Source organism: Argiope bruennichi, chromosome 3, assembly GCF_947563725.1.
Source record: "Argiope bruennichi chromosome 3, qqArgBrue1.1, whole genome shotgun sequence".
NCBI classification, from domain to species: domain Eukaryota; kingdom Metazoa; phylum Arthropoda; class Arachnida; order Araneae; family Araneidae; genus Argiope; species Argiope bruennichi.
Window position 1 is genome coordinate 104359917 of NC_079153.1, and position 144179 is coordinate 104504095.

Consider the following 144179-nt stretch of genomic DNA (forward strand, 5'->3'; position numbering starts at 1 on the left):
GGTAAGCATGTCATCACTATGTTGGGTTAATCCATCATCAACTACTTTCCAAAATAGGCTCTTTTTCTTGCATTGACGATAGATTTCATACTTTGCTGGTTTGATATTTAGCATTCCATAGAATGCTTAGGAAATAGATGAAATGTTTAATCTTTTCATACTCCGACCAATTTTCGGCTTTCTATAAATGTATTTTAAAGATTGTATTGTTTTATGTACATTGATGGTGACATTTGTATAAAAGGACTTTTGAAAAATTGAATATTTCTTTTCTATATATAAGGAGAACAAGTTGGAAGCCTGTGTTTCACTTCTGTGCGGTACAGGGTTCACTTTAAAAAAATCTTGGGAAATTTCCTTGAAATTCATAATATAAATCTAAAATTTGGAATGGAACTGAAATGAAAAGAAGTATTGTTGGCTATAAGCTAGTATCTAACTGTCCAATGTAACACACATTGAAACAGTTTTATTTTGGGACAAATTGCTTTTATATACCATTTACTGAAAAAAGATCAACTCACATATTGCGTTTATCTAATCATTAGGGAGCAGATCATGAAGAGTGGTGTTGTTATCCAATGTTTTGTTGCTCTTATCAAGAAAAATACATTTCTTTATGATAAGCAAATATATTACAATCTTCGTTTTAATATTTATTTTTTTACTATTTCTGTTTGTGCTTATAATAGTAGAATGAAATATAACTGTGGAATATGCTTTCTGTAAAGTTAGCGTTTATTAACTATGCAACTAACTTCAATCAATATTTCGTAATTACTTTATCCATGAAGATATATTGTTACTCTTTAGGAAAAACTCCATGCTGTTCCTCAGGATCAAGGCAGAACATATCATTTGCACACTTGGTTTTAAAATATTATTTTTATATAGTACTTAATAATTTCTTCGATAATTTCTTTTTCTGAAAAACAAAGCTATCATATTCTGTAGGTTGTTAAAATGTAAAAACGTCTAATATAATAAATAACCACAAAATGGCTGCAGAAATTAATAAATTAATAAAATGATTCTTTTTTTTTCTTTAGAAAAATCAAAGACTTGGTTGTTTTACTTTTTATTCCCAATTTCTTAGATAATCGTGATGTATATTGGGATGATTCTTCCAAGCGTGTGAAAAGACATCTCTCTTATAAGAAATATGATCAATCAAAAATTTGCTTTATATTTCTTAAATAGTTGGATTTAATAAAGTTTGAAGCGCCAAATTTTAAAATTTATCATAGTTAAAATGATTTTTTTCTGCCCCAAATAAAATTATTTATTAAAATTTTCCCAAGGTTTTATATATACATGATACGTTCTTATTCAGTAAAAAAATATGTAAAATTCTTATTTATTTTAGAAAAATATAAAAATTACTTTCATTTGTTAAAAAAATATGAAACAGTAACGTTACAAGTAATAATTATATGTAAATGTATATAATAATTTCAGATGTAAAAAAAAAAAAAATCCCAAAGTAGAATTTTCTGAGTCATCATTTCTTCCATTTATTTTAAATTTATTTCAATTAATTAAATTATTCTTTCCTTTAATATAAAAAAAAATTCAGAAAAAAATCAAACCTCATTCAACGTTTCCAAGGCTTTATTGAATTTTCTTAGAAAAAATAACACTTGAAAGAAGAAAACATGAAGTGTTACGAATCATAAAAACGGATCATCAAATATTATTTAAAAAAATTATTTAAGCATAATTTTTTGCTGATTTCAGCAGGTGCGCCAACAGCATAAAGAATATTATTTTCAAAGCTTATACGCACGCCCACCAATAAACTTTAATTAATTATTATTTTTATATCTTTAATCAGCTGAAAACCTGCTTTTTTTCCCATTCAAAACTTAACTGATCTTTTTGTGAGCTTCCTTATCTTCACTAATAAAAAATGAAAGTGTCCTGGTGTTTTACCGTGGTGGAATCGTTTTATTTAGTTACTTAATTTATCACGAATGTCATATATATATATATATATATATATATATATATATATATATATATATATATATATATATATATATATATATATATATATATATATATATATATATATATATATATATATATATATATATATATATATATATATATATATATATATATATATATATATATATATATATATATATATATATATATATATATATATATATATATAGGTTCGAATCGCGCATTTTGCTTTATTTTTGTTACTTATGCATTTATATTTAATATTTTTGCTTTTAAGTTACGTGTCTTATGCACGTGTCTTTCCTGAAAAAAAAAAAAAACGATTTTACACACACACGCACAAAATATTTTTTATAACTAATTATTAGAGGCTTTTTCTATCCGCTCTGTCATATGGTGCTTTTCGGACCTAATTTCAACATGGTAAAACTGAGTGTAAGTTCAAAAATATAAGTAATGATAGATAGACTGTAAAAATAATACTGTAATATAGCAGGTTATTTCGAATAACATGCTCAACTAAGTGCATACATGATTTTTTTTATTTAAATAACCAGTTCATATGTTGGTAAGATTGAAAAATATTCATATGTTATCAGTATGTGATTCATATCTAAAAAAACACGATTTTACAAGCTAAGCTCGGTCTTACCGGTACTATATATATACATAAAATCAAACTTAAAAAAATTTATTCTGGTCTTGTAAAATATTTTTCGAAGGAGCAAAGGAAAAAAAAGTTTCTACATAAATGCAATCTTATCAGATAAAAATGCACACGTTCAGAAAATACGCGCACATAGAAAGAAAAATAAACACGCAACCTAGAAATCGTGATTTTGTGCAGCGTCATTCGAGTTAATAAAGGAAACACTTTAATTACTCGCAGAGATTTAACGAAGTAATTATTTTGAGTAGCTTCGTCATTCCTCTTTTCAAATCACTGAGAACATAAATTCACTACTTATTTCTGATGCTCCCTCATAATTGCCAATTGTATTCGAGCACGAACGTCATATATGTATTTTTGTAAAAGAAAAGTTTTTATTAGTTATTAAATATCTAATTTATGAACACAAGAGTGATTTATTTTTGAAGTAAAAAGTAAATTTCTTACTGGAAAAAGTTGGATTCCTCTTCATAAAGTTTTAAAAAGTGTCGTTTCCAGTAAACATTCTGAAATTAAAAAGCAACATTTCCCTTGAAAGTCTTTTATGGAATAAATCCAATTAGAATGAAATGATAAAGATGATCTACGAGCCTCTTCTGTTTTTTGAAATGAGTTTGAGACTGGCATTTTGGAAAGAAACTCTTGTTCCTTTGTTTTGAAATTCGTGCCTTTTTTCTATTGATTTTTAAGAGTGCTTGAATAAATCTCGTTAATCTAATACATCTCTAAGTATCAATATTTACCTTATTTATTAAAGCAGGATTCATGAATAAAAAGTTTATGGATAAGGATGTAAGTAAAATTTACTAATTATCTCAAGTATTTCATTATTAAATCTGTGTTTAAATGAAATATTGTTAGAATTTACAAATAATTAAATAAATTTCAAATAATTGTTCACTTATTAATTATAAATAAAAATTATACTTACATATGTGGGAAAACTTTAGCTATTAATGTATAACAAAATTAAATCAATAAAATATATTTTTAGTAATTCGAATTTGTTAGGAAATTCTACACATTCATTTATTTCTAAATTCATATTGTCTCTAGTACTTTTTATTATAAAGTTTGATGCATTCTTTCTTCAAAGGTTTGAGTCATTCTTTTGTTTATAGTCACTTAACCAAACATCTTACAACTATTTATTAAGAATAGTATAACTTCGTATATACTACAATCCTACTTGATTTGATATGTGGATCTACTAAATATCGACATAATATATATACTCGTCCTTATTATATGTGATGACTGTCCTGTGTATCAGATAGTATATGATATTCTGTAAAGCTTCAAGAGGTACTATAGATACAGTAGAATGAGGATCAACTTTGAAGGATGGAAATGTTGAAACTATAAACATATTAAAAGTATATTCGCCCATTGATGAATCTTAAATGTTATTTTTAAAGTATATTTTGTCGAATCTGATACAAGTGGATCAATCTATAATTCGTTGAAACTCCAAGGAAGGATTATTATGTTTTAGCTTATCATTCTATAACAGCGTTTTCATAACCAGGACTTTGTCAAATTACTTATCTGTAATATAAGGTTTATGGCTCTTTTTTGAATTCAAATAAATTAAATCTGACAAAAATCTTTGGCTAGTTGGCTTCCTATCCATAATAATAGAATTAAATGAGAGTTGGATAAATTCAGACATGCAGAAATTCAATAAATCATGCTGAATTTATTGAGAAGAAAGAAAATATGTCTTATTATTATCAATTGCAAGAAAATTTTATGACATAACATACAAGATATTTTTCAACATATTAGCTAAAAACCTCCTTTTCTTGATTATAATAATAACGTAAATTCTCAAATCCGCAGTGTAGTTTCCATAGTGAAACACACTACTGTAAAATCCTTAATGTGCATGCTCATTTGAGAAGCCACAGGATTCCAAATCCCACCTGAAATTATCAGTCGTGATTAAATTCCTAAAAGCTCTAATAGTCCCTAAAAGCTGTCGCTTGATTACCTTAAAATAAGCGAGTTCCAATCATTTTGACAAGCTCTCCACCAGAATTTTATTCCTTGAAATGATGTTTAATGGCATATAAAGCTACATAAAACTGCAAACACTGCAAAATTTACATTAAAAAGATATCAGAAATTAAGATATGCATAAAATGTTAATTTGTTATATGTTGTCGTTAAAATATGATTATGTATGGAAGTTAATTAATTAATGCGATTAATTATTTCATATAATAACCAGATATTCTATGAAATAGCTGATAAATCAAGGTGAGTTATTTTATATAGTATGTAAGAATTTAATGAGATTCTTACATATTGCACGAAATATGGAAGAATTCCTATTCTAAGTTATTTCATGAAATACTTGAATTATAAATAGCTAAACTTTAACAGAACTTAGAAATAACTGAACTTTAGCTCCAACATATGCACATTTTAATGAAGGAAAACAGTGTTCTTTATATGCAAAGGCTATGTTAAATTCACAAATAATGTTTTTTCTTGCTTTACGAAAGTTGATAGTTTTTTTTTCTTGCTTTTTCTTACAAAATATGTTAGAAAAATTCGTCATTCGTACGGATTTGTTTCAAATAAATGAGTTATAATCTGTATTATTTTATTATCAAATTTTTTTGTACGAAGTTATAGTAGAAAGTTCAATAAACAATTTATTTCAATCAGATTTATTCTTTAGATTTAATTTACAATTAGATAACGCAATTTATAAAAATTTTGAATAAAAACAATTGCAAACTCTAAGGATATTTTAATAATAATTTATAAACTGATTTCAGTCTTTTTCTCGTCAAAATTACTTTTTATTTTTAAATACGAATATGGAAGATATCGAGTATATTTTTTTCGAAAGTTAAATCAAATCAGTTGGGAAATTTAATTAATTAATTATTTGGGCGATATAATTAATTATTTTGAGAGAACATTTCCTGAAGTTATTACTTAAGCAATTACTTTGAATTATGAAACATGATAGAATGCTTGTTAAACTTAAAAATTGTTATTTCATTGTCTTTAAAATAAATTTTCGGATTACAGTTTTTAAATTTACAGAAACATTTTTAAATAAGATATATTTGAAATGCAAAATTTTGTGTGTTTTCCAAACAAATGAAAATACAACATTAAATTCAGCAATTCCAGCATTCATTTTAAGTTATTTCGGTTTTAAAATGAGTTATGAAAATTCATATATAAAATATTTTGCTGTCAGCAAACAACTTAAGTACGCAATTCCTTTTCCTTTAATATTTTCCGACTTGTTTCGTAATATTTTGTGAAAAATGTACCAACAATTTCATAATATCATGCATACTGTATACCTTTAACGCAGCATACTGATATGTTTTGTAAATTTTTGTTCTAAAGGTGCTAAATAATTTTATATTATTAGATATAAAAAAATTTGAATAGTAAAATCCATAACGGAATGAACGAAGGAAAAAAAATAGGAATAATAAATAAATACTCTGATTGTAAAAAAATTTGTTATGCAATTTTCTTTGAAATTCAAAAGTGCGAAAAAAATTTTCATATCCATTTTTATTTCAGAAATCTTTATTTAAGAAAAAATTCGTTGGAAAGAATAATTCATAGAAATTTTTTTAGAAACGATAGGAAAGTTATAAATTCTTTTCAACTGTACAAATTCATGTAAAAAATAACAATAGAAAAAAAACAATGTATAAAGGCTTATTACTAGCCTTATACACAGTCTTCTGTTAGCTACATTTATATTTAATAAACTTTTGCATTTATTCTAACGATTATAAAGTAATTAAACACCATCTCATACCTTAACCTTATCCTTATTTTAGATCCTTAATCATTTTGGTCATTGAACGGTTAATGGGCATAACCCGGGAGTTTTATTAAAATCAGAATATTTACAAAAAAAAGCAGAAAAAATATTTCCAGAAATACAGACATTTATAACAAGAAAATAATTTTTTTTAACTGATTAAAATAATTTATTATTTATTATAGAAAAAGAAAAAAGATTCGAAACAACAACAACTAGAACTAAACTTGGATTTAAACAAATGAATAATCCAGTGTTTATTGCACTTGTCATTATAAAACGATAGAGATAAAAAAGCAGTAAAACAATCCAAAATAAATTAGGAAAATAATTTGATTAATGGTTACAAAGAATAAAATCTCTCTATGAAAGGTAATTCTAAATGCAAATGAGTATGGAGAGTCTGTGTAACTGTTTTACCTTTGTCAATAAACGTGAGGCACTTGATGTTTCAAGATAAAGTCCCAGGAAGAGAACAATTTCTATATTCACTGATAACTTTAATTATTCGGCTATTTTTTTGCCTGGAGAAGAAATTACTATTGATTCTTTCCAGATATTCTTGTTCGAGGCTCGGTATTATTTTCTAAATATGCTTTGAGACTATGAGGATAGCGAAGACCGTGCCAATCCCATTGATCCCTGTCAGGAAGCTGAATCTTTTAAGATAGGCAGGAGGCTGCACCTTTTCAATAAAGAGCCAGATACAGAGAAGAAAATACAATCCCATCCTCTGAGATCCAGTTAGAGGGATCGAGACTAACTGGAGGCAGGATATTAAATATTTTTTGTCCTTTGGCACCGTCGCTCCAATATCTTTGACATTTCCCAAGCATGTTTTTAAAAAGGATGTCTTTTATATGCGGTTAAAAAAAATATTTGTTTGCTCATTTCGCATTGCGTCTTTCTCCTATTGATCTGCTATTTTCATTTCCAATGTTAGCTAGCTACAAAAGTTTATTTTTATTTCTAGATTTGAAGAAAGCACACTGAAAATTTTTCTCGCTGTTTGATTCTCTTTGCCTCACTATTTTAATTAGAATATGCCTTGATATTTGCTTTGTTGTCGACAGGTTATTTGTAAGCTTACATTGTTTGGAAATTAAGATGTATATCGAATATAACACAAAACATTTTACTTTTGTCGGATAAAAAATTGGACAGCCATATTTTATTGAAATAAATGAATTAACTCAGTTCAACCTTGAGAAACTTGTTGTTAGACAACATTATGCATATAAAATGCTTCAAGTGATGTAACTGATCGACGCTCTAAAAATGGGAAATACTTAGGATGACAACAAAAACCTATGACCAGTGGGGCTAAAGCGCACAAGAAAATTGGAAATTATGAAAATAAATAGACCGAGGATGGTTGTAACAATTTTTAAAAAAATATTTACATTTTTAAGTCCATTTGCGATTTTTCGGTTATAAATGTTTTTTTTTCCATATATTAACTATTTAGATATAATATGCCTCAAAACGCATTCAACAATTTTGTTCATTTTAGCATTAGAAATATTGCAACTTGTAATAAATATCGATCGTTAGAATTTGTACAGATATAAGACAAGCTGTAACAATAAAAAAAAGTTTAATTATTCTCTCTTTGCTATTCTCTTATTACTTAAAACGTACAAGACATTTGGTAATTATTATGACTTGTTCTGATGGTAATAAATTATATCAAGTATGATAATATAATGATAAACTATGGTTTTCCATCATCAGCATTTAAGCAAATTAAAGATAAAATTATATAATCAATTAACATAAAATCATTCTATATGAAATACAGTTAAAAGATGTAAATGACGGATTATTTCCCACCTCAGGAATTTTATGTCCACATTTTGCAAATGACGCATTGAAGCCATTATCCTTCTTCAGCATTGCGGATCTCGATGTTCTGTCAGTAACGGCTATGGAGCCGGAGAGTCTCATTTTTGAAACCAGATTTCACCGAAGAGTCACTGAGTAATCGGATTTGGTGTACGCTGTATCTATAGGTAACATACATCTCTCTTCTAATGTGGAATGGAAAGGAGAGAGTTGCGTCAGTTCAGACAATGTTCTAGCCATTTACCCCCTGTTCAAAATTACGTAGATTATCCAAAAATAAACATAATCTTTTTTCTATAATGGGATTGTAATATATTTTAATATAAATAAAATTTATTGTCACACTTGCTGTACACATTTCCCTGAGCTAGAGCAAAACTATTCTTATTTTTTCAGAATCTGGGTATCAGTTCAAACTCACTTCTTCATTCTTCTTTCATAATTGAAGATTCTAATAATAATTAAATAAATAAATAAATAATAATAATAATAAGGAAAATATATAAAATTAACATGTGGTATTTTTAGCGATGCTTAACGTGTAATTTGTTACACAGATATCTAACAGACTAAATATAAGTCAGATCAAGATGACTCGCTGAACCCTATATATAGTTGCGAATTTCTAATCCTGGTTTTTGCGCATCAAATTCCATAGTCGGGAAGGCAGTTTTACAGATAGCTCTGATGTTCATTGAATGAATTTCGGTCAATTTCCCCAACCTTGGCTCTTTTGATGACAAAAATCAAAGATTCCAGAAACAGCAAGAATCTTGGCGATAGCTGCTTTAGACCTTGAATGATGGTGATATTTTTATAGATCTTTTGCACTGTAATGGAAGCTATGAAATGACGAGAGATGAAGTCTATCAATATGGAGTTAATTTTAGGTCGAGTAGCTAGCCAGCAGTTGAATAGAGAGAAAGTGAGTAGTCAGTTGAAATTGTAACGTGACTATTTTTATGGTCTTTCTTCTCATTCACTATGTACTGTTATGCATATTTATTACTGATTTGCGGCTTGTATACTGATGTTTACTGCAAGTGCTGAACTTGTGTAAGCTAAAGTTGTGCTTTGTTGTCTCTCTTTTCGTATTTTCGAGTAGAATAAGGCTTCATTATTTGTTATTGAGCCTATGGGATTCTGTTCAAAATACACCCTACACTGACCCAGAATTTTCGATTAATTTTACTTAATAATATATAAGGAGTAAAACATTTACATTTTAAAAATTTCATCACATTTTAATATTAGAATGCAAGCATTGTTGTCAATGAATGTATTAATTGCACCTTAGTATTAATGAAAATATCCCTATATACAATTAAAATAGATTCAATACTCTTTATTTCATTCAGATTCTTTGTGAGTAATTGATCATGCATAAGACATCTGTTTTACGACTTAAAAGGATATGGAAATAAGATGCAAATTGCTAAAGAATCTCATATACAGTTACATGTCACGCAACTTCTTTCTTTTTACTTTTTCATTCTACTTTCAATTTGAAGTATATGTATTTATGTATTATCTAAAATGAAAATTCAGATTGAAGTGTTACCTAGATTTAACTCCACCATCAACATTTTCTTTAAAGGGGAAAGAAAGCGACAAAAGCTACTGTTGCATTTAATGGAACTTCACTTAAACTGAAACAACAAAAGATTTTATTACTGGTTTTTACCCAGTAATTTGAGTTCTTTGATGTATTTCACACTTTATATTTCCCAAAATAAAACGACTTTTGATAAACAGCGAAGCCACGTACAATTTTGAGAGTGAAAAGAAGTATTCCTTTGGGACCTTTTGTGCCACGAGAATAAAATTTTTACTGTTGTTTCGCAGATCAATTTCTTCTCAATTCTCAGGAGTATATCTCGTCTAGCTTGTATTTGAAATGAGGTAGAAAAATAGGTTAGACGGATTTCCCAATCCTCTATTTTTCTATCGACAAGAACGTGCTTCTTTCTTCTAAACTGTCGAACATGTTTTCTTTCATGTTGTTTACAAGAGCTATCGGAAATTGCTTAGCGGCGAAAAGGGTTTTCATTATCAAATATCGCTTTATTTAATCAAGATTTTCGAAGTGGAAGAAGAAATTAACTATACATCGAATAGAGTTTTATTGCTTTTTAAATGAAACTTTAGCAAAAGATTGGTTTGAATAATATCTTATAAATATTATGTACCAGTAATGTCAAAATTGATACAAATTTTATTTGCAGACGTGAATCCGCAACATTATCTTTAGAGTCAATTTTTTTCTTCTTTAATTTATGTTGCATTTATTTATTTTTGAACAATTCTTTTATAAGCTTAAATTATTTTTCCATCATAATGGAGAAATTGAAAATAGAAAGTTATGTTCAAAATGATGATAACTCCAGAACCCCCCCCCCCCCCCCCCCAATGATAGAGGTTAAAATTCTTTCTATTTAACACTTGAATAGTAATAATTTGCAAAGTAAACAAACTTGCAAAGCTTGTTTGCAACAGCCTACTGTACTGCAACTTGAATAAACTTGTACACTTACAAAGTAAACAAAGAGGAAACAACTTATTTTCTTGCAATTTTTGTTATTGTTTATATCTATTTGTGCGGGGATGGAGGGGGGACAGAACGAATTAATTGAAAGAATATTGCTTTGGGATGAATTTAAATCCAATTTGTAAGTTTGGAGAGAACAACAGCTTGTCATTGTGAATGTGAATTTAAAACTAAAAAATACAAGACAGATAGAAAAGGACGTATGCTCCATAATCTGAATCAAAATCCAGATTTAGTATAACAAACGAAGCAGAACCAAATTTCAAATTTAATTTACCTCACTCGAAAGCAAAGTGATCTTTACATCATTATTGAGATTCATTTTTTTACATATACTCGAGTAGGAACATTTCCAAATCATATGAAGGATTTGAAATTGCTCCTATTGGATTATATGCAAGAACGTGAAATATAAAATTATTCAATTTTTACAATTTATTATTCTAATTATAATTCATATTGTCGTAATATAAAAATATATTAGCTACATATTCTTACTGAAAATGATAACACTTAAAATCAATTGAATAATCTGTAAAATAATTAATTATATATTATTTAAAATTAGAAGGTTATAAAGATTGCTTCATTAAATAAAGATATTATATAATTTCTATATGAAGGCGAGATTTAATTAAAATCTAATTATTGTTCCATAAAAATTGTTATGTGATTTTATGTCATCTTAATTAGAAATATTAGCAGTCATCTCAACTAATATTAGTAGTAAACTTAATTTCTTTATTAGTAGCTCAACAATAAAAGAAAATGCTTTATAAGCCTGATGCATCTATTTAAATCTATATTCCAATATAATATTTAATTTCAATCATGGTTCTAATCACACTTTTTTAACTATTACTTAAAATGAAGAGTCTTCTATTAAGATCTTTTTTTCATAAATATGTATTAACTAATATACCGGTGAAAGTGTTAAAGCTTAGCGATAAGAATATAAAAATAATGTAAACGAAACTAAATAAAACAAAAACTAATTATTTTATGAAATATAAATAAAATTGACTTGAGAAGAAATTCATTCAAGTTTTTCAAAGTCAAATATTTAAGATGCTAATTTCATTTTCAAAACAGCCACCATTTTATAATCATATTACATTACTTCTTTTTTAAGGAAAAGCTAAAAGCTAATCAATTATTGAAGGATGAAATTAATCTTGTTAATCTTGACAAAATGTTAAAGATATCTGCCAAAAAGTTAAAAAAAAAATTCTGTTTTTAATGAAAAGTGTTATCAAAATCCTTTTTGGTATGTTAACTTTATTGTGGTATTTCATACTTTTTTTATTTATTAACAAGAAAAAAAATTAATCTAGGGTTTCAATTTTAAAGAATAATATTTAAATATAATTTAATATAATTTCTTGCATACTTTTTCATCTGTTTTCTTTTGTTCTATCCGTAATTTATGTATTTGTAATAAATCTGGTTCAGAAGATAAATGTCTATCTAAAAATGTCTATCTGGTACCGGGTGTAGACATTCTGATGCAAAAGAAATCAATATACTTCGAAAATTCAATAATTCAGCTTTGAAAATAATTGCTTTTTAATCGTATATAAGGGATTTTTGTAAACAGTTTCAAATTCTAATAATTTCTATTCTTAAATCTTGTACCACTCTTTGATGATCTTATGAAACATTTTCACATATTTGTATATTTAATAAATATAATATAAATAATTTTCTTATGCCCAGAAATATAAGCAGAAATTAAAACTAAACATGGTTGAAATGAAAATAATGTCACATGCTATGTATATGAAATAATATCCTGAAAACTAATCTCCATGCCTGTAATCTTTATTATAGTAAATATTATGAAGCAAAGATTGTTTCATACAGAATTGCTAATAAGTTTTTAAGTTTCAATAAATTGATTTTGAACTTCTTTATTACATTTCTGAATTTGAAATTTATGAAATTTGGCAATGAATGGATTTGGTCGGGGTATGATTTCGATTGACGAAATTAAATTATTTTACAGACATAACTCAAGCTAATTCATTCCAACTTTTCTAGTCCGTTTCAAAACAAAGTCAAAATTTGAACTTAAACATGAAAGGAACGAATGTAATGAAAGGGGAAAAAGTCATTCTAGAAGCAAGTTGAAATAAAGAAGAAAATATCAATGAAATAAAATTTGTTTCATCATTCTTTTCAAATGAATTCACCTTCAGTATATAATAATTGCTCTAGCTTTTGTTTAAAATATTATATGGTCGAAGTAAGTTCCTCCAATGAAAAAGAGGAAATTTTCAAATGAAAATATGTTTTTTCTTTTTACTTTATTCGTAATTAGAGGCGGTGTGAAAAGGTAAGTGAAAGATTTTATTCATATTTTTATTTAAATGTGACATACGTAAAAAAGAAAAAAAAGAGATATAGATAAAAAAAAGATTAGAAAAGAATTGAAAAGTGTAGAATATGTTGTAATATTTTTTATTTACTATTTCTTTTCCTTGGGGTTACTTCGAAATAAAATCAATAATTTATCTATAGGAATTAAACATCATATATTCTGATTCATGAGTCAGATTTAATATATATATATATATATATATATATATATATATATATATGTGTGTGTGTGTGTGTGTGTGTGTGTTGAGATATATATATAAAAGTGTTTGAGAATAAAACCTTTAAAGAAAATTTTTGTAATTCAGATAATGACTGAATATTGAAAATATTTTTCTATGCCTTATAATGTGCGGATATACGAAGCCCTCAATTTCTGATTTAAAGCGTTTGTTCGAAAATGCAGGTTATCAATATTTTTTTATTATTAGATAATCAGAAAGAAGAGAAAAAATCTACTACAGTAAGACGATTTCGGATGTAGGTTAGCATTCTTATTTACACTCAGCTTTGTTATATTTAAGTAGAGATTTGAAGAATTCCAATATTCCTTATGGCTTTCATATACAAAATAAATATATCGCTTTTCTATACTTAAGATAGAGTTCTATATGACTGCTTGGTTTAGAAAAAAGTTCCACCTCGTTGATCTTATGTTAATATAAACGAAGCTGCACAGATGTGAACTGTTTATAATAAGCAACATTTTGGTTATATATAAAAAGAAAATGTAGTTAAACCAACGCAACACGAACACACATACGCACACACTCTCAAACACACACACACACACGCGCGCGCGCGCGCGCTTTTTATCTTAACATACAACTATCTTTTAACGAATATTTATCAATTTATTTTCTATAATGAAATCTTGGATTTTTAATTCAAGAAAGCATTTTTTCATATCAAAAGAAAATATTATTTAATACACATGAGAACATAATCTATGCAGTTTACGTAAGAAATAAAAGGCATTCGTCAGTTTTTGAGCAATATCATTAATCTTTTCTACTCCAAGTCTGAAGGATGTATAGTTTTAAAAATTCTTATTTGATAATCATTATTCTAAAAGCTGTATTATAGGGAAAAACTATCATATTAATTTTTAGGAATTATATCAGATCTTAAACTGTTTTTGTGCTTTCTAAGTACTAAAAATAATCTTTCCGCTCACGCATGTATGGTAGAGCATCTTATTATTCTTCAGAATACACACACACACGCACGCACGCATGCACACATCTTCATTCTTTTAATTTTAGTACAGATTTTTGATATGTTAATATCCGTAACTTTTCCTTCAATAAACAACAAGAGGACATTAACCTTTTTCTGTAACCTTTTTAACTATGAATTGAACATTGTTTTAAACATTTAATATGCAATGAAACTTTGATATAAGTCGAGCTGCATAGAATAGGAGAGCATTTGAATGATATTTTTTTTTTTTTTAAATATCGACACTATTTATTATCAATGTCCAATTTTAGAATTACACTCATGTCCAAAATTAATGTCACAAAGATGTTTTTCAAAGTAATTCTAAATGGCTACTAGTAAAATTTAAACAAATTATATTTTATATATTGTGAAGGACCGGCAACACGATATTAACCTTTGTTGTGGGAAAAAAATATTGTTTACCATTAGTTTTTGAGGAACTACTGAAATTAGACCGTTTAGGCATCTGGGATTTTTGTCTGCAATTTTGTGAATATTGAATTAAAACAAAAAATGTAACATGTTTTCAGTGAGAATGAGTTTTCATAATCCTTTAGACGATTCATTGAGATGGAGAGCCGTTGACAGGCTTGAAGCTGGGAAGTCTTAAGCGGAGGTGGCTCGATGATTACAAGTGGCACCGAAAGTGGTATCCAGGTTGTGGAATCAATTCCAAACAAGTGGTACTGTAACTAGGAAGGCGGGCCAAGGCCGTCACAGAACAAAGACGCCTGCACAGGATCGCTATTTGGCATTAAGCGCACGACGGCATAGGCTGACAACGGCTCTTCAACTTGCTCTTGACCTTGCTGCTGCATCTGGAATAAGAATTTCCAGACAAACAGTATACAAATGTCCAGCAGAGAGGGCCCTTTACGCCCGGTGACCAATTGAGCGTGCCCCTTTGACTGCATCCAACAGAAAAGACCGATTCTTGTGTTGCCTAACACAACAGTCTTGGGCACAGCTAGAATGGGGGCGTGTTCTTTTCATTGATGAGATTTACCACACAAAGTGACATTCGTTGAATCTTCATCTGGAGAGAGCGAGAAGCTCGCTATCATCCCTCCTACGTAAAAGAAATTCCTCAGACTGGATGGCAGAGGAATCCTTGTCTAAGGTGGCATAATGTTGGGCAGTCGTACACCACTGCATGTCTTCGATGCGTGTACTGTCAATGCACATCTCGATAGAGATGAGATCCTTGAAGCCTATGTGAGGTTGTTCCGGGGTGCTTTTGGCCGAGACTTCATATTTATGGACGATAACGCGCGTTCACAGAGAGCCCAGATCGTTGATGATTTTCCTGAGGAAGAGGATATTCGACGTATGGATGTATGACAACCAGATAACTGAACTACTTAATTCTGACAGAACATGCTTTTATTACAACAAGTTTTTATTAAAGAATGCGAACTAATAATAATAAACACCATTGGCAATTCCATTATTTCTGGAATGAACGCGTTTGGATATTAAGTCCATTGTGTAAGTGGACAGAGATTACAGAGATTTACAGAGCTCTTGAAATAAAAATAAATTTTAACGTTCGATAGGATTTCTCATCTAATTTATTACAGATCAGAAAATAATGGTGAATTCATGAGAATTTTTATCAGCAGCAGTAGTAGTGAGGATATGAACGGATTTTTTTTGAAAACAAAAGTTCATAATTTTCAAGCAGTATCTCACATTGTTCGACATAGAATTTATGAAATGACACTTTACAAGTAAGACTCCATTCATTATTAGATTTGTTGCAATTACTATTACTGGTTTTTTGACATATCATTGCATCGTCAAACTGGTTACATTTGTAGAATTCGAATAATTTTGAGTTTAATAAAAATGTCCAATCAATCAATCATTGTCAACGAATTGTTCTCTCTTTCAGGGATTTGGTTATAAGGAATAATAGAAGTATATTTTTATTTTGATAATAAAATGCTATAAACATGGCACGAGTAGTAGTAAAATGTAACTAACATAAATAAATTTTGTGAATAAGGTAATATTCTTAAGCCTCTTCTGTCTAGTTTAAAGAAAATTGAATATTTTCGACAAGGCTTGTCTGTATAGCTATTACGAAGGATCTTCAGCAACTGTTTTCAGTTTTCTGCCCAATTTGTAATTACTTATTTTATTAATACCTGCATTTTATTAATAAACTAATTTTGATTTCAATAATGACAATATTTTCTATTAATTTGACTGCGACATCTCTAATTATTTATAATCACCAAACACATTGAAATAAAATATTAAAATGTGTTCTCAATTACTTTTTTTATGATGTATGCATAAACAAGACTTAGTAACTGTTGGATCATTCCGTCACTTAGATTCTAGGAATTGCTGGAAATGACTTTAAATATAACTTTTTTATCCGTTTTGTCATTTAGTAGAGTAAAAGTATATACATACGAGCTATACAAGCTGATTGTTTTAACTGCTTTCTGCATTAGACATAAGGTATCCAACTACGTTGAAAACACCAATCTATTTCCATACACTTAGATGAAAACGTTTTTTTTAACTTCTTTTTATAGATCACACGACTCATTTCCCTAAACAGCTTATCACCTTTCCTGAATGTGTTTAGAAAAAGTTAATTCTGAACTGAAATTCTGATAACTTTTAATTTTGATTTCTGTTTTTCTTTGCCTGAAGAAAAACCAAAATCAAAAATTTCATTCAGGAATGGAAATTGACTTTAAAATTGTAGCATTTCTATATTTTTCTACAGTTTGCATATAATAATATAGAGGATATTTATGGTAAGAATTTCGGGCAAAAATTAAAATGTATTAGATTAGTTAATAAAGGGAATATTATAAATCGATAGGGCTTACTGGAAACGGAAAACTGACTTATCGTTACATCGATAAATTGGAAAAATACTACGGAATTGTGGTTTCTACTAATAAAGCCAACCTACCGAAATCTTATTATTGCATTGTTTCTTTATTGTTCCATTGATAATGCCCGAAAGGCGTTGATGGAAGGTGAAAGAATCAACGAGCAAAGGCTTTCGTGAACTTATTTAAGGATAAGATAACATGCTTTAATAACATATAAAGACATATAATAATGAATTCTTTTAAGAAATTATGCAATCAAATATTAATGCGTGTCAGCATAGAAAAACTCAAAATGTAAATAAATACTTCAATGATATGAGATGGAATTGCGAACTGGCATTTTGTATATTTAAAATCAATACATCTAAAATCATTTCTATTTGTGATTTAATTTGATTAGTGTTATAATGTTGTATTAGCGGTTTTAGGTAGTTTAGGCTTGAATGATACGTGTTAAGTGGCTTGACATTAAGTAAAAATGAGTTAATACATTAATTCAAGGGGCATTCTCTACCATAGACAAAAGCTAAACGAAAAAGCTTTTTGTCCAACAGAATATGAAGCGCTTTTAAAAAAGACAAGCAAGGTCAAATCTATTATTAGGACAGTTTTAAACTTTTGTAACCATAGCAACTGCATTATTCAATTAAAGGAAATCTTTTAACAACAACTTTCTCAAAACCCTGTTTTACAAAAAAAAAAAAAAAAAAAAAAAACTTTTAGTGTTAACACAATAACTTAAAAACTAACATTTGTCGAAAAGTTAGAGTATAAGTTTCAGAGCATATGTGCAATGAAATTTGACAAAAGTTTTACAGTTAATGAAATATTTTTTTCATTTATAGTTGTTTATATAAAAATTCAATTATAACTCAATGTGAAAAATGCCTGTTTACACACATTTTCCTCTTTTAATTTATTTGCTTTTAAAAATATATCTTAAAGTTTGGTTTGTTTCACTCATTACTATCCCTTATAACTTAAAGTGCAAAGAAAATTATGAATGCGGCATGATAATTTTACTTAGAGTATTAAGCGTTTTGATGAACATTCATTAAAACTTATTACAAATTCTTCTGTTTTTCAAAATAATATTATGATTATGAATCTAAATTTTCATCATTTCCATGTTTATAATTGATAATGTATCTAATAATAATAATAATAATAAATTACATTTTTCAAAATATTTGTTCTGATCGAAGTCGGACCCCTCAAATTATTGCTTAAAATAAAGTGTGAAGACGTGATTTTAATTGTGTAAACTTGAATCAAAGATCTATTCTTATTTCATTGTAGGGTCTATTAATATGTTTGCGATGCATATTTTTATTCGTTACCATAGTATATTCTGATTTATTTTTTATTCATTATATCTAGATATATTTCAGACTGGAAAAAAAGTTATGAAGAAAATCTAGTGATTTATATTAAGTACCAAAGAAATAAACTGTCAGAGGATTCACACCAAACTTGAAGTGCAAATTTTGAAATTCAATGGATGCTTTGCAGGACTAAATATTAAACAAAATAATATGAGGATAAGTGAAAGGGATCTGCGGTTTGCTTTAAGATTATATCTTAAGATATCAACTATGATATCAAATGAATTAGTTCCTTTCAATTTAAATTTTTTTTTCTTACGAATTTACAGTTTTTATCAGAATTTTTATAATTGTATATCGAATCAAAACAATTTTTTTAATTTTGAAAATGGAATTACTAATGACTCTATAGTTTATCTAGTTTCAACAGGAATTTATGTTCTTGATACTATAAAAAATTCGGAAATAATTGAGATATATGTTTCTCAAGTTTTTTACATTCAACTTAGGCAAATAGTCTATGTAATTATAAATAATTATTATTGGTTTATTTAAGCACATAGTAAAATTAATCCACTATTTCTCATTTTCTCCTAATCTTAGTAAGAATGAATTGAATCCATGAAAAGTACTCCGATATGATAACATGAGTTTTAAAAGCGTGCTTTTGTTTGACCAGCAGAATGGTAGGCGGCGAGTTGGATTAGATTGTTAATATCTGGAAATGTCGACATTAATCTTTAATGCAACTGCGAAGAATATGTATAGCACTGGAGAATTAAAATAATTATTAAAACGTTTGGTCTTACTTTATTCAGAAGTTAGGTTTGTTTCTCAAATTACATTATATAATAAGTGAATAATAGCAATCGTTAAAAGATGGACAATGCAATTATCATTATATTAAAAAGAAGCTTTGAATTATTTTAGTTTCATTATCAGTTCAATGATTAAAATTTTTTTTTCCATTTTTATACTGATTTTAAATTATTCAGATGAAATTTAAAATTAGTCTTGATTGTATTAATTACATATTTCGATTACATTTTGATTTGTCGCTTTAGAAAGATGGTTTATACAGAAATTTTGTTCTTTACTCTAAAAATGAATGATTATAATCATCAAATATCGTTGATTATAATCATCTCCGTTGCCTCTGAATTCACTTACATTTCAGATGTCAGATATAAATCTTTTATGCATATCGGGAAATATGTTTGTTATGATTCTTTATTTCTTTATGATTTGGAGAATACTGCATTAGATATTAATGCAAATGCAACTTTCATATTTTTATTATGATTTAAACCTTTCAGGGAGATTTATACAAGGCTTGTCGAATTTGTACATACATGCACATACACACACACACACACGCACACATATTTGTGTGTGTATATATATAATGATATAATCTAATTTAAATCTTAATTGATTTACTAATTTTTATCTGAACTTATTTCATTCTACTTTATTCTAAAATGTTTGTTTATTTCTGAACCAAATCCAACTTTCCTATTTAATTATTTTAATAATTTCTATTTAATTATTTTAAGAATTATTACTTAAAAAGAATGATGGCTATTGCAATATCTAACACTCCGAGCAAAGAGATAAAGATCCTTAACATCTACGAATTCTTTTCAAAGATACCTGTTTACCTTTCCTAAATTGACGCATTCAAAGAAATATCTATCAGAATCTAGTAGTAAAATCACAAAAGGGAAAATTTCTGCCACTTTGCTCTTGCATCGCAATGTAGACAGATGCATCATCTTTTCGCTTCTTCCATGTACAAAATATACCTCTATGCAATAAAATGAATTTTATTTCTTATTTTCTGCCACAATATATATATATACGCACTCATTTTCTCACAACTTGTGGTGAAATTAGTGTACATTTCTTATACTTGAGATTAAGAACACTTTAAATGTGCATAATCAAAAGAAAATAAATTATAACTTTTTGTGGTAAATATTCAAAAAGTTTTAAAAATAAATTACATTGAGTTCTTTATGCTTGTCATGAATTCAATGCAATGAATCGTGAAATCAAAGAGCTTCATATATTTTATCTTTATAACATCTAAGAGGTCTTGGCGATAAATTCAGAATTAATTTATTGAAGTTTCAGAAAATTTCTTTGAGGACTCTGTGTTTATTCTTATCACCTAGAAGCAATACTTATTTTATATTTATACTTTATTTTAATGCTATTTCGAATATGAAAAGTCTTTTTTTGTATGAATAAACCCATAGTATTTCAGTATAGTAATTAAATATAATGTGAAACCAAATTAAAATTATTTTTAAAATATTTTCGAAATGTTCACCTGTTGAAAGAGGAAATAATTTGTTTTGCGTTACTAATTAATTCTCTGAGACAAACCAAAAACAAAGTTTTATTTGCAATTCACAAATGTTATTGAGATCATATTCTTAAGCAGCAGTCAATCAGAATAACTATACATTCATACTACAAATTAATGTACGATATGATATATTCTGAACAAGTGTACTCCATTTTTTAATGGGGCATTACAAAAGAATCATTCATTTGTATTTTCTATCCATCATTTTACAAAGTATATATATGTTAACTTTCACATGATTTCTTCACATTACTTTAACAATCAATATATAGCACAAAACTTAATATTTTTATAATACAATGACATTTACGAAATACATCACAGTACAAAGTAAATTGTAGTGCTGTATATAAAGTCATTCACATTTTATGTACATAGACTAGATAAGGTTTTATGCATTTTGGCGAATGTTCAATGTTCAAGCGGAGAAAAGGTGAGTCATGTCGTAAGTGTTATCACCTATTATATCAACACACAGTATTTGATTTTTGTTCAATATGTGTCTATAAATCTTGAAGAAAACGTGTTTCGTAATGTCTCAATATGTATACCATATAATTTGAATGTCTGGAGAATATTTCTTTTTTCAAAAATTATTCCAGAAATAGTAAATTTAATAAAGCATATTTCCAGATAAACATAATTTTAAAACAAGCCTCAAAAATATTAAGATTAATAAATTATCATCATTAAAAAGGTTGGGGTGCTTATTCACATCATTTTTATTCTTGATATTCAGGGAATTGCGATATAATTTCTTTATAAATTCATTATTATAATCAGTTATTCGATTAGTTACTTATTAAACTAAAATGTAATTTATTTGAATATTTATTAGTTATTTTTGAAATTTATTTATTATCTGAAGAATAATATATATTTTTGTGTATTCGAAATCTGTATTGTGCAAAAAAATTATGATATATCTGCAATAATTTATTTAAATGTTGAATTGAATGGCTTTTAATAGAATTTTTTTCAAGATCATCCTGCATATTCGCAGTATTATATGGATTTCAAAGAATTGTTTGTCTGAATATTTTTTTTTATCTTGTGTTACACACAAGCAGTACCAACAGTTTGCGTTGGCTCTGATGGTGGTATAGCAGCCCATTTATCTTTACTAAAACGTGTGAAAAACAAAAATGTAAATGTTTGCCTAAACTGCCGACTCATTGAACAGTATATAATGAAATTCACAGCACTATTTATAAGTGAAAGAATGTCCATGGTTTCACCAAAGTTCAAGTACACATTATTGAAGAATTCATTGCCCAGAGCACCACTGAGAAGAGCCAACATTCCAGAAGGAAACTGAGTGAGAAGGAACAGGAAGAGAACTGCAAGGAGCATTTTGGTGGTCCTGTCGTGACATTTATCGTTTTCAGAACCAACTTTGAGTCGTTGCCTTCTCATATTGGCTTCATACAGAACCTTCAAAAGACTGAAACTGAGCCCTGTGAGAGCTATGCAGGGCACCAATTTAGAGATTACGCTGAACATCCAGAAGTTGATTGAAGCTAATAAACCGCCATGTCGCATTGCTAACTCACTGAAATTGACCTTGTAAATGGTGTTATTCTGATAATCTAAACTAGATGCTACTGTGAATGTTATATAATTCGGGATACAGAAGATAGTGCATACAATATATGTACAAGCAATAGCTATCCTTGCTTGTGGAATTCCTCTGTATCTCATAGTTGGTGCAGGGTAGCAGACAGCCATGAACCGCCAAATGGCTACAGTTACAGTGAGCCAAGTAGCAATAGTGTGGTTCACAACTGTAAAATGCGCGTGAAACAGAGTGAACAGTGCCCATCCAAAAGTAAATTTTTCTTTCTCTTCTAATCCAGTGCGTACATAATTATGTAAACTAAATGGCACATATGATATCATCACCATCATGTCGGCAACAGCCAGTCCAGTAAGAATAACATTGATTGGTGAAACCATGTTCTTTCTGGTCAAGACAATAATGTTCATGCAATTAGCTGTTATGCCAAATAGGCATACCATTATGCTTATGTAACCATGGATTGAAGAATAGAAGTTGCGGTACACTTCCAGTTGGTCTCCATAATAGGGCTGTAGTTGAAACTGTGGAGATTGAGTGTCTGGTGACAGATTTCTGAAAAGCAAAATTTCTGATTCATTTGACAGAATCATTTCTTCTGTTAAGGTGGTTAACAGAAAATTTTTATGATCCGTTGTAGTTTCCAAGCTACCATTCATGGCATTCTTTGGCTGGTTGGCAATTTTCTTTAAAAAGTCTGTCGAATATTACGTAAGCATCTAAAGATAAAAATGTATATTATTTATAATAATATATTTCAAATATATTGTATAATTTATATACATTTAAAGTAATTTGCTTTGTAACAAAATACATTTTTATTTTAATGTAAAATAATTATAGAGAATTCACAAAAAATGGCAATATTTTATTTACAGATATATAATAGTAGTAAACATGTAACAACACTTTTCCTGGGTGAATATTTCTTAATTAACCAATAACTGTATATGGGCGTTTTGATTGTTAGCAAAGGTTCCAACTTTTCTTGAGCATAGTTTTATTTTAGACTAAATAAATATTTAATTACTAAATTAAGTTAAAAAGAATAACCTTTTAAAAATATTTATTAAAAATTAAAAAAAAATAATATTAAACATGTAACCAACAAAGGTCAATTGTTACATCATATGCTGAATGTTTTAAATTGATTACTAATTTAGAGATAAAATAAAATTCAGTTTCATATAGCAATATATCAGGCAACTAATAAATGTCGGTTGTTACATCAGATATTGAAGCTGTCTTCTGATTTACAGGTACCAGTTTCAGAATATAAAAAAAAACTGCAATCAGTACCAACAAATCTAGTTTTATTTAACAGCTCAAATAATTTAAGACTCAGTTAAACATCTTCGCAATTCATTGCCCATAAAAAACAAACATTTATTGCAGTAATAACCAAAATTGAAAAACAGAATTTGGATAATAAGGAAGTTATAAAAGAGGCTGGGAGAATGTGTGCTTATTTGGAGTCTCGTGAAAGCTGATTAAAGCTAAGCGCTGAAGCGTCACGAATAGCCTTCAGACTTAAATGAAAGCTTGAAGAATTTAGAGTTGACAGACTGCAGGTGCAATACAAATACAGCTTTCTTTATTTTCTATAAAGTGCATTACTCGATTCGTATAAAAACGAAAATAAAAGCAAATCGTTAACAAAGAGGTTAAATTCTTTTTTTAGTTTCTGAGTTATATCATAATATTTTTAGTCTTATTTTGAGGCAGCATGGTAACAAGATCTTCATTTTAAGGTAAATTTTTCACGGAAAACAATGATCCAAAAGAATTAATACTTTTAATAACAATACAATTTATTTTTTTAAGTGCGTTCTGCCTTTTAGTTTCTTCCAAAAGAATTAATACTTTTAATAACAATACAATTTATTTTTTTAAGTGCGTTCTGCCTTTTAGTTTCTAAGTTATAATATTATAAATAATATGAAATCTTTGATATCAATAGTTTTTGGTAGTGACCAGATGGCTCTACTCAAATGCTGTCAAGCTTAAATCAAATCAATCAATTAATTGATAATTTAGTTTTGAAAATGTCAAAAGAGTTAGTGTGGAGTCAGTTATGGTTAAGGGAAACGAATTTTGCAGACCTTCGCTGTTTCTTTAAATTAAAGCAATCGCATGAAATGCAACATAGGTCTATAATTAATGTCAGCGCATTAAACAATACTTTTTACCCAAATTAATATATTAATTAACCAGTCTGATTTATAGCGACGTTTATAACTACACTTTCATGTTCCTAATTATTCTAGAGACTAAAGGGTAATTAGAAACTCCTACGTTACCTTCTGATCATAATAATGAATTGATTTAGAGAGAATATATTTGAATTTTTAAGAAACTGCTGCTTATTGCTTTAGATTTTATTTTGTCTTCCGTTCCCAATTTTCAGAAAGGTTTTCTACATGAATATACTCTTTTTTCATTATAAATATACTCTTTTTTCATTATAAATATACTCTTTTTTCAGCATAAATGTATTCTATTTCGTGGAATATATTTGATTAAATATTGCATTAAGTTTCCCTTAAAATATCATAACTATTTAATTACTTCAATTTGAAGTAATTTATAATAAATATAAATGCAATTTCCTCGGAAAAAGTCGGGAAATATACTTTTATGTAAATCGAAATGACTTGATTTTATGAGGCATGAAAAGAAAATATTTAAGATTTATAAAGGCACATTGAAATTTTTATGGACTAATAGTTTAATTTGGTATCAGAAATTTCAGTTCTCATCTTAATTAAGACGTTTAATTCTACTGAACTCATTTTTCTGCGAAATATATGCGTCGCTTAAAAAGTCTATTTAAGCGCTGAAATCCTCAAGAACAGTTTCTTTCTGGCACTCGTAAATTGCATTTGATCTTTTAACATACACAATTTTTTTTAACTCGGTCAAATTGGTGCTCTTCAAACCTGTCACATTGAGATAAACAATATCTACATCTTCACTCTTTTAGGCGAATGAATAATGGCCATTCAGTAGTATGTAATAGCGCTTGGTGATGTATTAGTATTTAGTGATAGCTCAGGATATAAGATATTAACTTTTAGGGCACTGATTTATTGCTGCATTTGGATAATCTCAATCAACGAAATCAATGAAGACTGGCTCTTTTCCACTCGAGTATTGTAGCTTGATATTATTATTATTTATTTTTAAATGTAATTCTCTTTGAAAGACATTATAACATGAGTAATTTAATCAGCAATAAATCCGTATCTGGTTTGAAGAGTAGATATATTATCTTTAAATTTTGCTATTTGTGTTGTTTTCTGAATTTTGCATTTGCATTACCTTTTAAAATTTGAAATGGATAGGAAAATAAAGATTCCTATAACTTATAGTTCGCGTAAGTCAGGGCATTACTGTATTCTTAAAATATAAATTGAAGAACAACGTAATAGGCATAAAAATGAAGTCACGTAGCATAAAATATGCTTTCCATTAAAAACTGAAATATTAAAGTAATTGAATCTTGCTTGAAAGAGATAAGGAAATATATTTTTTTTTTTTTGCAGAAAGATAAGAAAATAATAAATTGTGATTAAAATAAGAACATCTCCTATGGTTTTATTAATTTATTATAATACAGGCAAAGTCTGAATTTTTGAATTAAAATGTAAGTCTCTTTTTAAAAGAGAAGTTTCTACTTCAGTAACTTATATCTGAAAATTTATTTTTCTTGGTTTTCAGAAAACATCTTTAAAATGCTATGCAAATTTTCTTGCATGAATTACAAAGTACTCGTCTGAAATATGATAAAAAATGCCAAGTGGAAATTTATCGATTAGCTTGCTAAAACTGCATCGAAGTTTCGAAGACGTTCGTTCAATTAGTGTAGAGGCTTTATCGCCCAAAGCAGAAGCCATTGGAAACTGGAAGACATAAGAGGCGATTCAATGCAAGAACACGACAGTTAATGGCCCAAGAAAAATGGTGAAAAAATTTCACGGTAGTGGTAAACAGAAACACTGTCAAGATAATAAATTACCTTCTAAAGTTTCAATAAAGTTACTTCGGACTTATAAAAAATGCGTTTTGGAGTAGTTTTTCAATACTATGCATTTAAAAATTAAATCAATTTTTCACTTGTATATTTTTATCACTTCATATATCGATCGGTATGAAGCATTACATTTTATTTCATTAAATTATGTATAATTTTTGATCTGCACTTTCAACAATTACAATTTTCAACAAAAATTTACTATTAAATTTTACTTAAACAGTGCAACCTGCATCATAATTATTTATTTAAATTACGAATAGATATATGGTATTTCAAAAACTGATTAAAATATAAAATTAAAAGAAATATTTTTTTATATGTTCCAGCTAATTATATAATAAATAAAAAAAACTTGCTTGATATATATGCTTTAATAAATATGAAGATAAGTAAGTCAAAATATAATATAGTGGTGGGTGCTTCGATTTGTCTAGAAATATCTAAAACAAAGACATGATGTCATGCATCCATGTAACGAAAGCTGATCTTATTTCATGTTGAATAATAATAATTAAAAATACAGATATAATTTTTGTGAATCCTTGTTATTAAAGGTAAAAATAAATAAAAATGGAACATCAAAGAATTTAATTTATCTCTAAGCATTATAGAATCAGAAAATGGCATCGAAGAGTGATTAATATTTATGAATAAAAAAATGTTTTTTTTTCTCAAATTCCAGATTGCATTTCATATAATTTTTAAGCATTGTGAGCATAATAAATTTTAAAGCCTTCGTGAAATTTAATGGCTTAAAAATTATTAGTCAGAAAACTAATGGAGAATGTCAGGATCATAAGATGAATGTTCTCTCATATTTCATACAATTTTTAAATATTTTTTCAGAATTGTTCTTCCAAACTTGTTTATTGTAATTCAACTAAAAAGATAAAAATACATTTTTCTATAAAAGTATACTTTATGTTTCTCAGGAGATGTAAACACATGTGGCTTCACCTTATTACAGTTCTATAAATAAATTCATTTTAATAGAATTTCTATTTTGTTCCTCAACAATAATTTCTTCTAAGATCAGAGAGAAATGCAGTAGATTCTTGTCTGAAAGTGCTTTTAGAATAACAAAAACCGTTTCAATTTATTTATAAAGAAACATCTGTATACGCAAGCCATTAAATTTATTCTTTTCTTTCCTAAAAATTTCCAAAACTTACATTTCTGCACCTTGCATCGTTTTGTGAGATCAACCATCTGTATTTCCACTTGAGATAGTCACTTTACAAGGATCTAAACAAATATGTAACATCCCATAGCAGAAAGGAATTTACATATAGAAGTACTCAATGTAAATATTTTCCATTTCAGTCTATGCCATTTATCTTTTCTGTCATTCCATTTTCCATAAGAGTCGAAGTAGTTTTGTATTCTGGAACAGCTTTAAGCCAACGCGCTATGGGTACATTTGAAAGGCGAGAAACGACGGGAGTCATTTCTTTCCATGAATAAAACTGAGAAAAAATCATGATTTTTTTGAGGTTGTTATAAATAAACCAGACTTAGAAGTTTTCTGTTTTCTTTTTTTAGTTCACATTGCTCTGTTTTGCTTACTGAAAGATGCAGAACTTTCCGACGAAGGAAAAGCTCTTTTCTCATTTGAAGGGACGTTTGCATGGGATTTCTTTCTATTAATTCTGTCATATGTTCATGATAAATGGCACAAAATACATTCTCAACTAATGGTTGAAAAAGTATTATTCATATCCAGAACTGTTGGGAAAGAAAGAATTTTAGGGCAAACAAATATAGATTTGAAAGTATTCTTTAGGAATACACTTAGAGACTAGTTTTCAAATCTAGTCTTTAGATGATCAAACAAATATTTTTTGAATAGTTTTTAACTTTGATGAATTTGTAAGTTTTTTGTTATTTATTTTATTGAGAATTTGTTTCTTTAGCAATAAAACAGACTCATATTACTTTTAAAAACATAAATGCATGATGTCCAGACGTCCTTCAGAGTGGTCAAGTTATTTATATTTCATACAATTTTTAAATATTTTTCCAAATTGTTCAATGAAGTGTTCTTACTAGAATGAACTTTTGCATGGGATTTCTTTCTATTAATTCTGAAATATGTTCATGATAAATGGCACAAACTAAATTCTCAACTAATGATAGAAAAAGTATTAAAAAGTATTATTCCTGTTCAGAAGGGAAAAAAGATTTTGGTCAAACAAATATAGATTTCAAAGTATTTTTTAGACTTACATACACTTTAAGACTGATTTCTAAATCTAGCATTTATATTATTAAACAAGTATTTTTTGATTTTGTTGAATTTATAAACGTTTTGTTATTTATTTTATTGAGATTTTTTTTCTTCAGAAATAAAACAGATTCATATTACTTTTAAAAACATAAATACATGATTTCCAGATGTTCTTCAGAGGGGTTGAGTTACTTAGCATCCCTACTGTGAACAAAATAGAATATCATTCCCTTTGCCCAAACTGTGATAATTTTAGTGTGAACCATATTTCCAGGAACGACAGTTTTGTTAAGCATAGTAGTCATTTTGTCTGCTAACAAGAGGGTTAAAATTTGAAAACATTTGAAACTCACACCAAATTTACAAAATTCACAAATAATTTTAGACTAGTTTTAAAAAAAATCCCAATTTTTCCTAGAAAAATATATAACAAAGGCAAAATTTTATTATTTATTTAGAAGGGATAGTTAATAGCAAAGGGAATTCGAAAAATATTATTTAATTAACCACTATTTTATAATAAAGAATACCTTCTGAAATGTTTGCAGAACCATAACATTTCTGAACAGCACCTTAAACGCGGTGTCTAACAGTTGAAAAATAAATAATTGGATCATTTGTATCCACTTAATTATTGAATTTCTGCTGAAAAAATTCATCAAAAATTTTTTAATCAAAGATATTTTGAAATAATTTTTTTTGCAGTTTTATCCATTTAGCGGTTATTGATTTTTTTGTGGTTAATAATAGTAATAAGAGTCAAAGCTATTTTATTCGATTTTTTAAGGTCTCATTAAAAAAAAAAAAAAACATGCCTTTGTTTTTCAAGATAAATGCAATCGCCAAATTATTTAATTGATTTTCTTTCGGATATTTAAATGTGAATGATTAAGAAAATAGTTGAAGTAAAATTTAAAGAATTGTTATTTTGCTTATATGATGAAAGAACCAAAATTGCTGATATGAATATTTTGCAAATAATCACATTATATAGCTTTAATGCTTTGAATTATTTCTTGTTGTTGTTGTTGCTAATCTCCATGGTCTGACTTAGTCAGACCAAATCCAAAAATCCGTTGACAAGAAGAAAGTCAAAACCGAGGAAGGGAGAAGAATAAATTTCTCCCCAATGAAATCCTAAACAGTCCAGAATATGTTCGGCAGAGGCCTGATGCTGGCAGCATTTCGGGCAAAGAGGGTAAAATTTTTCCCCCTCAGAAAAGAAAAGACATTTAAGGTGGCCACTGGCAAGGCGCGACAGGCAAGTGTTGGTTTTTCTATCACAAGGAAGATTTAAGAACTGCCCCGGCTTATTGGCTCTATACCAATCATGAGTATGGGGAACCATCCAATTCTTCTTATTTAGGAATTTCGCCTGAGAGAACAGTTCTAGAATTATTTCTATACCACAATACAATAAAATCATACGTTTAATCCTTCTTATCGCTATATCTTCTATCTTTAGTCCTCATTATTTCCTATGAAAATAACTTTGAAAGAGAGAGAGAGAGAGAGAAAGAAAAAAAATGTATATATTTCCAAAAAAAACACATTTATGAATATGATATTTAGGAAATTTTCAGAATTATTCTGTTTAAATCCGTTAATTCCGTTAAAATTAATTCATCTTCGATTAAAATTGTAATTTCTTTGATGGAAGGTAAGATTTAAAATCAATAGTTTTTAAAAGCAGTTTTTATGATTAACTTATAGATGAGAAAAGGGAAGCATTCTTCCCAAACTAACAATTCATGTATTTTAATATATTTTAGGATGTAAAATACTTCGAAATAACATATATTAATAACATTTTTAAGATAATTTTTAAAATCTAATTTTGCACAATTATTGTGATTTTTCAAATATTAATTTTCTACCAAACCAGTTAAAAATTTATTTTAACTCATGGAAAGCATTCCTACTTCATAACTACGACAGATGCTTGAATAATTTTAAAAACAGATCTTCATTAACTTCGTGGTTTTTCGCATTAAATGTAATACTTGGTTTATTAAGGATGGTAATAAATCTTAGCTTTTAATTTAATAAACACAGGTTTGAACATTAATTAATTCTTGAATTAACTACAAAACATTGTTTCCTGGAATGATTTGCTGTATTAATCTTAGAAACTTCCTTCCTTAAAATTTATTTCAGTCCAGAAGAAATATTAAATGAAATATTTCTCAATTCACTGTATGTTACTAATGAATGTGCACTGGTCATATAGAAATCTTGAAAAAAAAATGAATTTAGTACGTAGAATTAATTTCAGTTTACTATAATTTGTAGTAATAAATTTCTAAAAGAATGTTAAAATTTAATCCAAAAATATTTTTATTTTAATTTAGCAAAAATGGTTTTTCTAATTTAATAATAAAAATATATAGTTAAAATTTAGCTGAAAGTGACAAAAGTTGTGTGTCAAAATGCAGATTAACTGTTTAAGATTGATTGGAAGTGTAACACAAACTCCAGAGTAAATTCATTTTGCACATTTAAAATGTTTGAGCATTTATGAGAAATACGATAGTTTAAAAACTAATTTTCCAAACTCATTTAATAAAATTAAAATTTGTTTCATGTTATAAATTTAAATGAATTAAAATTAAAATAAATTTTATTTCAATTCAACGCAATAATTTTCAATTTAACGAATTTTGAATTATTTTCTTGAATATTTTTAAACTTCTTTTTAAAATCTCAGCACTGTGAAATAAGTTACGAATATTCATTTTAACAGTGATTTAAAATAATCTAAATAAATTTCTAATCTAGATAAATTTATTTTTAGTATTTTAAAGAAAAAATTTTAATTATTCATTCTACCTACATTGCACGTTGCTGATATTCCTTGATGTTCTTCGGCTTATATAAACAAAAATAAAAAAAGCAACGTATCGAATAAATTTCATGGTTTCAAAGCTTTTTCTACAAGGAAAATAATTTGATTGTTTTGATTTAAGAGAACGCTTTTAATGATCATTTTAAAGATTTTATAAAACAGAAAATGCATTTTCGATAATTTCAATTACTTCCAAAATTTGTTTCCATTTCTAATTCTTTTTATTATTTTAATAAATTATGATTTATTTTCTTTTGAAAGGACAATTTGTACTTGACAATAACACTTGATCTGATTACTTGATATTTTCTGTTTGAAAATATAACTGATTTTTTTAAATGTTCTTTTACTCTAAATATTTGCTCCAAGATATATAAACATAAATTTTAATTGGCTGATGATAGTGATAAAAAATATTGACTATAATAATGAATATTTCATTATAAATTTTTATACTCTTTAGACATTTATTCGCATCCAAATATATATTTTTAACCTCTATTTCAATTCATGTGATAAATCTACATGAGGATAGAAATTTTGTGGAAAATGTTTCATACAGCTTGCCTCATTTTATTTTGTTAAATTTTTGAAAAAAATATAAATTTTCTAGGAAAGGAGTCCTCTATTTTTAGACGAAATCAAATAGCGTAATTTAAAATGTCTTTTCTATCTTCAAAAAAAATGTATTTACTTTTGCGTACGAGATAAATATAAATGGGAATTTTCCCATATATTTATAAATTTTATAATTAAATACAAATAAGCAACATAATTAAGAAATTAATTAACTTGTCTAGTTAATTTCTTAATTCATATAAATAAGAAATTAGTTAAATGTTATAAATTTAAATGAATTAAAATTAAGTTCAGAGCTTTTATTATGATGATCTGGACGTTGTAAACAATGAATATAATAAAAAATTTGTTATGTCGAAATCAATTAAGGAAAAAATATTATTTTAGACTCAAAACTATCAGGATATTTCTGCTATAATAAGATAATTCATTTTATGCCATAGTTAATGAAATCAAATGAGTTTTGAAATCGTGAACTGAATTCCTTTAATTTGACTTTAAAATGAGATCAAATTGCTAACATAAAAATTCGTATCATGTATTTATTTTATTCTGCTTATTTTGACTTATATTTAAGGATATTTAACCTTCCATTTAAACCGAATGCAGCATAAGTGTTATCGATATGAATATGATCACCTTAATTTCATTCCATTTAACCTAATTTCGTTGATTCATAATAAGAAGCATTAAGATTCATTTCACAGTTTTAGTTACTAATATTTTAATGGCAACATCATTAGCATTGAACCTTGATAAAGTGGCGAAATAATTCATATTTCTATAAATCTACAGGTACCTCCATTGCTCTAATTACATCATCATTAATTTATTTCAGAAATTGATGTTCATTCATGTTACTGCAAATCTGCATGAAGAAACTATTCACTCACAGCATTCAAATAAATCGAATTTAAAATATTTAGTAGGAACACTTTTTCGGTGATTATAGGTTTTATTTTTAAACGAAAAAAATAAACGATTATTTCTATTACTATTCGATCATAATTTTTCGAGTTTGCGCATTTTCTGTTTTGATCTGCTTTATTTTTAAAGGGACTCTAATTTCAAATAAATAGTGTGATCAAAGTGTTACATAATTTGTAAAATTTCTGCATCAATTTTTGCAATACCAAAGATTTTAAAAGTTAGTTCTTTCAATATAGGAAATTCTACATATCAGAAATCTGCAACAACATATCGGATTAATTTATTACTTTACAAAGTTTATATCTTAATATATTAAGAGAACATCATTGTAACTATTTACATAAATATTCATAAAACGAAGGAAGAAACATTTTCTCTTATTGTTTCCTTTTTTCATTAAAAGGATTTAGTGAAAAATTAGAAATAGTTAATAATTTAGGAGATTTTTCGAAAGAAAAAAATAATTATTCCAATATTCTTAGCAGTAATATTTATGAATGCTAATTCTTCAAATTAATTGTAATAAAAACTGATTATTTAGCCATATATAACTGCCTATAATCTGAATATTTATATATTCTATGCGAGGATATTTGTATTTGATAAAAAATTCTAGTTTAGAAATAAGAAACTGTTCACATTTTTATTCAATAAATCGAATAATAATTTGTGTGTATTATTTGTACTTTTAAGAATAATATAATGCAATTTGTATATTAAGAGAGTATTTATTTTTGTTAATGTTACTTCCAAATACACAATTTATGAAGTCATATGATTATTGAAAAGGTAATAATTTATTTAATACAATTTAATATGAAAGAAAATTTGTTTCACATTTGATTGAGAATTATACAAATAATTAGTTAGTATATAAAATGTAAAAAACAATACTATAGTTCAAAATGTTATTTTCATATTCTATAAATTTTTTTAGTAAACTAGTATTAGTAAAAAACTCATTATTTTGCTATATCCACACCTACATTAGGTCTCACTAAATTAAGTGAATTATCGTTAGAAGAGTGTGGCGATTTTGACATGTTATAAAATATTTGGAAGTTATAAGCATTTTATTAAGGCTATAAAATTATATGATACAAAATAATAATAAATATTTAAATATCTCATAAAATGTAACTGATTATATCATTTGTGGGAAATGTTCCTTTAAAATGGATTGTTAAATTATGCTGACAAAGGTATGGCAGTATGATTTGCATTTTATTTAACATTAGAATTCTGAATATCAAATATATTCAATGAATTATAAAGTCACTGTACAATGGAAAATAACTGAGCTTGAAGCAAAAACAATTAAAAACCATGGAAATTATGTTTAAATTGAAACATTCTGGTTAAATTATTTTCTTTTTGCATCTCATTCTTGGGAATAATGTAAAAATAAATAAATTTTAAATATTCCATATAATATGGTTTTTTATTAAATATTACAAAAAAATAGAGTAATAACGCCTACCACAGTAATCTTATTGAAGATGATAAACCTTAACACTTGATCAAGTCTATACTCCATTATTAGATACGGAAATCTCTTTTGAAGCTATTAGTCATTGAAGAAAAAAATATCGTCATTACTCCACCCAAAGTAGAAACAGCTGGAAGGGCAACGGAAAAAGGAGAAGGAAAAGAAAATGAGCAAGGCAAAAAAGAAGCTCTGATATCGGTCAAGATCAACACTTTCTCTGCTGTAGTAACCCGTTTCACTAATGGGGTCAGAGATAACAGACCACGAATAGATTATGTGTTGGGTAATAACCATCTGACTACAGTATTCACTGCCTGAATTTCACATTAATGTCTGTCACGGATAACCGGTTTCTGATAAGCAAGAGATGTTTCTCTTGTGTACGCTTTATGAATCATGCAAAATGGGTTGTAGGATAAATGAATATTTGATTTGAAACATGCCACCTTCGTTACTCATTGTTTTTTAATGTTTTTGAATTAATAAGTGAGTTATTTAAAATGAAAAAGATGAGACAAATTAATCAATGTTCTAACATAGGTTTGCCCTAAATTAATTTAAAATTAATTATAGATATTTAGATTAATATGAAACCATAATTATTTCTATGCATATTGATTTTTTTAGTAAAGATTAATGAGTTATTGAACTATTTTTGACAGTATCTTCTAAATTTAATCTATTCAATTATTTAATTAATTAATATTAAAAATATTCATTTAACACTCATAAAATATGAAAACTATATTTTTAAGGAGTTTTTGCGAATTTTTCTAAAAATTAAATTGGCTGACTGATTAAAATTAAATAAAATCTAATTAATTAATTCAAATTTTTTTAAAAACATTTTCTTTTATAAATAGTGCACAAACACTAATTCGAAAACAAATTTTTTGATGTCTGTTATTCTACAAAATAAAAAGTAGTGCTTGAAAAAAACTTGTGAAAATGAAGCTCAAGATGATTTGAAAACCTTTGCTATGCTTTTAAACAACATATTTGCTTTCATATAAGTGATATTTTGAAATTTTCGGTTAAGCATCTCCAGATGTTTTTAATTATTTAGATAAATGTTTAGAAGAATGGAAGTATGCGCTATATGCATGTTAATTACTACATATGTTCAATTTTAAAACTATTAGAAAAGATTTCCATCTTTTTGACTTTTTTTATATAAGGCTATTGCAAATGATTTAGCTTTTCCTACATGTCTGAAGAATCCAAAGCTGAGAATAGCTTATTACCAATACATACTTAGATGTTATTTTTTTTTAATCGTCAAGGAATATCCTTAAAAAAAGAATAAAGTTATCCTGAAAGTCCCAATATACATTAAAATTTTTATCAAGAAAATAAAGAGTCAAGAAATCAGTAAAAATTATTAAATGAGAATTAGACAGCCACATCTTTTGACTCATCGAGTGCATCTCAGTTTAAAACGTACTAATTGCATGAGTTCGAAATTTGGTCATATTCTTCCTAGATATTGTCATCAATGGTAGAAATGATATCAGTCTTCACTTTTCTTCATTTAATACTCACTGTAACTCAACATTTTATGGCATTCACAAATTGACAGATATAATCTTGAATATTATATATATTTGGATTGTGATTACAGGCTTTATTTTACGTTTCGAAGTATGGGGAAAATTTAATTAGAATATGTTATTATTGATTTCTTTGGGGATTTTTTTTTCAGTTTGTGGTGAAACTTCATAAACATCTTCTATATTTTGTTTCTTATGGCACTTGCCACTGACAAGCCCACTGTTACGAAGACAGCGATTTAAGCCTGAGGGGGACGTCTCTTATTTTTTATAGCAGCGCCAACTAGGGCCAAGAGTACGACTTTGCCACTCACGCATCACTCATTCGCTTGCACAACCCCTTTTTACAGGAGGGCACATTCACACATCTCACAGATAGAACAACAGAAGAACAACCATGCCCAAACCGGAACTCGAACCCGGGACGCCCAGATCACGGGGAAGACGCGCTACCCCTATGCCAGGACGCCGGCTTCTATATTTTGTAATTCATTTATGTATTTAGAAATAAAATTAAAGCTAAACTTAATATAGAATATAATTCAAAGTCACTCACTTAATCAAAGAGATTTCTTTTTCATGTCAATCGAACATTTCAAATTTTGCCTCTGGAGCCAGCTTTTTGGTTCGAAATTCAGTTCCATTTTATTAAATTTAGAAGACGTCCCTGGAAAAGATTATAAATCAGTTAAATAAAAAATATTGTTTTTTTTTTTTTTTTTTGTTTCTACAGCATTTATTCAAAGGAAAATGCTAATAAAATATTCCAATATCACAAAAGTCCATTTAATGAAATAGCACGGTGGGCACTAACAAAGAAAATGCTATTAAATTTTTCTCGGAATTTTCTGGAAAAGCTTAACTTGATTTATTTGATATTTAAACAAGGGCACTGTTTTATTTACAAGACCCAAACATTATTATTTGACAATGCAGAAGATTTATTAAATTATCTTTTGTAATCGCACTTTTTAACCGAATTGTTAACAATAGTAAAGTGTCATTTTATGTGTCTGGATTTTGCAAAATAAGTAGAAAAAGGTTATAATACGTCTAAGTGAAAATATGTTATTACACATAAATGTGCTTCTTGAGATATTTTAGAAAAGGTTAATGTCACAAAGAATAATAAACTGCGTCATGCTTATTGAACAAAATTTAAGCTTTATATCGGTCTATTGTATACTTAAAACTTAAGCTAGAACAGTGCAGATTTTATGTTTTTATGACAATTCAGCAGCCATTTCTAACGAAGTTTGATATAAACATTTCTGTACAATTGGAAAATGGTTCTATTTAAAATACAAGCCAAAATATATGCTGTAAAATATTATATGAGTACGAGAAAATGAAGAGAGTCAGTAATTTGATATCCATTAGTGTTATAATGTTGGATTATAGAAAATATTTAAAAATTTAGTTTAAAAAACATTTCTGAGATGATTATAATCTTTTTCAAAAAAATAAACAAATAAGAAATAAAAGAAAAAAGTTTTTTTTCGTTATTATAATTACAAAATAAATAAACACGTTAATGAATGGAAGAAAAAAACTGAAAAATAAAGATTTCCTCTATCAATTTTAGCAACAAAGTTTTAAGAATGTATTAAATAAAATCAAAACAAATAATAGAGATGGAATGGAATTTGCTATATTTTTCATATTTTATTAAAAATGTATTACTTATGACTTATTGATCTATAATATTTTATTCTATAATGCATTACTTATGACTTATTCATCTTTAACATTTTATTTTCGTAAAATCTATTGTGATTTTATTATAGTTTTAACATAACTCTTTTACAACTAGAAATAAATCTTTTAATGTAATTAATAATCTTTTTAATGTAATTTAGTTTGACCATGAAATATTGCTAAGATATAACAAAAAATCAACATTATAACAAAAAAAATCGGTGGTGGTGAATTCACAGTTAAATCGCGTTTGAGAAAGAAATTAAAAAAAAAAAATCTGAAAATTAAAAAATAGTTGATAAGTGATTTATTCATAAATTTTCTTTTACTTGTAGAAAATGTTTTATATTTACAATTGAAAATATATCAACAATTAATTTTTTTTAAAATACAAAAGTGTAAATATTGTTATTTATTTCATTTAAGAATTTTAATTGCGATTTGGCCGATATGTCTGCTATTTCTTTGATTTCTTAATGAAAAGGCTGTTTTTAATATTCTTTTATGAATTTAGGTATATTATTTACATTTTTATACTTTTCAGTTACTTAATTTTCTGAGTTCTTGATGAATAGCAAGATTCTAATATTTTTTTTTAAACTTTAATATAAAGTATCTTACAAATGTTTTGTCAGAGAATTAAGTTTTCTTAGTTATCGTCAAAATTCATTAAAACAATATGTATTAATTACAACGAATCCTTTATTATGTTTCAATTGCTTTATTATTTTAATTTTTATTTCATTAACACATTTTTAAAATAAATGAAATATACGATGTGTTTGAGCACATCCAAGTAATTTATCACTATTCATTCTTATTCTGCCGTCGAAACACTTTCTTAAAATCACTATAAAATTTAAATCACTAACACATTTCAGTTCATCACTAACATATTTCTCCATTCTCTTCCTTAAATGAATGTATGCTTTCTAATTGTAGTAAATTTATTTTCTCTTAAAACTTTACCTAGTACAAGATAAAACAAAATTTTTTGAACTAATCTGTTCCATTTATCGAAACTTATCTAAAAATTGATACAGATCAAAAATTTTGGTTTTAAAACCAATACTTTAAATTTCATTAGTCTTGCTTATTCCGTTTTAAAAATATTAGGTTTACAGACAAACATCCATCACTTTTTTTTGGAAACAAGCCGAAAAGATTTAAATGAAATTCATTTAATTCCCGAGTTTTATTTTTTGACGATAACGTTATTTTTTTCTTTTTTCTGAAACCAAAAAATGTTTAAAAAAAATCGAAGCATAGTTGAAATATAAAAATTTAATTTCCTAATTATTTTGGGGCCTAAAGAAATTTTAATTAAAAATATATTATCTGAATTTCCTTTTAAAAATAAAAGAATGTTTGAGGAGACCAGAACTAGAATATCCTAATTAAACAGGACTAATTCAATAAGCATAGCACCGTTTAATTTTAAGACTTGGTAATTACTGTTTTGATATGTTTTTAACTAACATAAACCATACGAGTTCAGCTTGCAGCAAACATTAGTTATGCTGCAACTGTTCCCTCTTATGTAATTTAGTGGAGTGATGTATGAACTCCTTAGAGACATCACCTAATTTCAGCTAATCAGTAGATAGAATCAGGAATGATTGAATGTTTCGTTTTTCTAGAATGTTAAAGTATATTTTAAGATTCAGCTCACAATTAAATGTGCATTAGGAATTTGTTATAAGGGTTTATTAGAAGATTGATGTTCTTTTAAACATTTTATGATGAATACTTCAATAAGTTCTTTCAATAACGGGATAAAAATTATCTGAATATCCGAAGGAAATCAAATTCCGTAAGAAAGTAATATATTTAGTTATTAAATATTTTGCAATATTTTTTTGCATGTTTTGAACGAACGTTGTTGCAATTATATGGCAATACATTTAGAATATTAAAATTAATACTCTACATTTTACATGGAGAATATTTCAAATTTTTACTGGAACTTTTAATTTATTTATAATTTTTTGAATTCTTTTAGAATGAAGAATAATATCGGAAATCTTTTATCTATTATCAATTTCGGCAATGCGACATTTACAATCAATTTTCTGATCTGCATTGATATCTACAACCTATCTATCTAAATAGATACCTACAATCAATTTTCTGGCTTAGAATATTACTTCGTATAAAACAATTTATACAAATATTATTAACTTTATGAAAATAGAGAAAATATTTTAATGTACAATAAAATTTCATGAATAGAATTAAGCATGAAACTTTTTATTTAAGAATGTAAGGCTAGATTACCTAGGTATCTATAACTAGGCCTACTTTTAAATTTTGATTTTTAATTCGTGATAAACATAATTTCTGAAATATTATGTGATCAGAAATTCAATATAAAATTTATGATTTAAAAAAATTCAATATATTTAAAAAATTAAATTAAAATAAAATGAAATTTAAACTTTTGCTGATATACCGAAAATGAATGTATGCAATGTAAATAATTCTCTATAGATAAAATGCTACATAATACTTGTTCAATAAGTTATCCATTACGAATTCTTTATGTCGTTTAATTCCTATCATTCATAACAGACAAATTCGACAGGTATAATTATGAGGTATAATTTTTTTGTGTGTTCAAAAAACAAAGTATGTTAAGTAAATATTAATTAATTGCATTTTAAATTCTCAAAAAATTAGAAATTTATCACTATTTTAATCTTTAATTCCATTCTTTCCGATACATTATACTGAATACAAATAAAATTCTCAACAAACAATACATAATACAACAAAATTTAAAAGTACAAATGCAATGTACAAATATTTCTCAGTGTATCTCAATAATTTCATTCTTATCTTGCTTAAATTCATCGATGCTGCGATTTCTCGCACCTTTTATCGTACGTTTAAGACACAATCATCCGATTTTTGATGCTAATATATATTTATAAATGAAATCTTAAAGAAAATGTTTTTAAATACAGTACAAAAATTAAGAGTGCTTACAAACAAACTAATCATTAGCTAATAATATTCAACTTTAAAATATACATTTATTTTATTTAATTTGAATATTAAATTTTAAGTTTAGGCACTTAAATAATTTTTAATTTGAATCTTTAATTAATTAAGACAAATACATTTTCAAGAAAACTCAAATTATTAGCTTAAGATACTTCAATATTTGTGACATAAGTGCTTTTTTCAAATAAAATATATTTTCTTTCTTTGAGATAAATTGCGTCTAGTTATATCGATTTCCTATGAGAGCAATTTGGATCCAATTATCATTAAAGAGTCTAAAGATACAGTTTGGGAAAAAAACTTAGTTAAAATATCTGAGAACGAATATATGTCTCTTCTTTGTCACAACCCCATTAAATAATTGCTCCGCAATCCCTAGCCATTATTTAAACAAATTAGTTCTCCATTTCATCTTGAAAAATGAAATAATAATTCGTGTGGCAGTATAATATAAACTGGACTTTATGAGAGTACAGGAAAGTCATTCTCCCTAATTAGCAGTTACTTTAATTAACTTTTAAGAAATACTCACAGAATAATTAGGAATCTTGAAATGATGAAAGTTAAAGTGAGAAAAATGATGTCTGGAAACTAGATTTGTTTTGAATTCGTCCTTCAGGAATAAATAATTTAATCTCTTATTTTATATTTATTACAAAGTACAGTTTAAGCATTATCAATTTTTTAAATGGAGTTCAATTTTTTTTTGTAAAAACAGGATTTTCTACTTTACAAATTTTATCCCATGAAGAATATGAATAGATTTCTTTTTAAATTTACTAAAGGAATGACAGTATTCAAATGAAAAAATAAATCAAATTAAATATATGCATTAATTTATAGGTAAAAATAGTAAAATAATGAAACAATATTTTCTTCGGTATTGAGGAAAGACCCATATAGCACAACAGTATAGTACCGATTTCACTTGCAAGTAAATACTCATCGAACGGTGGAATGAAAGTTCAAAAGTAAAAGATATAGATAAGAAATAAATTTAATATGAATAAATTACAATATTATTTGAATGTATAAGGGCAAATAATATAAAAGAGTTACAGAATGCAAAGAAATATAAACTCACAAAAATCATTTTTATAAGCCAACATGAATAAAATTCTTTCTTTATTAATAAGTGTCAATATATGAAAAAAATTGATTTCATTTGATGATATTTTGAAAAATTGTTTTCATTTGATGATATTTTGGAAAATTGTTTTCAACTAATGATATTTTAATTGGAGGTCTCGAGGGGATATTTATGCTGACTTCAAAGAATTTAAGTCTTTAGAATAAACAGTCTTTTTAAAAAACAAACATATAAATAGAGGATATTATATTAATAGATTTTAGCAAAGTCGATTTGTCTTATAATATCAATATTAAATAAAATCAAAGTTTAAACATCATTTGGAAATGGAACTTTTTGATGCATTCAAATAAGTGTCAAAAATAATATTTAAATCAACAAGATTAAATCAATTTTTTACAATAAATTTACTTAAATAAGCATAACACAAAATTTAATAGCAATACGTTGTTTATAAAGTTGTGATTCGAAACTAGAAATTAGCAGGGACCTGAGTTAAACATCTGAAAACAATATTAACTATTTCAAACTAAGAAACACATACCTGGTGAGAGTACTGGATTTAAATTTAAAATTCTATTATAGATTTTTTCATCTTTACTTTGCTCATCTTCACAGTGGATTCAAAAGTTGTTCAACTATTTTGAGAAATTATAGCTTAGAGACATCAGGCCGAGGATAAAAAGTGACAAGAAATAAACCTAGGTTGATTTCATCTGTAACGTTTAGTTAGCAGTTATAAACTGAGAATCGAAAGGCAATTGAGAAATTCTTTCACGATTAGTCTTAATGTTTTGTATGCGCTCACTGTCTTTTTATGGCCTGTTTCTTTGTTTACTGTCGATGCTTTCACATTTTCCGAATATTTGTACAGATCTAACATAACTGTTTTGTTTCATGTTCTAATTTAATCTGTTTTCGTACACCTCTTCACCTGTTTGGTTACTTGACTCATAAATGGTAAAACCCTAATATAAGTGATTGAATAATACGTAATTAGTTTTGAGCTTATTCAGTTCAATGTTATTTAGGAAGTACCGTCATCATGAATTTTTGGTGTACTTACTCAATACGATGAATTTTATATTTAACTTTATAGGATGCTGAAAAGAATCAATTTAACGTTTTTGACCTTTATTCAGTTAATCAATTAGTATCAAAATTTGACACCTACAATTTGATGTCAATATCACTATTTTTGAATTTTAACTGGATACCAATTTGATGGATATCGATTTTAATAAATCTAGATATTTGCGCATTTGATTAATCGTTTCACGTACACGAAGACAGATATACAAACAGGCAGGACTATAAACGTTTTATGGTATAGTTCTGAATTAATTTTATACATACCTGTTAGATGATCTCTATAACTATTTGTGTAAAGATAATAATAAAAAAATATTTTCATTTTAGATTCATTGGATCAACTCATACATATAGCCAGACTGTTAGAGAAGGAGTCAACTCGTTGATGCATTGGTCCATTTATACAGGGTGTCCCAAAATTAACTCAAGACTTGTATTTGACATCATTCGTGCAGTAAAGTGTTGGAAATCCTATTAAAATCATTTGACAGTTAATATTTTAGGTTTAGTAAAAGTGGAGCGTTAAACGATAGAACAACGTGTTTTCATTGTTGAACAATATTTCAAAAATAATGAAATTCTGGCGGCCGATGAGTTTAAAACTTGAGAATTGGCATCTTAGATCATGTAATTTAACACTATTGGATTTCTTTTTATTGGGTTATTTGAAGTCAAAGTTCAATGCCAACAAGTCCACAAGCCCTCGTGCATTGAAGAGAGAATTTCAACACTGCATCAATGAAATTCAGTCAAATTTATGCAAAATGGCTATGGAAAATTTTGGCCAAGGAGTACAAATGTGCTAACAAAGCCGTGGAGGTCATTAGCCCTATGTGTTATTCCATACGTAACCCTGTTCTGTTTACTTTGCGATTCAATATAAATGTAGCAATTTAAAGGAAAAGAAACTGTGTTTTTTATTTAATTCAAATCTTTCGTTACCACGTAGTTCTATCGTGCAATGGTCCATTTTTACTAACTCTAAACTATAAGCTGTCGAATGTTTTGTTTAATAGGGTTACCAACACTTACTGCATGAATGGTGGCAAATTCAAATCTTACTTTAATTTTTTGACACAATTTATCTGCAGTTGTAATACTAAAACGTATCCAACATCTGTTTTCATATTATGCTTTTGAATTTGATGTGTACAGTCACACAGACAGACAGATTTCAGTTGACAGATTTTGTCTCGAAATTTAATACAAGTCTACAAATTTGATGGAAAATTCGCATGCTAAATTTTGCCTGTTTAGCAGCGAGTATTCCAATTGTGGTGCGCACATACAGACAATAATGATTTCAAAAATACTTTATTTGGGATACAGAAATGTCTATAGGAAGAACATTCATCAAAATTTCGATAATAAATGTTTAAAAGATAGCAATAGTTTCTCTTTAGTTCTCAATATATATAGGAAATAAAAATAAACAAAAATTTAAATTTGTATTAATTCAAGAAAATTGTTAGCATACAGGGCTTTATACACTGATTTGTCTATGAGGCATCAGCTTATCACCGTCTCAACGTCTGAACAGCTAGTTCAAAACAGACAAAAATATTTGCAGGAAATCTATATCATAAAACGTCGGAAGTCGTATAGAAATCGTGTCCAGATTTGCCATGTAATAGTTTTAATCCCGTGAAAAAGATTGTGTATAGCATGCTGAAGAGATTATATATAATAATAAGTTAAGCATGAACAGGTCATACTAACATATTTCAAAAGTAAGTCGATCATTCACCTGCTATTTTATTCATATTTAGAATGCACAGATTTATCTTTTTTTAAAAAGTTGATTACAGTAGACTCCCGATTATCCGCGCCTGCCGCACTAAGTTTTTTTGCTTCCAAGCAAAGAGAAAATGCTTCCAAAGCAAGAAGCAAACACAAACGACGGATTTCTTCAAAAAGGTGTAGTTTTGCAGTTATGCTTTTGTAATTATATAATACATTACAGTATTAAAACAGTACATATGTATTAATTTTTCTGTGTATCCTTGACGCCTCTCGTAAGTACAAAGCACTTTTCTGTTTTCATTAACAAAATGCATTTTAGGTTAGTTGTGAGTGATATACTAAAATATTAAGGGTTAGTTAAACATTTCCTGCTGTTTATTTTACGTTTTATTGTACATAAAACGATTTTTCAAAGTTGGAATGACTGTTTTCTCTTTTGCTATACCCATTTTTATCTTTTTTCAGATTATCCGCGATTTTTGTTATCCGCGGCGGCCGTACCACCCAATTCCGCGGATAATCGGGAGTGTACTATACTTATTTTTTATCCAAGATATTTCATTGTCTGGGTGGCTCTCAAAGTGATGCAATGAAAATCATAAGCGTATAATCATCATTAATCGTAATGCTTTAAAAAATGGGATTCATGCGAAGAAAACAGGATTTTAAATCATAATTTGCACTGGGATAGATAATGTTTACAGAAGTAAGAAATTATATAGTAGTTTTGAGTACAATTAATTTCATTTCATTTGAGTCTCACTTTGAAGTAAATTAAAGGCTAATTTTTGATGGAAGTATTGAAAATCAAGTTTAAAGAAATTCGAAGAATCATTTAATAAAAAAAGAAATGGTGAGGATAAAAGTATCACATCTGTAGGTTTTAGTATTAAATCTGTGCCATGAATAATTGATATCTTCTCACTATAATAATGTTTTGTCCGATTTAATGCAACATAAACATCTATATCTACCGCATAATATTAACAAGATATATGTGAGAAAGTGTCATATCACGTTCATTAATATACGGAATCGAATCAGACGGCAGGGATGAATAATAACCTTATGGAATTGACATTGTGTCATAAATAATAAACAAATATATCCTGATTCTTTCCGGATGACGTCACTGTCGAAACCATGCACGTGGAAACTCAATCCGGAGATTTACAGATTCGATGATTCAGAATAATTATTGAGTTAATCGAATTTCATGAGAACATTTGCTGTTCGTTATTGTATATGACATTTAGGCATTTCGGTAGAATATTATATTTTAGGTCATAGTTTAAATTAATCAAATAATTATATCATCAATACAAAAACGCAAACGTTTTAAGCTTAACTAGGAATAATTTATTTTAGCAAATTGAAATTTTAGATACAATCTCATGAATATTTAATAAATAATAAAAATTATCTAAATTTCCGTATTATTTTCAGGGCCTCCATCTTTAATAATTATCCAATTTGCCAATAGAAAAAATTATTAATTACTTAGCATATACAAAATAATATAGTTATTTTTTCAATAAAGAAAAAACACACACATTATTTTATATGTTTTAGTTCCTTCAAAAAATTATTATTTATTTAGCATATACATAAAAATATGTTGCTTTTTTGAAAAAAGAAAAAAAAAAAAACATTATTTTCTATGCTTTAAGGCCTAAAATATATTCTATTCATTATTACAAACATTATAGAGTCTTATAACTTTTTTTCCGGAATGCATTACCAGATGGCGTCGTTGATTTGGGAGCAAAATTATGTTCAATCAAACGACATACATAAATTAAATTTTGAAAATTTTAAAATACTGTATTTTTAGTGGAGAATACGTGTGTTTACAAAAACGCAAAACTCCTAATATACGCTTCAAAATGACAGTGAATGAATTAGATAAACTAACCATTATTAATTTCAGAATATTTTTATTATTTGTATATACTTATATTAAAAAAAATTTTTTTCAGCCTATTCTTCAAAAATATTTGATTGTCAAAGCCCAGCATATTTCAGAAAAGGAAAATATTTGTTAAAAGGGAGAAAAATACCTGATGGGGTTAGGAAAATTAAAATATAAAATTTATAAAAGAATGCTCTTATTATATTTAAAAAGCTAATTTTTGCTTATGAAACTGCATTTTTATGAGATTCACACATTTTACTTCAGTTTCTACAAATATAATTTGATTGATAAAGATTCTCTTTCATTGGGGGAAGGAAGAATAAGGCTCATTTTTAATTTATTTCTGAGAGTAGTAAAAAAATTTTCTGTCGAGTAAAATTTATTAATTATAACTAATTACAAATTTTCTTTCTTAAAATGATCCAAACGTTTAAATAATTCATCAAGTTGGTAACTTTTCAACGTTTTCGTTGCAATATTTTTTTTATTAAGGATTTAAATGAATTTTGATTTATTTTCTTTGTTAAAGTGTTTTTTCAGAGCGCAAAATTTAAACTTAGCTTTCATGTTAGCCATCCGTTATTTTAAGTAGTCAAGGGATTCAATAATTCCGAAATTTATTTCAGCGTAACTTTAATTTTAACTTTTCAAATGACTTTTCAATAATTAATTTACTAATTAATAAAAATGGTCGTTATATTTGTTAAGTTCCTGACTTAGTAATGGATAATTTTATGAAAGAAAATGTTATCAAGTAATTGTTAATTTAAATTAAGTTTATTTAAAATTAGGGTTACACACAAAATTTCTTGATTGAATAATCACATCTTACATTTGTTTATAGAAATACTCAATTGCGGTATAACAAGAACAGTCAACAAAGATCCAGGTCAATTTATTTAATATTTATTTATTAGAGAAAATTAACATCAGAATATTATATTTTCAATCAAATTTTTTATCATTAATTATCTTTTATTTTTTGAATTTATTCTTAAATTTTGAAAAAAAAAGATGAAATTTTCTGCCGTTGAAGAAAAATATTTAAATCATTACTTCTATATGTCTGGAACTTTATTTGTGGTCAAAACTTTTCACAGAGTAAAACCTCTGATATAAATAAATTCCTTCTTATACTGCATACATATGTAGCAGTATGAAATCGATATTGAATAGAAGAGCAGTACTTTGGGAATCCTTTTCCATCAACCAATAGAGACACACTATTTCTTTGAACTTCTTAAGTCTTTAATATGAAAATAGAGTTACTGATTTGAAATTGATTGAAACTGATTTAAATGCATTGTAACTCTTGTACTCGATTTGACATAAATAATTACTTAAATTAATAATTAATTTTGAATAATTAAAAATTTTGGTCATACATTTAAATCTGCAATATTTATGCACATGCCACCCTTTGCTTCTTATAATCAAAATTTAAAGCAAATATAATAAAAATTATCATATATCTAAGAATAACTGTACAAATAATCTGATCAAAACATGCTATTTAAGAACTAAAACGAACTTTTGTATACATTGAATTTCTTAAAAGGAGCAACAATAATATTTTTTCATGGGTAGGGAAACAACAACAACAATGCATATAAAAACTGCTTTCGAAATTTCTAGATAATAATGAAAAATGCGAGGATATCTGTTAAACCGAATGACATAAATTGGTCCTAACTATGATAGATTAGAATTATTAAGCTATTCTATTTCAAAAGAAATTGCATTTTTTAAATGGGGATAACTTCGATGCAAGAAATAAAAATATCTTGTCAGAAAATTAAAAAAATTAAATAACTTATTGAGATGAGTTATGATCAACCATGTGAATTAATGTGATGACTGCGATGTAAACTTCATAAAGTTATCTCTTTAAAATGAGATTTTTTAGGAGTGTTAAAAAAGTGCATGCTTTCCATTAAAGAAATATAAAGTAAATAAATTAATATCTACCAGTCTATGAGATTCTCTGTTTATATTTTTACGAATCTGTAATATTATTTCCCAGTAGAGTTAATCTGTCACTAAGAAAAAAATAAAATAATTTTACGAATATTTTAATGCATATTAAAAGGATTCCTGATCAATGAACTCCCCGTAAAATATTTAGTAAAGAATTTAGTGAAAAAAATGAAGATTCAAGAAGATACAAGAATTATGACGATATCTCTATAAGGACTCAGAACCGGAGATTCTTATAGAAAATTATATGCCCTGTCAGGGAACTTATATAACATTAAATGGAGGCGAGGAGCCGAGTCAATCTTCTCTTTAGACTGTTAATCTTTGAGTGTGCTTTCTTAGTGATATCTTTGTTGTGAGTTCGTACAAATGCTGCTCTTTTTGACTGTCAGCACTGGATTTGCTACCTTCTCTTTATATATTTCGTGGAATCAGGTGACGTTATCTTGTCATTTAGCCTTTTGAATTTCTTTCGCCATATTTTCACCTGATGGATTTCCTCAATAACATATTACCTCAGAAAAAGAAAATATCCAGCCATTATAGATGAGATGGAAAAGTGGAATAAGTGAATAATGTTTTTAAAAGAAAATCTTGACATAGATATTAAGATTAAAAACTGCAAAGAAAAGAAATTTTAATCCTTCAAGGATTCAACCTATGTGTCCAGTATTATGCAAGGAAAAAAAAACTGCGGAAGGAAGGGGTTTCCCTAAAGCTTTCTCGCATACTCTCAAATCAAGGACTTATGCCTAAGTCTGTGGGTTTTGGATAAAGCCCGGAATATTTTAGTAATGTATATGAAATATAGATCTTTGTGGGAATCTAGCATTTTTATTGAATCAATCATGTGACTATGCATTTAAGACGCCTTTACTACAAACTCAAATCAAAATTTGACATGGAGCTACAGTTGTAGTCACAATATCACACACTGAATTTCATTAATTTAAATAACTGCTTTCATTATTTATTGCATTTGCATGCATGTGAAAATACAGGCCAACAAATGATTAACCTTTAGATAGATTTTGTTTAAAACTTGATAAGAAATTTTATTTTAAATGGGAACCTGTGCACTCAATTTTATCTACCTAGATCCTAACATTTTTGCAGTTATCGAATTCATTAGCATTCGTACAGTCAGACTTCCTTTGAGTGGAGTTTGTTGAACATTCGATAGAAATACACAAATTTGGTATTATGTCCATACATCAAATTTCATCTGTCTAGCTCAAAGCTTTTTTGAGTTATTGTTTGCACAGACAAACATAAAGACAAAAACGTACTTTTAGAACTCAAAGAAATCTGAAAAGTGACAATTCGAGAAAATATCAAATTCGATTTTTTTTTCTATGCTTCCCATACGAGGAAGTAAAAATATATGTTGGCACTTTTTCAAATCAAATGCAAATAAAAAAATCATGCACCAAAATTTAATTTTTAAATATAAATAATTTGATATAATTGCTAATCTCCTGGTAAGCCTGTAGCAATTTCTAGAAACTTTGATCCTATAAAACAAAATTTATATATTTTATAGGTTTTTACAAAAAGCTTTAGTCTATACTACACACTTCCATAGATTTATATGTTATGATAATAGCCCAGTATAAAAAAGGATTAAACAAGATTCCTCAAACACATGACTTCGGATGTTATGCGATCATTACAATATAACTCCGTTTCGACACAAACAAAACCATAAATCTCCAAAGAGAGAAAGGTTTATCCAAACACCGCAGGAATTAATGTCAACAGAACATATTTGTATTAGATTAATTTCGATCGAAGCAAATAAACAGTGAAATGGAAGCCAATGAATATCAGGTGAAGAATTTAATGCATGTCACCGAAGACTTCGGCATTTTGAAAGAAATTACATTTTTGATGCAAAGCTGAGGAATAGCATTGAGTAATTTGCAATAACGGCGCATGAAAGCTTTTGATTGTTGGATATCATTTGGGGACTTGAGTATAAAAGAGGAAAAAGTAAAAATAAACGCTAATGCTCGGCCATACTGTATAAAGAATACTGAAAATTTCATTGCGACTAGAATTGGATTTTTATTGCTTCTGTTTTCAGTTGAGTGAATTTCTATCGGAGTGGCAGCTTTAATTTGTTTTCGATAGTAGAAATCTGGTTTCGTTCAATAAAACTTATTGCTGTTATGGTGGCTGAAAAAAGTTCGTTGCTAAAAATCAGTGCCTGGTATCAATATATAATTTTTTTTTTTTTAAAAATATATTATTTTAGTAAATATGTTGTTGTTGTGGCATATCCCCAAGAAAAGCAGAGCTATATCAAGTCTATGAAATAGTGCATTCTGTAGAAGACTTTAAAAGACTATGGGGAAGACTTTAAAATGCTTAGTACCTTCAGAATATTTCATAATTAATCTAAAATGGTGAACAACAATTATGTATAGTTTTATTATTTCAAAATAAAGTATATATTAGAAAAATGTCAGCGTTAAAGTTGAATTGACATGAGAATACCAATAATTTTTATTTTCAAGTATAGAAACCATTAGTATTATAATTTTGATAAAAAATTAATAGGGTTCTAAAATGCCAAAATAAGTGCCATTTAATTACAAAATTAAGTACTAAATTACTATTTATTCAAAACAAAAGTAACTCTTAAACAAAATTAGATATATATTTTCATATGAACTTATTTTCTTGTAAAGATTATTTTAATTTTGAATATCATTTTGCAATATATATATATGAAAAATATTTTATTAAAATAGGATTCTAACTAGACAAGCTGGGCAAAAATTTTGAAGTTATTTTATGAACAACATATGTATCTGTATTCATTGAACAATACTAATGCATTCGTTAGACTCATAGATTTCTTATTAGCTTGAATTCAGGACTTTCAACATTATATACAAGGTACCGAGTACATGATTAACATAAGACGATTATTCTGAATGGTCTGTATAAAGATGGAAAGCATAAGATTCAAAGAACATGTGAAAATTTCAAGTTACATAAAGCATATAATAATAACATAATGATTCATCAGAAAGTGAAACGGAAGGAAAGGAATAGTAGATAGAATTATTTTCCAAGGTAGGGGTATATTTGAACATACGATGAGAGAAAGCGTTCAAGCCATCTGATTTGTATAAAATCTAATCTACTTTTACTAGAGATATTAGATGAGTTTTACTTTAAACAAACTGATAAAAATTTGTATGAACGAAAGGAAAATATTCAATTTCTATACCTTCTAGTGAATACATTAACAGTTTATTAAATATATATATATTTGGTATGAACAATATATTGACGGTTTTGGCAAAGAGCAAACCGTCCAATATTTTGCTCTTTGAAGATTTGCTCTTTGAAATAGAAAATTTCGGCAACATTTTGAATCAAATAAAAAAAAAAAGATATTGGTTTTGAGAATAAAATTTATTCTTTTTTAATGTTTTTAAATATAAAAATTGGATTAATTTTATTCAAAAATGGCTAAATCACATTTCACAGAAATTTAAAAATTTTAAATTCATTGTGTTAAATAATTTTTTTTTATCTTGTACCTTATATCTCTGGCTCTTTTAATTATTTTTCTCAGGATAATTGTTTCTAATTTTATGAAAAAGGGAAAAAAAGAAAAAAAGAATACAGAAATATATTGGTGAGAAGTAGAACAGTACAAGTCCAAATTCCTTTATAATGAATTGGGCTAGAGTAGATGAAGTGCCTTTATAATGAATAAATTTCTAGAAATTTAAATGCAAGGAACAAATGTAAAAACAGAATTATATTAGACACCCTTCATTGGTTCCAGAGATATTTAAAATTTTTATGTATAAAAGGACAGTATCTGTCTAAGCTTCAAACTTGATTACCCAAATTGTAGATTTTTGACTAGTAGTTTTCTTCTTCTCTTTAATCCACTTAGTAGGTTTGATAATAATATTCCAAGAAGGTCGACATTTAAAAAAACAATAATTAAAAGCATATATCCAACTTATAAAAAATACTAAAAAAAATCAGAATTTTCAGAAAAATAGTAATGACCATCAATTTGAAAATATAAAATGCAAGATGTTCAAAGATTTTGTAAGATAAAATGATTTTATCCTTTTCGCTGCATGATTTTCAGAAATAGTTTCAACTGTGTTTTTGAATTAGGGATATATATATATATATATATATATATATATATATATATATATATATATATATATATATATATATATATATATAATATAGTGAATGGTAGGCAGTTTAAGTGAAACATAAAAAAAGCAATATTTGTTGGAATTTTATAACCAATTGATAAGTAAAATATGATTTCTAAGGAATAATTAATATAGCGAAGGATTTTAACATTAAATTTTAATTTATAATAAATTTTACATTTCATTGTAAGTCTTGGTGGTGATTCCTTCATCAGAATTTTACTGTAATTCTCTTTCATACAGTTAAACATTTTTTTAATAATGTTTCTTAACCGCTTCACCTTTTGACTACCAATTTTTTAAAATCTTTTTTTCTGTAATCGCGTAGAAAATAAAGATAATAGCTTCTTCAATAGATCTATTCGATTTTTTCAGATGTTTTTAGATATTCCGTGGCTGAGACATCATGGTCAAATACACCCTTCCCCTGCAAAAATAAAATAAAAAAAACTACTTTTAGTTAGAATTATTTAAGCTAATTTTAAAAGGTTAGTAGGATAGTGTCGGTTGGTAGTCAAAAGGTTAATTGAGTTTTTTCCCATTTATCGAACTCTCCTTCAGGTTTGGAAATAGAATAATCGGTTTGACTAAACTAAGAGTCCATACATTAAGTGATATAGTTAAGGTTTCATTTGCACACGTTTTTTAAAATATGTATTTAAAAACATGTACAAATGATTTTATTTATTATTTTAAAAGTTCTTTTATCTGATGCATGTGTTGCACCCAGATAAACCACGAAATAAACCGCCATTTTATTGGATCATCAGGAATATTTAAACTATTTTAGCTACCGGAATGACTTTGGAATAAATTCCGCTTTCATTTTTTATATCTTGAGTTACCAAAATTTTGAACTGAATAAATTTTGAGCATTTATTAAACTTTCTTAAGTATCTAAATTTATTAACTATCTAAATTAATCTAAAATTATTGCACATTTAAGAGTTTACCGAGTAAAAATAATAGCTTATTTGTTTGTATATTTGCGAGAATTTTCATTCAAAAATGTGCATATTAGTTATTTATATAAGAAATAATTGGAGACACACACATTTATTTTCTCATAAAGTTGGTTAATATTTCACTTTGTAAAGTTTTGGAAGTCAAGGTTTCCTTATCCTAGTGAAAATATGTAGATCAGCATGTAAGTTCTACGTAATTTAAAGCACTTTGAATTTAATACGTAGTTCCTGGATTTTATTGAAGAAGAATTTACCACAACAGTATTAATATGGCTTCTATATTTTCAAGCAGTTAATACTTGCAGAGAATAACGTCTCTCAACATAATTGAAAGTTACTATTTTTAGATTGGATTAGACTCTTATTATATTCTGTAATGAATAGGCTTCCTTTTCTGGACCTAATCCTGAGTGAAGGGTTTCAAATTAGAGAGATTAAAATCCTTGGTTATTACAGAGAGCCAACGCTTCTCATCTCTACTGTCAACTGAGATAAGCTATATTTACTTTAAATTGATCCATCTCATGACTCAGACTAATTATAGTTGAGATAGCAAAATGCAGTTTAGTTTCCAAAATTTCAGACTTCAGAATTTTGTCATAACTCTAATAGATATACACTTGCACTGATTGACAGATTTTAATAAAACTAATAAAATATAAATACGCGCTGAGGAATGGAAGCAGGAAAATTATAATAATTAACCAATAATTTGGTTTATTTTTATTTAATATAATTATTTAAAATAATTTTGATTTTTGTGTAAAATTAAAATACTAAAATCTTAATATTTTAATTCAAATATATGATACATAGATCATTTCATTAATACAATATCAATTTATTTAAATATACTGAAAAATAGGTAATAATATTGATAATGGAAAAATAAATATAAAATTAAACCTTTTCAAAGAAAAAAATGAGTTTTCAGTGTAAGGTAATAATTGTGGTGAAGCTTATCAGCCAGATAGCAACTACGGGACACGAGTAATTGCTTTTGTCTTGTGGTCTTGTTACTCGACTACTAACTCAAACATTGCGAGTTCGGTCCTCACTAATCCCAAATCGTTACATTAGCTGTACGAAGGTTGCGTTTCTTTTCAGCTTCCTAGGTCACCAATGTAGCGATTTGGTAAAAGCGAGGACTGAACTCGCAATGTTTGGGTTTGTAGCCGAATAACAAGACCACACGTCCGCTATTACCAAATCATTGCATAACTAAAACGCCATTTCTGCATTATCTGATATGGGCAAATTACTGGGAATGAAGCATTGTTTTCTCAAAATTTGAGTTTTATTAATATGATGCGTTTGAATTAAGATTTTAGATCTGATTTTTTTCACTAAAAAATAAATAATGTAATATTAAATCCAGTCCTTAGTACGAGATTTCTTAATATAAACATTTTGTAACGGATTTTCAGACATTTCACTTTGAAACTTTATCCAGGAATTCTGAATTCTGGTTTATTAAAGTATTTGGAAGAAATTTCAGTCTGTACTGTTATATTAAATGGTACGGAATATTTCGTTGTTTCTTAATTGTATTAAGAATCAAAATTATGGTAGAGTTATTATTTTCACTTAAAACATATATTATTTAAACTGTCCCAAAGGATGGGAATATATTTGAAATATATTTTAATATGAAAAAAAAACATAATAAGGACTCCAAACAGAAAAATTATAATTTGAAGTTTTAAAACTATGTCCTTATAAATATTAAAAAAAAAATTAAAAATCCAGATATTTTTGCGAATTATGATTTATGTTTTTTAATTTTTCTTTTAGAAAAAAAACTAATTTAATGAGAAGCTTCAATTAATAATATAGCTTGAATGTTTGCCATAGTTCATAAAACAAATAATGTTTTCTGTGACAGCAATACCTGTTGTACTTCAAGCTACGGGGACATAAAGTAATGAAAATGTTACTAGTAAAACAAAGACAGCTCTTTAAAGGATCCAAAGCTGTACAAACAATACCTCGCACGTCTTTGATTTGCGCACACAAACAGTTTCGACGCAAATATCTTATAGGCGAATTCGTCCTAGATATAGTAACACAATACGACCGTGTCTCCTGTAAGAGTCTTGCTTGAAAGGTTAAAGAACTTCTTTCCGTTTTACTATTCCATTAATGCAAATGGGGTCGTGCATGCTTTACAAGTCACACTGTTTGCTTTTTTGAAAACTAGGGACTTTTAGAGAACTTCAGGAAGTGTTTATTGCCTTAAGGATTTTGATAGCGTAACTTTCTAAATCTCCACATAGAAATACTTCGGGTTTATCTTCGATTTATATGTTAGTAACTATTTATAAAGTTAAATAAAGTCAGTAAAATTTAATACCAGAAAAATTATATGAATGGATTAATTTCAAACATGATTTTTCAAGCCGTTCGATGCTTTAAATCCTTTCTTAGTCATTACTCAAAGTAAATAATCTTTATTAACTTTACCAAAGGAGTTAGAGCAAAATTCCAGAATTTCGATTTAAACTTTAATATTAGCCTTTCATACGAATAATTACTGAAAATAGATGATACTTACATTGCAAATCCTGCCATTTTCTAAGGCCTATACAATTACATGAAAGAGAGTAGATAAGTTAAAATTTTAAAGCTTGTCTTTAGAGTTTGGTTTCCCGCCTCAAGATTTAGATAGGGATATGTAACAAAACATAATTCATTCTTAAAAGGTATAATATGAAAACCAGTTTTGAAAAATTATGTTCACATTTAAATACAAATAAAATTGTAGAAATTAAAACAAGTTAAAAAGTTAGTTAACAAATTCAATTCGCAACTTCTTTGGATCAAAAATATGAAAAATAAAAGGAAATAAGTAAATATTTAAAATATAATTTTATTATTTATTTACATTTTAGTGACATTAAAAAAAACGGATTTGGAATATGAAAGGAATAGAAAAAAATTGTTAGTGCAGTTTTAAGCTCAACATTTTTCTTTTATTTTTTTTCTGTCAGTGATGGAAGAAACATTTTTACTTTTGAAAATATATTTTTCTAGTTTGAAAACACTTTATTTTTTCAAGGAAAATTCTAAAATCTTAGTTTATAGAATTGTCTTTTTTTTAATCTTATTTTGTACAGCAATGACATTTTTCTTATATATAAGCCTGATCGGGAAAGGACGTTCTTAAAAGTTTTCTAATGGAATTTTCTTTGAGTTATTTCCTGGTTTTAGTTGGCTATGTTTTTGACGTAATATAATAATGAAAAAAATGAAAAATATTTTTTATTTTGTACAGAACGTACAGAAATACTTTCGTGTGTAATTTCTTGGCAATAATTTTATATTTTGTCAATATAGAGAAATATTTTTATTTAGTTACCGATTTTCATTAAGAAGACTGAATAGAAACTTTATATATATATATATATATATATATATATATATATATATATATATATATATATATATATATATATATATATATAAATAATATATATATATATATATATATATATATATATATATATATATATATATATATATATATATATATATATATAAATAATATATATATATATATATATATATATATATATATATATATTTATATAAATATATATATATTTAAATATACATATATATATATATATATATAAATATATATATATTTCCCACTGAATATAAATATTATAAACTTCCCACTGAAAAATTAAAAAAAAAATTAAAGATATAATTTATTTATAATTGAATTATGGTGTATTCAAACTTATATCATATCAAATTCAATTATGGTTGCATTACATATTGAAAAATAATTATTAGTTCACTTACTCCCCATTTAGAAGGAAAGCGACATTAAATGGACATGCCCGACGATTTTCAGAATGAACTATGATATGTATTCAACCTTGGCAAAAATTGAAACGCACACCCAAAATAAATCAATTTTCTGGCTATTGTAATAAAATAAATTAATCAACGAAAAATATTCATATCATAATTCATTTATTATTACAAGATAAAAGTAAATAATTATAATACGATTTTTAAGGTCAATATTAAAGTGACATTTTGAATAGTTAAAAGATATTCGCTTATTCTTTACTGGAATATATTCTAAAATATCATTTTGATATCACTCTAAAAAAATTATAGTCGTGCTGTACTATGTATATATATTTTATATATCCATATATTCTTTAATACTTTGACTGAATATTAATAATGCATCGGATTTTCGGATTTTTTAACGTATCCTCAAAAATAGTCAACATTTTTAAAAGTAATGGAGAGAGAATGTCGAAGATATTTTAAATATTCTATTTATAATATATTGGCATAGTGAGAGAATCAGTTTAGAAAAAGAATGTCATTTTTCCAAAATCTAATTTTCCCCAAAATTTGCTATGTACTCATATTTGGTGTATGTTTCTTTTGGAATCAAATATCCTTATACAGGTGTAAAAATTATAAGTGAGGGAAACAAGGACTAAAATTACCCTCGTCTTCTGAGCATGATTCAAACATAGATAGCTTCTTAAGAATATCCTTTGTATGAATTAAGAACTGTAATTAAATATGGACGGTCAATTAAAATCAAGTATTTATATTCTTGATTGAAGTAAAATGGCAACACCCAGATAACTATAATTACTCTTTTTCCAAATACAATTGGAGAAAGTCTTGTTGCAATACAATTAATGTATTTTAAGAGAAAAAGAAATAACTTTTGGAAACTTTCACTAGTATATATTTCAGGTATTCTGACGATGATTAGGTATGTGCCAGAAGTGGCATTATATCGGTAAAAAATTCATAATGGAAATAAAAATAAAAATATAATTTAAATAACTGTCAAAGGACTAATCATTAAAAAAGTCTTTTGTATGCATGTGGACTAGATGAAAAAAAAAGTAAAAGGCAGCCAAAGAAATGAAAAAAGTCGGAAGTAAAGGAACAGGTATAAAATAAATGGGGAGAAAGTCTAATTAGCTTAAGTAAAGGAGCCTTCATAATATTCCACAGTAACTGTATCACTGAAACTTAATTAGTAAATAATAAAATTTACCATAGATATGCAATTTAAACTAAGAAAAAAATATAAAATATAAAAAAAAAGAAAGACATTTAAAGAAAAGAAAAAATATGAATAAATAAATGAAAAAAATAAAAAAAATAAACAGGAGAAGTATATATATATATATATATATAATGGCCCAGACTAAAGTAGAGTCCATCATCAGGAACAAAGGGCAAGAAAATTGTTCGTTTTGCATTTTTTTTTCTTTATATTAATAATATACCGATTTTTTAGGTATGCGAAAAATATCGCATTCAATAAATTCCTACTTTTTCAATATTGTATAAATTATTATAAAAAGTCTGTTTACATATTCAGACAAATAAAGATATTTTCTTGCTAAGCTAATTGATATTTTTAGCAAATACCTAATTTCATACTTCAAAGCTGCATATTATATTAAGTTTAAATTATAAACTAAGGCCCCAATAATAGAGAGACTATTTTTAAAAAATAATTGTTTCTTTCTGAAAGGAAAACCCTGGATTAAACGAGCCACATTTTCCTGTATTGTTTCTTCGTGTAGAAATTTCTTCGTGAAGGAATTCAAGGAGTTGAAAAAGAATCTTTGCTTTCAGAAACTAAATTTATTCTTGCAAATTTTTTATTACAAATACCTGAAAATAAAAACTTATAAGCGTCGTCTAAGAAAATCTTTTTGTTGCTAAAAATAAAATCACGGTCATAGTTGCTTTCCTAAACATTTCACAAGGGCAAGAAAGCTTGATAAATATTAATAATTATTAAATGATATTCTTAACAATTCTGAGTATCGATGAATAAGTAGAATTTTTATTTATTTATTTGTTTATGATTTTTAAACGAATGTTTTTTTAATACCTTAGTAAGCAATTTGACAACTATTCAATAAAAGTGACATATTCGGATTCATAGTTTACTCGTTCAAAAGAACTATTTAAATCAATAACTAATAAGACTAACAGACTAGCAATATCAACAAAAAAGATAGATGATTGTTTTTAAAGGTTATTCAAACACTTTTGCAATTTTATCATTTCAAAAGTGAAAAATTGCAACTCCTAAGAAGCATTTTGATATTATATAATACATGGAACAGCAACAAGAAAAATATAATTTATATAACTTAAAATAAAACTATTTTCGTATACTTATACTCATAATATTATTGGTGTTATTTTTTTACAAGATATGGATTATTTTATGGTTGTATCGCTTTGTTTTCTTAACAATTATTTCTTATACATAACAGAATCCCCCCTCCCCCCCCCAAAAAAACTAAAATTTATTACAATTCCGTCTCTACTTATAGCTTTATAGTTAATTTAATTTTACTTTATAAAAAACATAAGGAAAACATTATTAAAATCATGCATAATTTTTTTCTTTAAAGAATTTAATATCGTGGTAGCTATGTCATTCATTTTGAGACTGAAGAAAAATAGTTTAAATGTATTTCCAAAGCATATGCTATCAATTTTCAAATTTTCTACTTCATTGTATGAGTAGTGGTGAAAATTGTGATTTCAATAATGTTTGTTGTGATATATCATGAATTGTATCCTGAGAAAACATCAATAAAATGTTTTTCTTTTGTTATTTCTCTCTATACTTCGTGAGCAAGAACATTCTTTTATCTCTTATTACAGATAAAAAATATAGTATTTCTAATGCAGCAAGATATACAATTCTATGCTAGACAAATAAAAAAAAGACGTTTCCACTCGACAATGATGAAAATGATTAGTAAATAAACCAGCACTCAATACTTACATCTTAAATATTTATTGTTCGGAAGGGATGAAACAAGATAATCACATGTTTATACAAACGTTCATCTAGTTAATCTCTTTGATGAATCTCATGGAAACATTCCTCTTGATCTTAGGCCACTGGTTCAATATTTGTTCTATTCTACTTGTACTGTATGTGTTTGGCCCAAAGAATTCTTATGTTGTATAGTCAGATATATGATAGCAATCAATACGTCTCCGAGAAGTAAAAATTGTCGATAGACTTTTGCAACAGATTGTGTTTTATTCTAGAATTTCCTATAGTCTGTGTTCACAATAAAACTTGGATAGAAATATGAGTAATGTAGATGTTAAGTGAAATCAAACTAAAACACAAAAAATATATCAAAAATAAGTTGTTGAAATTTAGGCAATCAACTTACATTTCTTTAGAATTATGATTTTTATTATGTGTTAATGTTTATTGTGTGTTTTATTATGTATTATCAAGATCGGCAAGGCTATATAATTTATTTAACAATGACTAGGCTTCTTTTTTATAAAGGAAGCAGTTGAGAAGTGTAGAGTTTCTGCCCTATTTTTAAAAAAAAGCCCTTTAAATATTTTTAACAAAATTGTCTCAGTATTTTAATAAGGATAATGAATCGAATGAAGTCGATTCTCGCAATGTCACTACTAGATGACCGGTAAAATAAAGCACGTCACCAAACATGTAATAAAATGCTTTACTTATTAACACTCTATGCAATGGGTTGCTACTTAAAAAATTTTCTTTTTCTTTTATTATTCGACGCTTGTTTATATTTTGTGCTAACATTTTGAGCACTAAAATACCTGAGTGTAAAATGTTTGGCTGCAATTGTTTAAAAAAATTAAAAAATAACAAAGAAACATTCTTAATCAAATACATATTTCTATTTTCCATATGGTTCATTAAAAGCATACATAGTAAAAATGCTGGGGGTAAACATTTAAGCTTCCCTCTCACTATTTTCTGTGCTCATTAGACATAAATTATTTTCCACTACTTCACTACATATTTAGTGTTTAAATAAAACATTATTGTTTATATATAGGATACAGAGTCTAACATTATAGTGCAAGCGTTGAAGAAAGGTCCGGCTTATAGAAAATAGCATTTGTTGCAGTTAGGACGTGAAAGCGAAGAGTGATCACTGCAGAGAATTTTTGCTGTAGTATTAAACAAAAAAAAGATACACTAGATAAATAATAGAAGAAAGACATAGCAAATAGAATAAAGATTTAATTTAATAATAATCTATAATAGCATAGCAAATCATTTGTACAAATAACACTATTACAATTTGCGCAACAATGGAGATTGGATACGGTATCGACATTTGAAGTACAAAAAGTAAGAGTTCAAAGGACTTACCATCTAAAGCAGTACAATATTCAAATATTGTTACTAGTTCAATAGTAAATTTTTATTCAATTAATCCTGTGTTAGTAAACAATCCTCTGCAGTGATCTTATTTGTATTTAAGAGCTGATATTCTGTGTAGTCAAAACTAATTTTTATGTTTGCACTATGGTTTTAAAATGATTTTGAATTTTCTAATAAAAATTTAAAGTTTGAATACCATACTATTGGCGCAGCATGGCCAAATATGGCCCTTGCGCCAAAAAATCACAAACTAACTAACTAACTAAAGTTTGAATGATTGTTCTGATAAAAAAATATAATGAGAGTTTTTCTCAAAATAAATATTTAATTTATTAAGCTGGGAAAACTTATTGAAATTTTTCTTTCCTTTCAACTGCTTTTAAAACAGAAATTCATAAACTTTCTTCAAAGCCTTTGCCTATCATTTGTCTTAATTTCTAATATTATATTTTATATTAATCTGACAATTTAAGTGAACATTTATATATTATAAAAAACAGAATTGGTAAATTTATTTTGGAAATGGGGGCAATTTTATCAACTGTCTTAAAATGAACCAAAATTCTCAAAAAAATAAATAAATAAATAAATAAACTATAAAAATTTTTTACACATCACTATTAACTCCTTTCGGTACAGAAAGGTATGCAAAATTATTTAAAAAATAAATATTGAAATACTAAAATCTACGAACTCGAATTCATGAAAAAAAAAGGTATTTACAATTTCAACATAAAAGTTAAAATTCCCTTGGTTTCCAATGTTTGAACGTTAGTTATGTGCAAGACATTTTGTACATTCTGTAACTATTCATGCTTGGGAAGTAGAGAATTTTCCTTTCATCTCTCGTGCGAAAATATAATGCCTAAAATTCCACTTCATTATACAATTGAGTGGATTTATTAATAAATGTCTTCACCCCCCTGCAAAAAAAAAACTCTCATAACAATCCTTACGGAATTTACATTTAAAAAAAACCATATCATCAATCTTCAAGGTTATATTAACCTTGAACATTTGTTCATAATCGACAGATGTGTCATGTATAGAAAATGAGCATAAACGGATTTATTTCTACTTTTAAGTTCACCCCTCTGATTATTCTCCATTTACAAGCCCCTTCCTACTCTAATTTTATTTGCGTTAGAAATATTTAGAAAAGATTTTTTTTGTCAACTGCGAAATTGTTTAATCTGCGTCCCCAAGAATCCAAGTTACTTTCAAGAAGAGTTTCAAGATCTTATCTTCCTCATTATTGCTATAATCTAACTAAAGTGGTGCGATTGGAGCAGGCTGTTCGTGATTTCTTCGAGAAAAGAAATTTGAATTTTATCCTCAATGAGTCTTCAAGGGTTGTTATAATTTTCATATGTTTTTCAACTAGTCTTTTATTAACCAGAATACAGACAGAAAGCAGAAACGTTGTATTATGGAAATTTTCATACATGCAATTTTTCAACTCTGTCCTAATGAGTTTCGGCATCTGAACAACATTTTGACATCTGAACATTTATAAAACAACCGCAAAAAACACGTGATTTTTAAAAGTATGCAAGAATTTGAAACAAAGACAAAGTTGTAGATTGATAACGTTGTCTCATTTTTACCCATATTTCTGATGCACTGCAACCAAGTTATATTATTAAAATGAAATTTTATATACAATTTGAATCTAAAAGTGATTTTGAAATATTCTTATATGTTGAATTAAGTAAAATAAGTAATTTTTACTTTAGTTTGAATGATTGGGAATTTAAATAATTTAAGTTAATTATTAAAAACACATGTTCACCAAATTTAAAACAAAGATTAGTCAATTAAAACTTGTAAATTACTTAAAACGTGCAAAGGGGTTTTATTGAAAGCTTTCTGTGTACTTTGAACTCATTTGCACCTCTAATACGTGTTTCAAGTACATAGTAGGGGATTAAAAGTTTTTTTTTTTTTTTCAAAAACCAGCAAAGATGTTTAAGTTTACGTTATATAAATTTAATTTTCCACATAATTGTTTTCAAAATTTTTCATTTTTCGAATTGGAAATATCTTACAAAAATTGGAAATTGTTGTACCTATCACTCAGTTAGACGAAGATTCTCAAATTTAGCATTTTTGAAAAAAAAATCTCTCAGAATTTATATACTTAATATAGAAATTAATTTGTATCATAATTTAAGATTTATTCTTTTCTAAGAATTTCTATTTAACTTGCTTAAATAGTTAATCCCCTGATTAATTATTTTTCACGTTAATTTATGGCTTTAATTATATTTTAAATCATGCATTTTTTTAAATCTTTGAGATTAAAAGTTTTTAATAATTGCAAAGCCAAGCTGTACATACATTAAATGTCGGTGACAAATTAAATATGCCTTTACTGTAATCCCTTTTCTGACATTTCGTTTTTCATTCTAAAATCCGCTTAGCTAAGAAAAAAAAAGAAGATAAAAAGAAAAATTTCCGAGAAGACCGAATCAAATTCCCTTACATTTGGTATCTTTTAATAAATAATTTCTTTGAAAAAAAAATTCCAGCAGGTGCGCTTATTATTCTTGCCAAGAAAGATGTTTTTGGTGTTGCCATGGTAACTGGATGGTACGGAATTCGTGAAAGAGAATCGAGTTCAGTGATCCAAAAAAGATGAAAGTTATTTTTTAAGGAAAGGAAATTAGCGAGAAGGTATGAAAATGACCTTCCCCTTCGAAAAATTGATTATGTGTGCAAGACTGAAGATGCTGTTTTCATGGCTTTCTGGAGAAAGTTGAGAAAAAGTTTGAAAGTTTTTTAGAACATTCCAAAGTTTTCTCATCAAAAAATTGGAAATAGATAGCATCTTAAGCTAATACAGCTATCAAAAGAATATTTTAAAGGTTTAAATATCAGTGATTTATTTCAAGGAATTTGAAGCAGTTTCAAATCAAAAATTGATTTTGAATTCTTTTAGAGAGATAAATTTTGGTTTTTAAAGAAGAAGGTAAATACAAATTTCATAACTAATGTTTTTGAATGAAAAGCTAATAAAATTGATGGTGATAAAGTATAAATCTATTAGACTGCGTTTATCAAAAAGGCATTTTTATTAATTTCAATTTGTTTTAAATTATGTTAACTTATATTACAAATTACAGGTGCCTCATTTCACTAACTTTATAATAAATTGACTAAATCTAATAATATTATTTACAATAGATCTTGCGTCAGAATACCTTAGACAATTGGCTTTGGAAGTCATTAATAAAATCCCTAAATGTGACATTAAATTGTATACTGACGGCAGCAAAATCGACAATTCTGCAGGTAGTGGCATCTATATTGTAACTCCACAGTCTAGTTTTTCTCTATGTCAGCGAAATCCAGACTTCTGTTCCGTTTTTAGAAGCGAACTTTTAGCAATCGATGAGGGACTTTTAGCATTCGATGAGGAAAATTTTACACGAAAATAATTACAAGAACCGTTGGATTCTTACTGATAGCCGCAGCTCAATGGAACACCTTAACAATTGGACCTATGTTGGAGATAAAGCAAGTTTGTCTATTTTTCAGAAGTTTAAGCTGATTTCACTTCAACATGATATTCATTTCCAGTGGATCCCATCTCATGTGGATCTACTTGGTAACGAAATAGCAGACAGACTTGCAAAGAAAGGAAGCAGCCTAGCGACTTCATCTTCTGCTGAGCTCACACACTTAGAACTGTTCTCTCAGGCGAAATTCCTAAATAAGAAGAATTGGATGGTCCCCCCTACTCATGATTGGTATAGGGCCAATAAGCCGGGGCAGTCCTTAAATATTCCTTGTGATAGAAAAACCAACACTTGCCTGTCGCACCTTGCCAGTGGCCACCTTAAATGTCTTTTCTTTTCTCAGGGTGAAAAATTTTACCCATTTTGCCCGAAATGCTGCCAGCATCAGGCCTCTGCTGAACATATTCTGGACTGTTTAGGATTTCATTGGGGAGAAATTTATTCTTCTCCCTTCCTCGTTTTTGACTTTCTTCTTGTCAATGAAATTTGAAATTATTCTTTATATTTTAAAACACAAAAAATAAAGTTTTTTCACTAATATTCAATTCGCTAAAAATTCAGTATAAAGATCTATTGTAAATAATATTATTAGATTTAGTCGATTTATTTTAAAGTTAGTGAAATGATGTAATTTGTAACTTAAGATATAAAATACTTGTTTATTACAAAGTGCGCAAGTTAAAAGTTTAATAATATATTATGATATATTTTTTATAATAAGAATATATTTATTATAATAAGCTGCTTATATTTATTTGGATAAACATTACGCATCTTAACCTTTTACAAAAATTTTAAAATGTAATTTAGTTTTGAAATTAAAATCGAAATGTGCTTATCAATTTATTTGAAATTATTGACACTGTAAATGATAATCAATTTCAATTTTAGAATAAAGTAAATGAATTTTAGTATATTTAAGATGAAATGAATAATATACATGATAGCTTTAAACCTCAATAATTTTATTATAAAAATTGGCAGCACTAAGCCAAAAACGAATGGAAGGGAAAATAAAAAAATTCGTTAAAAGATATATTCAGAAATCCTAAGTTAATTTTATATGTTATGACAATTTATTGCAACAGTGAATATTTCGTAAATACTTTAAATAAAGATATAAACATGTAAATGCTAGTGGCGTTTTCACAAATAATACAAACACTTCAAATCATTACTGACCATCAAATATCTGCTTTAAAAATATTTAACTTCAGAAAAAGATATGTTTATTCAGAGAAGAAATCTACATTTTCTGAGCTAATGAATAGCTTCTCCTCTGAAACAATAAATGATAAACAATACAACTAAGTAAGATAAACTATTAAAAAAATTATATATAAGCATATCCTTGTAAAAACAATTAGTTAAAAAGTGCATAAGTGAAAGACATTCGGCTCATATTAAATAATATAACATGTTTTTTTTCTATTTTCGCTAGTTCCTTTTTCCATTTTTACTAAAAACTTACCCTCCCACTTTAATAATGGAGTTAAAATCAATAAACTACTATATTTTTATTCAACCTATACCATCTACCGCAAAACCTTCACTTTCCAGACTTATAATTAACAAAAAAAATACTATTATTTACGTCAGAAATCAGAAAATTAATAAATTGGACTATATAATTAAACTATGAAAAATACCAATTCATACTATACCGTTCACTGTAAGAAGCCCACTATAGGATTACGAATGAGGTAAAGTAATTTATTCGCCAGTGAAGTGCTTCCTGTAGCGTGTATAAGAGGTTAAAAGCATGAGAGGAATAAAGTCTAATAAAACAACACTGTGGTCTTGTTGACTTGTAGCGATACATGTACTCTTGCTAGAGGCTTAATAGATAGTGTCTTTAATTTCTCTGTACATGTACTTGGCCAAATGGAACCATTATTGTACTCACGCAAACCACTTGTGGGACTTCGTTAAAAAGCTCTGTTTGATAGGACAATATGGTCACAAGTGTGAGTGACGTCAATGCGAACATATATATATATAGGGCTATTTTTGTCTCTACAACATGGATAGTTTTGTATGCTTATATAGTGATAATATAATATATTTACTTAACAGAATGAATTATTTAATGAAATATCTAATAGGTTGTTAACTTAATGCATATATATATATATATATATATATATATATATATATATATATATATATATATATATATATATATATATATATATATATATATATATATATATATATATATGTTAAATCTGATATCGTTACTAAACCTCCTCTCTCTTTTGTAGTGCCAAAACTTGGAGATGAGGCATGATTGTCCAGATACTTCTGTCGGTACTTAACCCAATTACAATACAATGAGCCCCATCAATAAATGAGCATTACGTTGCATCAAAAGTGGTAAATGAAGAATTTTCATATTTCAAAAACTCATTAGTTGAGTTAAAAGTTTAAATAGTTGATTATTTTACACTCATTTATATCAGAAACTACTAGGTTATTTGATTTTTAAACTTATTCAATTAATTAAATGAGATTAGTACATTTTAAAATCCACAGTGCGATTTAGTATGCTTTATATCCTAATATATTTATCTAAAACTTAAATAAAATTTCATAAATTTTCAGGGGAAGTGTAAAATTTTCTGTTATATTTATTTTTGGGTAAATATATAATATTTTGATTGATTATGATTTTTTTTAAATATCTGAGAACTAAAAAGTAATTATCATTTCAATGTATCTTTTTCATTGAATAGAAAATAATAAAATTAATAAAAAGAAACTGAGAAAACGAATTTCAAATAAAATATAAATAAAAGTGTTGAATGTTACAAAAAGATGTAAACTGAATTAGACCATGTGTCCTTAATTAATTTTAGTTTAATCATTATTAATTAAGCTTTGAATTCAGATGTACCTTCCTGTATCATGGAAAGTTGACCCAGATTTGATAACCCAATTTTTTCCTTTGAAATATTTCCTTTTCTTCTACAACTGTTATTTTCTTTATGAGAGAAGTCTTACTATTATCATTTGTTAATAAATAAAGACTTTCAGTTCCATAATGATTTCTTTAGCTCAGTTTTCAATGCGATACATATTTATTTTTAACAAGTATAACATATTCACATTGCTCAGCAATAAAGATATTCATAATATATTCATGGAACAATAAACTCTCTGTCAGACATTTCCAACTACAAAATTCCTGTTTTGTACCAAAACTTTTATTTATTCAACTTGCATAAACTTTCCAAAGTAATGCAAATGGAAACTGTTGAAGAATAAATTCACAGTAATGCTAGTCCTTTCTAAGATTCACCGTTAAATTGCATTATAATTAACTTTGCTATTGAGTCCCTGTTTGACAAAGCTCTCAAGGGAATGCTTAATTCAGAACATTAACCACCCATTGACGTCTTTCAAGGCGTGCAGTTGGGAATTTCTCACTTATCCATCTGAAAATGCGAAGGAGAATTTCCTTGCTGAATGTTAAGAAGGCTACAAAATCTTTGCAATCCACTATTATGTTAATATCCATCTTATGGTATTAGAGGATAAATTACAATGTAAGGAAAATGTTGGTGGAAAGATATGTCAATTATCCGTCTTTTCTTAATTTTAATTGGTGCTCTTTTCAAATGACAAGTTTCTTTAAAGTTATTTTGAATTGTAAATATTCAGATTGCTTTTATGGTACATGCTTATGAGTAAATCTGTCACATTGTTAATTATGTAACCATTATCAAGCCTGCAAGAACTATGATGTGTAGTAGTTCAATAATAATAGAAATCAGTGACTGGGATTTAACAGGAAAGTATTAAAAAATGAAGAGATCAAATTAAGCAATTTTAAATGCCAGAATATTAGAGACATTTAGTGGTTGAAGAAAGCTTTGGTAATCTATGTCGAATTTAATGATATGTCGTTTTCATCAATAATCTGTTTACAAAAATTATTTAACGGTGGAATATGAAATTAGTACTTTTGATGTAAGTTAATGATGGGTGCCAAAGTTGTTGTAAAAGCATGTATACAGACCTTCTAGAAAAGGAACATTATTAAAAATTCTATAAAAGTATGATTTTGTTATGCTAGTGGTGGAAATTAATTTTATTAAATGCCTTGATTTCACGAGTTTTAGTGTCGTGACAGGGAAGAGTATCGTTTCAAACAGTTTTTAAGAGTTAAACTCGCATTTTATTCAAGATGAAGGCACTTTGTATTGAAATTACACCCTTGAAGATCTCCTTTTTAATGAAATGAATTATTATCTTTTAATTTGAGCCACCAGAAGATTAAAACAAATGATTTTTTCAGATCGATTGTAAAGTTGATCATTCCTATATTCAGCACTCATCCTGTGATAAAGTATGAAAAATGAGCAATTCTATCTGCAGAATATTTACATTCATAAACAATTGTGTTTAACATAGAGAGAAATATTATCAGATTAGTGGCACAATGGATGTGTCCTTAAATAAGAAGGAAAGGGAATAGTTTTTAATTTCTGAGAAATATTAATATAAACATCAAAAAAAGCTTTTAATGTTTCATTTTTTTACTAAGAGATCAAAATATTCAAACGTATGTTGTGACATAAAAAAGAAAGAACAAAACTGTACACAGGATATATAGAGAATGAGAGATTAGAGGAAAGATTGTTGTCTCAAATTTTAGTGTTGAGTACTAATCATATTTATCACTGCATAAAAAGAGTAAAAGATAAAGAATATAACATAATTGTTTCAAAATAAAAGAATATTTCATATTTTCTGATTCACAAAGGGAGAAAAACATTTGATTTTTTTCCCACTCTAGTTCTTTACTTGCGGTAAATGGATGCCCCCCCCCCCCTCCATCCAATGGCATTGAAAAAATTAAATGATCGACAAATTACGACAGCATAGGCGGAAAGTATGTTTAAATCTTAAGGATCATCATAGGTCATGGTACAACCCTACTCTAAGAGCTGCATCCAGTCTTCGTTAAGGGGATAGCCAACCCCATATCATTTGTATATCCACTAGGATGACGTGAATCTACCACCACAGTGGAAACTACTCATTTCCATATCTGAGGTGCCCTCCAGAGGGACTTTCCATGCAGTTATAGATAATTAAGCATTTTTACTCTCCCGATTCAAGGAAATAATGATATATATTCCTCTAAAATTGAGTCGCAACTCTTACTAAAGCATTTTATTAAGAAGCTGAAACATACATATAAATGAAACTTCAGTCTTAAAATGCAAATTTTCTTTTGAAATTCTGAAATTGCCAGCAAAACTGCGTCATAAGAATACCGATTTAAATCTTTCTGCAAATGCTAATAATTTGTATGAATTCTGCTAGGAAGTAATACGCAGATTTTACTTAACAATGTCTAAAAGAGGTGCAAAGATGGAATGCTCTCACATTTAGCAGGAAGCTCGAAATTGCATTATTTATCTACCATTGCATGAAGGGGTGGAATCAAGAGAAATGAATATATTCATTTCAAGGAAATATATGGTGCACGATGAGATTAACTAAGCTGGCTCTACATTTCAAAATGCAAAGCACCCTGTTTGAGCACCGAATATATCTCAAACAGCAACGATTACATTTCTGGTGCGTTCGTATAAATATGTGCAATTCACAGAATTTCATTGTAATTTGTTTGATGACATTTTCTAAATTTTTAATACTAGAAAAGCTGAAGCTGAAAATTATAATTTTTACTGAGGTTATTAAATTTGGAAACGATGAATAAATAAATGATAGTTGCAATTTCTATTCGTTTAAAGTATAAATATATATTTCGCGGAAAGTGTGTTAATATGTCTTCATATCTATGAAATATATATTTCTATCATTGGCATATATATAGCACTGAATTAATTTCAAAATTTACAAATTTCGACAGCTTCAATTCTTCAACCGGATAATGTAATGTTTAGAAATATCTGAAAAGTCAAATAGCATGAAAATTGTTACAAACACTGTAAGCTTAAGGTCTGATATTATATTCTTTCAAGTATTTCAAGTTTGTTTAAATATGTTTAGAAGAAAACATTTGACTAAAACCATATCATGAGAATATGGGATATAGCAAGTTTTTCCAATCTAATTTGATGATATTTACAAGTAGAATATTTGGAGAATGATTCAATATAGAACGTTTTATTGTACTGTTCTTCTGCAATAAAAATGCTACTAAAAATGTATCAATGGTACCAAAATGTATTTTATAAATAGTTTACATCAACTGTTAGTGCAAAATATAATTAACCAGAAATAAATCAAATTTCTGGTTATTCTCTTTTGAAATTAATATTAAATTAATCGGACAGATTTTATAACTGGATAACCAATAATGAGAAATATTTCAGAGAAATGTCAGATGATTACTTCTTGAAGTTGAAGATTAAAGGATTAAATGGAACAAGGGATTAAATATTTGGACTTTTTAACAGCAGCAGATGTAACAGAAAAAAAATGAATAATCACATTTCAGCAATGTAATAGATGGAGATTAAAACTCATGTCAGAATAAGATTATTTAGGATAAAACCTTTGCTCAAATAAAAAAAAAAACTTTGAAGCTTTAAATAATCCGAATTTAAGCTCAAGGGTGACTTTAATTCGTTATCTCATTTGAAAAGACTAGGGAGCAAAGTTTTAAACATAAGCTAACATATAATGATGAGAATTAAAGAAATTTTCATGACGTTTGTTTCTCTAAAATGAATTGAAATTTCTGCTATGCAAATTTAACACGATTCATACCAAATTTCGATAAATGTCATAATTATAAGTTGAAGAGATCGCTGTAAAACGGCATTTGTTACAAGCTTGTTGTGAATTTTTGTCGATGTCCTAAAGATTGAAATGCAACTCTTTCATTTGGGCACAAATCCAGAACTTTTATATTGTAGTTTAGAGGTAGATCACTAATTTAAACAATTATATTTCAAATTTTACTAATTTAAGCAATTTTATTTCCACAATTGCTCTTTCTATTTAAATATTTTTTAAATATTTATATTTATTTTAAAATGAATATAGTGCATTACAATACTCTCGTTAAATTGTTTATTTGACTTGGTATATAATATTCACCCAATTAAGTTACGAACAGTGAAAATAGATAACGGAATGTTTGAAGTGTTCTTTAAATAAAATTATTGATTATTTGACGAAGATCAATTAATATATAAATAAATAATCAAAATTTATTTAAAACAACACATTCCAAAATTCTTCTTAATTGTTCATTTAGAGTTTTATTTTGCTAAAATGTAATCTTTCCAAAAATTGTACTAATAGTGACCCTAAATGAATGGCATAATTAAGTGAAGTGCAAAAAAGGCTTTATTAAGTACGCAGAAAATGAATCATGGGAATTTGAAATAGAATAAATGGATTAATATATCAACAAATTAATCTATTACAAAAAGATTTGAATTTGTGATTTGTAGGATGGGGAGATGTATTAATACGGTTTTGGGCACACATGACTTATTACTTTCTAACACTAAAATATATTAATGACGGTAAGGCATAATATAACATTAAGACATTGATATCAATGATACTTCCCCTTGCAAAAAAAAAAAAAAAAAAAAAAAGGCTTTGGTGGTAGGTAGTTGAGTGTACCTTGTTGGTGCATTTTCCTTTCACCTAGATGTAGCTTCGTCTGAATCAACTACAGTTTATTTTTAAAAAATCCTGAAAACATTCCTAAATGAAAGTTCTTTTAACGCCTAAAATTATTAAGCCAAAAATAATATTTATGTTCATATATCCTAAAAAAGGACAAGGAAGAAAAAATAAATGTTGTTAATAATTTTTAAAAAGTCGAGTTTTTGATTGAAAACCGATTTTATGAGTCGCAGAAACACTTTTGCATGCACAAAGAACTGTTAATACATAAAAGCAAATTCATATTACGACACTCTGCTTTTAGAACTGGCTACAAGAAAGCGAAACTTTTTTATCCATATCGATTCAAATTGCACAATGAATAATAGTTTTAAAATATTTGAAATAATTCTTTTTTTTTTTTTTTTTTGCCCGAACGGAAATGAAAAACCCGATTTTAGAATGTGACAAAATCAGTAGAAATTTAATTTCACCAAATACAACAATGTCTGCAATACAGAAAGCAAATAATAAATGAATTATAAAAAAAAATCTTTAAGTATTAGCTAGTAAATTTTTTTTAATGCCAATATCTTTCTTTCAATGGAACTGCTACACAAGGAAGGATTATGGTATTAAAATCCAAGCAATTTAACATCACTTGCAGTACTGTTAATCAAAAAACTAAATATTCTTTAAGTTCTTCATTCTTCTGGTTCCCTTTTATGTTCATTGATGGTAAATAAACAACTTTCAATATCTCTCGTGTTTTCTGGTGTTGTCTGGTAAATAGATAACAAAAAAAAAGCATACTGATATATTCATAACGAGAACTTATTTTGATTATAGAAGAAGATTGCTAAATTAAGATCGTCTAAATATTTTAATAAAGAGTGGAAGAGAAGCAATTTTAATAATAAGAAAGTAGTTGAATTATTTTGTAGTTCACTTATTTTCAAAATTATGAGAATTTCTTAAAACTGTACTTTAAAGTAAAGAAATTAATAAATTGAATTTAATTTTGTATTATCAATGCAATTAAAAGAACTGTATCACGAATTAACCAATGGCTGTACAAGCTGGGCCACCGATATTAGATGTATTTACTGATTATTAAACTCATAGTAGCATATAAAGTATTAATTCAAATATAGCTTTTTATCCACTGCATAATTTCTTTTTTCTCACCTTCTTCCCTTCCCTTTCCTCCATGTAAGTTATAAAAATAAGAAGTCTTCGATTTAGTATTTTTTTAAAAAAACATGATATCTTTTTATTATTTTATTTCCTACTTTTAAGGTTTTTAAATTTTAAATGTATTATTAATATTTTAAATTAATTTAATTATTTAAATTAACTATTCTAGCACATCAGTAAACGTAAAAAAATTAGTAAAAAATTTAATCTTTAAAAATGCAATAAATTAAATTAAAAAGAAGGGCTTAGAAAACAAATCTACAATACCAGAAATTATTTTTTAGGGAAAGAAATCTATTCGAAAGACAGATTTTATGAAGCACATATTTAAGAAAATAATCAAAATGAAACAAGAGAAAACAGATTTTCTTTACTCACTTTCTTAAAGACTCTGTTCTATCACCAAATGCTTTCTAAGGGAAACGTTACTGCATTGTAAATCAAAACTGCCTTAAAAGACTGTTAGATTTTCTATCTCAAGGGACAGCAGTATATTATCTGGCTTAAAACTAAACTAAGTGCAACAAGAAAACTAAATAGATAGCAGTAATTAAAGTTGAGAGAAAGCATAGCAACACTGAGTGATTTCCGGGCCTTATGGAAGCTGCAGTAAGACACCATGTCCTGTTCTTACACAATTACTATCTTTCACGGGTCTTCAAATTTGATAGCTTTTCAGCCGCCAATTATTATTGAAATTTTATTGTTCTCTTTCCATCTCAAGGTTTCAGATTCTAGTGTCGTAAAAAAGGGCCATGAAACGTACAGTTATTAGAATAAACTGAGTTAGATTTTATTGCACTGTTTTTATTACAGACTGTACTTCGAAAATTCGTATTTAATGAAATACAATATAATCAATATACCAATAAAGGGTAATTATTGAAAGAGATTGAGAATTATGGTGTAATTAACATGTGAAAAATGGATAATACGCAGTGTGTGAAGATGGTGGTGACAGTTTCCATGAAACACATTCTATCTATGGTTATTGATGACGTAGATATAAATATTTAAGACATTCGTAAACAGGAATTATCGATTTAACATATCATTAACTTTTTCATGAAGAATAGTTGGGAAATAGCATGCTCAAAACATTCTTAGTTACTTAAAGTAGTTTTAAATTTTCGTCATTAAGAATAAATACATTAACAATAAAGTTGCATATTACGTAGAAATAACACTTAAAAATTTTTTTGGAACTTTAACTTAATGCCCATTGCCAGATTATGATAATCAGTAACATAACCCCAAACTGGAGACGGGAGTCAAAATGACTCCGCGTTGTTCATTAGCTTTGATAATCACGTGGTATTTTGTCTTTAAATATAATCACCTCCTCAGTACCTATGAGTTGTTCTTTCAGCAGTACGTTGGCAAAAGTCTAGGTTTGAATACGTGCATATAATCGAGTTACTATTTTTTAAAAGTTTATGTTGTTATTTATGATGTTATTGACTCCATGTCTCTGAAACTGCTTTTAATATGAATCATACAAAAATAACAAAGAAATATTCTTAAAAATAATAATTTAAAATATTGAATTCTTTATTTTTTTGTTTAATTCTAACAATTATTAATATTAGTGTAATTCCGTAAAATCTAAAGGAAATAAATACTCATTAAAAGTTGTTAAGGTTTTTCTTGCAACATCTTTCCAACACTTAATATTATAAAGTTTTTATTATTAATATTTTTGGTAACTACATGATTTCGAGAATGTGTTATTTCTAGTTCTGTTTACAAAAGAGAAAAAAGAAAATTATACTAAAGTCATTTTGACTCCATGTCTCAGGCCGCGTGAGAAAATTCATGTCTCCAGTTACGTGTTCAGTTATACACCTTGGATATCCCCATTTAATATTTGTTTCCTCTTTTTTACAAAACAAAAATGTATATATGTAATTTGAAAAATTTAAATATTTCGAAATAATAAATGACAGTTTATCTTTTTATTCAAATTATTAACACAGTTAAAATTCTAATCTGCAATATAACCGAGTACCTTTTCCTCAGTACTATCAAAATTTAAGACATAAAAAAAATGACAGAAATTTCTAGATGAGGCATGACATATTTAAATTTGGTATGTCAGAGAATTCAAAAGTGTAATTACATTTGAAGTTCCATATGAATACTTTTCACTTTTAAACTATTCTTCATTTCACTCAAAAACATTATCAGCTATTGATGCACATATAAAAGTGTTCTTTAAATAACATCTTACATAACATTTGCTTTACAAGTAGGTAGCTGTGTGAAACAGCGTTTTTATATTGTTTGAAATAATTATCTAAAGGTTATTTTTCAGCAACAGTCAATAAAACTATAAATTAGTTTCGAAATAAATGCTGAGATCAAATGAAAATTTTCGCTGAAGGAAATCCACAAGACCAATAACATTTAAAAACTAATTTACAGAATTATAGAAATCACATATTGATGAGAATATCTAAAAAGTATTGAACAATTAACATATTTTAGTATTGAAAATATTACGTAATGATGAATGCGATTTCTTTAATATGATGCGATTCCTTTAATAAAATGTGATTTCTCTGATAAAATGTGATTTCTTTGATAAAGTGTGATTTCTCTGATAAAATGTGATTTCTTTGATAAAATTTGATTTCTTTAATAAAGTGTGATTTTTTTAATAAAATATGATTTCTCTGATAAAATGTGATTTTTTTGATAAAATATAATTTTTTCTTTTCGAATGTAATTTCTTTAATAAAATGTGATTTCTTTGATAATGGGATTTCTTCTCTTCGAATGTAATTTTTTCTTTTTCGGGAAAATTTTATTTAAGTAATTATTAAATTTATAATTAGTTGTTTCAAAAATAAATTTTAAAAATTTTTGAAGGCGTTTTCCTTTGTAATGAAAATTATCTTACCTTTTGCATATGAATATTTCAATCTAATGGAACAAGATTTTATTTGGATTCTATTGTTCTTCTACCTAAGGAGGGACCTTGAAATAAATAAAAAAGCATTAGTATAAATATATTTATATTCGAATTTATTTATTGCATGATAAAAATAAGAAAGATAAATACATAAAAAGCAGGTTTCGCGAATTAGAAATTGAAAAAAAAAACATATTATGCAAACTTGCTTGATCTAATTAAATTTAAATTTAAACCCAAGAACTTAACACATACTGAATCAAACCAATTTAAGGTACCCTTTCAGTATTACCGAGGGAATTCATTAATAATATTCTAAGCTTTAATCGTATTAGAAATATATGATAAACTACGAGGTAGAATAAATCCTCTTTATTTATGCTTTAAAACAGTTTCTGCATCATTAATTTTTGCAAAGTGATGCATTTTTACAAAAGAAATCTGGAATTTATTATCTGAGAATTAATCAAAAGAATTCCTGATTTTGAAACGTTTGTCTAGAAGCATGAACGTTTTAAAAAAGCTAATTAATTAAAAATTCTTTCATATTTTATTATAACATTCAAATATGTTTTAAGAAGTAATAAAAATGAACGCGTAGCTGTATTTTTGTGTATGTATGTGTGCGTGTTGGTCTACTACAAATCAGACCATTTGAACTTAAGCAAGCAAATGTGACACATATATACTGCGGAGTTTGCAAAGGTGTACCTCACAGCGATTTTTTACGAACTGATAAAAAATAATTTTAATTAATTAAAAATTAAACTAAATTTTTTTAAAAAAAACTATAAATTTTGATATTTTTCGAAAATATTATTGCACAAAAATAAATTTCACATTGTTTAAAAATATAAATATATATATATTAAAATGACGTTAATTTCAGTTCAGCCTTCTAATTATCAGTAAGATTATTAATTTAAAATGTCCATAAAAACTTTAAAAAATCCTTCAAATAATTTAACTAAAACTTATACACGGAATAAAATTAAAAAACAAACGAACATATTTTAACTTTAGGGATTATCCTGAAATTACAAGAGGCTTCTTTGAAAATGTCCTATGATGAATCCTATTTATGTACAAAGGAAATTTTGAAAAGGATGTATCGGTTCAGGTACCTTTCTCATCATCTGTCCATGGTTCAAAATTAAGAAGTCCATTCCAAAATATCCTCAATGTTGCATTAAAACATGATGCTAATATATGATTACATTAAATTAAGCTATACTAAACCTATATGTTTGAAAATTGTTTTTTGAAGTATTCAATAATCGAATTAACTTTTTTCCCGCTAAAGATAATAATTTTAGTCTACTTGAAAGTTTTCACCATTTCACTTTCCTGTGTCATTATTACGAATAATTAAAGTGAGAATATATATATACAATATTTCTGAGAATATACATTTAAAATTTTAAACCAGTTAGAATAGAACAAAACACGGTCACTAATTTCGAAATGAATTAATATAAATACGATGACATTAGATTGACACTTAAATTACAATTTAAAACGATACAAGTGCATACATCGAAAGTTGATAACACATCATTTTGAACTCAATAATATAGAATTTAGCTCTCTTCTACTATTTTAACAGCTTTAACGTAAACAGAAACATAAATTACACATTTTAAAAGGATGTCAGTTAATAATGGCGTCAAACAAGAGTGAATAATGGTAACCCATAAATTTCTAATATTTTAATATTCAGGGTAGAAAATTTACTGATATTCAGTGAAGTAAAAAGTGAAATAAGTCCATATTCAATAAATAAATTAATAAATAATATCTTTTCCCTTTTTACCATATTCTCAGTTTTACTGAACTAAAATAATTAGTCGATTGAGAAATAAATTTGCTTGATAATAGTAAATAAATAATTATGAGATTAAAAATAATAAATAACATATTTGTACGTTGATATTCATTTCGAACACAAGCATACCATTCTAAAAATTTTATTACTTCTAAAGAAGATCCTTTAAATGCAGCAAGAAACATAAAAGGCAGTCTTAAAGAAAAAATCTAAGAAATTAATAATTAATATTCAGAAAGTGAAATTTCGATAATCATTACATTTAAATTTTTGGAAATAAAGGTGAATTAGCTAATATTTTTCTTAAATTTTGCATACAAGAATTTTTAAATAGAAACTTGGATTTAATGGAAATGAAAGTCTTACATTTGAATTCACTTGTATCAGCCATTCCCTTTTAAATATTCAGAGCCTGCCATGTATATAGGAAAAAGTATTATTATACCGGAACATGAGGTAATAAGAGCGGATAACAAGAGGTTATACTTTTCTAACAAAACCTGAATATGATTACTACAAGGTGTTCTTTACTAGTAAATTAATTAAAATAAACAAATATATCATATACAATTAGTGCAGTAGATAAGTACAGACACTGAAAAGTAACGTTACATGCTGTACGTACCCTGATAAATACAATGAAAATTTGGATGCAATATACTCATAAGCGACTAATCCGATTCGCCCAGAGGTACATACAGATTTTCAGAGATCGAAATGTCGTGCCAGAAAATTCAGGGAAAATTTTTGAGTACTAAAGGCCATCACTTCGTGGCCCTCAAAACTCTCTAAAACTTCTCCCACAGGAGTCACGTCTCGACTTTGGTAAAGGATAGCCGGCATTGTACCATTTCTGAACCTACTAGGGAGGCGATAACCAACCACCATATTACAAGTTTCTCAGCCTGAAATTTAAAGTGCCCCTCAGGAATGATCCAGTATATAAGGAAACGATCGGAGCACTTATAATAAGCTTTAAAAGGGAATTGCATATAATTTAGAGATTTATAATTCATGCAACTATTATCCTAGTTGCACACAAATGCTCTTAAATATTATATGATATTAATCAGTATTCGCAATGTTGTATAATAACGTTGAATACCGTATAATATACTAGAACATCGTGCAAAATTGCATTATAAGCAGTGTTACCTGTGTACGTAAGTGTAGATCGTGCTACTTATCAATTTGTCTTTTAATTATGACTTGCAAACTTTATCATCTGTAAGTTAAAGTGTTGTACATTTTATCTGGTACATCTGCTTCTTTTACTAAATTCATTGGTAAAAAGCCATTTGAAGCGAAACTCTTTTCTTGTGCAATCCGATGTTCAAATGTAAAAGTTTTTTTCTTGTAATACAGGGTAATTTTTGAAGTTTGTTGCATACTTTTAAAATTACTCTATAAAAATTTCTTCTTAATTATTGAACGCTAATGAACGACTTTATCTGAAGAATATTTTTTTCTTTAATTTGTTTTTTCAACACTCGCCTTTGTGTTATATTATAGAAATGTCTATTATAAATTTCATCCAAACATTTCATTTAATTCGTCATTTGAAATGGATATGTCATAATACTTTTCTATGGCTTATTATTCTTAAAGTATGCTTTGTGGTTTTAATCTATTTTGAAATATTTGCATCCTGTCTGTCACAGACGCAAAACGATTTTGCTTGAGACACTGTATTGTAAGTAAAACTATTTCATTAAGGGTACCTGTTTTAGTATAATAATAGTTTTTCTGCTATATTCTTTCTGCTATAGAGGTATATATTCAACATTTTATTTATGCATAAAATATCGCGTAACGTTTATATATATTTTTTTCATTTGTTTCTTATATAAATAAATAAATATATATTAAATTGACATGAGAATGAAATTTATCATTTATACAAACCATAGGTTTAATGTCTTGAGTTGTAAATAATTTGATGAAGAAGAAGACCTGATATATCGCCAGAAAAGTAAATATTTTGAATTTTACAAAACAGCCGAAAGTAATTGAGAACAAATGTGGGAAATGTTATTTCAAGAATGAAAATGTTGGGGAATTACAACCCCACCTCCTGTTTGATCTGCCCTTTGAAACAACGACCTATGGCCATTTCATATAAATATTCTTGCACTACAAGGCCCTTTTAATGTTTCCCACATGAAAAATAATTGATGATTTTACATTCTAATATAAAAAAAAGTTTCAGTTTTCTGGCATTTTTGTCGTCAGCCACATCAATTGCTTTCATTTTTTAAGTTAAGTGGCGGATATAAATAAAATAAGCTATGAGATTAAACAAGTATCTAAAACTATGAAATTAATTCCGAGTAAAGGATGCGTTATGATTCTTCCAAAGACATCCTGTTCCAAAAACGATATCCCATAGGTGTGGTTGGCTGGATATTATTATTCATTAGCATGCATTCTATTAGTTTTCCAAATTGTTAACCAAGTTACAAAACTAGGTTATGCAATAGACTTCTATTGGAACCAACACTGAGGCTTGATTAGGAGACAGCTCCACATGATGTTTCTTAGATAAACACCCTAACTACTGAGAGCCCCCCCCCCTCCTACTCCTCTCGCGATCGAATGGTGGAAAGCTGAAAGAACAGTTGGCCAATAGATTATCTAAAGAAAACAATAAATCGATAGATACAGCTGATAAGTCATATTTAACCATATTAATTTTTATCTAAAAATCTTACGTACATAAAATTAAAATCTTTTTTTTGTATTTAAATTATTTATCCCATTTTAACATTTTCCATTCTTAGATACAATTCATTTGTTATGGAACTAATCCTGTCTTTTTAATTCTAAGAAAATGAAATATTCTAGAATATATGTGGTTCTAAAAACCTTCCCTCGATATTGGTCACTTTTATTTCAAATTAAAATATTTGAAATTTTTATAATATTTAAAATGTTTTTATTTATTGCGGTATCCTAGAATTATACATAATTTATTGTTCAAACATATTTTTGAAATAATGAAAAAAAAATATGTAGTTCTGTAACCTTTTGGATGTTAAATGACTACTATGAAAATTCTTCCTTCTTTTTGAGTAAAGTACATTGACATTAATCTTGAATATATCAATAAATTATTATTTAAACAAAGAAAATATTTATGATGAGTTTAATAAAAACTATACTTTTTCTGCGATGCTAATTTTATCACCAAAACCACAATTTCTTGGGATTTTGAGTCACGTGAGGTCAATATTTTTGGACGAAAGTCAGACCCCTCACAGAAAAAATCTCCGGTTTGAATCCTGCCTGAGAGTGAGCCTTGAGAAAGTCTTCAGGCCGGATTTCATGTTTTTTTTTGGGGGGGGGATTCTTTTTGCATTAAACTTAATATTTAATTTTTATTTGATTTAAGTTCATTTGTATTTTAGCTGTAGCAGCAGTAGTGCTCTCTAAATGCAATGTATCTTTTATTAGTTTGATTCAGGAAATAATTATTTTAATAGAATTTCATAATGATTGTTTTTGGATTGATAGTTTTTTATTTAAAATAAGTTATATCAAAAAACTTTATAACATTTAAGAGAAATTCTGATACAATTGATAAAATCGTTTATAACAAATTTTAGAAGTTAAAATTCGAATAAAATAGTAGCATTTTAATTAAGAGACACTGCTTTTTATGGGGATAACATATGCATCTAGGATAATTTAGCAAAAAAGGCTCACCAAATTTCTTATGAAATTAAATTTAAACTATGGAGTTGCAAATCCAACTTCATCTTGGAAATGGAAAAAAAAAAAAAATTAAACTTTTTACTACCATTTCCCCTCTTTTTACATCTAGTATAAATTTTCCAGAACGTACTGAAGAATTACTTTAAACATCTTAATAAAAAAAAGCATGTTTCTACAATTAAAAAAATCAGCCAGTTTTGTTTCAATTAAATTAGAATTAAAAGAGCGTTCAAGATGCCATTGCATTAATTTAACGAAGAACTGAGCGAAATTTTATCGAAGCATTTTTCTATCGCAAATGTGAAATTAAAGAGCACATAAACTTCACAGTGAGAAAGGAAAAATAAATTGAAATTTCAGTAAAATATTTCAAGCCTGTTTTTGTTGATATAACAAGATGTGATCTTGTTACTGCTGATTCATTTATCCATTACGTAAGGTATTTTTAAATCCATTTTAGAAATTATTTTGCACTGACAGAGTATATGAAGAATTTCAATGTCACATAATGCTGAATTTCTTGTCGAGTAACCTGATGAGAAATTACATTTATATGACCGATCTATATTTTTAAAAAGAATTAATCCTCTGAAAATTTCTCAGGACGACCGAACTTTAAAAAATATATGTCTCTAATATATATTCTAGCAACTGCAATCTCTGGAATAAATTTAATAGCATGAAAGTAAACACTATTACTTATTTTAGCATTTAACAGAAATGAGGAAAATGAATTACTTTACCTTTATCACGATTAAAAAAAAATTCGCTGAAATTCAAGCAGAGAAATTTAAAAAATTGCAAAAGAGTAAAACGATATAGAAGATTCTAGTTGCTCTTCTTCTTTCAACAAAGATAAGCTCATTCAGTTAATAAGCATTTTTGCTTCTAAATAATTTTTAAAATAAAATAGTCTTTTAATAATAGACTTTTAAAATTTTTTGATTGATTTTATTTTTATAATTTTCAAATTTTGTACATATTTCATTATTCTTTAAGAATTAAGATATATGTCAATTGAACGTGCATACACAAAACACAAGAGGTAATTGTACTCGCACATGAAACTAGTAATATGCAAATTTCCTGGAAATTTTCATTCCATAATTACCAACAATATTCATTTAGAAATAATAGGAATCTTATCTTTAATTGTAAAAGATAAAAATAAGGTATTATTTTTAAAAGATTTAGTGAGAAAGACTACCTCGAATACTTAGAGTTCTAAGAATACTAAAATAACTTTTTTGTCACCCGTGAGTCAAGTAGGAAGATATCTTTAAGAGCAAAACATCTGTCTTTAAGCCTTGAGCTCATGTAAATATTTAGCTATTTTTATACTGATATTTTACTCATAAGTATAGTCTTGAGAAAAATGATGTCATTAATAAAACAAGCTATACGTTTAGAACGTACTAATATTTTTTATTTATATATTTTCTCTTTTTAAAATAAGAAGTTTAAAATAACTGAATAGCATAATTTGATTATTTCAGTTTTTTTGCTCGATTTTTAATTTTAAGCATAATTACTAATATTTTTTAACAGATTTATCTCACCTTGTTTAAAAATATTTTGCATATCACTCAGTTTATTTTTGGATTATAAAATTTTACAGAAAATTAATTTATATGTTAAGTAAAAAACACCACGAGTGATTTCAAAGTTTTTATTTTTTTATTTTTGACAAAAAAAAATTATGTTTTAAATGAAAGAAAGCCAGCTGAAAATTTATTACTGAATAAAATGTGTTTTTTTCTTTGCAAATCTTAATCTTCGCACATCAAAAAGTATTTAAGTAAGATAAGAATTTTATTGCAGGTTAATAAATATTTTGTTATCAGCTTATCACTAAAATAAATATTTTTTACTGAGTGTTACGAATTACATTCTGGAAGAATATATATATATATATATATATATATATATATATATATATATATATATATATATATATATATATATATATATATATATATATATATACAGGGTGTTTATAAAGTCCCGGACCCATTTTGATGTTTAATAACTCGTAAAATAATAAAGATATAAACAAACTTATGGCATTTATTGAGGGAATAGCTCATATATTTTCCTTCTCGGGTTTGAATATTTTTACTTTTGTAAATATCGTCTGCACGTGTGGTTAATTTCAGATAATTTCATTTTCCAGTCTAAATATCTGTACTTTTCTAAATATTGTCTGATTATTAATTGCATTTTTCTCTCTTTTGTTTTTGGCAACTATTGCAATGTTATGTTTACTTTTGATGTGTTTGTTCTATGTAGTACTTTTGTATGTGATGTTTTATTCTAGCGGATATTAAGGAGAATGCATACACCACAAGAGAAAGCACAGATTTTATGGTGGTTCATAGAAATGAAATCGATAGTGCAAGCACAGAGAAATTTCAGAAGAATTTACCAAAAAGATCCTCCATCCAAAAACAGCATCTTGCGGTGGAAAAAGAATTTTCTAGAAATTGGAAGTATCGAAGATAAGAAACGTTCCAGACGTCCTTGCACAAGTGATTTTGATGTTGAGCGTGTCAGAGAGACATTTTTACACAATCCTAGAATATCTGTGAGATCAGCGGCAACATAATTGGATATCCCAATTTCGACGGTGTACAAGGTTATTAAGAAAAAATTAAGACTGCATGCATACAAAGTTCAAATTGTTCAAGTTTTGGAACCGAACGATAGGCCTAGGAGGATGGCCTTTGCAACAGATATGCTAAGGAGGATAGAAGATGCTGCTGATTTTCTGAAGAGCATAATGTTCTCCGATGAAGCATCCTTTCATGTTTCTGGCATTGTTAATCGCCATAATGTGCGCAAATGGCTCTGTGGATGCCGACATGCTTGTCGCTACCTGGCGTGAAATTGACTATCGACTTGATATTCTCCATGCGACGAAGGAGGCACACGTGGAAGTTCATTGACAAGGGTCATGAAACTTTTTGAGTCTATTTAACCATTTATGTTATTAATTTAAATCTATCTTTATTATTTTATGAGTTATTAAACATCAAAATGGGTTCGGGACTTTATAAACACCCTGTATATATATATATAATTCTGCAGCATCTGATATGTTTTCGTGACCCTTGCATATTTAGTATCCAAAAAAGTATCCAAATATGATCCTGCATCCAGTGACAATTTAATTTTCATTTCCATGTAAGCGCATTGAAAGTTAAAAATTAAGCAAATTTAATGCAAATTTTGGTAAGAAATTTTGGTAATATCAAAACTAAATTATTTAAAATTTAAATATGACTCAATTTACTTAAAATAAAAAAAAAGAGTGCTTCATACAAGAATTGAAATAAACGTCATTTTTAGTATGTTATACACTAATAAGTAAACGTTCTCATGCTCATTATCGATGTGAAAATAAAATATGGTAAAAATATTTTTGTTCATTGTCAATATCCCGAAATTTCTCTAACGGATAGAAATTAAATTAATAAATGTTTTTATCATAATAGCATGATTAAAATATGTTAGAAAATTTTAAAAGTCAATTATTTATAAAGTTAATTTATAAAATTAATACTTTCAACTCTTATTTTGTTAATTAAGGGTTAAAAACAGTTCTTGTTTGATTTCTTTTATACAGGAAAATTTAAAATTTTAATATTTTTAATAATTGTATTTATTTATTGATATTTGTCCATAGTTTTATTATTCCGAAGCAGATATACCATCCTCAGAAACTCTATTGCATTTTTCTTCCTTTATACCCTGAACTTCTTTAGCAATTCAGATCATGGGGCAAACTCAGATTGCCATCAATCACTGTTGCGTCAGGTTCATCCAACAGTATCTTGTTTTGTACGGAAAGGCGTAAGAAAACTGCCAAATGCACACTTTCTACCAGAATAACAAATAAAGAATGTGGAAGTTTATATTCAAGAATACAATTTCTCCTTAGGATTTACACTTACATTGTGAAAATTTTAACTTTTACATCTAATGTTTGAAATGATTATATAATTTATTTTCTGATGGCATATAACTGAAAATTTTAAAACAAGTTGTAATAAAGATCAAAGGAATATTCCAATGCCAATATTAATTCTTCAAGTATAAATAGCCGATTAGCAAACCTTGTAATAAGAAAGTCATTACTTACCATTGTTTATTTTGCAATATGTGAATATGTAAAAAACTGTATATTACAAAGAAGCTACGCAAAAATTAAAATATTGTAAAAAATATTCAAAAGCCTTGTAAACTAATTTCCAAGAAGTGAAGTTTTAAATCTCCCACAACTATTTTGTCCCTTCTCACCAAAATTTGCACTAAATTTATTTAATTTTTAACCTTCAATGCGCTTACATGGAAACGCCCATTCGAAGTAAATTGCCATTGGATGCGGGGTCATATTAAAGTTACTGGTGCAAGAATGTAGCCAAGTATTTTTTCTCTTTCTTGGATATTAAAATATGCAAGGGCCAAGAAAAGCAGAAATAATGTACATTATGGAACTTAATCGCCTAATTTGGCATTGTATCGAAGATTATTATGATAATTTATGACTACATATTTATGCTTTGAATAACACAACCAATAATAGATCAAATGCTCAATATATACATATATACCTTAGAGATAAGCTTTTATATATTTACTATGTTTTATATAAGTAATTACATAAAATATATAAATTTAAAATATAATAATTATATAAAATATATCTTATATATAATATAAAATAATAATTATTATTTTATATTATATATAAGATATATTTACCTTAGAGATAAGCTTATAACAAAATATTTATTAACCTGAAAAAAAAAATCTTATCTTACTTAAATAATTTTTGATGCACGAAGATTAAGATTTGCAAAGAAAAAACACGTTTTATTCAGTAATAAATTTTCAGCTGGCTTTCTTTCATTTAAAACATAATTTTTTTTGTCAAAAATAAAAAAATAAAACTTTGAAATCACTCGCGGTGTTTTTTACTTAATATATAAATTAGTTTCTGTAAAATTCTATAATCCAAAAATAAACTAAGTGATATGCAAAACATTTTTAAATAAGGTGAGATGCTGTGTCTGCAATTTTTTTTGAAATGATATAATTTCAGATAGTTTCTCACGTTATCTGTATCCTGCCTTTTGCCTTCGTAGTCGTTGCAGCTCTCATGATGGTCCTCAACAAAATAATCTTAGTAAAAATTAAAATATTTCCTTCAAATTTTGAATTATAATAAAAACCATTAAATACCTTCCAATCATAGTTTTAGATATATGTATAAGCAACAATTTTCATCTTTTCTCTAATTCGAAATCTGTTTTTGAAAACTTTTAATTAATACAGGTCAATGAAATATTCTTTTTCAAGTGAGTTTTGTAATATGTGACATCTTAAAAGAGAAATGTATGTAAAAGTTTGCAATGTCTTCCAACAGAAATTTTAGTCATATTTTTCGAAATTAAAATTTAAGCCTACCATAGTTATTCGATTTATAATATTCTCGGAAAGCAATTTTATGAAATCACTAATTGGCTTTCAAGGATTTTCTATAATAACCATCTATAATATTCTATAATAATCATCGTTAACATTATTCATGAATTTCCTTTAAGTTAGTTAAATTTTAATATAATAAAATGACTAAGTAATTCAAGAAATTTACTTATTAGTAAATGGATTTGTCGAAAACTAATTTCAGAAGTCTTTTAATTACGTTAATTTCTTAAAATGAATAATCTTTCTTTTGCCAAAGGAATTATTAGTATTATTCAGCTTTCAATTATTTTTACAGAACAGAACGCAGAATAATAAGTAAAATCAAGCATTACGAAAAATGTACTTTATTAAGTAAGTTGTTGTTTTTGGTGTTGTAAGCTGCAAATAGAATAAAAAGATAAATTTTTTTAGGAACAATTAAAGTTAAAATAATTTTCAAATTTGTAAACACAATACAATGTATGAAACAAGCATAATATTTTCACTATGTGTTTATTTTTTTCTGTTTCGTTTTCTCACCTGCGATAAAACACAGTTTAAGTGTTTGTTCTTTTTGCGCCAAAATATAACAATTTTAATTCCATTTTAATGTTTTTGTTTCCTTTGGCTTATTCTACTTCCATTCAATAAGGTCTACTAATGATTATAATTGTTTTCGAAGCAATTTGTCTTTATAAAAAAGGTTGAATTATTTTAAACGATCTAGTTTAGGCAATATATTATGGCCCGAACTGAGCAATTTTTATGTCACACAGAAGAAAAAAAAACATAAAATTTTCTTTTAAATATTTTTAAATAATTATTCCAGTGAATTGTAGCAAATGATTTTTCAATTAGGATATTATATTATATTTTGTTATTTTTGAACCACCTAAGAATAATTAGACTTTTCTTAAAATATCTAATTGCACACATTACTTTACTAACAGCAACTGCTTAAGGCTTTATTTAAAAATTGTTGCAAAAACTGCACAGACATCGTTTTACATTATATTTTTTAATATAATATAATTAATATACGATATCAAACAATCTAGGCAATAGTTTAAGTTCGGAAACTTTCTTCGACATGTTTCCAATCTTTTCTAAGGGACTCATGTGCAGCTGAAAATGATTGCTTTTTATCAAATAAAATAAGAATGCCGTGTAATGATCTGTGGCTAATTTATTTCAGCGCATGAAGTAAGCAGCTGATCGTTCTAAATTGTCTTTTTTAAGTATAACATGCATCAAATAAATAATTTTAAGCACACTGCAAGGTTGGGATGGCCAAAATCTAACGATAAATTTTTGTTTCTCTTGAGGTTAATTAGAATGGTGTGTTTTTACTGTTAAAGTCTACTATTATTTATTGGCGCGGGCAACGATAAGAAAAGATTGGAAAAGGGCGTAGAATGTTCAGTATTTCAGATAGCGAAAGTAAAATGTCCCCGCCTCCTGTAGGAAGTGGGATGGAACATACCAAGAAAACTATTCTTGTATTTACAGTTAAATCTTTACGAGAATAGTTATAGAAGTTTATCGGTTTATTTTAAATATTAGCTAAAATTATAGTAATTTGTGCTGATTTGTTTCTCTAAACAAATTCTTTCGAAAACTGCTAATTACTTCATATAATTAAAAATATTCATAAAATTGAACTTCTGGCTTGGTTGCTGAATGCAATCGGCAATTTAACAGAAAATAACTTTGAAACAACTATTGTATAAAAGTGATACTATTTTGCCAAATTATAGATATTAAAGATACTACAGACATGATAAAGAAATTCATGAATACTTTAGCACTATACAAGCTTCCTGTAAATTCCGGTCATGATTCGAATGAACGTTAGAAATTATTAACTATAAGCAGCGCCGTGACTAAGTGATTAGGATACATGCTCATTCATCCGGGTATAAAAATCGCGTTGTTTCTCTCTTGATTTTCGCTCAAAACCAAAAAACATCTTCATATTCACGTAGTAGCTTGAAGACAATTAATATTTCTACATTTCAAGTAAATTTGCTGTTTGTTGTATTTTCCTGGACTTCAGATTAAAGTCTAAGGTAAACTTTACCATCAAATACCTCAAAAAGATGATAATATGTTAGTTAATTTATTCTGCTTATCAATTCCAATGCATAAAAGTTGATAAGATAGAGTGATCATGCTCTCTCAGTATACAAAGATGACATGATATTTTAAAACTGCTAAAGTGGTTACTTTCAGTTATTATCTTTTATTTACTTTTCCCAAGACAAGATCCATCTTTCATGACCTGTGTGCAAAAATTCTTCACCTGGTGATAGTTTTTGACAGTTGCGTGTTTGGCCCAACCAAAAAGCGTGGTGTGTCAAAAAGATTTTTCATCCCTCTGGGAATTTTTTTCAGATATATATGTCATTATTTTCGTAAAAGACGAACTATGCGTGTCTCTATAGTCGTTTCCAATGGACGTTTCAGAAGCATGAAGAAGTAGTTTTTTTCAGTATAATTACAATTATAATTATTTTATCAAGTTTTCATAAAAATATAATGAAATAAAAATTCCCAATCCATTCTCTTTGAGATTTTATCTTGGTATACATCTATAAAATTTCATTTTTTCTGAAGTTGTTAAAAATTTTTTCAATCAACAAAATAAACTTAATTAACAAAGATATACCAGTACAAAAAGAGAGAACATTTTCTTTTAAATAAATTATGTACAGTTATACCATTGGCAATTTTGGTTGGAATGTTATGACTGATTTGATATACATTTTAAGCGACATTGGATCAAGTGTAGATCTCGACGTGAATGATCAAAATTAGTTCTCTTAAATTTTTATCTGGGTTCAAAAGGAAAAAAATTAGTTGAACAATGCTGAATTAGTTTAGCACATAAGCTATAAAGTAAAATAAGTAAATTACTGTCAAAAACAATTCTTAGTCTATTTGCAATAATCCAAGTTATTGCAAAAAAAAATTGAGAATTTGAACACTTGTCTTTTTATGATTTTTGACATTATAAAATGTTTTATTAGTAATAAATGTTTTAATAATAATTATTTATCAATCTTCATAAATACAGAATTCAGATTAATTATTTCTTTAATTTGTATTTCTGATTAATTTGTATTCTGATTACTTCTTGTACTTTTCATATATAAGTTCACTCAAGCAAAAGGAATAAATTTAAAAAAAATTGAAATAGCTAAAATTACTATAATTATCAGCTGAAAATATTATCAGTCATAGTAAAAGGCGAAAACACCAAAAGATAGAACACGAAGAGTAACTCTGATAAAGGTGTGTGCTATTGAAGAGATGATATTTTGAAGAAAATCATTATCAGAGCAAAATGCATTCATGAAATGCTAGAGAAGCAAAATTTTGAAACTCTTCTGAAATGAAATTATTCATTCAATGAAGACATTACAAACAATTAGCAAAATTGAAACAAGGGCTAATTTATTTCATTTAGAGTTTTTTTTAATTGAATAAAATCAAACAATAATTAAAAATTTTACAATGCTTTTAGAGTATGCAGTGGAAATCCCATTAAAATTCTCATTATATAGGTATTATTGTTTCGTAGTTTTCATGTTTGATTTTCTTTTAAATAAAAAAGAACTTAACGTCCAAAAAGTGATACATATTCCAATTAGTAGATCTTTGAATTCATATATTTATTTCATCCAATTCCTTTCTTCCACTTAAAAAAAATGCTATGATCTTTCTAGAAAAACGATGAAACCATTCTTCCGTGCAACCTAACTTTCAGTAATCGGTCATACATGATTAAAATGTATTGAAATACTTTAGAGCTGACAAGAGAAGCGTGTAAAAAGTGATTTACTGTAAATATGCATTTCAACTGATGATTGCATGCAGTAAGCATTTTTGGTACACGAAAAATGAATTGGAAACAACTTTCGATTGAAGTGAAAGATTGCTAAATCGATCTCAGTTATTTCTAGGTTGAAAAAAAAAGAATTTTTTCGGAAGTATATGCTATACAAATATCTGAATAACCATTAAACACTTATCTGTTCATTCGGTCCTCAAAATATTTGAGAGAGTTTAATTACTTAGAATGATTACTTATTTGTATTTTCTGATTCTGTTGCAATCATTAATTCTGTTTTATAGAACAGGATTGTCAACCAGATTTATATTCATTCGAGTTTAAAATAATTATTAATTTAATAGTTCAAAATTAAAGTTTGTTTCATAAATGGTTGTTTGGACCCTAATAATTTTTTATACCTTTCGTATTCATTCTAAATAATGATTAAACAGATATTGTGACATATATTAGTTCTATTGTTAGCTTATCATTAATACTATAATTCTATTTCAGAAAAGCACCGTTCATCAATTTTAATCATGCATGAATTAATATGAAATATGATAATGCAGTAGCTATTAACAAAACACCTAAATCCTGGAAACCATCAATGCACCTTTCTTGATTTTTTTTTAGATTTAGAAATTTAAGCATTTAAAAAATTTCTATTAATTAACAACAAATGAATTCTTGAAGCCATTTATTACTTTCATTTCAATTTTAAAGGCAATACTTTCAGATTGATTATTGATCATCAGGACATTTCTTTCGAAGTCGTTGATTATCCAGGATTTTACATTTCTTTACTAATTTTTAGTCTAAGTAACCTAGTTTTCATTTACAGTTTGTTACTTTAATAACCAAAGTAATATTTCGCTCGCTGATTTTTTTTAACTCACTGTCAGACTTATTCACTTTTGAATCACTTACAAATCCCATTCAATTTTAAGAAATCCCTTTTTATATTGTTTAAATAATTGATTGAAAACTCAATCCAGAGCAAAATATAAAATCTATCTTATAACAAACATGTAAAAACATTTAGTCAAATGTGGCAGATTTATGTGTGCTTGACTACCTATAAAACAGTGTTAAAATATTTTTTTCACCTATTTGAAAAAACGCATTAAATGTCCAATCGAGAATGAAAAATAGGGCATTTCTTATTACAAGTTTACAAGATCATTTTACCAACATTTAACAGTCGTTACATGTGTTCAGTTTCAAGTTGTTTCCTTGAAGCGCAAGAATAAATAGCCACTGCTCAATAGCCTGTGAGGTTCCACAGGGGGTAGTCGAAATAGCACAATGCTATCTCCTGCAGTAAACAGTGTAGCGATTTTAAAGGTCTGTGAAGTTTCATTGCCTTCGCAAATGCGTATGTATCCACTTAGGTGTCACAGTGCTTGTAAGTATATGGAAACTGTTCTTGCTTTGTGAGAAGAAAGTTAATGGGGAAATCAGTTGAAAATAACCCCTAGGGGAATCGGAGGCGTGTTTATTACTTTGTTGATAGGAAGCGAGTGTGGCGGTAATCAGGAAAGAATGAAATGTTTAATTCACACAGATGCGAGCCATCTTTTCTAGTTGGGAAACAAATGAGATGGAATAGTTGTCATTACTAGCACAGTCTTTACACTGATATTTTATTTTATAAAGTAAAATCTTTTATGATGGCTAATTGTAATTATATCTTACGCAAAAAGTGCTGGACACTTTTATAAAATGTATATCTATACAGACTTTAACAGGGTGATTTGAAAAAACAACAACTTATTCCTATGTGTGTGTCCCTAGCTATCATATCGTTCTCAAAAACGGAATAAAATTTTGATTAAAGGTATTTTGAGGTATTCCCTTTAAAGTTATATGAAATAAACATCTAAACTCTAACAGTTACGGTTACAGTTGTAAAATTTCAAGAATTTCAAATATAGAACCTACTCTTTTATTGGAATTTACAGTTAAAAACCATAAACAACGTCGGAAATGCACCTATATAGTTTATAATTTCAGAAGACAACACCTACTTTTTTACTAGAATTTACAGCGAAAAAACATAAATAGCATCGGAAATGCACCTATATGGTTTATAGTTTTTCCTTAGGGTGATCACATTCCCATAGAAAAGAAATTAGATGTTACTCTTTAACACTTCGCAAATATTTTTATTATAACCGTATTTTTAGAGTTCAACTGCTTATTTTTTTATATGATTCTTGAGCACATACCTCAAAATACTTCAGACCAAAACTTCCCTCAGTTTCTCTAGACGGTATGATAGCTGGGGAGGGAGCATATATTGGAATAGTAGTTTATAGTTACTAAATAGAGTAGTTACCTTGCACTCGTACTGTTTATTATAGAGCAATAATAGTCACATAAACATGCACTAATCTTAAAAAATGTCACGATATTTTGCCAAATCAAGGAATGATTACCATATAAATTTGATAAACATTCCTTGGATTTTATATAGATTATAACTTTATATAGCGTATTAAATATTAACAATGGAGTAAAAGGATCCGATAGATTGAAAATATTGGTATTTATAACTATTATATTTATTATTTAAAAAAAGTAAAAGATATGTAAGCTACTGAAAATTTTAGGTTCAGCAATTTTAATAAGAGTATTCAACAAAATATCCCACGGTGTAAATTGTTTGCTCTTATGAGCCTTACTAAATTCGCCATACTAAATTAATTTTGCAATTTGATGGGCATAAAACAGATTAAAATTATGACACCATTGCCGGAAGTAAGACAACCAAAAATTTCAAGATGAATGACATGAGCAGCTCAGTTTTTTTTATTTGATTCTGTAGGAATATAAGTATACTACAATAATTGAGCAGAATGGGTGAAATATTTCCTTGAAAGATCTGGAATTACTCTCGTGAATTGTTACACAAAATTTTATAAAACAGAGTATCGTGCGGAATTTTGTAGTTACTTTTCGAAGTAACAAACTTGAAAGGGGTGTTTATTTTAAAACCTTGCAAAGTACAGAACAATTTTTTTTTCATTTGATGAAAAATAATCGTATGTTATATAAAAAAAAACCCCAGGAATGTTTTCAAAAAAAAAAAAACATATTTAATGTTGAAATAAATAATGTGTCTGAAATATTGTGCTCTTTAAAACATCAAAACTTTTAAGGCAGGAACTAAAATTTTATATAATTCATTAATACGATTAATGCAGAAAAAATAGAAAGTTATGCTTTAATAATCTTGAGTATCTTTGTATGCTTATTGTCATTATCTATCTTTAATAACATTCATTTTATGTTGTTACTTAACTATCCTTAGAATTATTTTATCAGAATTCAATAGTTATAATTATTTTAAGGATTTAGTTTCGTGTTTTAAAACACATTACTTTTTATCAATCTACATTATTTTTTCTGTTATCATTCTTCTTATTAAGTATGGTTTTATCAAAACATTTTATAAAACTTTATGAAAGGAGCTATAAACCTGACAAAAAAGAAGATGATGTCTCGTTCATTTCGAGATCAAAGTGATTCGTTTATTAAAATTTAGCAGAGTTAAAGTTTTATCAAAAAATTAATTGATTTTGAGTTGATATAAATATTAAATTCTTTGATCATGAATCGCAGTTTCTTTTATATCTAGCACAAAATATGTTCAAGTTTCTCAGTACGCATTACAAGTATGTTTTTTTCTTAGATAATAAACCGATATTTTTAATGGGATAAAATATTAAAATTTATAAGTTTTTTATTGCTTTAATATTATTTTAAATTTTATATTATACATTACAATAATATTATTACATATTTATATCATATATTATGAATTGATACTATATTAAATATTTGATTATTTTAAATTTTACTTTCTCAGAAGTAAAAGGCAAAAGAAAGTTTTCCCATTCAGCATTGTTTTTATTTGGAGTAAAATAAAAATAAAAAATGTAGAAAAATTATAATATTCCAAGAATGCTATTTTGACAGTAATAAAACTTTGAAGATACAATTACGCTTATTATTAAAGACAGTTTTTTTTAAAAAATAGTGTATTCTTTTATTTGTCTAAGATACGAACCATGAAGACATACAAAGTTATCTTAAAAATCTTACATATGCAATTAAAAATATGATAACAAAAAAGATTACAATTACAAAGTATAATCCAAACAATTTATTTATTGATGATCGAAATATTTCAGTTTAGCTTGTTGTTGAATACTGAAATATTTTAGTTTTTGTTCAAGTAAGGTTCAAAATATCAACCTTTGAAATGAAAATGACTTTAATATTTATGAATAATTAAAACCAGGAAACATTTCGAATTAAATTTCAGGATGAAAAGTAAAGCAAATAATCATGTTTAAGATCGGAAAAGGCCAGTGACTTTTAAAAAAAATGCATTTGATTGCAATTTATGGAAAAGAAACCATTTTTCACATGCTCCTAGAAATAAAAATTAAATAATTTGTATCACCTTTCATTTTAAGCTTCCGTAAATAGGTTTTTCTATTGTGAAATTAAATTTAAAAAAACATTGATAAAAATCGTCTTTTAAATCATTCTTTTATCAGTGTGCTAAAAGCAAAGTATTTTTTTTTGTAACAATCTATTTTTTCTGCTCTTTAATTTATAATTTATCATTAGAACAATAACGGTATGTTGCCTTCTTTTCGTGGCCCCATTCATTTGGAATCAATACTGAATTAAATTAGTTAAAATGTGAAAATTATGAGAAACTAGAGAAATTGATTAAAAGATACTTAAAATATGAATATACTGAAATATTCTATTGTTGAGATTATAGGGGATTACAAAAATTTCAAATATCTTGAAATCATGTTCTTTATTTCAAACAATATGAACCACAGCTATATCACAAATGATATGAAGTAGAATTATTTATGGAAAATAATCTATGATATTAAATTCCATCAATATCATATATTCCAAAATAATGTAAAAGATAAAGATTAATTTTTAAACAAAATAATACACCCTTTTTAATTTGATTGCTTTGGATTTTCATTCATTTGTATTTTCATTCATTTCATTTGGATTGCTTTTGGATTCATTATTTTGGAAAATATATTATTCGTATTGAAAACTTAAAAACATAATCGCCTAGAATTATATCTTTCTATATTTCTTACAAATTGAACAAAAATCATAAAAACTTTGAATTTCTTAAGAACTCTTTCCATAAAGATAACCAATAAGTTTGGATATTTTTCTGAAAGTAATATGGAAAGTAAAAATAAAAATAAATAAATAAAATTTTTCTCTATCCATACTTTCGATTTTTCCATGTTATAACGTTCAAAAAAAGATTTTGCGATATAGTTATTCCGTCTAAATTATTTCATCGTAAAGAACCGTTCCATTAAACTTGGGAATGAAGTACGTTTAACCCTTTAAAGGTTCAAAGAAGGGAACACACTTCTTCTTCTAACGCCATTTCATTTCTCGGTTTCTTCTTATTTTCTTGATTTCATTTCTGCCGGAAAACTTCGGAACTAGGAGAGATGATTCGTCTCGTAATCGAGAATTTGTCTCTACCATCATCCATCACAAGCTGAGATGGAGTTTGGCAATGTCACATGCCATAGCGTCTATGCCATTGGATTAAGTTTCATATTATATTTGAAACAAGATTTGTCTGACACATTTCGTAACAAATTTTTATTTTGAAGGAACTAATTAAAATTTTAAAATCTTTAGCTCCTTATATATATATATATATATATATATATATATATATATATATATATATTCAAAACTTATTTAATTTCTTTTTTATTTTAACTAAATAAGTTAGAAAATGCATTCCTTCTATACTTCTGTTATGAATATAGGCTATTGATAAAAGAAGTAGAAGGTATTTGTCATGATCAGGATTTTGTGTGTTTAGGGTTTTATTTGAGAATTTCCCGAGAATTTTTTTTCCCGAGAATTTCCAAAACAATTTTTTTTCTTTGAGAGTACTAATTAAGATTGTAAATTTTTAATGCGTTATATGCTTTGAAAATTTATTTAATTTCTTTATTTTAACTCAAAAAATGGTAAAGAAATTTTATTAAGGGTGTCTGTTATTTATAGAAGAATTTAAATTTTTAGCGTAGAAATGAAACATTATAACAATTTAAACATTAGTTCCTTCACATTGTTCATCTCTCTATATAAAATTCCCATTTTGATAAAAAAAGAAAAGAAAAGTTTAAAAATGTAGCTGTTTCGAAGAGTCGGAAGGTAAGAATGAAACTTTTATTTTTCAGTCTTTCATTTTACCTAACATATGCTTGGTTTTTATACTAAATAAATATAAAATTTCCTATCATCCATTGATCAAATTTATAATTTTACTAAAATTTAATCATTCCATAAGCACTGTTTACAAATCCAATTATCAATTTTTTTTAAAGTTTTACCATAATCCATTTCTTTTTATATATAAGATATAAGCATTTGGTTACTTTTTCAATTGAGAAGAGTGAAGAATATCTTCATATTTAATGAGTCAAAGAGTTTCAATTTTTTGCATGTTTTTTAAACATGCCAACATGCCTTATTCCCGAGATTTATGTCGTAATATTCACGTTTTATTAGAATTATTTTTTATATAATCAACTCATAACATTACATTACTTCTCGCTTTTTGACATGGATTAATCTATTTTTAAGGATAGTAATTTTCAAGACGAGGATTATCAGACCAATCATTTTTTATCGATAATTGAATGAATAATTTTTTCAAAATTATTTCATTTAATAACCGCCCCCTCCCCCTCAGACTGATAAAATTTGGATTAGTTAAATCCATTTATCATTTTCGACTTAAAAGCATAGAAATTTTATGATATCAAGTTGAATAAATTATAAATTAATAGAACTTTAATTCATATATTAGAATTCGTACACTGATATATAATTTAGATAATGGAATTAATGCCACAATAATCTTAATGTGACCGCCAATTATGACACTTCATATACAGTATTTCCTGCAATATTCTATTCTATAAAAATTTGAATTAATAATTTTTATTAATCACTAAAATGTATATTTTATTTTAATTTGAAGCAATCCGACATATATATATTTTCTAAAAAAATATACTAAGAAATAGCAAAGTAAGAAAATGTTGCATCAGATATTACTAAGTAGAAACAACTTGTAACAGTTCTGCGAAAATATAAATAAACAGCATTTTCTTTCATTTATTTAAATGTCAGTAGTTTACAAATGATTATTTCACAGTGTTAAACACACAGATGCAAGTAACAAGTGTTTCCTGAGAACTCTCATTGTGTGATCTGTTGACAGAGATCCACACATGAAGTGGTATCGCTGTTATCAGTCAGCAGCCACTTGTCAGAGTCAACATTTGCGTCAAGGAAAAGATAACAGAGGGTTAACGCCCCCACGATAGTGTGCTTCAATTAAAGTTCGTAAATTAATATTTTGGGAATACTTCACTGCTATCTGAAAATTCTGGCATTTGCTCTGCAGATAATAAATTTTGCTTCCTTATTTTTTTCACTATATTTATATAGTATATCTATTTAGGTCAGTGATTCTTCCACCGGATTCTGAAGATAAAAGTGGAACATGATGCTAATAAGTTTTGAAAAAAATATAATTTAGATTAGAATTAACTTCAAATAAAATATAAATACAGAACAAAGTAATCATGATAAGTATTGGGAATGTTTAATATTGAAGTCATACTTTAAAATTTACTACTGACATTGAAATTATTTTACATGAAATGTTAAAATATGTACCAAACAACATTGGCTGCTTCGCATAAATTTAGAAATGATAACCCTCAAATATCTTTCAGCTATAGTTAATTAAAAAATTTCACGCTTTTCATAATTAGTTAAGATTTAATAAATATTTCAAAGAATGTCAAACTAAATGTCTGAAAGACGTTACTTTCACCAAATGTCTGAAAGGCATTAATTGGAACCTAAGGAAATTTTAATTGATTAATTAATTAATCGGTTGGTTTAGAAATAAGGAAATTTGAATAAATATAGAGTGTGTGCTTTTCATTATCTTCTCGAACTTTCAGTTGCATCAATACTCAGAAAACATATTAAGAACATATTAAACTATTTTTAACTTACCTCTTTCACAATTTCAGAGGTAAAAAGGAAAATTCTTTCAACATTTGTAAAACATAAAAGTATACTAAAAAATATATTTTAGACAAATAATGGTAAATTTTGAAGTGAAATTAGCTATTACAATAACTTAAATTTTCATTTTAAATGGATAAAGCTAGGAAACATTTTAAAAGATATTATAGACGAGATAAAAATGTTTCCGAAAATTAATGATTGTTATTCGAAAATAATATATTGAATTAAGTTATTAGGGACGCTAATTTTTATTAAATATTTATTATACATTTTAAGATTAGAATTAACTCGCATTGGTAAAACTGAATTCAAATAAAAATCAAAAATTTAAAGAAAACATTTTATGATATTATTTTTTATAATGACTAGAGAATAAAGAGTATGTGAATTCAATTCGTAGTTTTACACTCTGCATATGCTAAAGGTTTTCCTGCCGTATATATTATTTAAGAATTAAGTTGAAAACAATATATATATATATATATATATTGTATTACAGGTAGAAGATTAAAAACCAGGGAAAAAAAATAGCTAAGACGTTTTTAAAAATTCGTATCTAAAAATTAATTTAATTTAATTCGAATAGAAGTTATTATATTTTTTATAGATATATTAATAATTAGTACAAAAACTAATATTTAAAGAAATTAAATGAACTTTGAAAGTTCTATATTTACAAAATGTTTTGCTTCTCATAGGAAATATTGTGCAAAATTAATTAATCATTGCAAACAGAATTATGGAAAAAAGATTATGATTCATGATTTTGAGAAAATATGTTGGGATTTTTTTTTTTCGAAATTATATTGTTTATGTTTATGTCGCTTTTTTACAAAACAGTTTTGTGCTACCAATGAAAATAAAATATTGGAACATTTGAATATATCAATTTCATATTTAATGCCATATTTATTGAAGGTGGAATAAAAAAAAAGAAAGAAAACAATTTGGAATAAAAATTTGATTGAAACAAATTTTCCTTGATATTACTTGCATACATTCGAGAATAAGAGAATTAAAATACAGAAAGAATATTCCAAAGAGAAATTTAGTATAATACTAAATAAAATTTATTTTTCAATTGGATCATTCAGCATGAAATATTACGTCATCAGTTTTGAAATCACTTAGAATTAAATATCGAAATATCAATTCATCGTAGGAAGAGGATAAACATTCGATTCTTCGAAGCACTGAAGAGCACTTGAGTTATTCTTTGGAAAACTAATTCATGCATATATTTCACAGACATAAAAAAGTATTAGATAAAAAAAATAACGGAAGATATTTGAGAATTTTGCTGACTGTGTTTGGAATAGTTCAGTAATTATAAACAGAAAATAATTTGAATTATTTTTTCCACTCACTAGTAGTTTTTCCAATTAATTATGAATATATGAAATATTAATAACTGTATTAATAATGAAATATTAATAAAAGCAACTGATTTTGCTCCCACAAGATTGAGAATCTTAACAGCTTTAAAAAAAGAAAAACAGGATAATGGAAGGTTTAGTCTTTTATATTTTATTCTATTATTAATATTAATTTGTAGGTACCAAAATAGTGTAAGTGATAGTAATAACTGATTGGTTGTATTCCATAAACAAGCAATGACGTAAATATCTTATCAAAACTTCCCAAATGTTTGTTATATTAAATCTTCAAAAAATTTAACGTTCATGGGAAGAAAAAGGTTAAAAAGAATTTAATATTGATCAGAATATGTTTTCAAAAATAAATAAAAAAAATCTAATTAAAAATTTAGAAAACATGGCAGATAAAAATTGAACTAGAAGTCTTTTAAAGATGAGTTTATTATATCTTCAGATAACAATAGTTAATCACAAAAAATGTTTGCAATAAAAACTCATCTCATAGAATAATCGTGTGAAAAAGCTGATTTAACTTGGTATTCTTTAGGAAAAAATAAATATATATGTTTTATAATATTTGAAATATAGAATTAATTATTTCAAAATTATTATTATATTAAAATTATTATTATTATTATTAAAAACATTCATTGAAATCATTAAATATCTTTAAAAATGCACGTTAAATACAGATTTTTTTTTCTGCTTGCATGTTCAATAGTTTATGAGAGTTCACTTTTTTTTTCTTAAATTCTAACTTGCGAAAAGTAAAACTTAATGTCATAAATACAAAGTTCAGACCTCTAACCGCTGTTCTTGACAAAGTATAATATACTATAGTATTTTCAATATTTTTTTGCTGTCACTTCCAGTAAGGGGTAAAAGTGATAGTATAAGATATACGTTCCTTGATAATATGAAGAAATTTTCATGTTTCCTGCAGACTTCACAGACTTTCTGCCTTTTATTAAAACAATACATCAATATTTAAGAATATTTTCACAAAGGTTAGAGTGAAACAAATTACGTTCAGAATAATTGCTAGAATTTGGAACATTTTTAGGATTTTGTCTAATAAAACTTTAACATTAATATGGTATCTGACAATCAGTATTTATAATTTAAGCCAATTTCCCTCCTTTTTATTGCTTCCTCTTAATTAATTAATGATGTCGGTAAATGAGTATGCTGGTTATCTAGATTTTCGGTTCTATTTTAAAAGATTTAAAAATGAAGATTTTTCTGGCAAAATTAAATTAAATGAAAATGCAAAAATAAATTAAGTAAATTAATATAAGTTTATAACAAATTCATTATTTAGAGTACCAGCATTCAATTTAGTACATGCAACTCAATCATCTAAGTCATTTGTGAAATAATTCATTTTAAATATTTTTTGTTCAAAGCACATAAAATACGTTTATTTAGTTTGCCAGTTAGCGTTTAATAGTGAATAATTTAATAAATATCATTGAATTTCTTATATTCGCTTGATAATTTCGAAAGGACATAGAGATTATTTTGATCTATATTCGGCTACCGAAAGTATAAAAATTTGGGCATTACTATGAATTTGAATGTATTTTGTAATAATCTCGATATAATCTGTTACTTAATAATTTTGAACAATATTCGGCTACCGAAAGTATAAGAATTTGGGCATTTAATTCATTTACTATTAACCTGAATGCATTTTTTTAATCTCTATATGATGCATTCTTAAAACTTTAATTAAGTTGTCGAACGCTATGCAGACTTCATCTACATTTTTGTAAACTGACGTAATTGAAAAATATTTAAATCCAAACTATTAAGTAAGTGGGCTTTTGAAAATGTAATATTAAATTTCCTCCAAATTCGGTTTTCTTAAATAGTAAAAATATAACTAAAAGTGAATAACATAATAAAGATTATTGAATTTAATATATTTTCTTGATATTTACGGAAATACTTAGACGATATTTTCGACCTATATTTGGATACTGAAAGTATAAGAATTCAGGGCATTTGATTTATTTACTATGAATCTGAATGCATTTTTATACTCTTTATATAATGCGTTCGTTAAACTTTGAATTGTTGAACCTTATGCAGACTTGATCAACACCGTTGTAATCTTACGTCATTGGAAAATATTTATATCCAAACTGTTAAGTAAATGTGCTTTTGAAAATGTAAAAGTAAATTTTCTCCAAATTCTATTTCCTTAAACAGTAAAAACCTATTACATTCTGTTACAACAGGCGAACACAAATGTTTAAAATATAATCTTAAAACAATGACACAAGAAAGTGAGCATTTGCTGATGGAATAATGAAAAGCAATTAGCCATTTCCTGTTATGAAGTTAATAAGCTCTTTGTAAAATATTCAGGGAATAATGGAATTCTGAAGCTCATTTAGGAATTTTGACTTTAAGCATATGGGAAAAGGAAACACCTGTGTAAAATGAATAGAGGAAAATTCATTTCCAGATTTGTAAAAAAAAGTCATTTATTTGAAGATGATGGTTCTTGTTGAAAATCTTTACTTAACGAAGATGTGTTTCCTCTTATTTTTAAGTATGCGTATATCTCATACAAATTCAAACAAAGTTTCATCTGTTCGTATTAAATAAAATCTGATCATAACATGGCACATTTAAAGATTAAAAAATCAAATTCTAAAGATAAGGAAATACTCTTCAAAAGAAAATGGAAACGTCACATTTTTCCGCAAAAGGAAAAGATTTTGCGTAATATTAAACAAAGTAAAACTCCGCATTTCTCTAGAGTCTAGCCTTTTCAACGAAAAATCATTTTTTCTTGTTTATTAAATCAATAACTTACGGCAACATTTGTCAATTTGATCGTTTAATGAATTGTGTATATTCAGCATTTATATTGCTGTTTAAACAATTATAAATCAAAAAAGAAAAATATATAAATGTAAAAGAAAAACTTTTTAATATTAACATGGATCATTTAAGATAATGAAAAGCTCCAGTGTTCTTTTCGTTTATTTTTCATTACCACATTTTTATTCTTTTTTATCTCATTTTTATTTCACTTTTAGCTACAATTAAAATGACAAATAATCTACTGATTTTTGCATAAAATATTTTATTTAACTTACGGTTAATACAGAAAAAGGCACAATTCATTTCTTTTTATTTTATTTTCGAATTTTATTTAGTGTACAAGTAAATAATTTTGAAAAATAAAAACATTGTTATCTGCATTTTTTATATTAATTTAGAAATTTCCTAAAATGACAGTGCGATTTAATTTTCAAAATATGAGTTAAAATATAATGTATGCTTTGATTTTCTTTGAAAATTTAGAAAATAATTAATTATCAGTGCATGCATGCCATGATAAACGAAAGGTTTGTAATTAAATTTAAATTTATTTAAAATATTTACCATTATTTTAAATGAAAATCATCAAATTCATTACCGCCTAAGAACTCCAACATGATGTGGAAAAAGTAATTTTCTTCAAAAAAAATATGAAAATTAAGGTAAAAGATTTTAACTGAAAAATAATTATTTTTGTTACCCAAGAAATGGAATTCTAAAGGAATTAAATAAACACATGCTGAAATTTAAGAAAAAAGGAAGAAAAGTGGGACAGATACATGCAAATATTTTAAATCTAAGTGATTTTTCAGCATTTTTTTAGTAATGCAGAAAATAATGTCAGAATTAAATAATAGGACTGGACGATTTTGCTCTATGGTAGTAAACATAATTAGATAATTATTAAGTGAAAAATCGGAAATGACATCATATGAAATGAATATAAATAAATTTTCAACATTGCGTTATGATCATCTTATGGTTGATGATAGGATGGCAACGAATCATCTTCTTTTCATCTAGGTCCTATAGGTTTGCAATCTCTAACAAGGTTGTAGATTAATGTCTCCAACAAAAACATTGCATACAAATATTTAAAATGCACATTCTAAGGCAGAAACATCATTGTACAAATTATTTATGTGTTATTAACTAAATGAAACCTATTATAATAAGAAAAGTATCGAATACCTTAATATTATTATAGATTGGTATTGTTATAAACAGCTATCGATGTTGACAAAATTTAAGAGGAAGCTAACATTTCTTATCAAGTATCATAAAATATATATTAAAATAATTAGTTCTAATAAATCTGTAAATATCACTGATTTGAAGTTTGAATTTTATTGTTTTCAGCAGGTCATTATTTATTTAAAAGGAATTTTGTTATCACGTTCGTAAACTCACGAACGTCACGAAAGCAAATCCAAGTCACTGAATAATGATAAATGATATGAAAATATTTCAAAATAAAAAAGGAATTCAAAAATGTATTATGTTTACATAATAAGACTTGAAAAGTCTCCGAATAATTGTTGTAATTTGACATTAAATACAAAACGAAATGTAATATTATAATATTTTAGTCTTTTGTATTTTTTGAATTCAAATTTCCTAAATATTTGCTAATTAAAAATGTATGCAAGGTAAGGATTTTATTATACGTTCGCAAATCTTGAAATTTTCTTCAGTCAATTAATCTTTACTATTACCAGATAGAATTTGGCGAGATTTTAATTTATAATGCAAAATTTGCTAAAGTTCACACTGTTCCCTTAAGTCCTACCTATTGTACAAGCTTAGGAACACAGATATTATCATATTAAAAAAATGTCCTAATTTTTTTTTCAATGATTATTTACACTGCATTGATATGGACGCCTTACAGAAAGTTTCTTTGTCCATTCGTAATAGAAAAAGAGAAAAGATTTTAAATGCTTTAAAGCTATGTTTCCTTTCCCGAGTAAAAGTAATTCAATTCGCCATCTTAAAAAAATATAATAAAAATTTTTCTGTAACAATGCTTTCATGATACATTTCTATTGTCTAAATGATTTAAAAATTGTTCGAAGTACAAAAATTATAATCAAGTAAATAACTGCTCTGAAATTAAGGCTCCATTTTTAATTCTTCATTTATTAAACTGAAGTCCTTTTTATATAACATAAATATTAAAAAAATCGCTTTACATGTATTTTTCCAATCTAAGTCATATATAAATAGCATATTTACCCAAATTTATAATATATCTAAATAGATTCCATATCATGAAATATTAAATTAATAGCAGGTTATTCGGTTAAGATCTGTAAATCAATGTTTTGAATTTTGCTTGATTATTCTTTTTAAGATGCATTATCACTTCCTTGTAACATATGATGTATAGCAAAAATAATCTTGTACATCTCACTTATAAGCACAGCCCTTATGTGTACCTCATTAAAAAATTTTATTTGACATTTCAATAATTTTACTGCATAGAATTATTTCTAATTTTCGTTCTGTGAGCATAATTACAAAAATTAATGTCAAAATAAGGTTTTAAATATTGTCTTTGTTCGTATTATCTACATACTAAAGACGACATGATTTCTTTCTTTTTTTTTTAACAAAATTTTATAAAAAAAACATTCCACCTCCGGAGAAATTTACACATTAGTCTATATTTCATATATTTATGGCAAATGTTCCTGAATTATCAGTTGATTACTGATTAACTGAAGTTTGTTAATAATTAATTAATAAAATTTGATCTTAGAGATAAAAACTATTACTTAGAATGATATATTGATCTCCATAAATACGCTTCAAAAATTATTATGCTCAAATTATTGCAATCTTTACTCGATATATACAATGCGTATTCTTAAAGTAAAGTACAGTAAAGTATTCTTAAAATAAAGTACAGTAAAGTATTCTTATATTAAAGTACAATAAAGTATTCTTAAAATAAAGTACAGTAAAGTATTCTTGAAGTAAAGTACAGGGCTTATATTTACCTTATTTTAAAAATTTTATTTGAACATTTCAATAATTTTATTGCATATAATTATTTCAAATTTTCTTTCTGTGAGCATATTTGTAAAATTAATATCAAAATGAGGTTTGAAATATTATCTTTGTTCATATTAAATACATACTAAAGACGACATGATTTTTTTTTCAAAATTTTAAAATAAAAAAAAATTTTCGTTGGAGAAATTTACACATTAGTCAATATTTTCTGAATTATTAGTTGATAAGTGATTAAATGAAGTTTGTTAATTTGATCTTAATATGGAGATAAAAATCATGAGCATGAGATATTAATCTTCACAAGTATGTTTCAAGTATTATTATGCTCAAATTACTGCAAGCTTTACTCAATGTATACAATGTTTATTCTTAACGAAAATTGATCTACTTTACTTTTCTAGTAAAAATAGCAACAGTTGCGTATAATTTTTTAAGTATTCAATTTGTACCAATATTTTCACAATGATATGCACGAAAAGTTTTTTTAAAGTTAGTCAAGGAAAACAAAAAATAAATAAATTGTTTTGTAAAGCAAAAAGCGACTTACCATCCACTCTGAACTAGGATTGATTAATTTCTAATTCAGGGAGGGAGAGAGAGCATCAGAGCATCAGCAAAGTGGCAGAAAGTAACTCGCCAACCCTCATGCACTCACAGAACCAACAGGCCGTGAATGCAACGAAGCAGAGGGAAACTACAGTTAGAGTGGAAAAGAAACTCGCGCCAGGTGGCGCTCCGGATTGATTCGTGACTTAGTCGTAATTGAGAATTCTTACAACAAAGTGACAGCGGAGCTTAGATTTACTTACATTTTTCGGCTATTACCTGTCTGCAAATTTTGTAGTAGCGGAACTTAATGGAAACTGGATGGAGAAAAATTATTGTTTTCAAAGTCTATCAGTGAAAGGATGAGGAAATGTCAGGAAAGGCAGATTCAATCATCCACATACTTGCTACTTTGGAATTGAATTATGAAACTTCCTGAGAGGTTCGGGACAAAAAGTGCTCTTAAAATTCTAGCAATACAAATATTCGTTATTCTTTATTCTTTCACTATTTTAAGAAATTGTTTCTTTCTGTAGTCTTTTAGTCTCTACTTTTTTTTTGTTGAATCATATTATTCGAAAAATTTTATTTTCATGTCAGAATGTATAAATATGTGCGAAGAAAAGAAACGATATTGTTCTACAAGATTCTACAAGAAACTGTTGTATAAAAATAGTCAAATGCTTACAGTTATATATTAAGAATTTTTCAACAAGTGTTCTAACCAATTATTTTTCTATTTAAACATTAGAAGATGTTTTTATAATAACATATTTAATACAAATAAAAAAAAGAATATCAAATCAATAAATTTAAAAATTATTTATTTTTCTACGGTAAAGTTTAAATAATATCTAGTTGAATTAAGTTAAAATATTTTTACCATCAACCTTCATATCAGAGCTTTAATAATCTACAGTTCAATCACTGCAAAGATTTAATTTTCTTACTAGTAAGACATTATAAATAAGAATTTGCAACTCAAGTCATAATATTTTCAAAAATAGTTTCAAGATCAATTTTATGGCCGTAAAGCAATATAACCACATAGCATTTCAGTACCAGCAATACTAAATTTATGTTATAAAACGGCATTAAGCACATAAATTTAGTTAATGGGGTCATAAATATAGTTTATATAAAATATTTATAGGAGTATCAAATGTAAATGTATCCATTAAGAAATAAAAAATAGCCAAGATGAACTTATTTATCACTATCCTATTTGTAAATAATTTATTTAAATGCCCTGCATTAAGTGTAAATATGTAATTTTAAATTTATTACTTGAGCTAATTTCCTGCACATATAAAGGAAATTTTTTAAAAAATTAGAAATCCATAACAAAATCTATTTCTAAAGTTTCTCTTTCTCAAAATAAGAAATTGTTTTTCCAATACCTTTTCGGAATTTCTTTTAAGTTTATAAGTCAAACAGAACAAATGAAATATTTTTTTACAAAAAGTAAATAACCATGGAAGAATTCTATTTGATTTAAAATGAATTCGCATTAAAGAACATATAACAAATTGAAACATTAGAAATTCAGCTGAGGTCATGGATAAGGTCATCAGACTACCGGCGTGTTTTTGACGAATTCGAGGTGATGACCTTTTTCTCTCCTTATGCTCTTACAACAGAAGTCGTAAAAAATCGTCTGACCTATTTTTAAATGTTGAATCGGTAAAATGCAATACAAACCTGTCTGAGTTAAATAAAAAAGAAAGACAAGCTTTCTTGATGTGTTCATCATCATTTTCAGCTTTTTTAACTAATAGAAGCAAACATATTTTTTGAATTAAAGAAGTGAAATAGTTTCAAAATTAGCAAAAAAAGACTCTTTAAGCTTTCAACTATTGAGAATAATTATAATTTAAGTTCTACTATTTTTCTGACTTGTATTGTAAGGTACATTTATATAATTTTACCAAATAGTGAATATTTAAATTTTTCGAAATTACAACATACTTTGCGATGACCATTCATTAAATGGAATATTGCAAAAGATACAGTTAACTATAAAAAAATAGTTTCGTTTTTCGCCCCACAAATATTTAAAACAATTAATTATGATTTGAAAAAATAAAATGGTTCAATTTTGAGGTTTGGGTTTTAATTTCTTTTTCTTACACCTTTTACAAAAATATCATTTTATTAGTTTTCATAGTATCAATATTATTAAGACAAAATAAGGACCTTATTTAACGATAATTAAGTAATTTATATTAAGATATATTTTTTTAAAGCAATTATGTTCATTAAACATAAATAGAGTAATTTGAGACCATATAAATTATTCTTGATAAGGAGTCAATTCACATTTAAAATTGACAAAAGAAAACATGTAATAATTAAAAACAGCAAGTTTTCAATTAATTGTTCACCTTGCCTTCAGGTAGTTTAAATACTTATATTTGTATGGGTGATAATTTATTGAGACTTAACTATTTTAAATTTCCTTTACAGTACACTCAACTATTCTCTTCCAGCTAAAATAGCAATATAAATCGGAAATTACTAGATGTAATCATATTTTCTAAGAAATTTCAGAAACCAAATGAATGGACAAATCAAACCTTTCAATTGGTTTTTGAATTAAACCATTGATTGAACCATGAATTGAAACATTGAAATGTTTTTCATTTAATTGAATGTTGACATTTGTTAGAAAAGATATGATTTATTCTGCGTTTAAATTGTAACACGTCTCAAGCTATTTAATTGTTGCCTTCTATAGATTTATTAAAACAGAATGTTCATTATATGATATTTAGTAATTAGCTTCCTTTTTCTATCATGCTTTTGAATTATCCATATGTTCCGGTTAATTTTCTGATGGATGCAGACATTTTAATGTAAAGTAGTTTCAGAAAATAATGTAAATAAATGTAAAGTAGTTTCAGAAATTGAAGGACATATACTGATTTAGCTATTGAAATTTTACTCAGAATGTAATGCCAGTATGATAAGAAAGGCATACTTTCTTTTTTCATAAAAAAGGATTATATCTTCTTACAAATAATAAAATCTTAAAAAGAAACATTTCAAAACTGCCTTTTTAAAATTTATAAACTATTATAATTATACATTCCGACGAATTATGAAAAATATTAAAAAAACACACAAAATGACATGTTTCATTGCATTCTGTTTAGTTATACACTTATAATTCGGATAGCATAGTTATATTTAAAAGTGTATACACTATTATTTATACACTTATAGTTCGGATTAGCAGCAAATTATTTTAAATATTCACATAAGAATAATTCAAATATATAAGAGGATATTAAATACAGCTGAAATATATGAGGTTAAACTCACGTCTAAAATTGTTGACTTAAAAGATAAATCAGCAAGGGAAGAATTTAAATGAAAGAATGAAACATAATTACATTTGTGATATTAAAAGCATAGGAAAAGGAAACTAAGAAGCTACGAGTCTTTATCTAGTAAGAATGGAAGTATTGAATTCGTATGAAAAGACAGGAATGTTGACATAACTTGGAATGAAAACAGTGTTTACTAACTTTCAAAAGTAATTTCGATTCAATCTTGTTCTCCAAATGAAAGCTTTAATCCGGAAGAAAATTACAAGAATTCCACTGAAAAACAAATTTAAATATTTAACAATGAGCATTAAAGGGCTAAGAAAATAATTATGAAACAGAGGAAAAGTTTGTTACCAAATGTTTAATTTTGACTGAAACTTTCCATTAAGATGTTCAGTAAGACTACATACTTCTTTTTCAGAAAGATAATTATCTGTATCGTTTCTGATAGAACTTGTGTTGAGAACATTTTATGTTATTCAGTATATTATTTCTTTTTATTACCTTTTTATTTGAACGTTTTATCTTTATAGATTCGATAGATTCTATCTATATACGATTATCTTTATAGATTCTTAAAATTAAGACAAATTTGTATTTATTAATTGGTTCATTTATTTAGTTTACACATAATTTTTTTCATCTCAAAAGATATTAAAATTTATAATGCGACTGGCATATATATATATATATATATATATATATATATATATATATATATATATATATATATATATATATATATATATATATATATATATATATATATATATATATATATATATATATATATATATAAAACACTGACATAGCAATAGTTTTTATTACTTATTGATGAATGGTAACAGACAAATGTAAATAAAACGTTATATAATCGTTTGACTTCTTCATTGAAGGTTTTTACTGTGTCACTTAATTCAACGCTTAACTAATGGACATGGAAAATATTATTATAAATTCTCGACAGTGTGCTTATCTTGTCACTTCATTCAGTTAGAGAGGAGAAGATATAAAAAAAAGTAAGATTATCGAAACAGACATTAAACGAGATTTAATCAAGCACGAAAATAGGATTAACCATCGCTAGATGGATAATCACTATGACTTTACTATAGAAATTAATTTTCATATCTTCCAAAAATGTTCCTTCAAAGAAATAATTTTTGTCCCATTTTAAAATTAAAAAAAAACTTTTTTATTATTAATTTAATTTCTGTAAAGTTCTTTTTTAAAAATATTTTCTTTGGTTTTAGACTGAAACAATGCTATGTTGAAATTCAAACTCATCCATCAAAGCCTTCAATCGTGCGTCTTTGCCAGTGTTATTTGGCAGTTAAAATTGCCTTATTATCAGAGATAGAGTTTTCACTTCCGCTTTTATTCGTAGTATACGCAATCCTTAACTTGAACTTCAATCATTTGTAGAAGAGTGATTTAATTAAATTCATATATTTCAGTCGGATCAAGTGACAATTTCATTTTTAAAAAAATGTATTCCAAATTTATCGCTTCACTGTAATAAAATATCAAAGTAATTTGGCGAACGAACTGGTCGCCAAAGGTGGAAAATATTAGAAATGTCATTATTGCTTTAAACACCCTTTTAAGAGATTAACAATTATATCGTACTTCTCTAAGCCACAATGAATGTTTTTTTTTGGTTGAGTCAAAGTAAAAAAAAAAGAGAAATCCAGAAAATTTTCAGATATTATTTCGTTTGAAACAGAAGTAGTTAATTATGAAAGAATTTATAAATATTTTGTGAGATACACAAGAAATATTTATATCTTAAATAAGGAAATTAAGGTTCTCTGGACATACACCAAATTTTATTCTGAATGCAGATCTCTGTCCGGTTTTAATTCAGTCCAGATTATAAGTTTGTCCATTTTTCAAATGGATAATTAAGCGCCGCATAAATATTCAAGCCATGTAAGAATAAATACTATTCATAATATGTGGAATATGCATTACATTATAAATTGCAAACAGTAATACGATATGAAATTATGTAATGTAATAATATTTGAATTTTAGACATCATTCTATAGAGTTTTAATTCTTTCTGTCAACAAATAATTATACGATTATGTAATAGAAATTGGTGTTTGAATAGTGGACAGTGGATAGAACAGTAGTTCTTCAGTGACAGAAAATGTTTGATTAAATTATAAATTAAGGATTTTATGCTTTTTGTAAATGAGGAATTTATTCCTTCCTTTTTAATTTGCGGTAGAGTTTGTATTCCATATGGAATCATAAGATTGAATTTAGATCTTTTAAATTATTGAAAATTCATACAATTTTTGGAATAATAATTCTGAATAATAAGTAATGTTTTGTAGAAACAAGATATGCGTCAATTCCGAGAACTGTTTGACTCTAATATAGCTGCTACCTAACTTTAGTTACCATTTTTTTGACGTTACAAACACGCATAGTAATTTGTCAAGTGAAAATTGAATTCAATTAAATTCATTAATTAATCTGTTGTTTGTTAGAATTTATGCAACATCTATGGATTTCTTAAGAAAAACTACGGCATCAAGTTATTTTATAAATATTTGATGATTTTTAAGTCAAGTTATTTTTATGTAATGTTATTTTTCTGAAAAGCATTATCTTTTATCCTTATGTTTATCTTCAATTTCTTTCAAAATGTTTTAATCCATCAAATTGAATTATTACTATATTGATTCCTTTTTATGGTATTTAAAATCTTGTATTCATTATTAACTAGAAAAAATAAAAATAAATTTGTCCGGAGTATTTGTTATGGTAATAAAAATCAATTCATCAAGAAAAAAAAGGTGGCATATAATATTTCTAATGTTTGGAAAAATTTGGGTAAATGTCTAGAAATTCAATAAAACCATTTTATTTCTATGAAAATGTTGCAATGCAATAAAGGAATAATTAGTTCTTTCCAAGCCAGTTAGCATTAAATCCCAAATAAAAAAAATCTAAATATGAAATTATTTGCCACCATTTTTAAAGACATATATATGTAGATTGAAAAAGAAATAACTCAAAACCTGAGAAAATTCAAGACATACGAACTGAGAAGGCTAGCGCATAAACTTAGAAGGCACAATATACACGTGATTATTCCTATAAACTAGGTCAATTTTTGAGAGGAAATATTACTATTCTTGATATTATGAGACAAATTAAACCACTATTTCCTGATCAAAGGATAAATGAAGAAAATAATACATCAATTTTTACTAAGAGATGATACAATTATTCAGAATTACACAGGAAAAAGTACAGAACATTCTTGGGCACAAAATGCATCATCATAAATCATTTTATAAAAAGTATGTAAAACCCTGAATACGATATTAAATTACAAAACCATTATGGCATCTGCAGAGTCTTGGCCATCTTTTAGACGCATCCACTCAGTAAAAGCCTAAGATTATATTTTTGAATAGTTATACTAGTAATTTTATTTACAAAGCATTTACTCTCTGGACATCAAAAATACCAAAGCGGATTGAAAATAAATTGACAAAAAAGGCGTTGTTTTTAGAAGAATTTAGGAAATAAAAAGATTCAGAGAAGACAATATCAACCCAGAAATTAAGAATTGCTTAGTAACCAAAGGTTACAAGGTAACAAATAAAACAATCTACCACGAAATTCCGCCATTAATTTACAATTGAGTTATGAAAGTGCTTGATTCATGCAGAGTCAGACAAATGATGATAATAAATAAAATATGTTGTGCAAGAATTATTTCTGCAAACTTCTGGTAGCGTAATTTCATCCAAATAGAAAACATGATAGAGACAAGATTTCAAAAAAAGTTATTTTTTTTATTTTAGATATATAAATTTTATATTTAGATATTTATTATTTCTCAATTATATCCACTCTATTCGTTCAAACAATCATCTAAATGTAATATTTTTCAGAAAACAGGGAGAGCCTAAGTTCCTTAACCCTTTAAAGGACCATTTTTTTCTAGTCATATTATGTTAAAATATTTTTAGGCTTGAAATTAGAATAAGAAAAGGGATTTATTTAGCTTATTAGATAAATTTAATTTGATTAATCAATAATTAAGTAACAAATCAAGACACATAATTTTGTTTGAGATAAAGAACTGAAGCATCTAAAATTCTGACTTACTAAAAAAATTTGTCAGAACTTATGCCAACCTACATAATTTCATACAAATATTGATAAATTTGGTGGGAAGCATACTTCCCATGGCCCTATAAAGGGTTAAAATAGTATGTAACGTTCGGATGATATCCTCATACGTTATATTCACATAAAAAGTGCGTATAGAACAGCAGGATTAAATGTATTCCATAAATATGAATATTCTAAATAATTATCCAACGGCTCAAAAAGTGATGAAATAATAAATGTTGCCTTAAAAATCACTGCCTCTCTTCGATAATGAGAATTATCGAAGTTTCGATCTATTTTAAAGCTATGAGTAACCATTATTTTAAAAATACATCCAAATTTTGAAATTTGACATGTTTTTTTCTTCATTTTTGTTTCGAGTAACTAATCTTTTATAAAAACATAACATTTTTTGGGAATGTTTTTTTCCCAGCTATGTTTGTTCATACATTCGTTTATTTTCAATCGAATTTCAGAACTCTTTTCTGGATTGTGTGTCCCTAAAAATATCAACGATGATAAAGCAACTAGAAATAAATTCCGTTCATATTAGGAATTACAAGGAATTTCTGTTTGAACAGTTGGACTTACACGTCAGCTAAATCTTGAACGGCTATTGTTCCTAGTCCTGAGCTTACTATAAACGCTGAAATGTGAATGTTTTTCTCCCTTTGAAAAGCACGGTTATCCAATTCTTTGCTTGCTTTTGGGATTTGCGTCAGTTGAACATTTATGGTGTCATCGGTTATGAACCAATAGAATACCTTGGATGTAAAGAACAGATTTTGATTGGTTTAAAATCAAGTCAGAAATAGCACTTTTAGTAAAAATATTGTTTTTAGTACACTGATCTGGTTATTGGTTAGGGCTAATAAAAGCTTGATGATTTGTCAATAAAACTTTTTCTTTCATATATTTCATTTTATTTATTTGTGACATCAGTAATAAAGTAGGTGCAAATAAATAAAAATATTGAACATACATGGTTCTTCATGAAATTATTACTTGCGTTAAGACATTTCGAAGGTCATGAGAAAATATATAAATTGTTAATAGGTTGAATTTCTTATATAATGGGATTTTTTTTAATACCCTAAGAAAATTGTAGAACTTCATTATTGTACTTTACAATTTTTTTGCATAGATTTTTTGATAATATTTTAAAATTTTACCAAAAATTTAAATTCATTTAATTAAGAAAGGCAATTCTTTAAGTTTTCTAATGCCTCACAGTTAATTAATATGTATCAAAAATAGCTATGGCCATTCTTTTTTTTAACAATCCATCAAAACGAAAAGTACCAATAAAAGGATTTTATTCACTAATTTTAATACTTACATACCGAAAATCCATCTTGAAATAATTATTAATGTCATTTGAATATTTTGAAATTCCGAGACGCCCCAAAATAAACTAAAATTAGGGTTTTGTCATTTAAATATTATAAAATTATTTGCCACTATATAATATATCTATATAAACATGAAATTGTTATGAGTTCCCATTGTATGCAACTAATTTTGCGATTGACACCAATCTATAAAAGAGTAAATCAATCATTTTATTCAATTTACCATTAATGAATCTGCAGCCGATGACCTTTGTACCAATTATTTAATGCAGGTCGCAGAATAAGTCTTGAGAAATCATTATCGAATCTCTCATGGGATGATGTTACTCGATGCATTGAATGGCTATTCCGAAATTTAGATCTCTGAAGGATTAGTTACTATTTGTGATATAAATCGCAATTTTATGGACTTCCTCTCATTTGAATATGAAGAATGATGCACAAGTATGCCTTAGTCACAATATGATGAATTATGTGACTAATTGTTAAATGTATTCTCCTTTTTATAGCTTTTGAATGTATAGAAAAGGGCGGAAAGAATAATGAGAGTTGTTGATTCGAGCAAGAAAGTTGTACATTGAGAAGAAAATAAAATGCTTCGCTTTACTTCAAACATAGTACTTTCTACTTCTGTTTTGATGGCTAATAATATCATCGTTGAAGAAAGCACAAAAAAATATTCTCATTGGGAACTACGGAAATGAAGTACAATAATGAAATATAATTAGTAATCATAAATTGGACGGAAATATAATATTATTAGAACGAAAACGTGCATTTAAGAGTTATCAATTAACATGTCATACAAAAATATTAAGATCTTGCTGTTTTGAAATTTTTCATATGAGAAGTACTTGAAAAATCTATTGTATGAAATAAATGAAGAGAAATAGAGAAGATGGTATATGTGTTTTCGAATTTCTGGAGTATACTTAAAAATTTCGAAATAATTTATCACTTTATTCCACTATTATTTCTTTATTAATAATAGTGGAAATTTAGAAAAAATAATAATTAAGCTCAAAAATATATTATTTCTATCATCATTGAATAAATATTTTTATATTCTTATGCATACAATACAAAAATGCAATATTATGACTCGGGATATTTTTAATACGAGGTAAACCAGAAAATCTTCTTTTTTTAAAATTTTAAACAAAAAGCTGTAACGAGAATAATTGCATACAATTTTAAGAAGTAATAAAGCACAGCTTTCACAATACATTATTATTAATCCTTTTCAAAAGTAAGGATTATTTTTATTTTAATTATTTTTACTTAATTACACTTCAATTTATAATTCTTCATTTACAAATGTAGTGAAATGCTGCAGGAAATTTTTTTTCTGATTGAGAAAGCCATATGGTGCCACGTGTATGCAATCGAAATTTAGAAAAAATAATAATTAAGCTCAAAAATATATTATTTCTATCATCATTGAAATATAATAGATTTGTCACAAAAACGTACAGATGCTTAACATTTCAAAAGTTAATTATGTCCGAAAATAAGGAGCATGGCTTTATTATGTGGTCTTTATGAACATAGAAGTCAGATCAACTAAAAATATGTAACGAGCATAAAAAAAATAGCGATTCTTTAATTTATAATCTACTTTCCATTCATTTTTAATTCTGAATAAATATTAATATTCTGATGAGTATTATCCTTGTTTGCAATTTTCATATTATCGAATTTTACAATCAGTACGTTTCAGAACATGACGACCAAAATGAAAGTGATGATAAAAATTAATGGCAGTTCTGATCCGAACTATATAATGTGATATGTTATGTAACAGTTTTAACAGCTTTCGTTATCAATTTCGAACCTTTTAAGTTCATGAAATACCAGGAGTTAGTGTTTAAACACCAGTTCAAAGTGCGCATTAGTTTTAACATGAATATTTGAACTGAAAGTTAAAGGTGTTCGGATAAATTATTTTTATCTATCACATTTTTATAATATAATAGAATTCTGCTGTGCTCTGCTAAATTTTGACATTTAATTTCCAGTCTTCTGCTGTTCATATTTAAGCTTTGGTTCTGTGAAATATCAAAAAATTATACATTGTGGGGCCAGTGCAAATAGTTTAAATTAAGATTTGTATTGTTTGAAGAAGTTTCTGTATTGGTCCTATACTGTGCCGTAAAAGATAAATAAACCAATTATGTTTGGATTTTGATTTTAACCTTGAACATTTTGTAGTTAATTAGGAAAATTATTTTATTATATATATTCTGGAGACTTATTTCATTTATGGAACATAAAAGCATTTTGAATCAATATATGTGTTTTTGTTTTATGTAGTGATACAATTGGAGATTAATGATGGTATCGGCTGAATAATGGGGTGCAATTCCTTAGGAAGGGGTTTTCAGAAGTGCCACGCCTTAATTAAGTCTATTTTGTACATGATCACAGCACCCGTGTTATTATAGATCGCTACTCTATTATCACTGAAGGGTTGGAAGCTAAGGCAGGTTAAAAGTTTATCATTTTGATCATTAAGAGTTTCAGTAAAGCTGAGAACAGTCTAATTAGTTTTAATAAAGAAAATAATTTTAAAATTCATTTTCATTAATTTTTGTCTTATTTTTTCATTTTTATTTAAAATGTTTAAACTATCAAAATATAAAAGAAGAGTTATTGCTCAGTTTAATTGGCAGTAGTGATATCAGGCTTAACTGCGATGGAGTGATATGAAGCAAGCAAATGTATGTATTTGAATAATTTGGTTTGTAATAAGAGAATTAAAATGCAAAAATAGAAAATTATAGATATTAAATATCATTGTGTCATCTCATCTTTTTTATAATGAGCTAGAATGTCAACCCTTAACTGGAGACGTGTGGTCTGTGAGACCGCTAGCGATGGATTTTCTGTCACCCCTATTCTATTTTTAGCTCAATTAAATGGATTGACCCTGTAGCTTCCTGTTTTGTGACCTTCAATATACGTGCACTTTTTCAACCGATTTCAGCAGATGCTTTTTAAAATAATTCAGTTATTTCTTTGAGCGTGGTCTCTAAGACCGCATCTCCCTGTTAGTGTCCCAGTGATAAACAAAGCTTAGCAGATGGCGCTAAAACTTGGGGCCCGAAATATCATCCAGTTTAGTGATCCTATTATGAAGCAGTGCTCCAGACGCTTTTAGATGAATCAGAAAGTGATTTTAGTGATAAGGATAATTGTACAAAAGAGTTTTTCGATGAAAGTTCGCATTGAACTGATTTTGATATGTATGCTCAAACGTAATCAATTTTTCTAGTGATAATGTATTTTGAAAAATTTATAAAATGTATTAATATACCAAGAGATGTATATACAGAATTTATAGATTGATTTTTATACTAGTTCTTAACCTGTATATTTAAAATGCCCTAGAAAACCGTGCTATGAAAGTCACACAAGCCAATAAAAAAAGGGTCAATTTTAACCATTGTCATTTTTTTATTTTTTATATAAATGTTGAATTTTACTTTATATTGTCTTTTGTATACCTTCAAATACTGTAAAAATAAGTATGATTTAAAAAGTAAAAAGTAATATGCCTTTTCAAGAATATTATTTATTGTAACATGTAATTTAAGAAGAAAATGTATGCTCCAACGCATTTACTTTTTTCAATGACAATATATTTTGAAAAATTTCTAAAACATATCTATATATCCTGAAAAATATCTGCAAAATATATTGGCTGTTTTTCATACTAATACATTCATTAGAAAATTTAATTTGAGTCTAAATGAAATGCGGTCTCGTAGACCGCACCTCCCCAGTTAAATCCTAAAATTTCACCTCCCCAGTTAAGGGTTAATTTAGAATAAAAACTATCCGTTTTATAGTATTACATATTTTCTAAAAAAATATAATGTCTGTCATTGTTTTAAAATTTTAGAGTTATTTGTCTACAATTACTGTTCTATAGTATTATTATTATTAAAATTCACTTAATCAGAAAACTCTAGCGTCAATTCTATGACGCCAACCAATAAAAATGGAGATAATATCAGGTAATGCAATCTGTATCAACAAGCCGCTTGCAACAGAAGAGCATTAAAATTATGTCTCGCCCAAATCATATAGTTGTTTGTATTCATTTATCTGTTTAAATAAAAATGTGATTTGTAGATCCACAGAATATTCAAAAAAGGGAGAAAAGAATTATCGATATTCATTCGTGCAATAATTTATAGTGTGAATATTTTTCAAAGTTTTGTACCTGCCTGTACTAAATGTTGCATTCTTGGAATCTTATATTGACAGTAGTGTATTTCGTTACGAAAACGTTTTCTCATCGCAAAAATTAGCATATACACTTCATTTGCAATAATTGACATAGTTGCATTTCCGCATAACGATAGGCTTGTTAAATTTATGCAGCACTACTACTGCAGTAAATTTATCAAGCCAGTCGCTAAGCGGAAATGCAACAGAAAAGAATTATCGATATTCATTTGCGCAATAATTTATAGTGTGAATATTTTTCAAAGTTTTTGTACCTGCCTGTACTAACTGTTGCATTCTCGGAATCTTATATTGACAGTAGTGTATTTCGTTACAAAAAAGTTTTCTCATCGTAAAAATTAGCATGTAGACTTCATTTCATTAGTTGACATAGTTGCATTTCCGCATAATGATAGGCTTGTTAAATTTATGCAGCACTATTCTGCAGTAAATTTATCAAGCCAGTTGTTATGCGGAAATGCAACATCTTCAACACTAGAAATGTTCACTTATTTTGTTCTTCCATTATGAAAAATGTCGAATCCCTCTGAGATATTTTAATCCTTTTGTGAATGCTACTATTAGATTTGTTTCCCGCCCAACATTTTTCTGCTTTTGGAATTCTAGAAGAACTGCAGATGCGTTACTGATGAAATAATTTTATAAAAAAATATTTTTTTTCAAAGTTAACATTTCTACGAATGCGTAGAATTTCTACAAAAATAAATCCGTTTAACATTAAGCAAATCTTAGAAACTTTGAGAGAAAATGCACTTAAGGATTTCGAAGTTATAACATAAATACCGTAAGATAGATCGTCAAAGATTTAGAAAACGAATGAGTTTTGATTTAGGCCTTCTTTTCGATATGACAAACTCTGCTGTTAAATATTATCGGAGCAAATTCAAATTATAGATAAATCAAATGAAGAAAATTTTGAAAAGCATTCAAGAAAAAATTGAAGATAGTTTACATATTGGCTACAGAATGATAAATGTTTAATTTATTATTATGGTTATAATAATATTGGCTGAGAAATGAATTTCTGCACAAAGACAAATAAATATTGAAATAAAAAAATGCAAAAAGTATATTGCCAGGAATATATAATTAAATAAAAAATTACAACATTGACATTTAGTAATTACATTTTGATTTAAAAAAAAAGAGTTTAAATGAATTAAAATTGATAATAAATAAATAAGAAAAATACTTTTTTTAATATCTGTAATTTCAAAAATGCCCTTAAAAGTCACAAGAAAAAATACTTATTTTTTTTCTCCGATAGTCATCCTTCGTTTTATGGACCATTTTATGAGGCAATTTCAGACAGGAGCATAAACATTTTATTATTTTCTTTATAGTCTACCTGCTATCATTCTTTTTTTTTTGTTCAGGATCTATGACGGTAAAAAAAGAGTTTTAAGTTGTAGAATCTTTAAACTTCACTCCAACTAATAGTTTGCAATAACATAAGCGCAAATCTTACATCTAAGCTATCTTGAGAAGAAAATCTATGTACAATATTTAAAAAAAAGTGCCTAAATATATAAATTAGAAATAAATAAAATTCAATTCTATGGCTTTAGAAGCCATCTGAATGATGAAGATTAACACTGAATGAAACCTTGAATGTCTATACAATTAAAGACATTGCTTAAGTGACTGCATATTTCCATCGGATATATTATAAGAAATGCAGAGCATCGGATGGGATCAAGTTATCTTGCACAAATCTATGTTTTAAATATATTATTAAAATGCAACAGGAGAAGAGATTTTCAGATAGCTTGAGTGCTTTTTAAATTCCTTCTTGAAATAAGCTGTCAATAGAGTTAAACCTTTCTAGCTGTCTTCGAGCCAGCGTCCTGGCATAGGGGTAGCGCGTCTTCCCCGTGATCTGGGCGTCCCGGGTTCTAGTTCCGGTTTGGGCATGGTTGTTCTTCCGTTGATCTATCTGTGAGATGTATGAATGTGCTCTCCAGTAAAAAGGGGTTGTGCAAGCGAATGAGTGATGCGTGAGTAGCAAAGTTGTATTCTTGGCCTTAGTTGGCGCTTCTATAAATACCAGAGACGTCCCCCACCGGCCTAAATCGCTGTCTTCGTAACAGCGGGCTTGTTCGTGGCAAGTGTCATAAGAAACAACAACAACAGTAGCTGTCTTCAAGAATATCCTTAGTAAGGTTGGATTGATACTCAGTTTTCCTGAAGCAGGTACAATTTGATATTGATAGTCTATTACGCCCGATATGTCTGGATACTCATGCTTCTCACGCCAAAATGTAATTGTGTTCTCGAAGGGTATCAGTTCCCCCACTTGCGTCAAGATTAATAACTGATACTGATATAAATATGATTCCATATTGGTGTTTTGATTTTTGGGAGGAGGTATTTTGTTTGTTGACGAAGTGGACGGATGGTGTTGGTTGTGACAGTGATTGATGGAATTTTGCTAAAAGGAAAGGGAAGGCTTTGTTGACAATTAGCATGCAATGTGGATATTTTTCGATGTTATGTGCACCATTATATGAGGTAAAGAACAATTACGACTGAAGATGAAATATAGTTAGCTCAACAAAAATAATCGCGTATGCTCCTATGACCACCGATGCAGGAAGGTGAATCAAGCTATATTCACTCAATACTTTCTACCAGATTGATATAATATCAACTGATTGAAAACGAATAAAGGCAGCGAATGAAAATTATCAATGATTCTCATTCGAATCCAAAAACTGATGCTGAGTTCCTGATATTCTTAATCTATAACAATTTTGTGTACTTTTGTTACTTATCTTACATTTAGTATCAGATTGATGCAACACTACTCAACTCTACTCTTTAGCTGAAAGCAGCAAAGGAAACCTAACTGCTAGATCGTTATGTGAAAATCACCTGATTTTGATCTTTATTTTTAATTTTATTAGTTTCACATATTTCGAGCTATTTAGTACTGTAATGCATTTAAAAGAAATGAACTAATTGCAGCGAAGTAATTTCATTTAAAGATTTTGTGCAATGGTTGGAACGTTTTAAAATAATAGTTAAAAATGGCTTGTGATTGAGATGTGTATGTGTGTGTGTGAGATATCCATGCTTAATACATGACATATAATTTGCTGCATCTAATTTAGAGTTAAAATTTACATACATTTCACCTCTTTGATTATCACTTCTCCCTTCAAAAATTTGTGTTACATGTAAATTTTAAATATATTTATATTTATCAAAAACAAATGGCAAATAAAAGAACTTACAGGATGTGAATATAGCTTAAAAGCAAAATATTACTAGTGACTATTCATTCAGCAAAAATGAAAGACAGCGAAAGAAAATTTTAAAAGTGAAACAATTTAATTGTTCAACAGATTGGTAGTAAAATTATATAAAAAATAACTGAAAAGATTAAAAAAGAATCGAGAAGTGTTTTTTTTTCAAATAGAAAAAAAGAATCTGAAAAATAACTTGGCTAAAGAATTCAGAGAAATAGTTGGGCAAAGGTAGATTATTAAAACTGAATTACAGTACACATTTAAGTTTAGTATTTCTAATTCTAAGTTTAGCATTTTCCATACGAATGAAAATACTTTTCATGAAATGTTCAAGTATTGTTTAAACAAAAGTAAATCTACCTGCATTCTTTTATAGTCAATTAGTGAATAACAAAATTATACCTTGTTTCGATTGTACTCTAACTTTACAAATCAGACAGTCCTTCTTTTTCAGCAACATTTATTTGATTCGATATGAACATGTTTGAGATATAAAGGAAAATACATTTAAGAAATTAGCTTTTATCCTAAATTTTAAATTAATCTATTACGGTACTTCAATCTTATTGAAAATTGAAATACATATTCAACATTTCAAAGAGAAAATATTTTCAACTTCATTTCAAATTTTATTAATACATTCTTCATTCTTATTGTTTTGTTTTTAAATCGCTTATACAAAAATAATTTTAAAATGAATAAAAAAAAAAAAGAAGTAGAAATGATTAATTTAAATTCGAACAGATTAGTGCTCTTATTAGTTGAACACTACTAGAAGAAATACAAGAATATTTTCTCATTATTTTCAGACTCAAGAGGACATTAAGAAGCTTCAAACTTTCTTAGCAAGCTCCTTTAATTTTAGAAAATTAATAAAGGAGCGAACTTTTTGCCTCAGTCATAAAGTGGTATTTTTTTTAACTTCTACTTGATAATTGTGTAGTTTCTGATGTGCATAATTATACTTAATCTATCTCCAGCCGGTTATTACGAACGTTAAGGAGTTTCCGAAAGTGATCTTCAACAAATGTAAGAAATATAGAGAAAATTCTAAAGAACTTCGCTCGTTCCTCTAGTTAAGGAATGAATATTAAAGACTTTTTTAAAGATAAAACCAAGCTTATTAGAGCAAAGTTCAAAAGAAAAAAAGAAAAAAATCGATCAATTTTTTTTTATAGCCAGGATTACACATAGTCAGTCGTTTTTAATGAAGAGCTTATAAGGGTTTTATGAATAAGAAATTATTTAAAATAGTTGGATCTATATATTAAAATCAGTCATATAGAGTATAATAGTGTCTCCAAGTATAAACTAAAATATTAAATTTTATTTGATTTAATTTTCAATGAAGTAAAAAGTTTAAAAAATGCAGATCAATGCAGATTTCCAGCAAGTTTTAAAGTAATTGAGTGAGTCTAAATATATATCCGGAATAGACACCTGAAAGAATCTAAATTATTATTAAAAAGTGTACAGAAAAAAAACCGTTTTTTAGGCATTGAATAATTGCTCCTTTTTTTTCTTAACAATATACTCATTCTATAATATTCCCTTTTATAATACAAGGCTTATTTTTTGAAAGTGGTGATATTTTTTGATTATTTTGAAAAATTTTGCTTATAACTTACTTTCATAATTTTTGTTACTAGATAAAGATTAAAAATGTTTCACATTTTTTGTCAAATAATTAATTATTTTATAGCGATTAAAATATAATAATATAAATAGAGGGCACTACGATTAAAGTTTTGAGTTCTTAAAATGCAACAATGCATGAACACATGAAACTGAAAAAATATGACATATCGTTAATAAAAGAAATAAAATTTTAAATTAACAAATTGAAAAAATGTAATCTTTTATAAATATTAATAATATATTACTGAAAGGCCTCTTAATTAGGACTACCGCAGTGCATAAAACAGGTAACTGAAATCAACAATCTGATATAATTGATTTTAAAAGTTAAGTAATGATAAAATAACGTCCAATAATCATGCAAAAATTTTAAAAGCAAGAAAATATTCATACAAAATTCTATTCCAAAAAAAAAAACTTTTTTAAAATTTTTACTGCGAAATAATCAAAGATTAGCAAATCTTAAAACTTTTAATCAATTTTAACATTATAAAAATTAAAAGAAAGGCTCCATAAGAAAACCATTAGATTATATTTAATGCAAACTACCTCTATACATGTTTAACATGTCCATCATATATAGAATAAAAGGCATGTTTTTGTGATTAAATGCAAGTGAAAGATTTCAATTATTGACGACCATTTGAATAATAGAGAAGCATTAGAGCATTGGAAGAATTCTAATTGAACATGATAATGAATGAATGTAGACAAATAGCTGCAATAAGCCACAGTTGTCCATATATTCTGGCAGAAAGAATTAGAAGATCAGCAACAGATAAGAATGTGTTGTACCTACAACGCATTCTTTGCTGATGTCTTCGAATTAAAAAAAAAAAAAAAAAACTAAGCCAAGGTCGCATATGAGTTCTCTTTGAAATTAGTTATTCAGATAATCACCTTCAAATTCTACAAAATTTGTAAACTTAAGATCTTACATAACATGGAAATCCGGTTTTTATTTTAAATACCAAAATTTATTTAATTTGGTGCTTGTTTTTATTTTTGTCTTCCTCCTAAGTTAAACAAATAAGTAATTGAAAGACGGAACATAAACAGACAATATCACTGAAGATAAGTAAACAAAATCTTTCTTATCAATAATCTTTCTTTAAAAATAAAATTCGTATTTAATATTTTCTTATGAAAATCGAGTACTTCCTTTTTGCGTAAATTATCTTAATTTTAATTTGAACTTCATTTGATGGTTATTGTTATAAAGTTTTGTAATATCTATTACCAAATATTTTCACTTACTTTTCTAGATCTTTAATTTATTTTACGGGTTCAGGATCTATTCATTTAAAGAATATTAAATATTAAAATCACATGATTAAAACTCGCATTAGAGTGATCTGCTATCATCAGTATCCAAGAATAATATTCTGTTATTGTTTTTTTTCTTCTGTGTGTGCCTCTCTATGAATATTTCTTGTCTAATCTTATCATCTCGATTTAATTAATTCTTATTTTAATTTAATTCTTATCATCTCTAGTTAAAATTTGTTTTTTATACTACGAAGAAAATATCATAATTAATTAAAGTATTTTAAGAAAATATTGCAAAAATATTTTATTCAGTGAGCTTATTTAGCTGAAATAAAGCTGTAATCGTGTTCATTATGTTCCTTTAAGATTATTTAAATCTCCGTGCATCCATAAAAATTGTATTTGTATTCTTCTATGTGAGTTATAAACATATTATTTTGATAATTCAAATATCCCAAACAACAAAGATCTAATCTACTAACAAGTTTTTCATTGGAGATTTTAAAAAGTAATTTTCTTACGTATACTCAAAGCAGTTTCAAAGAATGCAATAAAGGGTTGTATAATCGAGTTCCTTTAATGTCCAAGTATCCATTCATAAAAAAATTGCACTTGCATTTCAAATTATTTTATTGATTAGAATTATTTCAATTGTATTCATAATATTTCTCTGTACCTCAGAAGTATTAAATGTATTTATTTGTTCAAATTATCACCCCAGTCAAAACATTTTTAAACATGTGATATTCAGGGAAGGAAAACAGAATAAAAATTATATATATATATATATATATATATATATATATAAATTTAAAAAATCGTTTTTTTTTTTGCCTAATTAATTTTGAATTATTGCAATCATCATGAAATCACAAATAAACGATTCAACAAGAGCAAATCATTAATTTTAGCGAATTATTTTTGAGGATTATATTGAAAAAAATGTGGAGAAATTGACAGCTTGTAATAAAAGCAAAATTAATTTATCCCAGATTCAAAAATTTTATTCAAACGTGCAAGTATTCAATATAGTAAGAAAGAGAATATTCATGATTTTTTTTTATGTATATGAAAAACTGTTTTCTTCATTTATATATTTAGATTTGAAAATGCGTGTAAGTGAATTGTAGCAATAATGTTTTTGAAAAACTTTTCAATATAAATAATTTGTTGATAATAAATGTTTATTTCGTTTTTTATACTAATTTGAATATATTATTCGATATTTCAAATAAAATGAATGCCTTATTTTTTTTGTAAAAGTCATTAATCATGCAGTTTTATTTGCATATTTTTTTATGATTTGTGAAGTTTGTAATTATATAAAATATTTGTACTTAAGTTGAACGCATTGATTTCTTGAAGAAAAATTAGTTTCATACTTGATGTCTGCTAAAAATATCATATGTTCAAAAAGTATATACTGATGGCAATAAAAATTCTCCATAAATTAATAAACTCTTTTTTTTCAATTTATTTCAAGAACCACATAAAAGAATTATTCTATTTTATCTCTAATTCATTGGACGTTATTGTATTAATTTTCAAAGTAAAATGAAGCAAAGTTTTATATAATTTTATAAAGTATTTTTAAATATATTTTTATAAAGCGGAAAGTATACAAAATTATATCCTTAATGTAAACCTCAGGTACATAATTTTTAATTTAATTTAATAACATCAAGAAATGAATGTGATAATTCAGAAGAATTATTTATTTAATACTCTATTCTGGGGATATGTTTTCATACAAATATTTTTTATACAAGAATTCTTAAAGAATGTAACATCCCCTTTGCGCCTAGTTTGCTATGCAGCCAATTCATTATGATTCTCCCGACGCAACACCGTCCGTAATTATGAGTATCTGATGAGATTTCTACGGTTACTATGGCAGAAAGCAGGAACCTTAGAACTTCAGACAGAAGTTCATTGCATGTAATGGAACATCACATAATTAAACGCCATGGAGCTGCTTCCCAATTTCCTATTCTTCAAAGGTTCTGAATAGTTAATAAAGACATGTAACAGGTTTATATTACAGGCGTTCGTTATCATATGCAGTAAATGGATTCGGTTTCTAATCAGAAATGACAATTTTGCTTAATGATATAGTTTGACAGTTTCTCTAAAAGAATATGAAATTTTTTAAAGATATGACAGATCTCATCAAAAATTCAGTTTATCCGATCGAAATTAAGTTATTATTTCTTAAGTTTATGTGGTTTGAAATGGGTTGAGTTTCTTTTTGAAAATAAAGTTAGAGATGAGGAAAACTGATATTTAAATAAATAAAAGTTCTATATTAAAAATTGTACATAATGTTATAAAGCCAGATGTTATCAATCTTTTTTTGGTCTGCTACTAAAATTTGTAATTTTTGCTGAATATTTGTTTCTATTTTTCTTTCAAGTATTTTCAATGAAGTTTTGATATTAGTTAGAAAATTTGATAACTGGATATCAAAAAATATAAAAGAGCTAAAATATTTTCCCGTGGAGTTAAATTAAGCAAAACGTACAAGCATTAGAAATTGATACCAAGTAGGACATATTATTTTACTCACCGATTATATCTTTTACATTTAGCATTTTTTCTTAATTTGAATGAAAGTGTCCATCTGTAATTTGATAAAAAAAATGGCGTTCTATGAAAACGAGGTTTGCCTTTCTGCTCGGAACAGTTTCATATCAGGAAATAGAAATTTCATAGTTGATATATCAAAATTCAGTCTATATAAATATAAAAAGTATAGATAGTCAAACGAGTAACAAAATTGTCTAAAAGTCTTAATATATTTAAAAAAGTATTATCTTAGCAACCGTTCTAGACGTTGCATCTTTTGTTGTCCTTTGCTTTCAAAAGTTTAATAATCTTTACAGATCTTTTATTATTCTAAATTGATTTTCCTAAAATTCATGTTTCATACATTTTTATTATACGAATAGAATTCTTGTATGTTTATTTACGTAATACTTTCTTTACATAAACATTTTACTTTTCGAAGCGATTAAACCAATGATTATATGTAGGAAAAAATTACATATTTAATTATTTTTTTCCAAGGCAGAGATTTAAAAATCACGATATATCTGTAGGTACAAAACTTAGAAACGAATATAAATAATTTGCAATAATAGTCATTCTTTTTCATACCCAGGAAAAATTTTATGTCTTCTGTTTTAGAGAATACTCCATTACGAAAAAGGAACAAATTTAAGAATATTATTATTTCAAAAATAATTATTAAAAAGTTCTTCCTGTTCTGTTGAAGTGTCTAAAAGAAAGAGAAAGACTGTAGGTGTCGTAAACATCAATACGCAAACTATAGTCTAAATCTTAAAAGCCAACTAATTTCAATCGCTACCAATGGAGTGCAAGTACGCTAAAATGGATTGTCTTTACAGAAAGTAGTCAGAATTGGCCTCCTATGGAGTGGAAAGTTTAATTTACAACTTTTCACCAATCTTCCGATAGTTTCTTTCCTTTATACCTTTTAGAATGAACCGATTCTAAATGCGCGATACATTGAAAAGCTCTAGTGCACGTGGAGGGGGGATACTTGTGAGACTTCTAGCCATAATTTCATGAAAACTATTGTAATGAACCCAAACGGGCAATCATTCAATTGTTATGGCTTTGAGGACTATGGCTTGAGGCTTTTTAAGGACTATCATGACTATGATCCGTAATATATATATATATATATATATATATATATATATATATATATATATATATATATATATATATATATATATATATATATATATATATATATATATATATATATATATATATATATATATATATATATATATAACTTTGCTCTAAACCATTATCATAGTTTTAATGCAGCGAGAGCATGCTTAGTTGTAAGGATGACTTTTCATCTCCATACTTGAGGTGATTTGGGGATAAATCCATTTCGAAGATAGAATAGCAAGTCATTTTAGATTTTTACCTTATAAATGTTTTATAGAATGTTACAATTTTTTCTTAGAGTTGTAAAAAATAAAAAAAAGAACTCACAAGGTTAGATAGATGAAGTAAATGAAAGTTGAATTCACCATATCTCTTTCCATCTCTCTAAAGCACGGTAGCATGTGAAAATTTCGATCGCCACAAGATTTATTGTGCAATTTAAAGCACGTATATAGTTGATGGAATTTTAACTAAAAGTCAAACCACAATTTTTAGACAATAGTCAATAAATCTGACAAAATTTGCAAAATTTTACAATGGCTTTATTTCAAAAAAAAAAAAAAAGTTGAAAACTTATATATATGAGTTACATAATCTCATTAAATAAAGATATTTCTCGATTTCATACATGGGAAAAAAAAACTCACAATTCTATATGCATTATCTTTGTTCCGATAACCGCTTTTCTTGTATAATAAATGATAGAAATAATTATTTTTAAATTATTTAATAATAAGCTGCAAAAAAATATAATTTGATATATTCATTGCTAGAAACTTATTTCAGTGAACACAAACTATGAATTCCTGTATACATTGTTTAAAATATTTTTTATGTTAATATTTATCGTCTGTATCATATGTTTTCATGTGGAGTAGTAACCAATATGTTATGATACATAAAAGACAAATAATGCAACAGGGCTAATGAATGTGTCAAAAAAGATTTACTTTATATAATACATGTATGAAAGTACCTTGGAAAATTGCCGTTATTTTCGCCCAGCAAACTAATGTATGCATTACTTATTTAGATTGAAAAACTTAATGGGTCCATTTAAGCATAAAGTACTTATTTAAGTAGTTCATATATTTCGTACTGCCAACTATTTAGACGAAAATAACAAAAGAAATCAATATTAGTCAATTTATTTCGGATCGTAATTTTCTTCGCTTGTAGCATCTGCTTTATTCTAATTTTCTATCTTCTATAATATCCCCATACGCTATGCACGGGGACCTGCTGTTTCTATTAGATTGCTGTTCTTAATTATCACGCTTCTCACCCCACACGCTTGTGGGTGTGTTTGAGTCAGATCAGAAAATGGGAGATCTCAATATGAATTGGGTGTGGTTCAGACATGGTGTTTGCTTTGTGCAAATCTACTATACAAAGAAAACACGACGGACAATAGTTTATTGCATGTCTACGTTTATGGTTCAAGGTTGACAATGAAATTTTCGAATAAAATCATAGAATCGCTTATGATATGAATTTTGTAGATGCATATAATTCCAAGAATAATGTAGCAGTTTGCTTTAGAAAATTGCGCGTTTCGAATAGATCTACGTGTTAATTACAATTATAATATTATTTTGGCAAATAACTTGTCGGGAAAATGCAAGTAAATATGAAGTAATGAACTTGTTTAATATTTATTGCCAGTTATGCTTTTAGTATTTTGAATATTGTGATTCAATCTGTATTGTAGGATATCAGGGCCGGCGTCTTGACATAGGGGTAGCGCGTCTTTCCTGTGATTGGGGCATCCCGGGTTCGAGCCCCGGTTCGGGCATGGTTGCTCTTCTGTGTGCGCTAGTTGGCGCCACTGAAGAAACAAGAGACGCTCGCTCAGCTTAAATCGCTGACAGATAACTTTCAGTGGGCTTATAAAGTGCCATAAGTCACAACGCACACGCAGGAAATCAGTTTTTTTCTTTCTTTTTGTAAAATTTTGAAGTAGGGAATTTTAGTGAAATAATTAACTGTCTAATTATTTATAATGATTTCATACAAAGAGTAGTAAAAATAAAAATTTAAATAAAAGTCCAACATCTGAGAATGGATTTCTACTCTTGCACTTATAAAGTTCCCCAAATACAGACTTCACTGACAAAGGTTGAAGGATGGAGAGTCGAAATAAAGAAAATCAGAATTTTCTTATTTTTCAAGGATATTTTATTTTTTCACAAATATATGAGGACAGACAGCAATTGCCCTAAAGTTTTACGTTTACTGTCATTGAATATAAGAAATATACATTATAAGAATAAAAGTGTCTTAGGGTTTTGCAATAATAAGTGACATTCCCTGCAGCAGTGCTAATTTGTACACATAATAGCAATTTAAAAGATTTCTATGGAAATTTGTAAATAGTAATTTATGGAAATTTGTGTATGGGTAGGGGGGAGCAGCTTTTGTCAGTTATTTGTCCGTAAACCGGAATTGGTTTTCGGCATTATTTACTTACAATTTATACGATGAATGATATGTGATGTTCCGGATTTTCATCAGAATTAGCTTGTTTCGTTTTCAACTTAAATCACATTGTAAAAAATCACATTAATTTAATAATGACTTTGTAAAAGCTCATGCAATTCATAAAGATCAATAAATAATAAAGAAGTAAATCAATTATTGGTGCAGAACTATCGACAAGAAATTGATAGAAATCGTAATTAAAATTGATTTTTTCCTAACAAAACTGCAAAATGGTTTGTGTTATAAATCGATCAAGGATGTAATTTTTTTAAAAAAATGGGACTTTTTGCATATATACAGACTTTTCAAGTGCTCTTTGTTTAAAATAGCATATTTATCTTCCGAAAGTTTGAGCGTATATACTGTTTAGGATATTTTCATATATTTTATAAAAAGTTATAGTGAAGAAAAGCATTATTATTTAGTATTTCAAATAATTTCAATTGCTATTTTTGTAAATATGCTAATTTTATTAATCAGAAGATATATGCTAATTTTATTAATCAAAAGAATTTTTTTAAAGTTAGAATTTGATCTAAACCTGTACAAACAAAATTTTAAAAGGAAAAGCTATGATAAAATTTTTAATTTTCTTATTATTAACTTTGAAGGATTTCTTTATGATACATCTAAAAATCACGTGGTTAAACTGTTTTAAAATGTTACTTTATATTTAAAAAATAATATTTGTCACAACTATGAAATAAAAATACTGAATCTATGGATCTTAACATAAGGTACAAGTGCACCATTCTGGGACTTAAGGCAATCAGAGAATTTCCTAGACCAATTTTAAATTTTAAAAAAAGTTGAATTCTATTTTTGTTACTTTAAATGTTAGGGAACATTTATTAACAAAATATTAAAATATTTTGCATTTCAATAATTTTTGGAGAAATTAAATTAAAATTTTCAAAAATAAGTGCCACTCCCACTTTCGTACAGCAACATTTTTTTTATTATTTTAAATCCATTTTGATTATTTTAAAATCATTTTAAATTTTGAAAATCAATGTTTAAATATGAAATATATACGCATCCATCAATCTTTTTTGTCTGATTATATAAGCAGTTTTGAAGCTTTCAATTAAATGAAGTGTTAAACTAATTTAAAGCTATGTATTCATGAGTTTTCAGTTGTTGAATTTTTAGACAGGCAGACATAATTCCAAAAAAGTATTTTTCGGATTTAGGCAAATCTGAAATGTGGATATTTATCAAAATCTCGAGTTCGAATTTTTTAAAAAATAAGAGGATAATGGCCTTTGTACACTAAACTTTCATATAAGTTCATAAAAAAAAACTTATGAGTAACGTATTTTGGCATGTGTACATAAGTTATTTTGATATTAAAATGTATACATATCCTTCTGTTTGAAATATGTTTTCGTATGACTTCAATTAATTTTATAATGCCGGAACGTTTATATAAAGCTACAAATTATTATTATATATTATAATTTATTATAATTATACCAATAACTTAGAAATAAATAAACATGTTGAAGTGAAATTTTATATCCTGTCTGTGATTTCATTTCTTTGAAATCCTTTTAAATTTCAAATTGACAAGTTAAAAATTAAAAAAAAATTATTATATGTCCTTGGTCGTCTTTCAACTGAGTTTTAAAAGACTGAGAAAACTTCCGATTTCAAATATTTGCTTCAAATGCGATTTCGAAAAATAAAATGCAAACAAAAAGGAAATTCTTCGTAATAATGCAGCTGTTGCGATTTTGCTTGTTCTGCGAAAATGCTTCTGACTTACCTTGTTAGGGAACAAGCGTATAGATTTTTCTTGTTTAGGAAAATAAAATATTTATAAAGCTTTCTATGGAATGTGGAATAACAGTTTGCACGAAACAAATGGCATGCCTTGTAAGAAAGGCTCTTGAGAATGTATCAAAAGAATGAAAGACATTTTGTCTTTATTTAAAAATAAAGGACGTAATTCAAATATCTTTTGAGAAATAAACAACTAAAAAAACCCCTCAAACAACATGCTTTTCCCACAATAGTAATCTATCATGTAAATAACATTTTAGAGCAAAATAAATGCAAAGATATCTTCACCTTCCTCATATATTTAGTTCCAGTATGTTAATATTTTAGCATATGGGTGAAAATGGGTAAAAAATATATAACATAAGTTAATAGGAAGAAATATAATGCCCATCTTGTTAGCAAATATAAGGAAATGTTTTGAAAAATGGTTTCAGATCATTTTAATTTCGAAATTATTGAATTGTTCTACAAGAAAAGTTTCAAATAATTTTGATAAAATAAATTTAGTAAAAAAAAAAAAAAAAAGGAATTCTTTTGAACCTTTTACTTTTAGTGACTCAAGTTAGGTTACAATGAAGACCTAAGAAATCTGTGAAGTAATCGTAAAATATGAATAATACTAAGCACTTTCACCGATTAATATCGTTTTTAAACTATTAGACAATTTAATCGAAAATATCGCAGAAATATAACCGTTGGTATATAAGAATTTAGTGCTTTCGTTATCTAAGAAAAAATTTAATATTTTAAAATGCAGATCATAACGAATGAAATGCATAATAAATTCAATGGTACAGATGATGCGAATTGAATTTTTATAGTTATCAACAAGTCAGATACAGCGTATGGTGTTGTTCATGAATGTTAAATATGCTTGCAATGGAATAAAGAATCACTTGAATGTTTTTTGGTCGTGCTAATGTATAAATATAATATCGACGTGTACATATACGAATACAATATAAGTTATATAATAGCCCAATCAACCAGATATATCAATAAAACTGTAAGAAGTACATAAAAAAATCAATAACAATATTGCGATGGTTCAATTTCCAGACTTATAAGCTGGACCCGAAAATATCGGGTCCAGCTTATAAGTCTGGAAATAAAATCAATCAGGCACGCAGCAATAATCATTCATAGCAACGAACTACAACACTTGTTGAATTTGACTCAAGTTGAACTTTATGAAACAAGACAGAAGAGTTAAGCGATCACTATTCAACTATATGACTGAACAATCAGCGAACACTATTCAATGTTATCACTGAACAATCAACGAACACCATTCAATCATATCATTGAATAATCAGGGAACATTATTCAGTTGTTCGACTTTCCGAATTGCTTTTTTATTGTTTGAACATTCTCAATAAAATACTGGATAAATGAGTTCCCATGAGTTAATTGGCAGTATTTCTCTATGTTTGAATTCCACAAGAAATTATCAGAAGATGTTGTTCGATACTCTTAATGTCTGACAATATTGCGAAAACATCTCCGTAACTTAGTTGGACCTTTTACTGTAATAAGACATACTTCCGGGTCACAAATCTTAATTTTTTAAGAGAATAATGACATTCAAAGAAAAGTGGATTTTATATGTTAAGCCTTGTACATCTTCTCTATAGTTAGAAGCTGGTAATACTCATATATATATATATATATATATATACCAAACCCATGCCTTCAAAGAAAATAATAATAATTAAATTCGTATTGTATAGATGCTGTTGCACAGTATCTGGTACGCTACACTAGATCGAAGATTATTAATTATTCGTCCCAGATAAGTCACCAAAATGAAGTTTTTATTGTATCATGACAATTCGGGACATAAAAATATTCAAAATATATACCATGAGATTCTTTACATAGCCCATATAACTCAACCGATTTTCCTTTTTAAAGTATTTGGAAAATTTTTTATACGAAAAATGCTTGCTAATGAACCAACTGTCATAAACCTCTTTGAATGGTTTTTTCTTTCGGTGGGCAACGGCATATTTTATGTATTTTGCCTAGTGCTTTAATTATATCTATAGACAAGATATATCACTTATTTTAAATATTAGACTCCAAATTTCATAAAGTTGTGTTGTTTAAAGTTTATCTATATTGAAACAAAACCCGTTCTAACTTGACTAGGACTGAGGGACTCAGTGGTAGAATACTATAAACTGAAAGTGACAGTTCTCAAGTTTGTATCAAACAGCAGTCAAGTTGGCTAAAAATTGTTTTACTACTGATTTACTTTATGTTATTTCTGGTTTGTTCTATAATGTTCTTATAATTTCTGTATTTTTCTAAATCTGGAAGATTCGAGTCATTTCGTCTTGTGAATAAATACATATTTAAGGTTTAGTTCCTTGAGTAAAGTCTCGAGTTGAGATTAGCGAGTATTATCTTTGACTTTAACTAACACACGGTTCATCTACGTGACAATATGAACCTGAAAGGTTATATATATATATATATATATATATATATATATGAAAAAATGAGTTGAAAACTTATAGTGATTTACATGTTAAAATACAAAGGTAGCACACGTCTCTGAAGGGAATATCTTTGGCGGTTAGTCAGAAAAAAAACATTAACTACGTAAACACGCTTACATCAGAGTCAACTAGGAAATCATGAAATTTATTCGCAAAAAATGGCAGCTGTTCAAGTACAAACACATTCCCATCCAGGCATAATCAATCACGGGCATGACATACCAGAAGTGTTTTTTGAAGGATTTTTAATTAAATATTGTATATTTACCTGAACATTCACATTGCAATTTTAGAAGTTAATATTACTATCCGGCTTATTTAATGAAGAAAAAAATATAATTTAAATGGCATTCAATGTGAGAACTACGATTTGCTTTTATTCAAATATTTCCTTGTATAATTTATTTTTTTCTTTTGTGAGAGTGCTTTTTTCGTATGGCTATTGAAAATATGATTTAGAAACAAAACTATGATATTTTAGACAGGTTTCGAAAGATATTTGATCAAATAAGAAAAAGTGCTAAGAAAGGTTTCGGTAGTTTATTACACTAATCGAACTATTGATCATTTCATTTTTTTTATTAAATTAATATATTGTTATTTTTATTAAATGGCGGAAGACCTAAATCAAAACATTATAATAATATTTATTACATTTTCAATGCTTTTATTATTAAACCTGTTTAAATATTATAATTTATAAATGAGAATTCAACGTGTAATTAAATTTTAATCTTAAATACTAATGTTTCGAATCTAATTTAAAACGCTAATGTTTTGATCATTATATAAGACAGCATTCGAGAAGAATATTTACTATTAAAATACCTTGTGATAAATGTAACAAATTTGTAAACAACTTTCTTACTTATTTCTGAAATTTAAAGGCAATAGAGATGAACATTTGTTTGACAAATTTTATTTAAGAAAATGTTTTGAATTAATACAAATGAAGATTAAACTTAGATAGACACACTATTTTCATCTATGCTAAAGTAAATTTTAAGACATATAAAATGACAATTATTAGAATTGTCTATCAAATATATATAGACACTTGAGATTATACAATGAATATTGGATGAAGGTTGCAAAATATCGATTATAATGTAAATATTGTAATTGTGAATACTTACACTATGCAAGAGATATAGAGATTATAAACTTCATTTATTTTTCTAAAAAAATATGCATTTTATCATCGCATTTTTTTTTCCAAATCAATATTTTTAATTTTCTTTTTGATTGAAAAGATAGAAAAATATAATTTTTATTTTGATTAAAAAGATACAGAACGTTTTAAGTTTGTATTCAGGAAATTGAAGTTTCAAGTATCTCAGATCTCTATCTTGCAACGTATTGCATTTTAAATCCAATAACTTTAGGATAATTTTATTTATTCAGAAACAAGAGAAACAAGAGTCTTTATCTCTTCTTTTTGATACGTTAATGGAAATGAATTTTAAGACATGACTTACTTATTCAATTTATAAAATTACATCATATAAAAAATAACTTGTAAAATAATTATGAGTAAAAATGTACACGTTTAATTAGTTAAATCGAAAATTATTTAAACTACGAATATTCGAATGTATTTTTTTTGCCTATATTAATTTAATATTATAGATAATGAGTATCAAAGACTGAATTTTTGTCTTTTCTTCTGTGAGTCTGTAAAACATGGTTAAAATACTATTATCCATATTCCTCTCAAGTGAATGTAAATATACTGAAATTATTGTACCGGTCTTTTACAAGTGAATAGTCATGCCCATTTCTACTACCCTAACTTAGTATTCATATAAACTACAACCATTTATGGAGTGCCAGAGTAGTACAAAAGGGTTATGCAAAGTACTGTGAGGTATCTAATATTGTATTTTACAGAAGATTTTGGAGTTCTCCCATCATATAAATTATGAAAGCACAGTGAAATATTTCAGATAAATATTTATTAAATATCATCTATTTATTATAATAAGTCATTTAATAGTTTTACATAATGCCTAGGAAATATATGATAAAACCTTATTGAAATCATCTAATTATTAAGATAAGTCATGTTTTATATAAATATACAATACAATGTCTAAGAAATATATGTTGATGAGAATATTTACATTCTAAAGGAATGAGTTTCATGATCTATGCATTTTATTTACAATATTAATGCTAAGTATAAAAGACAAGCTTAATGATGATTATTCGATGGCTACTATTTTTGGTGGACTGCTTTGTGAATTCTAAGCGCTATACTTTCAATCTGTGTTTGAATGAATATAGAAATTATATTGTTCGGAACATTTTTTTAAGCAGTACAATATCAATTAGAAATAGATTCAAAAACATTAAAAAAATTCTAAGAATTCTAATCGTACCCTTACTGAAGTTACACTGAAAAGATAACTGTCCTCAGCTGCTCATGAATTGAAGTTATTTAAAATAACTTCAATTCATGAGCAGCTTAGGACAGTTATCTTTTCAGTGTAACTTCACCCGGGAATGCTTCATTCATATGAGCTTGCAATTTCATTCCAAGATTTCTATTAGTTTTTGAATTAAAACCAATTCCCCCCCCTAAGATTTGGTTTCAATGCATAAAATATAATATAAATCAATTTTCCGAATGAATAAGTTGAATATTAAATTTCTTTTTTTTTCTTACTGGATATTTGTTCAGAAAATTACGAAATATTTGTTGGATTTATCCCTAGTACACATCATTACTTTTAAAGGTTAAAAGAATAGTTAAGAGCCGTATTTAATCCTGTCAACCGTATCAGAGTTTTGCATAATCGTTTTTCTTTATCCTTGAGTTGGTGGTGAGATTTTCTAGGACGAAGAAAGAGTTCCTAAATGCTCTTAAAATTATTTAAGTGAATAAAATGAGCTTTATATTATTCATACTATATACAAATTTATTAAATTTATTAATTTTTTTCAAATAATGGTCGTAAAAAAATATTTAGTGAAAATATATTAGCTGAAAATATTTCAGAGAAAACAGAATTATTATTAATATTTCTTAAATGAAATTCAGTTTTAATCAAAAGTTATACCAAAAGAAAGTTCGTGAAAAAGTTAAAAAAATTATCGATCTATTTACCATTTATTTGACTATTATCATTCAACATTAAGCTTAGTAAATTGTGAAATTATGAAAGAAAAATCATGATTTGGATGCATGCCAGGATATCACATTATTTAAAAACTTATCTATTTTATTGCAAATTGATATTAAAAATAGAGATATTTCTAACTTCCATTTTGTTTTCGATTTTTTGGAGACATTAATATATTCGATAAAGCATCTACTTCTTCCAAAAATAAATAAATAAATAAAAATAAGAGAACCATAATTATTTGTCTATACAAAGAAAAATGGAAGCATTCAAATGGGTTTTACGTAAAGAAAAAAAGGAATAAAAATGTTCTGCTTTTAGAATTGATATGTGAAAATAAGTATTAAAAACTAAAAATAACAAAAACGAATTTTTCATAAACTCCCTGCAGATATTGAAAAATCGATATTGAAGTTTCGTAGTTTATTATTGTTTCAACTCAGGTTCTTTTGAAGACAATAAATTGCATTTTCCTTTTGTCAATTATTGTATTTGGTTTTCGACATGGGATTTCATTGACTGCAAGATTCATATTAAAGTAAATATAGCAGTTGGAGATGAAATTATTAACTGTCCTCGATGTTTCAGAAATGAAAGGGAATTTAAAATGATCAGAATAAATAAACACAATATTTTACATTGGATAAAAAAATTGTGATCCATACTTATAATAAATGATGATGCGAATATATCCTTTTATTTTCTTACTTCTTCCTTAAGATTCGTATTAAAATAGATTCAATATAAATGCATATCCTCAAAACTATAAATTGCCATTTTAATAGGATTTTCAAAAGATGATATTAGGCGACTAGATAAAAGAAATCGATATTTAAATCGATAAAAAGATATTGGAGTTTCGTTACTTAGAAATCTTGATCATGAATGTAAAACAAATGTAAATATCATTCGAATACTGAAGCATTATTCGAGATAATGGTTATCTCTGCTATAGTTTGAACTTTTACTCTAATGAAATATGTCAGTATGTCTATCCTTGTATATTCTTTTCCATCCTTATCGGTATTTCCATCCTTGCTTGGAGTAATTCTAACTCATTTTCATTTATGTTACAGGCAAAATATGAAATCCGACATTCTGTAGAATGCCAAAGGGAACTTTAGGCAATGTATGTAATGATGAATATTTAAGAGACATCCTAAATCCTACTTAGGTAATCTATGAAATGATGAATATTTCAGGATTATCCTAAATCTTACTTAAGTAATCTATGAAATGATGAATTCTTCAAAAAAAAATCCCACCTAAATCATACTTAGGTAACAATGAAATGATGAATATTTCAGGAATATGTCATTATGTCCATCCTTGTATATTTTTTACATCTTTGTGGGCATTTACATCTTTGCGAGGATTAATTCTACCTCGTTTCATGCTTGTCACCGGCAAAATATGAAATCAGATATTCTATAGAATACAAAAGGGAATTTCAGGTAATGTATGAAATGATGAATATTTGAGAAATATCCTAAATCTACTACTGCTAAATGACACACCGACAAAGCATGAAATACATCACCGCCTACTGTCAAATGTCACTTGTTAAAGAGCGTGTTGTAACAATCGTCTCAGGCTCAGAATTGGCCATTTGAATATTTTTCTTTGTGTAGGAGACACAAAATGCTGAACAGTATTTGTACTTTTGTTGGATACATATTCCTTCAAGTGAATGCCTTATAACGACTTCATTTGCCTATTTTGCTTTTACACAGATACCATTTGTAAAAAAACATGGGGACCTCCATGATTGATTTTCTACTACCGTTGATATTGAGCAAAAATCAATACAAAAAAAAATTTAAATTTCTTTATTTTTTGTATTCAAGTTTGTAACAAATGAGTACATTACAAAGTTGTTAGTAAAAGAACACGTAACACTTAAACTTATAAATGATGTAGGTAGGGCAGATAGTTTTAAATCTTTGACAATAATGTTTATTATATTGAATTATAAATACTTTTAATTTCAATTTAATTTAGCACTAATCGGTGCACAATATTTTTGGTTAACCTGTCTTTAGCTAACACAAATAGATTTGACGGTTTTCCTACACGTGAACATGCAACATATAGTTGCCCATGAGGAAAACATGGATTTTCCAAATCTAAATCACAAATGGACATTGTTTGGCCTTGAGACTTATTTATAGACATGGCAAAAGTTAAACGAATTGGAAACTGTAAGCTTTTGAAGGGTATCGTAGATTCTGATGGTATCATCGGAATACGTGACAACAGGACCACTTCTCCTTTAAACTTTCCAGTTAAAATGGTAGCTTCAAGTATATTTCCGGTGATCTTTTTGATGACCAAACGCGTACCGTTGCATAATCATGGTGGATTCAAATTACGCAGGAGAATAATAGGTGAACCAATCTTTAATCGAAGGTTATGTGGTGGCATTCCAGGTATATCTAGTGAATTTAAAAATTCAATTGGAAAATTTACACAATCATTTTCATCAACAACAGTATCGATTGATTTAAAAGACATGAGATCGCCTGGTAACAACTATTGTATTTGGAAGTTAATTTCGTCAACATCAACATTTTTGGCTGCCAAAATAGCCCGATCACTGAGCCAGTTATGATTCAAGTAATTACTCTGTATATCCGGAAAAATACTCTGAATCAATTCATTTTTTCCCTGAAGAACAGTGCAGAAATTGTCTGGCAGTTTAATGCATTGCGTATTTGGTTGCAGTTCTATTTTACCGTTCCCAATATCTAGTAATTGTTCAGAAAATATTTGTGCTGATGGATCATTTTGCAATTGTACGCGCATGTTTATGGCCAATCGAAGTGTTTCAACACTTCGCCATAAGAATGATTGTTTTAAACATGCAATTTAATTAAAGATTGTTGAACAATGAAGCACTAATAATTAAAAAGCAAGAAGAATTCCACTGTATTACTTTTACTATAATATGAATTCAATTTATACTTTAGTCTAAATAACACGTGTTAACACGTGTTACTACGGAATAAATTTAACTTATACTTTAGCCTCAGCAGCACGTGGTGGTTATGCCATTAAATTGTAGCTTATGTGAAACGTTGGTACTTTTAACACAGCGCCATCTGTTAAAATACTTACTCAATCCAGTCAACAGATATCGCCATCTGTTAGAATCGCTTGGAGCTAACAGATAATTGTGACTGTCAAATAATGAACAAATAATTTGT

General features: G+C 26.9%; 1 protein-coding gene across 4 annotated transcripts; it reads right to left on the reverse strand.

The window, feature by feature from the left end:
* Nucleotides 1–21038: 21038 nt before the first annotated feature.
* On the reverse strand, nt 21039–111739 carry LOC129964010 (G-protein coupled receptor dmsr-1-like). Of its 4 annotated transcripts, none has more exons than XM_056078664.1 (4): nt 111665–111739; nt 77357–77433; nt 36797–36907; nt 21039–23303 (listed from the first exon to the last, which is right to left on the reverse strand). In XM_056078664.1, the coding sequence occupies exon 4, from the start codon at nt 23241–23243 to the stop codon at nt 22065–22067; it is 1179 nt and encodes a 392-aa protein (XP_055934639.1). In that variant the 5' UTR covers nt 23244–23303; nt 36797–36907; nt 77357–77433; nt 111665–111739; the 3' UTR covers nt 21039–22064. The 4 variants fall into 4 exon arrangements, with proteins under 4 accessions (XP_055934639.1, XP_055934638.1, XP_055934641.1 ...); XM_056078663.1 differs by lacking the exon at nt 111665–111739 and adding an exon at nt 108136–108259; XM_056078666.1 differs by lacking the exons at nt 77357–77433; nt 111665–111739 and adding an exon at nt 108136–108252.
* Between the last annotated feature and the right edge of the window lie 32440 nt (nt 111740–144179).

What these genes read in the sequence shown, in the direction of transcription:
- LOC129964010 (XM_056078664.1), bottom strand. Translation starts at nt 23,243, where the DNA reads ATGAATGGTAGCTTGGAAACTACAACGGATCATAAAAATTTTCTGTTA.